This window comes from Trachypithecus francoisi, unplaced genomic scaffold, assembly GCF_009764315.1.
Source record: "Trachypithecus francoisi isolate TF-2019V2 unplaced genomic scaffold, Tfra_2.0 Lachesis_group10, whole genome shotgun sequence".
NCBI lineage: Eukaryota > Metazoa > Chordata > Mammalia > Primates > Cercopithecidae > Trachypithecus > Trachypithecus francoisi.
The window spans coordinates 83,359,690-83,497,635 of NW_022681455.1; the positions used below are offsets into that span (position 1 = coordinate 83,359,690).

Genomic DNA, 137,946 nt, shown 5'->3' on the forward strand with positions numbered 1-137,946 from the left:
GCGCCTGTAGTCCCAGCTACTCGGGACGCTGAGGCAGGAGAATGGCGTAAACCCGGGAGGCGGAGCTTGCAGTGAGCTGAGATCCAGCCACTGCACTCCAGCCCGGGCAACAGAGTGAGACTCCGTCTCAAAAAAAAAAAAAAAAAAGAAAAAAAAATGTATAACCTGCCTGGGTGCAGTGGCTCACTCCTGTAATCCCAGGACTTTGGGAGACCCAGAAGGGATCGCTTGAGTTCAGGAGTTCAAGGCTGCAGGGAGCTATGATTTCGACACTGTACTCCACCCTGGGTGACAGACTGATACCCTGTCTGTGAAAAAAAAAAAAAAGAAAGAGAGAGAAAGATCTAGAATCTGATCCCTGTTTGCCCCTTCACTGCTGCCTGCTGGCCTGACCCTCCGTCTTCCCTGGCCTGGACTGCTCTCCCTGTGTGAGATCTCATCCTCCTCCGGGCTGTTTTCCATACAGCAGCCAAAGGGACCCAGATGAAACATCTGACCCCAGCCCTCCTCTGCTTGGAACACTGAGACCATGCCCACTCCACTCAGGGTAGAAGCCAAGTCGGCCACATCCAATCTGACCCCTGCTTACCTCTCTTACCCACGTTGCTTCTGCCCCTCCACCCAAGGCCCTGCCATCCACGCCTGCCACCCGGACCTCTGATGTGTCCCTGGAGAAGGCAAGCCCAGGGCCTTTGCGCCATCTGTGGCGGCTACCCCAGGGCTCCCCATGCAGATGTTGCTTGGCTCCTTTCTCATTCTTCGCTCAAATGTCACCTTCTCAGGATGGCTTTGCCTGGCCAATCTATTTACTTACTTATTTGTTTGTTTTAGACACAGGGTCTCACTGTGTCACCTCGGCTTGAGTGCACTGGTACAATCATGGCTCACTGCAGCCTCGACCTCCTGGGCTCAAGAGATCCTCCCGCCTTGGCCTCCCAAGTAGCTGGGACTACAGGCACGTGCCACCATGCCAGTCTAACTTTTAATTTTTATTTTTTGAGATGGAGTCTCGCTCTGTCTCCCAGGCTGGAGAGCAGTGGCACAATCTCGGCTCACTGCAACCTCCGCCTCCCGAGTTCCAGCGATTCTCCCACCTCAGTCTCCCAAGTAGCTGGGATTACAGGTGCGTACCACCACACCCGGCTAATTTTTTGTATTTTTATTTTTATTTGTATTTTTGAGATGGAGTTTCACACTCTTGTTGCCCAGGTTGGAGTGCAATGGCGTGATCTCGGCTCACCACAACCTCCACCTCCTGGATTTAAGCTATTCTCCTGCCTCAGCCTCCTGAGTAGCTGGGAATACAGATGTCTACCACTAAGCCCAGCGAATTTTCTTTTTTTAGTAGAGACAGGGTTTCACCGTGTCGGCCAGGCTGGTCTTGAACTCCTGACCTCAGGTGATCTGCCCGCTTCGGCCTCCCATAGTGCTAGGATTACAAGCGTGAGCCACAGCGCCCAGCAGTATTTTGTATTTTTAGTAGAGACAGTGTTTTACCATGTGGGCCAGGCTGGTCTCGAACTCCTGAGCTCAAGTGATCCACCCTCCTAGGTCTCTCAAAGTGCTGGGATTACAGGCATGAGCCACCATGCCCGGCCTAATTTTTAAAATTTTTATACAGATGGGGTCTTGCTTTGTTGCTCAGGCTTGTTTCAAATTCCTAGGCTCAAGTAAGCCTCCCACCTCAGTCTCCCAAAGTGCTGGGATTACAGGCGTGAGCCACCGAGTCCAGCTGGCCACCCTATTTAAAATTGCACCCCCGGTGGGCGTGGTGGCTCATGCCTGTAATCCCAGCACTTTGGGAGGCTGAGGTGGGTGGATCACGAGGTCAGGAGATCAAGACCATCCTGGTTAACACGGTAAAACCCCCTCTCTACTAAAAACACAAAAAATTAGCTGGACGTGGTGGCATGCGCCTGTAATCCCAGCTACTCGGGAGGCTGAGGCAGAAGAATCGCTTGAACCTGGGAGACGGAAGTTGCAGTAAGCCAAGATTGTGCCACTGTACTCCAGCCTTAGTGACAGAGTGAGACTCCATCTCCAAAAAAAAAAAAAAAAATCGCACCTCCTCCCTCTGAACTATAACCCCCCTCCTTGCTTTCTCTCCATAGCACTTCTCGCCTTCTAATGCACCATGTAATGGACTTTCTTATTTTGCTTCTGTCACTCTCCCCACACTGGAACGCCAGCCCCATGGCCTCACGGCTGTGCATGTGTGCTTGCACGGTACCCCAGCACCCATGAAGTGCTTGGTACACAGTAGGCACTGGATGATGTTTATTGACTGAAGACTTCTCTGGTTGAGACAAGGAAGAGGGTAGCAGGCTGCAGAACTGTGGACAAAGGCAAGGAGGCCAAAGGGTGGAGGGCAGAGAGGGGAGTGATGAGGCCAGGGACGGGGAGGCTGGGTGTGCCTGGAGCTGCTGTGAAGGCCCTGCCCATCCTGCCTTGAGGTCATCAGAGGTCACCAGAGGTCACCAGAGGTTTGCCTGCTTCTCCTGAGATAATAGCTGTACCCTCCCCAGGCCCCAGTTCCCCCTTCCCTCTACAGGTTTTTTTTTTTTTTTTTTTGAGATGGAGTCTCGCTCTGTCGTCCAGGCTGGAGTGCAGTGGCTCGATCTCGGCTCACTGCAACCTCCACCTCTAGGGTTCTCAATCAATCCTCCTGCCTCAGCCTCCTGAGTAGCTGGGATTATAGGTGCCCACCACCACATCCGACTAATTTCTGTATTTTTAGTAGAGACGGGGTTTCACCATGTTGGCCAGGCTGGTCTCAAACTCCTGACCTTGTGATATGCCCACCTCAGCCTCCCAAAGTGCGTGCAGGTGTGAGTCACCGTGCCTGGCTCCCTGCAGGTCTTTGAGGGGCTGTTCCTACACCAAGGTAGACAGGAGCTGGCAGAAACCGGGCGCAGGGAAGCCACGGAAGGGGAGGGGTACCTGAGCTTGACTCCTGCCTGCATTGAGACCAGCCTGGCCAACATGGTGAAACCCCGTTTCCACAAAAAAAAAAAAAAAAAAAACTAGCTGGGTATGGTGGCACACGCCTGTAATCCCAGCTACTCAAGAGACTGAGGTAGGAGAATTGCTTGAATCCGGGGGGTGGTGGTTGCAGTGAGCCAAGGTCGTACCACTGCACTCCAGCCTGGGCAACACAGCGAGACTCTGTCTCAAAAGAAAAAAAAAAGCCAGGTGCAGTGGTATACGCCTGTGGTCCCAGCTAACTCAGGAGGCTGAAGTAGGAGGCTGGCTTGAGCCTGGGAGTTTGAGGCTGCAGTGAGCCGTGATTGTGCCACTGCACAATCTGAGCAACAGGCACAAGCCTGGGCAACAGATGGAGACCCTGTCCCTCAAAAAACTAATTAACTAAATGCCCAAATCACCTCTGCACAAATCAGAACGGAGCTCAGCTCTTTCGCCTACTGCGGGTAGTTACTGAATAAAATCTGTTTTCACCACCATAACTAATGTCTGGCTATGTTTTTCTTTGACACTCAGTTACCCCTTCTGATCCTCCAGGGCCACGGGATTGGGGCTTGCTTGGGGCCAGGGGCCCTTTCTTCCCATAAAAAGCACCGACAAGTCACACCACCCTTGTCCTCTGGGGAATTTCCATCTGGTCAGAAAAGTTTACATACTTATTTATTCATTGAAAAGCACCAGGCCGGGCACGGTGGCCTATGTCTGTAATCCCAGGGCCCAGAGCAGAAGGATCTCTTGAGCCCAGGAGGCAGAGGTTGCAGTGAGCCGAGATCACAACACTGCATTCCAGCCTGGGCGACAGAGCAAGACCTTATCTCAAAAAAACAGAGAAGTGCTGTTTCCTAAGCTAATGCATGTTATAAGCACAGAAGTGTTTTTCATGAACAATAAGCTTTCCCTTTCCCCACCGAGTCATGGTCTCAGAAAGAGACCACTTCTAATGCTTTTAACTTTTTCTAGTCTCAATTCTACTGGTGAGTTCACATTCCTAAAAAGTGTGCTAATTCTGTTATTCCTTTTATTATTATTATTATTACTACATGGAGATACTATAATTTTATTTCTCCATGTATCCATTTTGCCCGGCATAATCATAGGTGAGTGTCTGACCCACTGGCCCTGCTCCAGCCCCATTCCACATTGCAGGGCAGTTAAATCCCTCTCTTCAGGTGCTTTGTAAGGAACTAAAGTTGCTTTTGTAACTTTATTTATGTAGTTATGTATGGGTTTTTTGTTGTTGCTGTCATTTTGTTTTGTTTGAGACAGGGTCTCACTCTTTCTCCCAGGCTAGAGTGCAGTGGCCTGCTATCAGCTTACTGCAACCTTGGGCTCAAGTGATCCTTCCACCTCAGCCTCCAAGTAGCTGGAACTGCAGGTGTGTGCCACCGCACCTGATTACTTTTTTTTTTTATTTTTGAGACAGAGTCTCGCTCTGTCACCCAGGCTGGAGTGCAGTGGCATAAGCTCCGCTCACTGCAAGCTCCGCCTCCCGGGTTCACGCCATTCTCCTGCCTCAGCCTCCTGAGTAGCTAGGACTACAAGCGCCCGCCACCACGCCCAGCTAATTTTTTGTATTTTTAGTAGAGACGGGGTTTCACCATGTTCGCCAGGATGGTCTCGATCTCCTGACCTCGTGATCCACCTGCCTCGAAAGTGCTGGGATTACAGGCGTGAGCCACCTCGCTGGGGCCTCATCTGGTTACTTTTTATATTTATTGTAGAGACATTGTTTCACTATGTTGCCCAGGCTGGTATCAAGCTCCTGTGCTCAAGCAATCTGCCCACCTTGGCCTCTCAAAGTGCTGGGATTATAGGCATGAACCACTTCACCTGACCTATTTATTTATTTTTAAAGAGATGAGCAGCCTCGAACTCCTGGGCCCAAGCAATCTTCCGACCTCAGCCTTCCGAGTAGTTGGGACTACAGGTGTGCACCATTATGCCCAGCTAATTTTAAATTTTTTTTGTAGAGACAGGGATCTCATTATGTTGCCCAGGCTGGTCTTGAACTCCTGGGCTCAAGCAATCCTCCTTGCCTTGGCCTCCAAAAGTACTGAGATTACAGGCATGAGCCATAGCTTCTGGCCTAAATTCTTATCACTTTGTGACATGAAGATAGTGGCTTTCCTTTATCTCTCTTCTGCTCATTTCCGTTACCTGTACATTTACTTTTATGTTGTTAGATGTAGATAATATTGGCATTCTCTCATTCACATTGCTTAGAGCTGCGTTGCCTAATATAGAAGCCACTGGCCACAGGAGGCTACTTTAACTTAATTAAAATGTAATGAGATTTAAAACCCAGTTCCCTTAGTTGCAACTAGCTAGTTACATTTCAAGTGCTCAGAAACCACATGTGGCTAGTAGCTATCAAATTGAATAACACAGATAAAGGATATTTCTATCACCTCAGATAGATCAGCACTGTCTGGTCCAGAGTTTGAGTCTAAAATGGAAACCTATTAATTTTCTTTCTGTTTAAGATTATGGGGCTGGATGTGGTGCCTCATGTCTGTAATCCCAGCACTTTGAGAGGCCAAGGCAGGAGGATCACTTGAGCTCAGGAGTTCAAGACCAGCCTGGGCAACATAGCAAGGCCTATCTGTATAGAAAAAAAGAAAAAAAGTAGCCAGGCATGGTGGCACATGCCTGTACTTCCAGCTACTCAGGAGGCTGAGACGGGACAATCACTTGAGCCCAGAAGTTCAAGACTGCAGTGAGCTATGATGACGCCACTGCACTGCAGCCTGGGTGACCAAGGGAAATCGTCTTTTTAAAAAAAAAAAAAAAAAACAGCCGGCTGCTGCGACTCACGTCTGTAATACCAGCGCTTTGGGAGGCCGAGGCAGGTGGATTACCTGAGGTCAGGAGTTCGAGACCAGCCTGGCCAACATGGCGAAAGTCTGTCTCTACTAAAAATACAAAAATTAGCCAGGCATGGTGGCGCGTGCCTGCCATCCCAGCTACTAGGGGGACTGAGGCAGGAGAATCACTTGAACCCGGGAGGCGGAGGTTGCAGTGAGCCGAGATTGTGCCACTGTACTCCAGCCAGGGTGACAGAGCAAGATGCCACCTCAAAGAAAGAAAGAGAGAGAGAGAGAGAGAAAGGAAGGAAGGAAGGAAGGAGGAAGGAAGGAAGGAAGGAAGGAAGGAAGGAAGGAAGGAAGAAAGGATTATGTTAATATTGTTCAGTGCACAGCCAAAAATTTACTATAATACAATCTTTTAATTTTACCTAGAGTTTCTAATTGCTTCTCTAATTCCTTGCTCCAGTGTGACCTACCTCCTCTCCTCCCACTCCCTGTTGCTACATGGCTACATCTTGGGACCAGCGATTATTTCTCTCTTGGGTGGGATCGTCTGCACCCTTCTCTTTTGCGGTTTATCCCCTTAATTTTGCAGGAGCACATTTTCAAGTCACATCCACAGAAAGTGAGCCCCCTAATAAAAAGGTGAACTTTTTTTTTTTTTCTTTGAGACAGGGTCTCTCTCTGTCACCCAGGCTGGGTGCGGTGGGGCAATCTTGGCTCACTACAACCTCTGCCTCCCGGGTTCAAGCGATCCTCCTGCCTCAGCCCTCTTAGTAGCTGGGACTACAGGCACGCGCCACCATGCTCGGCTAATTTTTGTATTTTTAGTAGAGACAGACTTTCGCCATGTTGGCCAGGCTGGTCTCGAAATCCTGACCTCAGGTGATTCTCACCCTTCGGCCTCCCAAAGTGCTGGGATTACAGGCATGAGCCACCGTGCCCAAAGTAATCTTGCACCTAAATAAGTCTTTAGTTTATTCTCACACTTGATATGAAAGTCGAGCCCTCAAGTTGGAAAGCTCTGCTCCAGTACCACAAGCCCCGGCCAGTCTTTTATTGGCTTACTCTTAACTATGATGGGACTTGAAAGAAATACCAACTTTTTTTTTTTTTTTGAGACAGGTTTTCACTCCTTCACCCAGGCTGGAATACAGTGGCAATATCACAGCTCACTACAGCCTCAACTCAACTTCCTGGGCTCAGGTAATCCTCCCAGTGTGCACCACTAGGCCTGGCTAATTTTTGTAGAGACGGGGGTCTCCCTATGTTGCCCAGGCTGGTCTGGAACTCCTGAGCACAAGAGATTCCAACCACCTCGGCCTCCCAAACTGCTGGGATTACAGGCATGAGCCATCGTGCCTGGAAGAAATATCAACAATATTCAAAGAAACCTTGCAACATGAAAGGAAAGCATCAAGATAAACCATCCCCAACGTCCATTCTGCCTCCTTCTTTCCTAAAAGTACCCCGATTTGTTCAGGTGCCCACCCCCATACACACCCTGGGCACTGACCCCTTCCTTCTTCAGCTCCAGCAAAGTCTGACCAGCCTACAGTACCCACTCCCCTTTTGCCCACGATGCATCAGGAAAGGGTACATGCCCCAATTCTAGCCACTGAGATAAAAGGAAGGGAGGCTTCTTAGAAAGGCTCCTTCCTTTTAATTAAAAGAGAACCCAGCAGCAGTGACTTCTGCCTCCCACCAGCCATGATTAAGGATACATCCTATAACTCTGAGAGGAACAGGCCCCAGGACGGAAACATTGCAGGATTGCAGAGGAGGAGGCAGAGGAAGAGCATGGGATCCCAAGGCATGGCACATGCCTGATCAACGGGCCCTGAATCCCAGCCACCCGCTTCTGTGGGCTTCCCGTAAGTCGGATGTTTAGTTATTTGTAACCAAATGCATCCTAAGTACTTTAAAAAAAAAAAAGAAAAGAAAAAGAAAAGTAATCGTGGAGGAAACAATTTATGTAAAGAAAAAGAAAAAAATCTGGTATTCTTAAGACATTTGAGAAAATGCTGCTTCAGGCCGGGAGCGAGGCTCACCCCTGTCATCTCAGCACTTTGGGAGGCCAAAGCGGGAGGATCGCTTGAGACCAGGAGTTTGAGACCAGCCCTGACAACATAGTGAGATCCTGTCTCTACAAAAAATTTAAAAATTAGCTGGGTGGGGCTGGGCATGGTAACTCATGCCTGTAATCCCAGCACTTTTGGAAGCTGAGGCCGGTGGATCACCTGAGGTCAGGAGTTCGAGACCAGCCTGCCCAACATGGTGAAACCTCATCTCTACTAAAAATACAAAAATTATCCGGGTGTGGTGGCGGGTACCTGTAATCCCAGATACTCAGGAGGCTGAGGCAGGAGAATTGCTTGAACCTGGGAGGCAGAGGTTGCAGTGAGCCGAGATTGAGCCACTGCACTCCAGTCTGGGTCACAAAGTAAGACTCCATCTCAAAAGAAAAAAAAAATTAGCTGGACGGGAGCCAGCTGGACCCCAGCAAGTGCACACTAGACCACGGCTCCAAGCTCTTTTTCCGGCGCCTCTGACCTGGGCCACCTTTCCCCACCCCCACCGAAGCCCCTAATAAATGAAGCTGCTGCCTCCAAAAAAAAAAAAACAAATTAGCTGGGCAAATTAGCTAGGCAGGGCGTGGTAGCATGTGCCTGTAATTTCAGCTGCTCTGGAGGCTGAGGTGGGAGGATCTCTTGAGCCTGGGAATTTGAGGCTGCAGTGAGCTGTGCTCATGCCACCACACTCTGGCCTGGGTGACAGAGCAAGACCCATATCAAAAAAAAAAAAAAAAAAAGATGGGCCGGGCGCGGTGGCTCACGCCTGTAATCCCAGCACTTTGGGAGGCCGAGGCAGGCGGATCACGAGGTCAGGAGATCGAGACCATCCTGGCTACCATGGTGAAACCCCGTTTCTACTAAAAATACAAAAAAATTGGGCTGGGCGCGGTGGCTCACACCCGTAATACCAACACTTTGGGAGGCTGAGGCGTGTGGCTCGCCTGAGGACAGGAGTTCGAGACCAGCCTGACAAACAAGGTGAAACCCCGTCTCTACTAAAAATACAAAAAAAAAAAAAAAAAATTAGGCGGGTGTGGTGGCAGGCACCTGTAGTCCCAGCTACTCTGGGGGCTGAGGCAGGAGGATCGCTTGAACCCAGGAGGAGGAGGTTGCAGTGAGCCAAGATCATGCCACTGCACTCCAGCCTGGGCAATAGAGCGAGACTCCATCTCAAATAAATAAATAAATAGAGCAAAGACTGAATTCTTAGAAATTAAAGTCATGATACTGAATTACAAAAAGCATTAGAATAAAGAAGCCTGGCACAGTAGCTCACTCCTGTAATCCCTGCAGTTTAGGAGGCCAAGGAGAATGGCTTGAGGCCAGAAGTTCAAGACCAGCCTGGGTAATATAGCAAGGCCTCATCTGTACAAACACAAACAGAAAGTGTTGGAATAAAAAGTTAATAAATTATCCCAGAAAACTGCCAGGCGTGGTGGTTCATGCCTGTAATGCTAGCACTTTGGGAGACCGAGGCAGGCAGATCACCTGAGGTCAGGAGTTTGAGATCAGCCTGGCCAACACAGCGAAACCTCATCTACTAAACATACAAAAATTAGCCTGGTATGTTGGCAGGCGCCTGTAATCCCAGCTACTTGGGAGGCTGAGACAGGAAAATCGCTTCAACCTGGGAGGTGGAGGTTGCCGTGAGCCAAGATCCTGCCATTGCACTCCACCCTGGGTGACAGTGTGAGACTCTGTCTCAAGAATAAAAAATTTAAAAAATAAAGCTGGGCGCGGTGGCTCACGCCTGTAATCCCAGCACTTTGGGAGGCCAAGGCAGGTGAATCACGAGGTCAGGAATTCGAGACAGGAGGCTGAGGCAGGAGAATAGCCTGAACCCAGGAGGCAGAGGTTGCAGTGAGCCGAGCTCGCTCCACTGCACTCCAGCCTGGGACAGAGTGAGACTCTGTATCAAAAAAAAAAAAAAAAGAAGAAGAAGAAGAAGAGATGTGTCTGCAAAAAGCAAATAAATAAATAAACAAAAGAAGAGACATGTTCAAGTGAAGTGGTGGTAGTTAGGGAGGCAGCTCTGCTTCTCTCATCGTTCAGGGACCAAGGTCCCTTCCTCATCACTGTTCTGCCATACAGTAGGGCACCGTCTGTCACCTGCACGTTTGAATCTGTTGTGGGGATCTCCAGCCAGCAGGAAGGGAGAGTATGGAGCTGGCCTACTTCCTAAGGCCGAAGACAAGAAGTCACACACATCACCTCCTCACATTCTATTGGTGGAAACTTAGTCACATGACCACGGTTTTGTTAGTCCGTGGGATTCCCCATTAACATTGCATGGCTGACTCCCTCTCTTCCCTCAAGTCTCCCCTCAGATGTCCCCTTCTTAGAGACATCAGCCTGTAGAAAGGAGCACTTCCTTCCCCCACTTTCCCGCGTGATGTTTCTCCATGATGCCTGCTTCCTACATATGTAGAGTCTGTCTCACTCCAGAGAAGGCTACCTCCAAGAGGACAAGTGACTGGCCTTGATTTCATTCATTGTCACAATCTTATGCCGGACACATGGTTGGTGTTCAACAAATATTTGTGGAATTAAGGAACAATTTAATAATGCTGTGAGATACATACTCTATGCCCATTTTTCTTTACTTTTACTTTTTAATATATTTTTTAAATCTAGAGAGACAGGGTCTCCCTGTGTTCCCCAGGATGGCCTCAAACTCCTCCTGCCTCTGCCTCCTGAGTAGCTGGGATTACCGGACTGTGCCACCATGCCTGGCTCTTCTTTTTCTTTTTTTTTTTTTTTTTTTTTTGTTGAGACGGAGTTTCGCTCTGTCGCCCAGGCTGGAGTGCAGTGGCCGGATCTCAGCTCACTGCAAGCTCCGCCTCCGGGTTTACGCCATTCTCCTGCCTCAGCCTCCCGAGTAGCTGGGACTACAGGCGCCCGCCACCTCGCCCGGCTAGTTTTCTGTATTTTTTTAGTAGAGACGGGGTTTCACCGTGTTAGCCAGGGTGGTCTTGATCTCCTGACCTCGTGATCCGCCCGTCTCGGCCTCCCAAAGTGCTGGGATTACAGGCTTGAGCCACCGCGCCCGGCCTTCTTTTTCTTTTACTATGCTCATTTTAAAGGTGAGGAAAACTGAGACACAGAAATGTTCCCAAGGGTACACAGTGAGTGGTAGCTGCCTTCAGGCTGGTCTGACTCCAGTGCCCAAGCCGTTCCTCAGGAGTGGTGTGTTGCCCATCAGCCATTATATCCATGACATCAACTGGCATGAAATATGTTCTTATATGAAAATTAATTTTAGAAGTGAGTGTCAGGAAATACTGACCTTCTCTGAGGAACTACTGTGTTTCTTCCTTTTTGACTACAAGTACTTATTGGTGGAAACTTAGTCACATGACCACGGCTTTGTTAGTCTGTGGGCTCCCCCTGAGCACTGCAGGGCTGACTCCCTCTCTTCCCTCAAGTCTCCCCTCAGATGTCCCCTAAACTGGGTCCTGCTTGGAGTGTTCTGGGAAGCCCGAGGAGGTCAGTATGGCTGGAACAGAGTGCATGAAAAGCAAGGTCAGAGAGGAAAGGCGGGCATAGGGCATGCTTTAGGTCATTATTAGCACTTTCGCTCTGAGTCAGTGTGTAGAGTTTAGAGAGCTTCAACTTTGTTTTGTTCTGTTTTCTAGAGACAGAGTTTCATTCTGTGGCCCAGACTGGAGTGCACTGGTGCAATTATGGCTCACTACAGCCTCAACTTCTGGGCTCAAGTGACCCTCCCACCTCAGCCTCCTGAGTAGTAGCAGGGACCATAGGTGTGTGCCACCATGCCCAGCTTTTTTTTTTTTTTTTTTTTTGATACAGAGTCTCGCTTTGTCACCAGGCTGGAGTGCAGTGGCATGATCTCAGCTCACTGCAACCTCTGCCTCCCTGGTTCAAGTGATTCTCCTGCCTCAGCCTCCCAAGTAGCTGAGACTACAGGCACATGCCACGATGCCCAGCTAATTTTTGTACTTTTAGTAGAGACGGGGTTTCACCATGTTGGCCAGTATTGTCTCAATCTCTTGACCTCGTGATCTGCCTGCCTCGGCCTCCCAAAGTGCTGGGATTAGAGGCATAAGCCACCGCGCCCTGCCACTAATTTTTGTATTTTTTGTAGAGACAGGGTCTTGTTATGTTGCCCAGGTTGGTCTTGAACTTCTGGGCTCAAGTGATTACCGGGTTTCTTGACAGATTGGATTTGGGGATATGTGAGAAAGGATTGAGGACAACACCAAGGTTTTCGGCCACACGAACTGTAAGAGTAGAATTGTTGTATTATGGGAAGGCCTCATGAGGAGCAGGTATGGGGGAGAAGATAAAGAGTTTGTCTTGGGGCCGGGCACAGTGGCTCACACCTGTAATCCCACCACTTTGGGAGGCAGAGGCGGGCAGATCGCTTGAGCTCAGGAGTTTGGGACCAGCCTGGCCAACATGGTGAAACCCTGTCTCTACTAAAAATACAAAAAAGTAGCTGGGGCCGGGCGCGGTGGCTCAAGCCTGTAATCCCAGCGCTTTGGGAGGCCGAGACGGGCGGATCACGAGGTCAGGAGATCGAGACCATCCTGGCTAACATGGTGAAACCCCGTCTCTACTAAAAAATGCAAAAAACTAGCCGGGCGAGGTGGCGGGCGCCTGTAGTCCCAGCTACTCGGGAGGTTGAGGCAGGAGAATGGCGTAAACCCAGGAGGCGGAGCTTGCAGTGAGCTGAGATCCGGCCACTGCACTCCAGCCTGGGCGACAGAGGGAGACTCCATCTCAAAAAAAAAAAAAACAAAAAGTAGCTGGGCATGGTGGCACGCACCTGTAATCATAGCTATTCGAGAGGCTGAGGCAGGAGAATCACTTGAACCTGAGAGGCAGAGGTTGCAGTGAGCCAAGATCAGGCCACTGCATTCCGGACTGGGCAACAGAGCAAGATTATGTCTCAAAAAAAAAAAAAAAAAGTTCATGTTGGGACATGTTAAGTTTGTGTTGCCTGACAGACACCCAAGGGGAAGTTTCAAGTGAGCAGTTCTGAAGCTCACAGAAGAGGTCTGCAGTGAAGATGAAAACTTGGGGGACATCAACATTTGGATGATATTTAAAGCCAGGGATCTGTGTGAACTCAACTTAAGAGTGAGTGTCACCAGGCACTGTGGCTCATACCTGTAACCCTAATACTTTTGGAGGCCGAGGTGGGAGGATCACTTGAGTCCAGGAGTTTGAGACCAGCCTGGGCAGCACAGCAACACAGTGAGTCCCTATCTCTACTTAAAATTTTAAAAATTAGCCAGGCACGGGGGCACGTGCCTGTGGTCCCAGCTACTCGGGAGGCTGAAGTGGGAGGATTGCTTGAGCCCAGCAGTTTGAGTTTGTAGTGAGATAGGATTACGCCACTGCAATTCAACCTGGGCGACAGAACAAAACCCTATCTTAAAATTTTAAAAAATGAGTGTGTGTCAATTAGGAGAAGAGGACCAACAAGAAGTGAGCGCCACTGGCTAGGTGCAGTGGCTCAAGCCTGTAATCCCAGCACTTTGGGAGGCCAAGGTGGGCAGATCACGAGGTCAGGAGATTGAGACCATCCAAGCTAACACAGTGAAACCCTGTCTCTACTAAAAATACAAAAAATTAGCCTGGTGTGGTGGCAGGCGCCTGTAGTCCCAGCTACTTGGGAGGCTGAGGCAGGAGAATGGCGTGAACCCGGGAGGCAAAGTTTGCAGTGAACCGAGATCTCGCCACTGCACTCTAGCCTGGGCGACAGAGCAAAACTCCGTCTCAAAAAAAAAAGGAGTGCCACTTCACTTACAGAGGGTAGTGACAGCTCAGACAGATTCCGTGTCTTGCCCAAGGTCACATAGCTGGTAAGGGGTAGGATCAGAATTCACAACGAGGTCCTAGTTCAGATCTTTTTGCACTCCATTAGAGTAATCCATATAGACTCCTGTTGATCTAAGTCAACCAGTGGCTATAACTGGAAACAGAGGACTTAAGGAGTGTTCACTCAGCCCTCAAGTCTTGAGAGAGAGTCTAGCTCTATCACCAAGGCTGGAGTGCAGTGACACGATCTCGGCTGACTGCAACCTCCGTCTCCCGGGTTCAAGCGATTCTCCTGCCTCAGCCTCCCGAGTAGCTGGGACTAAAGGTGCCCGCTGCCACACCCAGGTAGGTAATTTCTGTATTTTTAGTAGAGATGGGGTTTCACTATGTTGGCCACACTGGTCTCTAAATTCTAACCTCAATGATCCACCCGCCTCGGCCTCCCAAATTGCTGGGATTACAGATGTGAGCCACTGTACCCAGCAAGTAGCTGGGCTTTTGAGAAGATCTGGAGAATCAACAGTCCACAATTCTTGATTCTCAGTGTGGGCCTGGAGGTTGCATGGGATTGCAACACATTGAGTCTGGACAGATGTGTGCACCCAGCAAAGCCAGAGGTGGTAGCAGCCATTATAGGTTTCCAAAGCTGGGGCCCTGGCCACCTAAGTATCGGCCAGTACAGACACAACATTAGATCTGCCCCAGCCCTTGAACAACTGATAGGGCACTCAGTATCACACCTCAATCGGCCTCCCTCCATTGGAGGACTGACTCCATTCCTCAGTGGATAGGTGCCATGGACTGTCCCTGTCCCAGCTCTAAAGTAAAGGTAATGGTGCTGCCCTCTCCAGGACACTCATAAAGTTAAACAAGAAAATAGTAAAATTACCCAGCTCACGACAAAGCTTGGCACAGAGTTTACTGTTTTTCTTTTCCCGTCTCAGTCTTTAAGAACTCAGCAAAGGCTGGGAGCGGTGGCTCACACCTGTAATCCCAGCACTTTGGGAGGCCAAGGTGGGCATATTACCTGAGGTCAGGAGTTTGAGACCAGCCTTGCCAACTTGGCAAAACCCTGTCTCTACTAAAAATACAAAAATTAGCTGGGCGTGGTGGCAGGCACCTATAATCCCAGCTACTAGGGAGGCTGAGGCAGGAGAATCGTTTGAACCCAGGAGGCGGAGGTTGCAGCGAGGCAAGATCATGCCACTGTACTCTCCAGCCTGGGTGACAGAGCGAGACTCGGTTAAAAAAAAAAGAAAGAAAGAAAAAGGAAAGGAAGAGAGAGAAAGAGAAAGAAAGAAAAGAAAAAGGAAAAGAAAAGGACAGAACTAAGCAAAGATCCCTCAGAAGGGACCTCCGGGGGTCCCTCCACCCTCGCATCTGTTCAGTTCCGTTTCCATTCAGTTAGATGCGTCCCACCTAGAAAGTGGTTTCAGACAGGGTTCCTCAGAGCCTTGGGGTTCAGAGGTGATGTTTTGGGGTTTATGGCTCTGGGTTGGTCATCATCTACCCAGACCTATTCTCAGCCCTACCCTCTGCCCTGGAGGTTCCCCCACCCTCTGTTTTTTGTTTTGTTTTGTTTTGAGATGGAGTCACGCTCTGTTGCCCAGGCTGGAGTGCAGTGGCAGGATCTTAGCTCACTGCAACCTCCGCCTCCTCATTTCAAGCAATTCTTCTGCCTCAGCCTTTCAAATAGCTGGGATTACAGGCACCCGCTACCACGCCTAACTAATTTTTTGTATTTTTAAATAGAGACGGGGTTTTGCCATGTTGGCCAGGCTTGTCTCAAACTTCCCGCCTGGGCCTCCCAAAGTGCTGGGATTACAAGAGTGAGCCACCGTGCTGGCCTGGATTTCACCTGAGTTTAGCTAAAGGGAGGACCGGCTGGAGCTGCAAGGGGGAGGACAGTCGGGACATTTCTATTCTGCTCCCTTCCTGCTGTGCCTCACATCTCTGGCAGTGGCTTCATCTTCCCACCCACATCAGAGCACCTGTCAAGTGATCCCTTGTGCTACATCCCCAGGTTTTAATGAGTTTCAGTAACAGTTTCTTCCTGTTACCCCATCAGTCCTAGAAACAGTAACAGGCTCCCACAGTTGCTAGTCTCTTAGGGCTTCAGCGTTCCTTGTAGCCTCCTTTAACCATACCCATTTCTCCATAAGGAGTCCCTATATTAAAGCCTCTAGAACTGCGTGTTCCAATAGATAACCACTAGCCATATGTGGATACTTAAATTAGAGCTAGATGTGGTAGCTCACATCTGTAATCTCAGCTACTCAGGAGCTGAGGCAGGAGGATTTCCTTTTTTTTTTTTTTTTTTTTTTGAGACGGAGTCTCGCTCTGTCACCCAGGCTGGAGTGCTGTGGCCAGATCTCAGCTCACTGCAAGCTCCGCCTCCCGGGTTCACGCCATTCTCCTGGCTCAGCCTCCCGAGTAGCTGGGACTACAGGCGCCGCCACCTCGCCCGGCTAGTTTTATGTATTTTTAGTAGAGACGGGGTTTCACCGTGTTAGCCAGGATGGTCTTGATCTCCTGACCTCGTGATCCGCCCGTCTTGGCCTCCCAAAGTGCTGGGATTACAGGCTTGAGCCACCGCGCCCGGCCTTTTTTTTTTTTTTTGAGACAGAGTCTTGCTCTGTTGTCAGGCTGGAGTACAATGAAGCAATCTCGGCCCACGGCAACCTCTGACTCCCTGGTGCAAGTGATTTCCCTGCCTCAGCCCCCCAAGTAGCTGGGATTACAGGCACGTACCACTATGCCCAGCTAATTTTGGTATTTTTAGTAGAGATGGGGTTTCACCATGTTGGCCAGGATGGTGTCCATCTCCTGACCTCATTATCCGCCTGCCTCCGCCTCCCAAAGTGCTGGGATTACAGGCCTGGGCCACTGTGCTTGGCCTCTTTTTTTGAGACAGAGTCTCACTCTGTCACCAGGCTGGAGTGCAGTGGTGCGATCTCGGCTCACTGCAAGCTCCGCCTCCTGAGTTCACGCCATTCTCCTGCCTCAGCCTCCCGAGTAGCTGGGACTACAGGTGCCCGCTGCCACGCCCGGCTAATTTTTTGCATTTTTAGTAGAGACGGGGTTTCACCGTGTTAGCCAGGATGGTCTCCATCTCCTGACCTCGTGATCTGCCCGCCTCGGCCTCCCAAAGTGCTGGGATTACAGGCGTGAGCCACCGCGCCCGGCCCTGACTCCCCTAGTTTAAGCGATTCTCCTACCTCAGCCTCCTGTGTAGCTGGGATTACAGGCACGCACCACCATGCCCAGCTAATTTTTGTATTTTTAGTGGAGACAGAGTTTCACCATGTTGGCCAGGATGGTCTCGATCTCCTGACCTCATGATTCGCCCACCCTGGCCTCCCAAAGTGCTGGGATTACAGGCGTGAGCCACCATGCCTGGCCTTTTTTTTTTTTTTTTAAGAGTAAGAGTAGACTTTATTTTATTTTGTTTGTTTGTTTGTTTGTTTGTTGTTTGTTGTTTGTTTGTTTTGAGATGGAGTCTCCCTCTATGGCCCAGGCTAGAGTGCAGTGGCACAATCTTGGCTCGCTGCAACCACTGCCTCCCATGTTCAAGCAATTCTCCTGTCTCAGCCTCCTGAGTAGCTGGGACTACAAGTGCATGCTACCACACCCGGCTAATTTTTTATTTTTAGTAGAAACAGGATTTCATCATGTTGACCAGGCTGATCTCGAACTTCAGGTGATCTGCCCTCCTCGACCTCCCAAAGTGCTGGGATTACAGGTGTGAGCCACCGCACCCGGCCTTATTTATTTATTTTTGAGACAGGATCTCACTCTGTTGCCCAGGCTAGAGAGTAGTGGTGCAATCTTGGCTCACTGCAACCCCCACCTCCTAGGTTCAAGCAATTCTCCTGCCTCAGCCTCCTGAGTAGCTGGGATTACAGGCACCTGCCACCATGTCCGGCTAATTTTTTTTATTTTTAGTAGAGATGGGGTTTTACCATGTTGACTAGGCTGGTCTTGATCTCCTGACCTTGTGATCCACCCACCTCAGCCTCTCAAAGTGCTGGGATTATAGGCATGAGCCACGGCGCCTGGCCTCTTTTTTTTTTTTAAGAGTACGAGTAGACTTTGTCAGGCTCAGTGGCTCACGCCTGTAACCCCAGCACTTTGGGAGGCCGAGGCAGGCGGAGCATTTGAGGTCAGGAGTTCAAGACCAGCCTGGTCAACATGGTGAAACCCCGTCTCTACTAAAAATACAAAAATTAGATGGGTGTGGTGGTACACGCCTGTAATCCCTGCTACTTGGGAGGCTGAGGCGTGAGCCACCACGCCCGACCAAAATAAATACTTTCCAAAAGGCACTTGCTGAAAAGGAAAAAGAAAGAAAAAGCCTCAATACAACTGTTTCAAGAAGGTATTTATTTATTTACTTATTTTTAGAGACAGGGTCTTACTACATTGCCCAGGCTGAAGTGAAGTGGTAATTGCAAACTCCTGGGCTCAATTGATTCTCCTGACTCAGCCTCCAGAGCAGCTGGGACTACAGCATGTGCCACTTCTTGAAATTTTTTGAGTAGACGGGGGTGTCACTACGTTGCCTAGGCTGGTCTCAAGCTTGTGGGCTTAAGTGATCCTCCTGCCATGGCCTCCCAAAGTGCTGGGATTACAGGCATGAGCCACCTTGCCCAGCCTCCCAGTTGCTAAAATATTGAAATCTTTCTGTGCCTCTTGGTAATTAGCCAATGGCTCAAGGAACTCCCCCAAGCCCTCCCACCCTGGTTACTCTGGCCACTCCTTCAGGAAACCCCAGAAGGCCCCACATTCTAGCTACTAAAGGGTCTACACCCGCATGACAATCATATCACAAGGACTACGATATACGAAACCTAGCCTGGTGCACATTTTTCATGTTTACTAAATGTTAGATGTTATTATACCAAAGGCAACTTCAGGAACAACCAGACCAAAGTCTCAGAAGACAAACATTCCAGGGGACCCAGGTAGGTGTCACATGTCCTGCCTCCTCGTGGATGCCAGACAAGTTGGTGGCAGTAGGGTCACGGAAATCCCATGGCTGTGACATTCAAGGCCAGGCTCCATCCCTGCCCTTCCTCACACCTGCTGCTAGTCCGCATTGCACATGAGTGCGTGAGCACAGAGAATGGTGCCCCCTGCTGACCTCCCTGAAGAACTTCAGCGAGATTTATGGAAAATCAGAAGCTTCCCCTTCTCTGCTGCCAGGGATGCTGGGGCACCAGGCAGGGTTGGGCTGGGATGGGACACAGCATAGTGTAATTGAAAAGTCTAGGCTGGGCTCGGGGCTCACACCTGTAATCCCAGCACTTTGGGAGGCTGAGGTGGGCAGATCACTTGAAGTCAGGAGTTTGAGACCCTCCTGGCCAACACGGCAAAACCTTGTCACTACTAAAAATACAAAAATTAGGCCGGGCGCGGTGACTCACACCTGTAGTCCCAGCACTTTGGGAGGCCAAAGTGGGCGGATTACCTGAGGTCAGGAGTTTGAGACCAGCCTTGCCAACTTGGCAAAACCCTGTCTCTACTAAAAATACAAAAATTAACCGAGCATGGTGGTAGGTGCCTATAATCCCAGCTACTCGGAAGTCTGAGGCAGGAGAATCACTTGAACCTGGGAAGCTGAAGTTGCAGTGAGCCAAGAGTGTGTCACTGCACTCCAGCCTGGGCGACAGAGCTACACTTTGTCTCAAAAAAAAAAAAAAGAAAAGAAATAAAAATATATATATATACAAAAATTAGCCGAGTGTGGTGGTGGGCATCTGTGATCTCAGCTATACAGAAGGCTGAGGCTGGAGAAGCTCTTGAACCCCGGAGGCAGAGGTTGCAGTAAGCTGAGATCGCGCCATTGTACTCCAGCCGGGGCAACAGAGTAAGACTCCATCTCAAAAAAAAAAAAAAAAAGAAAAGTCTAAGGCCAGGTGCAGGGGCTCATGCCTGTAATCCCAACACTTTAGGAGGCTTGCTTGGGCCCAGGAGTTCACGACCAGCCTGGCAACACAGGGAGACCCTGTCTCTAATTAAAAAAAAAAAAAAAAGAAGTCCGGGCACGGTGGCTCACACTTGTAATCCCAGCACTTTGGGAGGCCAAGGCAGGTAGATCACAAGGTCCGGAGTTTGAGACCAGCCTGGCCAGCATGGTGAAACCCCATCTCTACTAAAAATACAAAAATTAGCTAGGCATGGTGGCACATGCCTGTAATCCCAGCTACTTGGAAGGCTGAGGGCTGAGTCAGGAGAATCACTTGAACCTGGGAGGCAGAGGTTGCAGTTAGCCAAGATCGTGCCACTGCACTCCAGCCTGGGTGACAGAATGAGACTCCGTCTTAAAAAAAAAAAAAAATGTCTAAATGGGGTCTTCCAACCAGAAAGGAGTAACGTGGGCCAGATATACCTACCTATCTTAAACAAGTAAAAACCCACCCAAAATCTTGGCCTTTCAGACACTGCACACCAGCAGCACAGGGCAGTGAGCACTGAGAAATGAGAAACAAAGGAGATGAATCCTAGGACTGCCCAGCTTCCCGTCTGGAGAGAATTTCCAGGCCGTAGCACAGGAAAGGGACTCACAGGGTCCAGCAGTCTCCCCGAGTGGAGGAGATAGAGACTGGATTTCAGAGAGGCCAAGGCAGGTGGGATTCGCAAGGCAGAGTAATAAGGAATGCATGGAGAGCTCCAGCCATCTGCAGAGGGGCCACAGTCCAGCTGAGCACTGTGCCGCCCGTGTGGGAGCCCGCAGAATGACCACCGGAAAAGAACAGACAGGACAATCCCACGGCTCAGACCGCGCAAGGCTAGCACAGGGTTTACCAACCAGAGTGGAAAGACCACCACGTGTTCCTGTGGCTCAATTGGTTAGCGCTTGGTACTTATACAGCAGTATATGTGTGGGTGATGCCAAGGTTGTGAGTTCGACCCTCACCTGGGGTATGTTTTCTTCCCACTGCAATTTCAGACATTTCATGGTAATGAATTTTTCCCTTCTGTTGGCCGGGCATGGTGGCTCATGCCTGTAATCCCAACACTTCGGGAGGCCGAGGTGGGCGATCACAAGGTCAGAAGTTCGACACCAGCCTGGCCGATGTGGCAAAACCCCATCTCTACTGAAAATACAACAACAACAAAAAAATAGCCAGGTGTGGTGGCACACACCTGTAGTCCCAGCTACTTGGGAGGCTGAGGCAGGATAATCACTTGAACCCAGGAGACGGAGGTTGCATTGAGCTAAGATTATGCCACTGCACTCTAGCCTGGGCGACAGAGTGAGACTCCGTCTCAAAAAAAAAAAAAAAGACCACCGAGCATACAGGCATCCTGTAGAGGACTCAGAAGCAGGCTGCTCAGTTGTGGGGCCAAATTAACCAGACTAGGGGCAATTCTGGTCATGACTAACAAAGGTGAAAAGAAAGCCCTTAGGCCAGGTGTGGGGTGCACCCCTGTAATCCCAGCACTTTGGGAGGCCAAGGCAGCAGGATCGCTTGAGACCAGGAGTTTGAGACCTGCCTGGGCAACATGGTGAGACTCTGTCTCCACACACACACACAAAAGTAATTACGTTTTAGAAAAACAAAGAAAGACCTATAGCAGTCTCAGAGGCATATATATGCTTGAAAACTGCTCACCTCTGAGTGAGAACAGTGGGGGGTTCTGTGGTGTTCTTGCCAGGACGGCTCCCCCTCTCCCCACTCCCAGCTGGATAGCTGCAGAGGTTCTGCCACGGTGGGCACGCCTTAAGGGCTGGCAGCTTTACTGCCAAAGGGAGCTCATTTGATTGGGAGAAAGGGACGATACCCATGCCCAGCAATGTCAGTGCAAGTGACAATTTTAGTGGCAAGCAAGTAGGAACCTGATGTATTTACAATTGGGTCACACATATTAGTTTCATTTGCAGCAGAAAGCAGAGACAGCCCAAGCTACCCATACGCTCTAGGCTGACCCTAAGGCTGCAAGCACAGAAAAGATCCCAAAGGACCAGACCTGGCTGACTGAAAAATAGCCTGAACTTTGTGCTCTCCCATCCACACCCAGATCCACTGGCAGAGGACGGAACTCTCCTTGGCTCAAGGTGAGTGAGCCCAGCCTCTATCTGGCTGACCTAAGGCTACACAGACACAGGGGTATTCCTAAGAATTCAAACTTGAAAACAAAAACAAGAATTTTTAAAAATGAGGCAGAGACACCAGTGGGCACACACCAAGGCAAATTATAAAACAAACACAAAGCAATGACAACAACCGCCTATGGGGGGCATTAGAATCCAGTTCAAATGCAAGGGGAAAAAAGTAAGCAGTGGAAAGTCACTGATCATCCCCAGATGTTGCATATAGCAAGACAAAGACCGAGCAGCTGTTAAAAACACATTCATGGCCAGATGCGGTAGCTCACACCTGTAATCCCAGCACTTTGGGAGGCCGAGGCGGGTGTATCACCTGAAGTTAGGTGTTCAAGACCAGCCTGGCCAACATGGTGAAACCCCCGTCTCTACTAAAAATACAAAAATTAGCTGGGCGTGGCTGGGCGCGGTGGCTCATGCCTGTAATCCCAGCACTTTGGGAGGCCGAGGCAGGTGGTTCACAAGGTCAGGAGATCGAGACCATCCTGGCTAACATGATGAAACCCCGTCTCTACTAAAAACACAAAAAATTAGCCAGGTGTGGTGGCGGGCACCTGTAGTCCCAGCTACTTGGACGCTGAGGCAGGAGAATGGCGTGAACCCGGGAGGTGGTGCTTGCAGTGAGCTGAGATCACGCCACTGCACTCCAGCCTGGGCGACAGAGCAAGACTCCGTCTCAAAAAAAAAAAAGAAAAAAATAGCTGGGCGTGGTGGCACATGCCTGTAATTCCAGCTACTCGGGGGACTAAGGCAGGAGAACTGCTTGAACTGAGAGGTGGAGGCTGCAGTGAGCTGAGATCGTGCCACTTCACACCAGCCTGGGTGACAGCGTGACTCCATCTCAAAAAAAATAAAAATAAAAATAGCCAGGCGTGGTGGCTCACGCCTGTAATCCCAGCACTTTGGGAGGCCGAGGCAGGAGGATCATGAGGTCAGGAGTTCAAGACCAGCCTGACCAGCATGGTGAAACTCCATCTCTACTAAACATACAAAAATGAGTCAGGCATGGTCGTGCACACTTGGTAGAGCACAAAGTTCAGGCTATTTTTCAGTCAGCCAGGTCTGGTCCTTTGAGATCTTTTCTGTGCTTGCGGCCTTAGGGTCAGCCTAGAGCGTATGGGTAGCTTGGGCTACTAAGGAGGCTAAGGCAGGAGAATCGCTTGGACCCGGGAGGCAGAGGTTGCAGTGAGCCGAGATGGCACCACTGCACTCCAGCCTGGGCAACATAGAGAGACTCCGTCTCAAAAAAAAAAGGCCAGGTGCGGTGGCTCACGCCTATAATCCCAGCACTTTGGGAGGTCGAGACGGGCGGATCACCTGAGGTCAGGAGTTCGAGACCAGCCTGGCCAACATGGTGAAACCCCATCTCTATTAAAAATACAAAAATTGGCTGGGCGTGGTGGCTCACGCCTGTAATCCCAACACTTTAGGAGGCCGAGGCAGGTGGATCACAAGATCAGGAGATCGAGACCATCCTGGCTAACATGGTGAAACCCCGTCTGTACTAAAAATACAAAAAATTAGCCGGGCATGGTGGCAGGCGCCTGTAATCCCAGCTACTCGGGAGGCTGAGGCAGGAGAATGGCATGAACCAGGGAGGCGAAGCTTGCAGTGAGCCGAGATTGTGCCACTGCACTCCAGCCTGGGCAACAGAGTGAGACTCCATCTCAAAAAAAGAAAAAAAAAAATTAGCTGGGTGTGGTGGCAGGCACCTGTAATCCTAGCTACTTGGGAGGCTGAGGCAAGAGAATCGCTTGAACCTGGGAGGCAGAGGTTGCAGTGAGGTGAGATTGCGCCACTACACTCCAGTCTGGGGTACAAAAGTGAGACTTCGTCTCAAAAATAAAATAAAATAAAAATAAAAATTTTTTAAAGTAATAAAAACACATTCACAGAACTCAAGTAAACCGTGTTTAAAGACTCGAAAGTGTGATGACAATGAATCAAAAACAGAGAATCTTGATAAGGGGGTAGAAATTATTTTACTTCGTTTTATTGTTTTGAGACAAGGTCTCACTGTCAACCAGGCTTGGGTGTAGTGGTGCAGTCACAGCTCACTGCAACCTTAACCTGCCTGGGCTCAGGTGATCCTCCCACCTCAGCCTCCCAGGTAGCTGGGACTACAAATGTGTGCCATGACGCTCAGCTAATCTTTTTTGTAGAGATGGGGTCTAGCCATGTTGCCGAGGCTGATCTTGAATTCCTAGACTCAAGTGATCCTCCCGCCTCGGCCTCCCAAAGTCCTGGGACTACAGGTGTGAACCACTGCACCCGGCCATAAATAATTTTTTTAAAAAGGAATGAAATTCTAGCCGGGCGCGGTGGCTCAAGCCTGTAATCCCAGCACTTTGGGAGGCCGAGACGGGCGGATCACAAGGTCAGGAGATCGAGACCATCCTGGTGAACACAGTGAAACCCCGTCTCTACTAAAAATACAAAAAACTAGCCGGGCGAGGTGGCGGGCGCCTGTAGTCCCAGCTACTCGGGAGGCTGAGGCAGGAGAATGGCGTAAACCAGGGAGGCGGAGCTTGCAGTGAGCTGAGATCCGGCCACTGCACTCCAGCCTGGACGACAGAGCAAGACTCCGCCTCAAAAAAAAAAAAAAAAGGAATGAAATTCTAATACATGCTACAACAATAGATGAACCTTGAAAACACTATGTTAAGTGAAATAAACCAGACACAAAAAGACAAATATTGTATGATTCCACTTATATGAGGTACCTAGAGTAGGAAAATTCATAGAGACAGGAAGAATAGAGGTTACCAGAAGCTGGGGAGATGGGGGAATGGGGAGTTATTGTTTAATAGGTAGAGTTTCTGTTTGAAATGATGAAAAAGTAGTTCTGCAAATGGAGAGTTATGAGGGTTGCATAACATTGTGAATGTACTTAATGTCACTGAATTGTAATGGTTTGACTGGAGGCCGGGCGCGGTTGCTCACGCCTGTAATGCTAGCACTTTGGGAGGCCCAGGTGGGTGGATTACGAGGTCAGGAGTTCAATACCAGCCTGGACAAGATGGTGAAACCCCATCTCTACTAAAAATACAAAAATATTAGCCAGGTGTGGTGGTGGGTGCCTGTAATCCTAGCTACTCAGGAGGCTGAGGCAGAAAATTGCTTGAACCCGGGAGGCGGAGGTTGCAGTGAGCTGAGATCACGCCACTGCACTCTAGCACTCCAGCCTGAGCGACAGAGCAAGACTCCATCTCAAAAAGAAAAAAAAAAAAAATATATATATATATATATAAACACACACACATATATATATATATATACACACACATATGGTTTGACTGGTTACAAAAAAAGAAAAGGGAAGGGAATTCCAGAGTTGAAAAGAACAGTAACTGAAATGAAAAATTCACTATAGGAGTTTAACAATAGACTTGAGGTGACAGAAGACAGAATTGGTGAACTTGAAGATCAACAGAAACTAGCCAAGCTGGGCCAGGTGCAGCGGCTCATGCCTGTAATGCCAGTGATTTGGGAGGCCAAAGTAGGAGGATCCCTTGAGCCCAGGAGTTCGAGACCAGCTTCTGCAACATAGCAAGACCCCATCTCTACCAAAAAAAAAAAAATACATAAATAAACTCAGCCAAGTGTGGTGGTGCATACCTGTAGTCTCAGCTACTTGGGAGGCTGAGGTGGGAGGATGGCTTGAGCACAGAAGATTGAGGCTACAGTGAGCCATGAATGCACTACTGCACTCCAGCCTAGGCAACAGAGCAAGACCTTATCTCAAAAAAAAAAAAGAAAAGAAAAAGAAAAGAAAAACAACCATCCAAACTAAAGAAGAGGAGAAAAGGCAAAAAAAAATGAAGAGCACTTTGGAAGGCTGAGGTGGGCAGATTGCTTGAGCTCAGGAATTCAAGACCAGCCTAGCCAACATGGTGAAACCCTGTCCCTACAAAAAATACAAAAATTGGCCAGGTGTGATGGCTCCCACCTATAATCCCAGCACTTTGGGAGGCTGAGGCAGGCAGATCACCTAAGGTCAGGAATTTTAGACCAGCCTGGACAACATGGCGAAACCCCATCTCTACTAAAAATGCAAAAATTAGCCGGGTGTGGTGGCAGGCGCCTGTAATCCCAGCTACTCAGGAGGCTGAGACAGGAAAATCACTTGAACCTGGGAGGCGGAGGTTGCAGTGAGCTGAGATCTCGCCATTGCACTCCAGCCTGGGTGACAAGAGCGAGACTTTGTCTCCAAAAAATAAATAAATAAATAAATACAAAAATTGGCCAGGGATGGTGGTGTGCACCTGTAGTCCCAGCTATTCAGCAGGCTGCGGTTGGAGGATCACTTGAACCCAGGAAGCGGAGGTTGCAGTGAGCTGAGATTGTACCACTGCATTGCACTGCACTCCAGCATGAGCAACAGAACAAGACTCTGTCACCAAAAAAAAAAAAAAAAAAAGTGGGGGCTGGCGTGGTGGCTCACTACTGTAATCCCATCACTTTGGGAGGCCAAGGTGGATGGATTACCTGAGGTCAGGAGTTTGAGACCAGCCTAACCAACATGGTGAAACCCCTTCTCTATGAAAAATACAAAATTTGCCGGGCGTGGTGGTGCATGTCTGTAATTCCAGCTACTCAGGAGGTTGAGGTAGAAGAATCACTTGAACCCGGGAGGCGGAGGTTGTGGTGAGCAGACATGGTGCCATTGTACTCCGGCCTGGGCAATAAGAGCGAAACTCCATCTCAAAAGAAAAAAACAAAGAAAGGAAAGAACAACCATCCCATCCAAAGTAAAGAAGAAAGAGAAGAAAAAGCAAAGAAAAATGAATAGCACTTTGGAAGGCTGAGGTGGGCAGATTGCTTGAGCTCAGAAGTTCAAGACCAGCCTGGCTAACATGGTGAATCCTTGTCTCCACAAAAAATGCAAAAATTGGCCGGGCGCAGTGGCTGATGCCTGTAATCCCAGCACTTTGGGAGGCCGAGGCGGGTGGATCACGAGGTCAGGAGATCGAGACCAGGGAGAAATCCTGTCTCTACTAAAAATACAAAAAATTAGCCAGGTGTGGTGGCAGGCACCTGTAGTCCCAGCTGCTCAGGAGACTGAGGCAGGAGAATGGTGTGAACCTGGGAGGCAGAGCTTGCAGTGAGCCGAGATCGCACCACTGCACTCCAGCTTGGGTGACAGAGTGAGACTCCGTTTCAAAAAACAAACAAACAAACAAAAATTATCCAGGAGTGGTGGTGTGCACCTGTAGTCCTAGCTACTCAGGAGGCTGTGGTGGGAGGACCACCCAAGAGGCAGAGGTGAGCTGAGATTTCACCATTGCACTCCAACCTGAGCAACAGAGCAAGACCCTGTCTCCAAAAAAAGAGAGAAGAAAGAAGAAGGAGGAGGAAAAGGAGGAGGAGGAAAGAAGAAGAAGAAGGAGAGGAGAAGGGAAGAAGAAGGAGAGGGAAAAGGAGAGGAAGGAGAGGAAGAGGAAGAGGAGGAAGAAGGAAGAAGGAAGAAGGAGGAGGAGGAGGAGGAGGACTGAGAGACCTGTGGGAGGCACAACAAGCATATAGGAGTCCCAGGAGGAAAGCAAAGAGAGAGGGCAGAAAAAAATATTTGATGAAATGATGGGAAAAAAAACTTCCCAAAATTGATTTTCAAAAAATACAGTAATCTACACATCCAAGAAGCTCAAAGAATGCCACACAGGATAAATACATAAGGATCCACAGCCAGCTACATAGTAAACTGTTCAAAGACAAAGAGAAAACCATAAAAGCAGCAATTGGGAAGACTCATCATACGTAGGAAAACATCAATATCGACAATCAGCTGGCTTTTTTTAACTTTTATTTTGTAGAGATGGGGGTCTCACTGTGTTGCCCAGGCTGGTCTCAAATTTCTGGCCTCAAACAATCCTCCTGCCTCAGACTCCCAAAGTGGTGAGATTACAGGCATGAGCAACCACACCCGACCAGCGGTGGCTCAGTGACTTCTTATCTGAAACAACAGAAACCAGAGGCAGTCCAATGACATGTTCAAAGTACAAAGAACCCATCAAAAGTAAAATTTTTGATGGAAATTTCATAGACGACTTTATGCCAGTAAATTCAACAACACAGACAAAATGGACAAATTCCTTAAAAATAATAAACCACCAAAGCTCACTCAAGAATAAATAGAAGGCCGGGCATGGTGGCTCACGCCTGTAATCCTAGCACTTTGAGAGGCCAAGGCAGGCGGATCACGAGGTCAGGAGATTGAGACCATCCTGGTTAACACAGTGAAACCCCGTCTCTACTAAAAATACAAAAAATTAGCAGGGCGTGGTGGTGGGTGCCTGTAGTCCCAGCTACTCGGGAGGCTGAGGCAGGAGAAAGGGTGAACCCGGGAGGCAGAGCTTGCAGTGAGTCGAGATTGCACCACTGCACTCCAGCCTGGGGGACAGAGCGAGACTCCATCTTAAAAAAAAAAAAAGAAAAGAAAAAGAAATAGAAAACTTGAATAGGCCAGGCAAGGTGGCTCGCACCAGTAATCTCAGCACTTTGTGGGGTTTTTTTTTCTCTCTCTCTTTTTATTTTGTTTTGTTTTGTCTGAGACGGAGTTTCACTCTTGTTGCCCAAGCTGGAGTACAATGGTGCAATCTCAACTCACTGCAACCTCTGCCTCCCAGGTTCAAGCGATTTTCTTGCCTCAGCCTCCCGAGTAGCGGGGATTACAGGTGCCTGCTACCACGCCGGGCTAATTTTTTGTATTTTTAGTAGAGACAGGGTTTCACCACGTTGGACAGGCTGGTCTTGAACTCCTGACCTCAGGTGAACCACCCACCTTGGCCTTCCAAAGTGCTAATCCCAGGAGGCCGAGGCAGGTGGATCACTTGAGGCCAGCAGTAGTTCAAGACCAACCTGGCAAACATGGCAAAACCCCGTCTCTAGTAAAAATACAAAATTTAGATGGGTATTGTGGTGGTGTGCACCTGTAGTCCCAGCTACTGGGGAGGCTGAGGCACAAGACTCACTTGAACCTGGGAGGTAGAGGCTGCAGTGAGCCAAGATCACACTGGTGCACTCCAGCCTGGGCAACAGAGTGAAATTCTGTCTCAAAAAAAGAAAAGAAAAGAAAAGAAAGCTTGAATAGCCTTAAATATAATTAATAAGGCCAGGTGCAGTGGCTCACGCCTGTAATCCCAGGACTTTGGGAGGCCCAGTTGGGCAGATCACGAGGTCAGGAGTTTGAGACCAGCCTGACCAACATGGTGAAACCCCATCTCTACTAAAAATACAAAAATTAGCCAGGTGTGGTGTCCAGCACCTGTAATCCCAGCTACTCAGGAAGCTGAGGCAGAGAATCACTTGAACCTGGGAGGTGGAGCTTGCAGTGAGCTAAGATGGTGCCACTGCACTCCCGCCTGGCAACAAAAGCGAAACTCTGCACAAAAAACAAAAAACAGGCGGGGCGCGGTGGCTCAAGCCTGTAATCCCAGCACTTTGGGAGGCCGAGACGGGCGGATCACGAGGTCAGGAGATTGAGACCATCCTGGCTAACACGGTGAAACCCCGTCTCTACTAAAAATACAAAAACTAGCCGGGCGAGGTGGCGGGCGCCTGTAATCCCAGCTACTAGGGAGGCTGAGGCAGGAGAATGGCGTAAAACCCGGGAGGCGGAGCTTGCAGTGAGCTGAGATCTGGCCACTGCACTCCAGTCCGGGCGACAGAGCGAGACTCCGCCTCCAAAAAAAAAAAACAAAACAAAACAAACAAAAAAAAACAAAAAAACTTTCCTACAAGATTAATTCGAGGCCAGTGCCTAAAGTAAAAGCTTTATCTTTGGAGCTAGCACAATTCTCAAGGCATCAAGAGAAAGGTTTTTCTTTTTCACTCCCAGAAGTGCTCTTTTTAATTTTTTTTTTTTTTAAACCAAGTCTCCCTCTGTTGCCCAGGCTGGAGTGCAGTGGCCCAATCTCAACTCACTGCAACCTCCGCCTCCCAGGTTCAAGCGATTCTCCTGTCTCAGCCTACCGAGTAGCTGGGATTACAGGCATCAGCCACCATGCCCAGCTAAGTTTTTTATTTTTCGTAGAGACGGGGTTTCACCATGTTGTCCAGGCTGGTCTCAAATTCCTGACCTTAGGTGATCCACCATATAGGCCTCCCGAAGTGCTGGGATTACAGGCGTGAGCCACTGTGCCTGGCTCTGTTTTTAATTTTTAAAATGCATTTTATTTTGTTTTGTTTTATTTTATTTCATTTCTTTAGAGACAAAGTCTTGGTCTGTCACCCAGAATGGAGTGCCGTGGCACAATCAGAGCTCACTGCAGCCTCAAACTCCTAGGCTCAAGGGATCCTCCTGTCTCACCCAATGGAGTAGCTGGAACTACAGGCTCGAGCCACCATGCCTGGCTAATTTTTAAAATTTTTGTAGGGACAGGGTCTTGCTCTGTTGCCTAGGCTGGTCTCCAACTCCCAGACTCAATTGAGCCTCCTGCCTCAGACTCCCAAAATGGAATTACAGGCATGAGCCTGGAATTACAGGCATGAGCCACTATATCTGGCCCAAAGATTTCTTAAATAGGACACAAAAAGCACAAACGATTTTTTAAATCAACAAATTAAGCCAGGTGCAGCGGCTCACACCTGTAATCCCAGCACTTTGGGAGGCTGAAGTGGGCCAATCACTTGAGGTCAGGAGTTCAAGACCAGCCTGGCCAACATGATGAAACCCCTTCTCTACTAAAAATACAAAAATTAGCTGGGTGTGGCAGCCTGTAGTCCCAGCTACTCAGGAGGCTGAGGCACAAGAATCCCTTGAACCCAGATGGCAGAGGTTGCAGTGAGCCGAGATTGCGCCACTGCACTCCGACCTAGATCACAGAGTGAGACTGTGTCTCCAAAAAAAAAAAAAAGAAAAAAAAAAGACCAGCCTGGCCAATATGGTGAAACTCCATCTCTACTAAAAATACAAAAATTAGCCAGGCATGGTGGTGTGCACCTCTAATGCCAGCTAGTTGGGAAGCTGAGGCAGGAGAATTGCTTGAACCTGGGAGGCAGAGATTGCACTGAGGTGAGATTGCATCACTGTACCCCAGCCTGGGCGACAGAGCAAGATTCTGTCTCAAAAAAAAAAAAAAATCGGCAAATTAAATTTTAACCAGATTTAAAACTTTAGCTCCTCAAAAGATGATGATGGGGGGGGAAAAAAAAAGACAAGTCATGGATCAAGAAAATATTCACAAAACAGAATCCGACAAAGGACTCATATCTGGAATATATAATGATCAAGGGCTCTTACAAAATCAATCAGAAGACAAACAACCCAGTTTTTAAAACAGGCAAAAAATATGAGCAGACACTTCACCAAAAATTCTGACTGGACTTTAGAGTCCCAAAGACCTGGGTTAAAATCCTGGCTTTACCACCCTCAGGCTATGCGGTGTTGCATGTCACCTCTCTGAGCCTCGTTTTTCTCATCAGCAAAGTGGGAGAGATACGTAACTAAATAGGTAGTCAAGGAGATTAAACATAATATTCTGAACTTATTTAGGCCCCTAACAAATGCCAGACACCCTCTTCTTCCCTTGTCAAATAGAAGATGTGTGTATATATATATATATACACACACATACACACACACACACACACACAAATACATATATATACACACTTTTTTTGTGTATAGAGATGGAGCCTCGCTATATTGCCCATCTGGTCTCAAACTCCTGGGCTCAAGCCATCTGCCCACCTCAGCTGGGATTACACGCCTGGCAGAGAACAGGCTTAGTGTAATAAGCCTGGGAAGGCTGGGCCAGGTAAGAGGCTTCGATGTCTGAGGCCAGAGGGCAAATGCCCACATTGTATCCAAGGGAATGTGAAGTGTTCAAGACAGAGAAATATGTCCCAAAGAGAGTACTGGAGCTATAAGGTCTGATGCCACCGAGAGCTGCAGGGTAGCTGTATGGGGAGGGAATAGGGATGGGTGGGATATCAGGAAGGTAAGAGCAAGTATGATGGCATCAGAATGGAGAAACTGGGCTGGGCATGGCAGCTCATGCCTGTAATCCCAACACTTTGGGAGACCCAGGCAGGATCATTTGAGGCCAGGAGTTTGAGATCAGCCTGGTCAACAGAGTGAGACCCCATGTCTATAAAAAATAAAAATAAAGGGGCTGACGTGGGAGGATCACTTGAGCTCGGGAGGTCCAGCCTGTAGTAAGCTATGATCGCACCACTGCACTCCAGCCTGGGTGACACAGCAAGACGCTGTCTCTAAAAATAAATGGCAGAGCGCAGTGACTCACACCTGTAATCCCAGCACTTTGGGAGGTGGCTCGAGACCACCCTGGCCAACATGGCGAAACCCCATCTCTACTAAAACTACAAAACTTTGCCGAGCATTGTGGCGGGCGCCTGCAATCCCAGCTACTCAGAAGGCTGAGGCAGGATAACCGCTTGAACCCAGAAGGCAGAGGTTGCAGTGAGCCAAGATCACACCACTGCACTCCAGCCTGGGTGACAGAGCAAGACTCTGTCTCAAGAAAAAAGTAAAAAAAATAAAAAAAATAAAAAAATTAAAAGGGCCAGGTGCAGTGGCTCATGCCTGTAAACCCAGCACTTTGGGAGGCTGAGCCGGGTGGATCCCTGAGGTCAGGAGTTCAAGACCAGCCTGGCCAACATGATGAAACCCCATCTCTACTAAAAATACAAAAATATTAGCTGGGCGTGGTGGCTGACACCTGTAATCCCAGCTACTCAGGAGGCTGAAGAAGGAGAATCACTTGAACCCGGGAGGTGGAGGTTGCAGTGAGCCGAGATCGCGCCACTGCACTCCAGCCTGGGCAACAAGAGTGAAACTCTGTCTCAATAAATACATATATATGCATACATACATACAAATAAAAAATTAATAATAATAAATAAGAACAGGGAAACCAGAGGCTGCCAGCGCCTGCTGCTGACTTTTATAGGCAGGTCATGTGCCACGTCTGCTTGGGCAGCTGGGAAGCTGGGATCTTACATAAAGGGACAGAGAAGCCTCCTGGGGAACAGGGGCCTAGTGAGGACAGGGTCACAGCCTTCTGCAGCGCCCAACTGGAGATGGCAGGGGTGGTCCGCTGCAGGGGATGTAGGTGGTCAGGGGCCACTGAACCCTCCCCTGCGGAGCATACCCCTGAGGGTACCTGGCAGCTGGGGACTGGGCTCCACAGGGAGTTCAGAGTGGCTGCTGACTCCATGGGGCACTGTTGTTACTTGGGCCCCACACAAAACACCTGCCTTGGAATCCATCCTTGAGAGAAACTCCTCTCAGGTCTCCACATCAGGAGGAGCTGGGCATGTCCAGGTCTCCAGCTTGGTTCCTGCCAGGAGCAGAACGGAAGGCAAGTAGCTCAGGCTGACCCCCTGCCTGGGAGGTCATGCACGACTAGCAGCAGGTCATCAAGCTGGCCACACTGCTTCTCTGGGGTCTGGGTAACTAGCCACTCCTCATGGGCAGGGGTGGCAGATGTGGCAAAGACATGAAGAGCCCTCATTCCTCCATGTCAGGAGCCGGAGGCTTCGCTTATTTGAACCCTGCTGGACTCCTGTGCAGGCCTTGTCTCTCACAGGGCCCCAGCAAGTGCCCAGGATAGATTCTGACACCCCAGGCCTCTGTCAGGAGTGCTGGGACTTCCTTCCCCAACTCCTGCTGCTTCTCTGAATGATAACCTGGCCAAGGCAAGAGGCTGCACTCAGGCCCAGGCGCCATGGCTCACGCCTGTAATCCCAGCACTTTGGGAGGTTGAGGTGGGCTGATCACCTGAGGTCAGGAGTTCGAGACCAGCCTGGGCAGCATGGTGAAACCCTGTCTCTACAAAAAAAAAAATATTGCAAAAATTTAGCCAGGAGTGGCGCCATGCATTTCTTGCTCCAGCTACTAGGGAGGCTGAGGCAGGATTACTTGAGCCCAGAAGCTCAAGGCCGCACTAAGCCATGATTGCACCACTGCACTCCACCTGGCTTGACAAAGCAAGACCTGGTCTCAAAAAAGGCTTAGAAAAAAAGTTTTAAGTGAAAAGCAAAGAACTTCACCTCTGTGGTCTTCCTCCCTAAACTCCATAATCCAAGCCTATTCATGAGAAAAAGGATCAGACAAATCCAGATTTTAGGAATATTCACCTGGGTGTGGAGGCTCACACCTGTAATCTCAGCACTGTAAGAGGCTGAGGCGAGAGACTCGCTTGAGCCCAGGAGTTCAAGAACAGCCTGGGCAGCAACATAGTGAGACCTCCTATCTAGAAAATATATACATATGTATTTTTTAAATTTAAAAAGTTGTTTTTAAAAAGAATATTCTGAGGCCAGGTGTGGTGGCTTACACCTGTAATCCCAGCACTTTGGGAGGCCGAGGCAGATGGATCACCTGAGGTCAGGAGTTTGAGACCAGCCTGACCAATGTGGTGAAACCCCATTTCTACTAAAAATACAAAAATTAGCTAGGCATGGTGGCACAAGCCTATAATCCCAGCCTCCTGCCTTAGCAGGCTGAGGCAGGAGAATCACTGAACCCGGGAGGTAGAGGTTGCAGTGAGCAGAGATTGCACAATTGCACTCTAGCTTGGGTGACAGAGACAGACTCCATCCCCCCCCCCCAAAAAAAGGAATATTCTACATACCTAACCAGCACTCCTTGAAACTGTCAAGGTCAACAAAGACAGGTGAAGTCTGAGAAGCTATCAAGCTGAGGAAGCTAAGGACATGTGACCACTTAACATAACGTGGTGCCAGAAGGGATCCTGAAGCAGAAAAGGACATTAGGGAAAACTAAAAAAATTTTTAAAAAGTGTAAAGTTGAATTAGTAAGAAAAATTTTTTTAAAAGAGTGAAGTTCAATTAGTAGTAATGTATTGTACATCCACACAATACACTGTTACTCAACAATAAACACGAGGACTGGGCACAGTGGTTCACGCCTGTAATCCCAGTATTTTGGGAAACCGAGGCGAGCAGATCACCTGAGTCAGGGGTTCGAGACCCGCTTGGCCAACATGGTGAGACCTGGTCTCTACTAAAAATACAAAAACCAGCTGGGCGTGGTAGCACAGGCCTGTAATCCCTGCTACTTGGGAGGTTGAGGCAGAATCACTCGAACCTGCGAAGCAGAGGTTGCAGTGAGCCAAGATCGCGCCACTGCACTCCAGCCTGGGTGACAGAGCAAGACTCAGTCTCAAAACAAAACAAAAAAACAATAAAGATAGATGAAGATATCTGCAATATGGTTGAACTTGAAAGCATAGGCCCAAGTAGAAGCCAGACCCAGAAGACCACATGTATGATTCCATTTATCTTCAATGTCCAGAAGAGGCAAATCTAGAGGCAGGAAGTAGATGGGTGGTTGGTTGCCAGGGCTGGGGGGTGAAGAAGGGTGGGGAGTAGTGGGAGGGGCTACTCATGGGTCAGGTTTCTTTCATGGCAGGAAAAAAAGGTTTTAAAATTAGACTGTGGTGATGGTTGCGCAACCCTGTGAATATACAAAAAACTACTGAAGGGTACCGAAGCGTGGTGACAGGTGCCTGTAGTCCCAGCTATTCGGAAGACTGAGGCATGACAATCCCTTGAACCCAGGAAGTGGAGGTTGCAGTGAGCTGAGATTGTGCCATTTGCACTCCAGCCTGGCAACAACAGCGAAACTCCATGTCAAAAAAAAAAAAGTTTACTCAAACAAAATCTCTCTCTATATATATATATCTTACAAACTGTATACGTATAAACTGCATATATACAACTAAAAAAGAAAAGCATGCTGGTCACAGTGGCCCACACCTGTAACCCCAGCACTTTGGGAGACTAACCTGGGAGGATCAGTTGAGTGCAGGAGTTTGAGACTAGCCTGGGCAACAAAGCAAAACTCTGCCACTACAAAAAAAAAAAAAAAAAAAAGTTTCTGAATTAGCCAGGTGAAGTGGTATACTCCTGTAGACCCAGCTACATAGGAGGCTGAGGTGGGAGGATCACTTGAACCCGAGTTCAAAGCTGCAGTGAGCTATGATCACACCACTGTACTCCAGCCTAGGTAAGGCCATCTCTAAAAACAAAATAAATACAAAGCCAAGGAGTGCTGATTCAGATGCACTATAAAGACCACCCTAGCAACAGACAGCCACATTTATAAGTCCTGACAGGGACCTGAAATAGCGATGTGGTCACAGGAAGGGAGAACTTAGCGAGATCGGGTGGTTCATGAGGTGTCCGCTGGATGTATGAGTAGTTGTTTCCTATTGGGGCTGTTAACAGATTACCACAAACTGAGAGGCTGAAAACCACACCAATTTATTATCTTACAGTTCTAGAGGTCAGGAGTCCAACATGATTTTCACCGGGCTGAAGTTGTGTCAGTGCGGCTTTGTTTCTCCACGGAGGCTCTGGGGCAGAATCCAATGCCTTTTTCAGCTTCTCCAGGGGCCACCTCATCGCCTGGCTCTGGGCCTTCTTGCCATCTTCAGAGTCAGAAGCTTCCTTGCTTCATGCACAGACCCTCCTGACTCCCCTTCCCTTATAAGGGCCCCCATGATTACTCGAGGCCCACCTCAACCACCCAGGGTCATCTCCCCACCATGAAATCCTGAACTGAAGCAGAGGCACTGGGTCCCTTTCGCCATACAAGGTAACACTTTCCCAGGTTCTGGGGTTCAGAACCTGGACATCTTTGGTGGCTGTTATTCCACCCACCACCGTCATCAGTGACGTGCCCTAAGGAGGGGCTGTGAGGTGACGTGAGGTCGGCTTCGGAAGGGCTAGGTTTGAGTGCCTGGAAGACACTGGCAGGAGGCGCCCCAGGGCTCCATTGATTTACCATGCACTCACTCAGCACCCCTGAGAGACCATCCCTGGGGCCTACAGGTGAACCCTGTGCCTCAGCCCTGACACCTGCTTTCCACTTCCAGACCTTTCTGAAATCAAGACGCATCTTTAGATCAATGGCATCTTACTGTGTCACTGGCAGGCCTCTTCTTTCTTAGTGACGTTTAAAGGAAGGTATCTTACTCCTTGATGGCTTCTTGAAGTGAATGAAATTCCACTGTGAGCAGGCACTAGAGCAGGCCTCACAAGAGCGTCAGGTAACCCCACTCCGCCCTGGCCCCCAAGTCTTTCCTAGTTGCTCGTCTGGCCCTTTCTGCCCTGGGATTCCAAGTGTCCTGCAGCTCCGGTGCCCAGATCCCCGTAACTAACGGACCCCACTAAAGCCACACACACGCTCAGCTCTACAACCACGGTGGTGTCCAGGAGCCAGCCCTCCCATTAGGGGTGCCTCAACCATGGGGGTCAGACCCAGGGGCTCTCTCTCGGCCTGGCTGCAAACTGAAAACACCTGGGGGCTTCCGAAATACCCAATGCCTGGGCCACAACCTAGACCAGCTCAATCCGAATATCCAAATAAATATTACAGCTCCCCAGGAGACTCCAAGGGGCAGTCAGAATGGAAAACTGAAGAAACCATCTAACGTGGTGCAAGGGAGGCATAAGGCAATGCTGGTGGGGGGTAGGGGGTGCCAGGCCCAGGTATAGAATTACACCTATCTCCCATGCCTCTGCCACCAGACTCTGAATTCCTGGAAGGGGACCAGCCCAGCTACCTCAGTTTCCTCAAGGCACTAGCCCTGTGCCAGGCACCTAGTGGGGCCGAGAGAATGTAGGCCGCAGGGCCTCAAAGGCCAGGAAGCAAAGGCTTTGTGCCAAGAAAGGTCTGGGAAAGGAGCCCACTGGTTCTGGGCCAGCCCTTTCATTCCTGTGACCTCCAGTGAGTCACTGCCCCTCTGTGCCAGTACAATTCACGCTTGGGCCATGCCTGGCCACTGAGTTTGCATTTCACTGAAGAGCTGTGGGAACGACTGCAAGGATAGCAGAAAGTCAGGGTAGGGAAGATACTGGCTCTCAGAACCTTAGGGATCTCGGTCTTGGACCACTCATCCCACTTCTGCCCCAGTGTCTATGGAGCTTGAGAGGGTGGAGCAAGAGTAAAAGGTTTCCATGTTCACCCCCAACAGGGACCCAATGTCTTCTCAATGTCCCAGTCCTTCCAGGCCTAAAAGCTCCACTTCTGGGGCTCCATCCCCTGGTGGCTGCAAGGACAAAGAATCTGAGATCCCGAAAGCCAAAGACCTAAGAGGAATCAAACAAGAAACCTCGGAGAGGAACACAGAGTAGCACAATTGGGGGTGTTTACACGGCAAGCAGAGTCCAGGCAGTGAGGCCACAGGACACCTGACAAGCACCTCCAAAGAAGATCTTCATGGGAGCAAACACTCAGGGACCAAGGCAAGTCAAAAGTGGCTGTGGAGAAGGCCCCTGGCTTCTGGCCGTCAGCACAGCCAAGGCCCCAATACACAACTAAAGGCTTTTATTGGGAAAGGGAAATTGACTGAAAAATGGCCTCCAATTTGCTCACTGCCTGAAACACTTGGTGCCTCCTCCACAAAGTCCAGGAAAGAAGGACCCACCAAACTGGGCCCCCAGCAGGATCAGGTGTAGAGGTCAAAGTCAATGCGTTTGGAGTTGTAGAACTGACCACCAGGGGGGTCCAGCTTCCGGCAATAAACACCATCCGGGAAGTAGCCTTCACTCACCCAGGTCTGCAAGGAGAAGGCAGAGCTGGGGAAGGACTGACAGGAGTAGGGGAAGCAGGGACAAGCCAGAAGGAGGGAGAAAGCAGCTCACCTGCATCTGGGCGCTGGTGAAGGGCCCATATAGCTCGGCATCCCCCGTGTTCTCCCACTTATATTCCCACATCACATCCACCAGACCATCTCCTGACGACTCTGGTTCTAAAATAACAGGCAAAGCCATTTGGTCTCCAGTGTCTCACTTCCGCTCACTGCCCCCTCCTCTGCCCTCCAAGCTTACCTCCTCTCTGGGTAGGGGTTGGGGTCTCCAGTTCCTCCTCTGCCACTTCCTCAGCAAACATGTCCAGGGAGGGTGGGGGTGTGGGATTGTGGGGTCCCAGGGTCTGACACCCCAAACCCTTCAGCCGCATAGCCAACCGTTCCCTTGTTTCCTGGTACACACCAAGGTTGCCCCGGGCCACCATCTGGTCGGCCAACCCGGAGAGCCGGTCCAGGCGCTGAGGGGAACTGGGTCGCCCAGGCCCCTTGCTGCTCCCTTTGTCTCCTCCTCGGGCCCCCAGACGCCTCAGTGCCCCAGCCACTGTCTCTCTAGGCAACAGGAGCTCCAAAAGTCCCTCCAAGAGGGCTTGGGCACTCATTGGGGTCTGGCCCAAGCTGTCTTCCTCCTCCGAGTCTGAGGCCTGGTGCTGGCCAGGTGGCCGCTCCCGGATCTTCACCTGTAATGGGAAGATGCAGTAATTTCCCACGAACTGCCATGGGAGCAGGCCTAGCATCTGCCACTCCCAGGCTCCAGCCACACCAGCCCCTGGGCCGCACCCAGTCAATGTTGTCCAGCCAGCTGTCTCGGATCTGAGCATCCCGGTTCAGGAAGTAGTTGCCATCAGCATCAAAGTGGCCTTCCTCCATCTCCTCCTGCAGGTTAAAGGGTGTGATCCGAACACCCCCCTCGCTGGGGAGTGTGGCTGCCTCCTGACCTGCACCAAAGACACAGGTGCCCTTTTCTAGGCATGGAAAAAAGAGACCGGAGCCTCCCTCGCTCCACACCACCAGAGGCCCCTACTTGTTTCTCCAGCACAGTGTATTCTTGGGTACAGCTCACCTTCTACATCCTCTGAGGCCAGGATGTCGTATTTGCTGGACCCTCCATCATCATCCTCCTCCTCATCGCTATCCAAAGAGTGTTTGCCTTTGAAGCGGCTCCCAGGACCCCCTGACCCAGCCACAGGGTCCACCAGCTGTGAGCAGAAGTCAAGTCAAGAAATGCAGGTTACTGGCTACCTCCCCAAATACTTCCGGATCTGGACTCAAATATTTCAGGATCTTGACTACTTCCCCAAATATTTCAGGACCCACACTGAAGATGCTCCCAACCCATTCCTCAGAGAACCTGAAAAAACTAGGCTTTTCTCTGCCTGCCTGCCCCGCCCCACTCCCGCCACCTTTCTTTCTCCTCAGGCTTCTAGCTCCTCTCTTGCCCCCACACCAAGGAGTCTGGCCCCCTCACGTTCTTCTTGGGGACACTGATTTCATCCTCATCTTCCTCATCTCCCACGCCTTGGAAGGTCACTTTCCTCTTTGGCATGACGGGGCAGAGAGGTGTTTCTCAAGCTGAGGAAAGGATGCAGAGAAAGAGAATGGGGTGAGGAGGGGACTCACCACCAGAGGACCCAGCACAGCAAATATTTTTCCTGGTCTATGACAGGTACAGTTTGGGAGCGGAGGGAGCACAAAAGCAGGGGCTGAAAAGAAGCTGGCAGCCAGAAGGCCTGCAGGACTTGGGTCTAGCATCTGCCAGTTAAACGGGGTGGGGACGGAGGAGCGGACCCTCTGGATCCCCTGACCCTGGCCAACAGAGGACAGGCTTCACCACGTGACCGCCTCCAACTCCAGCCCCCGCAGTCTGGGCGCCACCGGCTCCACAGGCTGACCCCCGCCTCCTACTCTGGCTTTCTCGGAGCTCGCGGGGCCCAGGCAGACCCAGGACCTGGCGCTCTCGCCACCCTGTTCCTCCCTGCTCCGAACTCCCAATTCCGTGTGGTGAGCCCCAACTGTCTCGGGCTGTGTACAAATTAGAGGGCCACGGGAATTCGGGCTGTTCCACCCTCGCGCGCTCACCTGGGAATTCGCGGGAGGCGAGGTGGCGAAAAGAAGAGATGCTTGCGCCAAGGCTACATCCGGGGCACTCGGCCTCCATCACCCGGAAGAGGACAGTGGAAGGCGCCCGGGAAGCCCGGAAGTGGCTTCACTCGGGTTAGGGAACTAACTGGAAGAGCGGGCGGAAGTACGCGGTGAGCGAGGGAAGACGCCTCCACCCTCTCTGCCGCAAGAAGTGACGTCATCGCGTGGGAGGACAATGGCGAGAAGAGAGGGCCTGAGAATGCCTACACTCTGACCGGGCGTGAGAAATGGCCGGAAGTACTTTCGATTCCCTCATTCAAGCAGTAGAGGCTCTGGAGAAAAACGAGAGCATCTACTTAAAGGGTCGCCCAGGGTCAGGATGGAGGGGCAAAGTCCGAGCAGGGCCAGTGGGTTGCTGCCCCGTTTTCCTGTCCTGGGTTCGAGTCACCCTTCCCCCAGGGCTAAGGGCTCAGCGCCCCTACCGTCTCGTTAGAAATCCTGCCTTCCCACTCCTATGGTCCGGTGGTAAGCTCTCCTGGTCTGAGAGGTGGAGCCTTGCCCTCCCCGAGGGGAAGCCTGGCTCTCCCGATGGCCAGCCTGGGGCCCCTGGACGGCTCTCGGGGCACTTTCTGAACACAGCTCCCTTTAGGACCCAGGGTAAGTCATTTGTCCCACGCCCATACCCTGGGCGAGTTCCTGGCTTCTGAGGTGGGAGAGCCATCACTGGAGAGGTGGCATTGGCACCAGTACCCAGGCCAGAAGTCCCGTGTGCCCTGCTCTCAGATAGGCCTGGAAAAGGGCAACAGTGCCTCTCTGTAGTATGAACCCCTCTGAGCAAACAGGGCCTAGCAACTCGTGCCCAGGTAACGGAATGTGGCCCAAGCAGAAGCGGGACTGGGGGAGGTGTTGGGGGTCAGCCCCTGTACTGGAACTCTAGCTCTTGAGGACACTCGGAGCCTGCATCCCCCTAAGCCAAGACCACCCAGGCGGCACCTGCTGGAGCCAGACGAGGACAGCGTGAGAGTTCCCCTACTCTTCCCCAAAGCAACCAGATGGGCCACTTCTGTCTCCCTAGGGATTTCCTCCCACATTGGATCACGATGGAACTGCACAGAAAGTCCATGCTCAGTTTCTTCCATGGTTACAGAACACACGCCCCAGACCAGGAAGGCATCTTGCTAAAGAAGGGGACCCGAAACCTCAGCTACCAGCGCCGATGGTTCATCCTCCAAGGAAACCTCCTCTTCTACATAGAACACCAGACCGATCATGCACCCCTGGGCCTCATCCCGTTGGAGAACTGCCAGGTGGAGCTACACCTTAAGGCCACAGAACCCTATGCCTTTACCATCCTGACTCCTGGGGTGGGCGGGCCTTCAAGCTGGCTGCAGAAACCCAGGAAAAGCTGGAGACTTGGCTGTGGGCACTGGCTGGTGTGAGCTGGAGGTGGCTGGCTGGGCTGCTGCCCCCACTCAAGACCTAATACCGGGAGCTGTGCCAGGCAGCTGGCCAAGAACCCATCTCATCCCCAGAGGACAGTGGCTTTCTAGCCACCATGAGTACCCGCTCCAGCTTCCAAGAGTTGCATGAGCGCTTTGGGAAGCAGATCTGGGTGCTGCAGGTGGTACATAGAGAGCTCCAGGCAGCCAGTGACAATGGAGACAGCACATCCCAGGCAAAGCTGGAGTGGGAGCTCAACCAGTGTCTGATGAGTGACTTGAGAGATGAACCCAAAGCCAAGAGATACCTACTTGCCAAGACAGCAGACTGCTTCAACAGAGACCCAGGTCCTGGCTCTGTCTCTCCCTCCCTCCCTCATCCTTACCCTACCCCAACCCCCATCAAGTAACAAGGCAGGAGACAGACCCAGGTACAACAGCAGGTTCTTTTCTGATTCCTCAAAGCGCTGCATGGGGTGGGGGCAGAGACAGAAGAGAATGTAAACATTGGGTTCCACCCCCTGGAGCTCAAGGGAAGACCCTTACCCAGATAGGGAGTAACTGGAGGGGTGGAAGGGAACAAGGTGAAAGGGGTCCTGGTGAGACAAAGCAGGGGGGCCTGAGAACACAGAGCAAGGTAGGTTTGGAGGGTGCACAGCAGGGTGCGGGAAGGGAGATGGGGGACATTTCCTATTCCAGTGCATGTCCCCTTAAATAAACTGGGTACAAGAGCATTATGGAAGGAGAACCAAAGGACAGAAGACAAAAGTGAGCATCCCCACCCCAGGCCAACCCCATCCTCTGTACATAATTACAACACAGAAAGGTCCAGAAGGAGAGGAGGGCTGAAGACAGGGAAAAGGAAGCCAGCTCCACCTCATGGTAAGGGGAGCCATGGAGTGTAAGAATTTGAAACTGCTGACTCCCATCACCAGGAGTCACCCCTGGGATGACAACGGGCCAATCAGGACAGCACCTAGTAGGGGACCCAGAGGGAACTGGGGCAGGAGCGACAAAGACCCCAGCTGAGCCTCATGGGAGATGAGAGGCTCCAGACTCGTTTGCAGCTGCCCATCTGTCCTGCCCGTGTAGGGATCAGCAGCTGGCGAGGAGACGGGGAACCAAGCCACTTTCCCCAGTGAGGGACAGCCTGCCGAGGGGCTAGGGGGTGGCACCTCAGGCCAGGCCTGCTCTTGGCTGAGGGAAAGAGGGGGGCCATGCAGTCCAGCCCCAGGGCAGAGGTCAGAAGTAAGCGTCCTGCCGGGCCTCGGCTGCTGAGGGCCTGTCCCCGCCGTCGTGGGGGCCTGGAGGCCCATCTGCCTTTCGACGCAGCGAAAGCTTCCGGCCTTGAGCCTTCTTCTCCTGCTTCTGCCGCTCCTTCTCCTGCTTCTCCCGCTCCTTCTCCTGCTTCTCCCGCTCCTTCTCCTGTTTCTCCCGCTCTTTCTCCTGCTTCTGCCGCTCCTTCTCCCGCTCCTTCTCCTGCTTCTGCCGCTCCTTCTCCCGCTCCTTCTCCTGTTTCTGCCGCTCCTTCTCCTGCTTCCTGGTCTCCTTGCTGGAACCCAATGGGGTGCTGTTGCCAGTGGGTGAGGGAAGGGATGGATGCAGTCCCTCAGCAGTGACCACAGGCCCTGGGGCAGGCCCAGCACTGGCCCGGCGGACAGGAGGCGGCGGGGAGGGGGCCCCTCCAGCTGCCCTGGAGCCTCGGCTCTTGAGACCAGGGAGGCTGAGGAGGCTGGAGGAGGGGCCCAGGGGTGGCTGTTGCCGCCGGCGCTCCTCATGGATGGCCCGGGAGCCATGCAGTCGCCGTGAGGGCCGATACTGCAGCTCCCCCCGTGTTTCCCGCCACTTCTTGAGCTGGGCTGCATTCTCCCTCTCAATCAGTGCTTCTGTCACTGGCAGATTGGTCACCTGGACAGAGAGGAAGTGCATACCAGAATGGAGCTGAGGGTGGGAGCGGGCTGATGCAGGGAGGGGCTGTGCTGAGGGCGCAGGCCTACCTCGTGCACCAGGAAGTCCTCCTGCATGCACTGCTGGGGCAGGTTACGCAGCTGCTCCATGGTCTCATACATGCCTTGGCAGGAGCGCAGCTTCTCCACCGAGCCCAGCGTGTGGCGCAGCAGGACCAGGGCCACCCGGAAGATGATCTTAACGCCTGCAGGGGTGAAGAGTAGAGAGCACAGGGTGGTCAGACCCAGGATCTCAGCCTGTCCTGATCAGGACGGACTCACAGCCCCCATCCCCATCTACTGCCAATCTCAGATGAGGAAACTGAGGCCCCAAGAAAGGAAATGAGCTGCTATCAGTCTCAGGATCTTGGCAAGGAGAGCAGGCTCTAGGTTGGTAGCAGAACCAAAATCAGGCCTGTTTCTCCAGCCCCCAGCTGCTTATGGTGAAACCTCTACCCACAAGTACCTTTTGTCCATGGACCGCCAGAAATATGACAGAACCCCTGGTAGCCACCATAGCCCCTCATGGCCTGGAGGGCCACAGAAGTACCTTCACAGAAAAACATGTCCCAGACACGCAGCACCGACGCCCAGGGCAGGGTACGGGCGAAGATGCACATGAACCACTCCGTCATGTAGAGCACAGGGTCGATGCGCTGCCGCCGCAGGTGGCGATGCGCCAGTGGAGAGGCCCGGCGCAGGAGCGCAAAAAAGATCTCCCCGTCCAGCTGAATGGCCTCCTGCAGGTGGGACAAGTCATGAGAAGAGGGCTAAGTCAGCTGTGCCCCCATCAGGGGAGAACTGGCAGGCCCTGTGGGCAGAGGCTGAGAAGGCCAGGGTGGGGCAAGGCAAGGACCTCCCTGCAGCCTGGAGGAAATGCCACAGCCCCAGATGCACCCAGCCTTCAGACACTCACCAGCCCTGCACTGTAGTAACCTGGCAGGTACTTGTCGCAGATCTGCACCAGGCACCAAAAGGCTTGCTGAGAAGAGCAAGAACAAGGAGGAGGGGTGGGGCCTGAGAAGCAGGGAGCAGGGAGCTCCCCCATCACCACTGCAGGCTGAGAATCCCCCCTGCCCCTCCCGGCCCAGAACCAGCGCGCTGACCTCCGCAGGCATGTGCATGAGCAGGACCGCGGCCACGGGGGCCTGGGCCTGGCAGTAACCCTCGTCAGGCCGGTAGATGGTGTAGGCCTTCAGGATTCGGTACAGGTCCTGTTGCCTGTGGGGGTTGGGGAAGACCATGAGGGCAGTCACAGGGGCCAAGAGCTCTGTCCCCAAGCCCAGTTCCAGATTCATCCCAGAGCTTTAGCACCAGGATCCTCCATCCACCTGTCCAGTCCTGCTGAGCGAGCTTCAGCTAAAGGCTCAGCCCACAGCAGAGCACTCCAGGCCCCAGGGCTCCGCCTTTGGTTACACACTCCACATGCTCCCTGCCATCCCAGCACAGGCTGCACCCTCACCCTCCTTCCCCTGCCACATCCCAGAAACCTTCCAGGTCATTTTCTCCAGGAAGCTTTCCACAGCCGCAGTATCAGCCCTCCTCTAGCACTGAATGTCTTTGTCACCCCAAAGCAGGAGCTCCCCAGAGCAGGGCCTGCCTTATGGGTCTCACTGGATTTCATGGTTCTTGGGGAAGGCTTGGAAGCCAGCTGTGCCTCAGCCCTTTCTCTTGTCTCTGCATACAAAAGAATAAAATCTGTACCCTAGACCTGCTCCTCTTGAGGGTGCCCCACTGCCGTGTCAGGACTTCTATTCACTCAGCCCCACATCAGAAGAGCCTCTTCCTCCAAGCCTAAGCAGCACTGCACCCTGAATTCCACTCCTGCCTGCTCCTCTCCACCTCCACAGCCATTCGCAGCTCAGACTTCCATTTCTTGCCCAGAAAAAATGACCTCCCAAATCCTCTCCCTGCCTCCAGTCTCACACATCCTCCTCCTGACCAGTGCCCAGAATAGCTTTTCCCAAAACTCCAGGCATTCAAGTGTGATCTTCATTTGTATTTTATCTGCATACCACCCTACTATTATTTACTTGACATTTTTTCTCCACTTGCAAAAGCATCCACGAAATGACAGGTTTGATATGGTTATTTTACCTAATGCATATTAAAATAAATATGTAACTTCCACAAGCGCCCACGCCCATCACCCACCTGCCTGCTTCTGTGTCCCTGCCTTCTCCCTGTTGCTATGGGTGAAGAGTCTGTGATCCTGGCAAGCACTTCCTTTCCACTTGGGCCCAGGATCCCATCCCCTCTCGCCCGTACAGGCCACCACTCCAACAGCCCTCCCCTTACTCCTGCACTATCAATCTCTCTCCACTACACCATTCCCACAAGCATACCTACATGCTGTTATTTGAGTTTCAAAAAAAAAAAAAGTCTCTTCGCCAGGCGCAGTAGCTCAGGCCTGTAATCCCAGCACTTTGGGAGGCCAAGGTGGGCGGATCACCTGAGGTTCAGGAGTTCGAGACCAGCCTGGCCAACATGGCGAAACCCCATCTCTACTAAAAATACAAAAAGTAGCCAGGTGTGGTGGCGGGCACCTGTGATCCCAGGTACTCGGGAGGCTGAGGTGGGAGAATCACTTGAATCCAGGAATCTGGGAGGCAGAGGTTGCAGTGAGCCAAGATCACACCACTACACTCTAGCCTGAGTGACAGAGCAAGACTGTCTCAAAACAAAACAAAACAAAACAAAACAAGTCTCTTTACCCCTCTCTTCTCTCCAAATACCACACTGTTTCTTTCCCTACCTATAAATTCACTGTCCTCAATCTCTTTCCTCCCATTCTCCAGTCAGGGTTTCACCTACTGCTCCACACAAAACTGTTTTTGTTTGGAGACAAGAGTTTCACTCCCCTTGCCCAGGCTAGAGTGCAATGGCGTGATTTTGGCTCACTGCAACCTCTGTCTCCCAGGTTTAAGCAATTCTCCTGCCTCAGCCTCCTGAACATGCCCGGCTAATTTTGTATTTTTAGTAGAGATGGGGTTTCTCCATGCTGGTCTCAAACTCCTGATCTCAGGTGATCCGCCTGCCTCAGCCTCCCAAAGTGCTGGGATTACAGGTGTGAGCCACCACGCCTGGCCACAGAACTATTTTTTTTTTTTGAGATAGAGTTTCGCTCTTGTTGCCCAGGCTGGAGTGCAATGGTGCGATCTCGGCTCACTGCAACCTGCCTCAGCCTCCCAAGTAACTGGGATTACAGGCGCCTGCCACCACACCCAGCTAATTTTTTTTTTTTTTTGAGACGGAGTCTCCTCTGTCGCCCAGACTGGAGTACAATGGTGCCATCTCAGTTCACTGCCAAGCTCCGCCTCCCAGGTTCACGCCATTCTCCTGCCTCAGCCTCCTGAGTAGCTGGGACTACAGGCGCCCGCCACCACACCTGGCTAATTTTTTGTATTTTTTTTAGTAGAGATGGGGTTTCACTGTGTTAGCCAGGATGGTCTCAAACTTCTGATCTCATGATCCGCCCCCGCCTTGGCCTCCCAAAGTGCTGGGATTACAGGCATGAGCCACCGTGCCTGGCCTTTTTAAAATATTTTTAGTAGAGATGGGGGTTTCACCATGTTGGCCAGGCTGGTCTTGAACTCCCGACCTCAGGTGATCAGGTCACTGCGCCCAGCCACAAAACTGTTTTTAACATGGTCACTATTGACTTCTCCAGTGTGCAATCCAGAGGTCAATTTTCAGGCTGGACTTTATTGGACCCTTCAGCAGCATTCACACAGCTGACCCTTGAAACCCCGCTTCACTTTGCTCCCAATCACACGCTCCTGGTCCTCCTCCTACCTCTAGCTTCTCATTCCAGTCTCCTTTACTGGCTCTTTCTCATCTTTCCATTCTCAAAATATTGGAGCTGCAGGGCTCAATCGCTGGATGTTGCGCATCAATTCCTTTTGTATCTACACTTGTTGCCTTGGTGACTTCATCCAGTCTCGTGGGTAAGATTTAGTCCCTCTATAAGTTGACGACTCTTAATTTCCAATTTATCTGCAGTTTAAACGTCTTCCCTGAAATCCAGGTTTGTGTATATTGTACACTGAACTTACATCTCCATCTAGAGGTCCAATAAGCATTTTAAATTTAATATTCCCTGCTGGGCACGGAGACTCACACTTATAATTCCAGCACTTTGGGAGGCCGAGATAAGCAGATCACTTGAGGTCAGGAGTTCGAGACCAGCCTGGCCAACATGGTGAAACCCTGTCTCTACTAAAAATACAAAACTTAGCTGGGCATGGTGGCGGGCACCTGTAATTCCAGCTACTCAGGAGGCTGAGGCAGGAGAACTGCTTGAACCCGGAAGGTGGAGGTTGCAGTGATCCGAAGTGGCGCCACTGCATTCCAGCCTGGGCAACAGAGCAAGACTCCGTCTCAAAAAATAAAAATAAAAAATAAACGTTCCAAAACTGAGCTCCTGATATGCCCCCCACAGCTACCTTTACCCCATCTATATTAGTAGACAGCAACTCCATTATTCTCGTTTCTCAGGCCAAAAACCCTACTCCCCTCTCTCCCCTCACACACCATTGGCAAATCCCTTTGACTCGACCTTCAAGATATATCCAGAATCCAACCACTTCTCTCCATACTCCCGCTGCTACCATGCTGGTCTAGCTCTCATCCCTCTCCTGGATTACAGGAAGTCTCCTAACTGGTTCGTTTCTGTCCTTGTCTCCCTATGGTCTGTTCTCAGCATGGTAGCCAGAATGACCTTTTAAAACATAAGTGGGATCAAGTCATTTGTAACCCCATCCCCACTCACATTCTCTATTTCCCTCTTGCTTTAAAGTGCTCTTTAGGCCCAGGCACAGTGGCTCACACCTATAATCCCAGCACTTAAGGAAGATGAGACAGGCGGATCACTTGAGCCCAGGAGTTCAAGACCAGCCTGGGCAACATGATGAAAACCCATCCTATCAAAAAACAAATAAAAGTAAAAATAAAAATAACCTCCTAATGCTTACCGTCATTTCACATACAACATACGTTCCTTTCCCTGCTTTATTCTTTGTCCCCACTAAAATATAAACACCATGAGAGGAGTTTTTCGTTTTTTGTTCACTGCAATCATTTGTGACTAGACAGTGCCTGGCAGATAGCAGATGCTAAATAAATATTTGCTAAAGGATGACTTATTGATTAAAAAAATTGTCCGGCTGACCGTGGTGGCTCATGTCTGTAATCCTAGCACTCTGGGAGGCCAAGGCAGGTAGATCACCTAAGGTCAGGAGTTCGAGACCAGCCTGGCCAACATGGTGAAACCCCCGTCTCTACTAAAAATACAAAAATTAGCCAGGCGTGATGGTAGGCACCTGTAATCCCAGCTACTTCGGAGGCTGAGGCAGGAGAATCACCTGAATCCAGGAGGCAGAGGTTGTAGTGAGTCGAGATCATGCCGCTGTACTCCAGCCTCAGCGACAAGAGCAAAACTCCATCTCAAAAAAAAAAAAAAAAAAAAAAAATTCCATCTGGCCAGGCGCAGTGGCTCACACCTGTAATCCCAGCACTTTGAGAGGCCAAGGCGGGCAGATCACTTGAGGTTGGGAGTTCAAGACCAGCCTGGCCAACATGGTGAAACCCCGTCTCTGCTAAAAACACAAAAATGAGCCGTGCATGATAGTGTGCACCTATAATCCCAGCTACTCAGGAGGCTGAGGCATGAGAATTGCTTGAACCTGGGAGGCAGAGGTTGCAGTGAGCCAAGATCGGACCACTGCACTCCAGCCTGGGCAACAAAGGAAGACTCCATCTCAAAAAAAGAAAACGTCCATCCAAGAACTCCCTAAGATCACCTTGCATACTACTAGGGAACAGTATATATTGACATCTGGAGGAAGCTTGGTCTATAGAACAAAATTCCAAATGCCTTGGCATAGCATTTAAGGGTCCCTGGTGATCTTTTCCATAACCGCCAGGCAGGAAAACCCTGCCCCACTGCTATAGCTCCCACCTCTCCAAAACCCAGCCCAAATGCAAGCTCTTCAAGGAGCCCGTGATGTGCCCCCACACACAACCCGAGTCAAGTCTCCTTCCCGGGACAGTATCCTTTGATATGGCTTGACACTTAGTCCATTACAGATCTCTCTTCTACAAGTCCTGGAGGGCAAAAACCACTTTCAATTCAGTCTTGTATCCACCTAGATAAAAGGTGGATCCTCCAGCCAATGTTTGCTGACTGATCCCCATGGTCTGGCCACCTTACCCATGCCCCCCTCGAGCAGCAAACATCTCGTGGAAAGGGAACTGGCGGTGCAGGTCCTTCTCAATCACATCCAGCCACTTGGGGTCCCCAGGAGCCCGTTCCAGCTCCTGCAGTGGGACAGCGGGGATTACCTCAGGATCTGGGGGAACTGATACCCCTTGCACAGACAGGGCCACATGTCCCCACACCCTGGAGCTGCACGCACCTCAAACTTTCCTGGGTTCTGCTCCAGAAGTTCCTTGCTATTAGACAGGTACTGCCAGGCCTTGGCTCTGAGAGATGAGGGGATCCCCTTCCGGCAGCGCAGCTTCACCTAAGGCAAAGTGGCAGGAGGGGGACAGCTTCAAGGGCCGGCACAGCCTCCAAGCTTTCCCTAGCAGTCCACAGGCTCCCTGGATACTCCCCCAACATCCCATAGGCTTGATTCCACTGGACCTGGCCTGGCCTTCAATTTTTAAAGCCATTCCCCAGCCAGGGCCCATCTATCCCTAGTGTGTTCCAGAGAGCAGATATTATCAGCTTCCTGGGCTTCCCTGGAGCACACGCCGCCCCTCCCAACTTGCACATTGCCCTGCCCACCATTCAGCCCTCAAACCTTCTGGAATCGCCGTGACAGCCACTTATCCCAGTTACTGAACATGTCCAGCCATTTGAGCTCCCGCTGCCGAGCCACGTCCACGGGAATGGAGCTCTCTCTGCAGGGTGCGGGGAGCACAGAAGGGGTCAGTAGCAATAGTGTAAAACCTGCATTGCAGGTGGAACTGAGGCGAGCCACCTCCCCAAGTTCAAACGAGAAACTGGATAGTCTGTGAGCTACCAAACATCAGGATGTCTGGCCACTTGGGCATCCCAAGGCACACTGAAAGGGCTTCCTTCCCTGATGGATCTCTATTCAGAGGTCATATGTAAATCTCACTTCTGACACATCCAAATCTGGGGAGAGAGTATGGAGTATTTTGTTTGTTTGTTTGTTTGTTTTAGATGGAGTCTCGCTCTGTTGCCCAGGCTGGAGTGCAGTGGCCGGATCTCAGCTCACTGCAAGCTCCGCCTCCCGGGTTTACGCCATTCTCCTGCCTCAGCCTCCCGAGTAGCTGGGACTACAGGCGCCCACCACCTCGCCCGGCTAGTTTTTTGTATTTTTTAGTAGACACGGGGTTTCACAGTGTTAGCCAGGATGGTCTCGATCTCCTGACCTCGTGATCCGCCCGTCTCGACCTCCCAAAGTGCTGGGATGAGTATGGAGTATTTTAAAGCCACATTTTGCATTAGATCTGGATCCAAGTCCTAGCTTTACCATTTATTCATCGTGTGACCTTGGGCAAATCACTTAATTTTGCTAAGCCTCAATTTCCTCATTTGTAAGGTGCAGAGGATAACAATACCTACCTGAAGGGGTCTGTTGAGAGTTTATATGAAATAACACACAGCAAGGTGGCCATTAAGTAATACTATCCATAAAATAAAATACTCTAGAGGGCCAGGCATGGTAGCTCATGCCTGTAATCCCAGCATTTTGGGAAGCAGAGGCAGGAGAGTCACTTGAGGCCAGGAATTCAAAGCCAGCCTGGGCAACATAATGTGATTCTGTCTCTACAAAAAATAAAAATAAAATAATAAAATAGGCCGAGCATGGTGGCTGTCACCTGTAATCCCAACACTTTGGGAGGCCGAGGCAGGCGGATGACTTGAGGTCAGGAGTTCGAGACCAGCTTGGAAAACATGGTAAAACCCTGTCTCTACTAAAAAATACAAAAATTAGCCAGGCATGGTGGCACGTGCTTGAAATCCCAGCTATTTGCGAGGCTGAGGCACGAGAATGGCTTGAACCCAGGAGGTGGAGGATGCAAGCCGAGATTGCGCCACTGCACTCCAGCCTGGACGACAGAGCAAGACTCCATCTCAAAAAATAATAATGAAAAAAAAATACAGACCAAATGTACTTCTGTCTCCTTAGACACTACCATCTGAGTTTTGTCCTATCAAACTTTTGTGATCCCTTGGGTCACCTGCAATTTACTCTCCTCCTCCTCCCTGAAATCATCCCAGGCAAATAAAGGTCTCCCTGCCCTATTTACCCACTGTTCTGTCAGAGCTTCATACTTATGGTGCCCCATCATTCTTCAGTTACTTGTAGGAGTCAGTACTAAGAGGTGAGTGGAACAGAAGAAAGCTTGGGTCTTAAGAATCAAACCCACCTAAGTTCAAATTTCAGTTCTGTCTCTGAGACCCTGGGGAGCCTTGGCAAGGGATGACCGGAGTCCCTTCCTCAGTTATAAAAAGACACCACTGGGCCAGGTGCGGTGGCTCATGCCTGTAATCCCAGCACTTTGGAAGGCCGAGGTGAGAGGATCACCTGAGGTTGGGAGTTCAAGACCAGCTTGGCCAACATGGTGAAACCCTGTCTCTACTAAAAATACAAAATTAGCCGGGTGTGGTGGCACATGCCTTCAATCCCAGATACTAGGGAGGCTGAGGCAGGAGAATCGCTTGAACCTGGGAGGCGGAGGTTGCAGTGAGCCGAGACGGCGCCATTGCACTCCAGCCTGGGCAACAAGACCGAAACTCCGTCTCAAAATAAAAAAATAAAAAAATAAAAAAAGACACCACCACCTACATCAAAAAGTTATGAGAACACTATTGAGAAACCGCATATAAACAATTGTTAAATAGAAGGGGCTCGTTAAATGTTAGTTTTCTTTGTTCTAGAAGCTCCTTAAACAGAGAAACCATCTCTCATTAATTGCTATCATAAGTCAGTTCCAAACTGTACCAAGGGCTGGTAAGAGTAAGATACCTTCTGGCCCTCAAGAAGGTTACGGCCTAAGAGGAGCGAAAACTGTAATACGGTATGGGAAATGCAAAGACAAAGATGCACCAAAGAGGCATCTAATTGGAGTGGGGGCAGTGGGTATCAGGGAAGGCTTCCTGGAGGAGGGGACATCTGAGGTAAGCCATGAAGAAATGAGTAGAACTTAGCAGGCAAAGAAAGGGGAGAAGAACACTCCTGGCAGGTGCACAGCCTGAATATGAAGGGGAAAGGACTACAACTAGTTCAGCAGAACCACAACGCAAAGCACCTAGTGAGTGGTGGTGGCAGAGGTGACCAGAGAGGCTGTGCGCGGGCCAAAGAGCCTGGACTTCATCCTGTGGACAGCAGCAAGCCACTGAATGCTGAGAAAGTGATGTCGATTACAGTCAGTCTTGACCCAGAGGTAGACTTCTCTGGTATAGAAGCTGATTTTAGAGAAACAAAGCTACAAAGTAGAGAAACAGCACCCGGCACAGTGCCTGGCACACAAGAGGGACTCCCTCCAACTGAATTCAGCCCGAGTTCCTCAGGACAGCCTGCTACTGAGGAGAGAGCCACTGGTCACACAGATCCAGATTATTTGAGGGGGACAATTCACTCAATTGCACTAATTCTGTTTCTTCATCTATAAACCGAGGCCTTGTGCCTGGAAAGCACCAGGGTCAAACTTCAGTTGCTTTCCCGTGTAAGACCCTGAATGTTGGTACCCAATCAAAGGCTTTCTGATTTTGGTTGGCTCATAAACCCTGCCTGGAAAACCCTACAGGGCTTTCCCCCATCCCTGTACACATAGCCAAGACTAAATCCTACTTACTTTCCACGATTCAGAGCAGGTTCAGCTGACTCCCTGCCTGTGTGCACTCAGGAAACCCTCTGGGGATCTCTAGGCTAAACCTGAGGTCTTCTATTGAAACCAACTGTTTAAGTACTTGTCTTTCTCTCCAGATGACTGACTCCTTAAAAGAACTGTTTATCCTTAGCACCTGGGGCCTGACACCTGAGGGCCCAGGCGATGCCGTAGGCTGACTGGCCCAGCAGGTCAAAGGGGCACAGGAACAACGGGCAGGATCCAGAGAGGGGGAAGGAAGAAGTCAGAGGCAATCACCCCCTACCTCTGGGAGTGAGTGACTCAGGCCTGGGAGGGAACTAGGAAAGAGTAAGCCCGGCTGGGGAGATGAGGAAATGGGGAAGAGGCCTCTCCCACCCCCTTTACTTCAGTGCAGATACAAGACTGCCCTGTTTCACAGCAAGGTCCTGACTGCACTGTCTCCCTTCCATCAGCCAGACTTCCCCACCTCTCTACTCCATCCCTGGGACCTAGGGCTATGGGGGAAAGGAGGTGCCTGCACCCCTTCCAGGCTCTCCACCCCTAAGGAACCAAGGGTCTCTACCAGAATCCTCACCCAACCAACCCTCCGGAATATCCGGCCTGTAGCGGGAGTTCCCCATCGAAGAGCTGGGAAGACCTCAGGTATCATTTCATTCAATCCACTCTATAGAGGAAGAAACTGAGGCACGGAAATGGGGAAGCCACTAGCTCAAGGGCACACAACCCATCAAAGGCAAGGCTTAAACCTAGACCTCCTGACCCCTGGTCTGAAACTCACTAGCATGCCAATGTCACAGGCACCTCAGGATGCTCAAGGCACGGCAGCTCGCGCTAATCACCCCCTGGATCCTCAGAAGAGGCTGGGCTGCCAGAGTCTGGGCAAAGTGTATCGTTTCGCCCTCCCCCAACCTCTGCTTCCCCGAGGCGGTCCCGCTGGGTGCCCACTGGTACTCACAGGCTGCCCGAGTACTGGCTGCCCCCAAGGAAGCCATACTTGTCCGTCTTGCGCAGGGCCAGCCCGTTTATCTCTGAGTCTGAGCCCATGGAGCTCACATCATCCGCCAAGGACTCCAAGGTCCCAGACATGAGGCTCACGGAGTCCAAGTAACTCAGCGTGTCCGGGGCCTGCCCTCGAGGCCCAGAGATGCCAGGTCCCAGGCTGGACGTGGAGCCCAGGTCTTGAGAGTTTTCAGCAGGCTCGGGAGCTGGGGTCACGGTCACGACAGCTACCAGAGCCTCACAAGTCCCCGACGGGCCTGTGCCAGGGCCTAAGGGGTCCTCAGGAGCCTGTCCTGCTGATGCTGATGTTGCTGCGGCAGCTCCATGCCCACCTGTCACTTGTCCTGATGCACTCCGTGCAGTCACTCCTGAGGCCACTGTGGTTCCCGGCTTGGGGGCAAGCGGGGGTTTGGCGGTCAGGGCCCCAGAAGCCGTTCTGGAAGGGGTCCTGGTAGGGGTCCCGGTGGGGGTCCCTGGTCCTGGGGCGGGTGAGGGTAGAGCCTCCTCTGTCCTCGGAGAGTCTGCCCCTGCGGCCAGAGCCCTCGACGTCTCAGCTCCAGCCACGGCCGCGGGCTCTGAGGGTTCCGGGCCGGAGGGGACCTGAGGCTTCGGGGCTTCGGGCGAGGCCTCCAGGGTCAGCACCACCACCGTGCTGCCCGTGACGGCCGGGGCTGGCGCTGGGGCCGGGGCCGGGGCCGGGGCCGGGACAGAGGTCTGGGCCGACCCCGGGACCCAGGCGGGCCGCGCCTCCCCGGGGGCCACCAGGGTGACGGGGGACGAAGTGGCCGTAGTCACTGGAGGTCCCGGAGCCACCACCACGACGGGCCCGGCCCGGGAACCCCGGGGCGGCGGCGACGGGGCCGCGGGGGCGCCATGACGGCGCGGCGGGGCCACCAGGGGCGCCGGGCCGGTCTCCATGGCCGCGGGTCGCCCCTCACATCCCCCCGCCGGGGAGGCCGCAGAAGGCGCCGCCCCTCGGGCCTGCCGGCGAGACCAGCCGAGAAAGGGGAGAGGGCGAAGGGCGCGGCTCGGCGCGCGCCGGGGGCGGGGCGGCCGCTGGGCGCGCGGAGGCGGGGCAGGGGTCCGGGGACGCCGCGCGCCGGGGTCTCGCTCGTGCCGTCTCACCCCCTAGCGCGCTCTCGCCGCCGCCCCCTCCCTCCCGCTTGGGGCGAGCCGCCGACCTCGCGCCTGCGCACACGCCGCAGAGCCGGCTCCGCGGCCAGCGTCTTGGTGTTCCACGCCTGCGCGCAGACTGTCCCATCGCGCTCCTTTTTTCTCCCGCCTCGTCAGAGGATTTGGACGAATAGTGGGAGAGAAAGAACTGGGCTTCTGCCAATCGTTGGAATCGTGGGCGGGGCCGGAGGCGAAAAAGGGGTGGGTCATCTGGAAAGAGGAAACGGAGAAGGCGTAGAACTGTAAGACCAGTCAGAGGACGAAGAAAGGCAGGGGGAGGTGGGACCAAAGAAGTAACCAATAGAAACGCAGGAGCCTGAACCTCCTGGCCAATGAATATGACTGAAGAGTGAATGACCGCGGAAGGGCGGAGGAGGAGGCAGGGGCTGTACGAGTAAGAGCTGGGGCCTGGCAGCTTCTTGACCAATAGGAACGGTAAAAAGGGAGCCAATGAAAAGGGGAATAGGTGGTGGTCAAATTGACAGGCAGTGATGTCTCTTTAGGCGGTGACAGACAGCATCCGCAGTCAATAGGAAGAGGTGAGGAATTCTTTAGGTCTCCCAAAATGGTCAGTACGGAATGACAGCTGGGAGGAGGCGGGGCAAGCTAGGGATTAATTCGCCTCGTCAGCCAATGATCGTGTTCTCCCACTTCGACCACAGGACAGGAAAATAGATAGCTGTCTCAGCCAATGGGAGTATCCAAAGGGCAAAGACGCTGCCAGCAGGCGGTGCCAGCCCAGGGATAGTCGGTGACAACCGGAGACAAGCCCTACAGGAGGGTGACAGCTGGGGACAGTACGGAGAAGGGGGGGCATTAGTGCAGCCCTCAACCAATAAGTGCCGCGCTGCCCTTCTCGAGTCCTTCCCTGGACTCGTTCAGCTATTCTTCGTTCAGCTCCTGAGCCCCCAACTCTGGTGGTCTGTGGGACCCTGAGCCCCACCACAGATCCAGTGCCCTGACCCAGTACCCTCAGCCTTTACTCTGTAATTCTCCGATCCCGGCCCCAAACTAACCCCAACACTCCAGGCCCAGGTTGCAATAGCCAGAGCCCCTAGATCCTATAAGCAACCCATCTCTCTGCTTCACCCATTTCCTGCGGGAATCCCAACCTCCAAGTCCCTCTCCTCAGTTCCCATCTATCTGAGCTCCTCCCCAGAACCCAGGCTCCAATTCCTCAGACCTTATCCCTCTGAGTACCCCCACCATTTCTTCTAGTGAGGATCTCAAACCCCAAATCCATGAAACCCCAATACCATGAACTCCCCATAAGTGTGTTACTATTCTTTTGGGGATCCGAGGCCCCAGTCCCGTCAACCCCTCTCCCCTCAGTGCCACATCCCTCTGTGCTCCTCATGTTCCACTGAGAACCCTGACCTCAATCTCATGAGCGCTCCAGGTTGTCCTTAGATCACAAGCATAAAGACCTGACTTTATGAGCTCCAACCTTCCGACTTCTAAACACCCTCTTCTTTCTCTGACCCCCATAGTCCGATTTCCATATAGCATCCACCATTCTGGAATTCCAGTGAGACCTAGCTCCTGACTTTTCAGTTCCTCCTTGGTTTCTGAGTTCTCAAAGGTCCCTCACTCTCAACTCAGTCCCAAGTCCTGTCAATTCCCATTCAGTGTCTGATCTCCTCCTCACCTTTCCCATCTTCCATTTGACCCAAGCTTCCTGAGCACTCCTCCCATTCCCCTTTTTGGAGTCCTCCTCCTCTCCCAGAACCCAGTAATAAGTGGGCTCCTCCCTGGCTGGGACCCCCATGGTAACCCTATAAGGCGAGGCAGCTGCCGTCTGAGGCAGGGAGGGGCTGGTGTGGGAGGCTAAGGGCAGCTGCTAAGTTTAGGGTGGCTCCTTCTCTCTTCTTAGAGACAACAGGTGGCTGGGCCTCAGTGCCCAGAAAAGAAAATGTCTTAGAGGTATCGGCATGGGCCTGGAGGAGGAGGGAGGGGGGAGGGGGAGGCATCTTCCTCAGGACATCGGGTCCTAGAGGGAGCAGGAAGAGAAGGAGATGGTTGTCCTTGCCAACCTGGGGCTTCCTCAGCCACTATTTTTCCAGACTTCTGCTGCATGGAGGGGACTGGGTCACTGAGGCCCAGAGGGAGAAGAGAGGGTACCTCAAAGCTACACTATCAGCCAAGCTGGCTCTTGGCCAGAATGAAGTGAGCAGCCACTGGCCATCAAGGCACCTCACAGAAGGTGACCAGCTGGCTGTCCTCTTAGGGTCTTTGCCTCCCCTCCTGAGTTCCAGCCTCCACACCAGTACCCAGAGAAAATATTCTAGACTCATACTAGATCACATCCTTTTTCTGCATGAAACCTTTCCAAGGTTCCCCAGGGTCTCCGTCCTGTGCCTGGCCTTGAAGGCCCCTCAGGGCTGGTGACAATTCTAGCAACCTGAATACCTCTGATCTTCCGCTCTCCAGGCCTTTGCTCAGGCCATGCCCTCTGCCCAGCACACCTGCTCCTCCACCTGCACCTGACTCCCTAGCCCTCATGAAGCCACTCCCATACTCCTAGACAGGGCTGCCGAGCCCTCCACTTCTGGGTTCCTGACCAGCCCTGGTATGTCGCTTTCTGCATTCATTCCTCTCTCTATGGCTAGACTGTAAGTTCCAGCAAGGCAGGGATAATTATTAATTACAATGCAAGTTCTGTGGGATGGGAACTACATCTTCCTTTTACACAGGGGAAACCAAGGCCCAGCACAAAACCTGAGACCACAAAGTATCTTGCCTCAAAAAATCCCTCTCAGCTTGGCATGGTGGCTCACGCCTGTAATCCCAGCACTTTGGGGGGCTGAGACGGGTAGGTCACCTGAGATCGAAGTTCGAGACCAGCCTGGCCAACATGGTGAAACCCCATCTCTACTAAAAATACAAAAAATTAGATGCTGGGTATGGTGGCTCACACCTGTAATCCCAGCACTTTGGGAGGCCGAGGCAGGTGGATCACGAGGTCAGGAGATCGAGACCATCCTGGCTAATACGGGGAAACCCCGTCTCTACTAAAAATACAAAAAAATTAGGCGGGCCTGGTGGCACACACCTGTAGTCCCAGCTACTCGGGAGGCTGAAGCAGGAGAATCACTTGAACCCGGGAGGCGGAGGTTGCAGTGAGCCAAGATCACGCCACTGCATTCCAACCTGGGTAACAGAACAAGACTCTATCTCAAAAAAAAAAAAAAAAAAAAAAAAAATAGCTGGGCGTGGTGGCAGGTGCCTGGAATCCCAGCTACTCAGGAGGCTGAGGCAGAAGTATCGCTTGAACCCAGAAGGTGGAGGTTGCAGTAAGCCAAAATCACACCATTGCACTCCAGCCGGGTGACAAGAGCAAGACTCCATCTCAAAAAGACAAAAAAAAAAAAAATTCCCCTCTCCTTGAAGGGAGGTAGGAGATCCACCTGATCCCTCAGCTTCCACAGACGGCTCTTTCTTACCACCCTTACACTTACACACACTTGACTATGAACTCTACCATGTGGGGGTAGAGGGATTGTGTCTGCCAAAGTGCACCTACAAAGCCCAGCCTAGCACACTGTGTGCGTTCAATACATGTTTACTGGGTTTATTTTATTAATTTAAAATACAGACAGGGGGCCGAGCATGGTGGCTCACACCTGTAATCCCAGCACTTTGGGAGGCCAAGGCGGATGGATCACAATGTCAGAAGATTGAGACCACCCTAGCCAACACGGTGAATGAAACCCCATCTCTACTAAAAATTAAAAAAAAAAAAATTAGCCTGGTGTCTTGGCACACCTATAATCCCAGCTACTTGGGAGGCTGAGGCAGGAGAATCACTTGAATCGGGAAGGTAGAGGTTGCAGTGAGCCGAGATCACACTACTGCACTCCAGCCTGGGCGACAGAGTGAGACTCTTGTCTAAAAAAAAAAAAAAATAGAGACAGGGGTCTCACTATGTTGCCCAGGCTGGTCCTGAACTCCTGGCCTCAAGCAATCCTCCCACCTCAGCCTCCCAAAGTGCTGGGATTACAGGTGTGAACCACTGCACCCGGGCATTCACTGGGTTTAAATCTGAGCCCACCCCACTCAGGTGTACAGGATCTGGTTCATGTATCTCCCAGAACCATGCCTTGGGTTAGGTCCTCTCTAAACTCTGGCATATTCCAGCCCCTCTTTGGGAGAAAGAACATCCCTTCTTGCCCAGGCCCTAGTGAGACATGCATCGCAAGACCTGCTCTCCCCCTTCCTCCCCCCTGGGCTCCAGCTGCTGCTGGCCCTCCAAGAAAGGAGAGGCCCTAAGTTGGGCTATTTTGGTATCTGGGGTGGGCACCCGCAGGGCTAAGGTTACCTTGGTATGTTAAGGGCTCCCTGGGGCAGGACTATATAACCCCAGAGGAACTGCCCCATGCTGACTCTCTGCTTCTTTCCAGCTGGAGCCGCTGCCTTGCCCCCGGGGAGACTGAAGACATGGTGAGTGAGAATCCTCCAACCCCTGTCCAGATCCCTTAGACCTCAGGGCAGCCTCACCCTTTGAAAGAAAGTAGCTGGTTCCCAGTCCAACAAAAAGTTAAAAGGATGCTCATCTCTTTCTCGGCATCACTGATGGAAAACAGACCGTGTGATGGCCTTAAGGATCCAATCAATGATAATCCACCCAGACATTCAACTCACAGGGGCCCAGTCCCTCTCAAAACCTGATGCATTCGTTCCTGTATTCCATCCTCCTAAAGCGCTGTGGCACCAGCCGGGCAAAAACTCCCATTTTACAAATGAGAAAGTAGAGGCTCAGGCCAGGTGCTGTGGTTCACACCTGTAATCCCAGAACTTTGGGAGGCCAAGGCGGTTGGATCACTTGAAGCCAGGAGTTTGAGACCAGCCTGGTTAACATGGTGAAACCCGGTCTCTACTAAAAATACAAAAATTAACTCGGTGTGGTGGTGCATGCCTGTAATCCCAGCTACTCAGGAGGCTGGAGCATGAGAATCGCTTGAACCCAGGAGGCAGAGGTTGTGGTGAGCCGAGATCACAGCACTGCACTCCAGCCTGGGTGACAGAGCAAGACTCTGTCTCGAAAAAAGAAAAGAAAAGAAAGAAAAGAAAAGAGGCTCAAACAGGGCAAATGAGTGGCTGAGCCTCAGCAAGTCTGGGGCTCAGAAGAGCTAGGCTCAGGGCACTGAGAAGCAGCTTCCACCCACTGTGGGGGATAGAGAATTGGAGACCCAGGAGCCACAGATGGGAATTTGGGGAATGCAATCAAAGCAAGCCCCCTCAGCAAAGAGGTCCCAAGGAAGTGGAGACTCAGGCCAAAGGGTTGCTTTAGGAACAGGGACTCAAAGAATTCTGAATCTAATTTATTGCTCCCAGAGAGGTGGAGGGACTTGTCCATGGGCCCCTTTGTTCAACTCTCATCCTCCAGGCACCCAAGAAGGCCAAGAGAAGGGCAGTAGAGGGTGGAAGTTCCAGCGTCTTCTCCATGTTTGACCAGACTCAGATCCAGGAGTTCAAGGAGGTGAGGGGACAAGGGAAACTGGAAGACTGACCAAAAACAGTCCTGCTGGCCCTCTCCCCCGGCCTCTCCCTGGAATGTGCACCTGTTCAAAGGAGGGGAAAGGTTTAGAATTCCTTCCTCCCCTCCCTGCTTGGGGTGGAAGAGGACAGCTGGCTGGGAGCCAGCATCTGATCTGCCTGGGGTAGGGATGCTGAGGCTGGGCCATGGGGGGACCTAACCCTCCCCACCGCGGCCCTCCCCAGGCCTTCACTGTGATCGACCAGAACCGTGATGGTATTATCGATAAGGAGGACCTTCGGGACACCTTCGCAGCCATGGGTGAGCCCCCTACCTCCAGGTGGGAATATTCAAGGCTGCAGAGTCTAGGAAATTCAGTGGCCTTGGGTTCCAGCCCTGTCAGCTCCACCTTGGGCCTCAGTCTACCCAGCTGAAAAATGGATGTGATCATCTGAATTAGTAGGAAGCGCAGGCCTGGCCCCAGGAGGCTGCTCCAGCCCATGCTTCCCCCAACCCCCTCCAGGCCGCCTCAATGTGAAGAATGAGGAGTTGGATGCCATGATGAAGGAAGCCAGTGGTCCCATCAACTTCACTGTCTTCCTGAACATGTTCGGGGAGAAGCTCAAGGGTGAGTGGAGTGTCCTGGATCCAAGGCCCCAGCTGCCTTTTCCCAGATCCTTCAGGGACCCATCAGCTTCATGTACCCTCTGTCTCCCCCAGGTGCCGACCCTGAGGATGTGATAACTGGAGCCTTCAAGGTCCTGGACCCTGAGGGAAAGGGCACCATCAAGAAGAAGTTGTAAGCATCGGCTCCCTCACCCTTCCAACCCTTCCCCCACTCCACCAGCTGCTCCCACACTGAAAGCCTCCTTAAATTCCTACCAAGGCTGGGCCCTGTGGCTCAGGCCTATAATCCCAGTGCTTTGGGAGGTGGAGACAGGATTCGCTTGAGGACAGGAGTTTGAGATCAGCCTGGGTAACGCAGCATGACCCTGTTTCTAAACAATTAACTAAAAAATTCGCGGGCTGGCCAGGCGCAGTGGCTCATGCCTGTAATCCCAGCACTTTGGGAGGCCAAGGCGGGTGGATCACGTGACGTCAGGAGTTCAAGACCAGCCTAGCCAACATGGTGAAACCCCGTTTCTACTAAAAATACAAAAATTAGCTGGGCATCGTGGCGGGTGCCTGCAGTCCCAGCTACTCGGGAGACTGAGACATGAGAATCGCTTGAACCCTGGAGCCGGAGGTTGCAGTGAGCCGAGATCATGCCACTGCTCTCCAACCTGGGCAACAATAGCAAAACTCGTCTCCAAAAAAAAAAAAAAAAATTCGCGGGCGTGGTGGCAAACACCTATAGTCGCAGCTACGCTAGAGACTGAGGCAGGAAGATCCCTTGAGCCCAGGAGTTCCAGGTGCAGTGAGGTATGATCAAACCACTTCATTCCAGCCTGGGCATCAGGGCGAGACCCTGTCTCAAAACAAACAAAAAAAACCCCAAAAATTCCTATGAAGGGTTAGTCACTGTCAGAGGTAAGGAGTAGTTAAGATTGTGGTAATGGGCGGTTAATTAAGACTGCATTTTCACAGCAAATGTGAGCGGAGAGGGCAAAAGCGAGTGTCTGGGAGGCCAATGAAGGAAGTAGAGTGATCTGGGTTTTCGGGGGAGGCTGGGGCTGGCAAAGGGGATGAGGTGCGAGGGAGTGGAAAGGAATCAGGAACCCAATCGCAACTCCCCGTGTGTCACCTCTCTCCAGCCTGGAGGAGCTGCTGACCACGCAGTGTGACCGCTTCACCCCGGAGGAGGTGAGTGGGCCCCGAGGCGGGGCCGGAGCAGCAAAGGGGCTGGGGGAGGGGAGTCTAACGGCCGGTGCGAGACGCCCCTGCGTCTTTCCCCAGATCAAGAACATGTGGGCGGCCTTCCCCCCGGACGTGGGCGGCAACGTCGACTACAAAAACATCTGCTACGTCATCACGCACGGCGACGCCAAAGACCAGGAGTAGGGGCCTCCGCGGGCCTCCGCTGGCCGACGCTTCCGTTCGGCCCGACCCCCACCCCGGCTCCCAATAAAATTTAACTGGTCTTTGTTTCTTATGGGGGGCGCCTTCAGAGTGTTTGCGCGAGGGCCTCAGGTGGGAGCGCCCCACAAAGGGATGGATGCGGCCTGGAGGCCTGCGGGGGACGGCCCCACAATCTACGCCCGCCGCCTTTTTCCGCAAGGAAGGAGAAGGCTCGCGTGGCCGCGGGAAGCTCAGTTTTTATTGAAGACAGTCTGGGAGAAGAGGTGGGGACCCCGGAAGATAGTGGGGCGGTCAGAGACTGGGCCGCAGGCTCCGGCCGGGAAGTGGGCGGTGTCTGGGTGGGCGGGACCAGCGCCGGGGCGGGGCTACGGGCTCGGGCTGGCAGAACCTCCCGCTAGCCTGCGCAAGGGCGGCACCCACGGGGTTCCAGGGGGCGCTGGGCAGTGTGGGGCGCGGGGATTGGACAAGAGACCGACTGAAGGCGGAGCCGAGGTAAGACCGGGCGTGGCGTGGCCTCAAAGGGTGTCTGACTGCTCAACCTGGGCCTGGCTCTGCTGCATCTGGGCCTGCATCTTCTCTAGCATCTCTTGCATGCGGCGCAGCTGTGCAGGGCGAGATTGCAGGCGGTGACCTGGCGAGGCCAGAGAGGGACCTGGGGCCTCTGTCGGGGGGAAGCGAGGTGCATGCTCACCTCTTCGTCTTTCTCGCGGATCAGCTTCTCGGTGTCCGCCAGAGGCAGCATGGGCAGCGGAATCTCCGTGGCGCTCTGGCGGGAAAGCTTACTGCGGGACAGTGGGAAGGGGACAGGAATCAGGAGCAGGGCCTGAGGTTGTGGGTGAGGCCCAGGAGGCAGGGCCTGGGGCGAGGTTGGGGTCTAGGAGGCAGAGCCAGGTCCCTGAGGTTAGGGCCGGAGGCAAAGCCGGTGGGGAGAGAGGGAGATGGAGAGACGGAGGGAGGGAGAGAGGGAGGGAGGGAGAGAGTGGTCTGAGTGGTGAAGGCGGACTCACGGGTGGTGGGGACGGGGCCTCAGGGCAGGGTCTTGGGTGAGGCGGGACCTTGGAGGCTCCGAGACTGTCGGCCCCGGGTCTCACCTGCGGCTGGCTCGATCGCGAGCCCCAGGCCGGGCCAGGCTCTGTAGGCAGCGGGCCCGGTAGCCCTCGTAGAGCAGATCGTGCGTCACCTCTTTCAGGTCCTGCAGGTGTGTCTGCACTAGCATCCGTCGCAGGTTCAGGAAATCGCAGTGATGTGGGTTCTCCACTGGAGGGGGGTCGGCGCGGACCAGCGAACGTCAGGGAGTTTCGGGTCCCACCCACCCGTAGGGTCGGGTCAACAGGAAAGTCCTGCTGCCACTCTAGCGGAGGGTCCGCCGTCTGCAGCCCACGGAAAGGAGAACCCCTTTCCTCCTAGGATCCCCTGGGACCAAAGCCCACCCCAACTTCACATGTTGAGTGCGCCTGACCCAGAGGCCCCGGGCTCCTTGCTGGCCTTAGGAGCCCTGCCTGGCCTCACTCACCCTCCACGGTCCCCCAGGAGTAGCGGCGTCCCCTCACCGGTCGGTTCCCGCCATCCCTCACCACCTCGCATGAACCCACGACTGCAAAAGGGATGCTTTCCTGGAGGGCAGGGGGCAGGGGTCACCGCTGGCCCACATAGCAGAAACTTTCTCTTTCCCAGCTTCAATCTCCACACCCACATCCTCTGCTTCCTGCCCCTTCCTCTTTTTATTTTTTTTAAGACAGGGTCTCGCTCCATTGCCCAGGCTGGAGTGTTCAAGTGATTCTCCTGCCTCAGCCTCCCGAGTGGCTGGAATTACAGGCGCCCGCCATCACACCTGGCTAATTTTTGTGTTTTTAGTAGAGGCGGGGTCTCGCCATGTTGCCCAGGCTGGTCTCGAACTCCTGACCTCAGGGAATCCACCTGCCTCAGCCTCCCAAAGTGCTGGGATTACAGACGTGAGCCACCGTGCCCGGCCTGCCTTCCTTCTTTGTCTCCCACACCTTCATCTCTGCATCCTGCCTCTTGAAGTCTTCATCTTCGTCAGAGTCACATTCAGGGAACTGGTAGATGTGGATCTCCTCCTCCTTCAACTGATCCCGGATCTCAGGGGAAACAGATACAGAGACAGTGTGAAACAGGCCACAATGACAGACATTGCATGACCAGAGACAGGGAGACACAGAGATACTGGGTGGTCAGAGACAAAAAGACATGAAAGACAGAGATGGGGAGAGACACAAGATTCTAAGATGGGGCAGACATTAAGAGACCAGGAGAAGCCTGGGCAATATAGCTAGATCCCATCTCTACAAAAAATATATATATTTTTTGAAACAAGGTTTCACTCTATCACCCAGGGTGGAGTCCAGTGGCTCCATCTTAGTTCACTGCAGCCTCAACCTACGGGCTCAGGTGATCCTCCCATCTCAGCCTCCTGAATAGCTGGGACTACAAGTGCACACCACCACACCTGGCTAATTTTTATATTTTTTGTAGAGATGGGGTTTTGCCATGTTGCCCTGGCTTGTCTTAAACTCTTCAGCTCAAGTAATCCACTGATCTCAGCCTCCCAAAGTGCTAGGATTACAGGTGTCTGCCACCACACCCAGCCAAAAAAGTTAGCCGGGCATGGTGGTGCTCATCTGTAGTCCCTGCTATTCAATAGGCTGAGGCAGGAGGATCACTTGAGCCTACAAATTCGAGGCTGCAGTGAGCTATGATCTTGCCACTGTACTCAGCCTGGGCCACAGAGTGAGACTCTTATCTAAAAAAAAAAAAGAGAGAGGCTGAGAGATATATAAGCAGAAACAGTGGGAAAGGGCTCTGAAGACACGGGGTGGGGGCCAGATGGAAGTCACCATGTTCTTATGTCTATGCTCCTGCCCTCAAATAGGCCTTAGCCAGGCATCTAGCCCAGGGGCTGCATATCTAGCCTATTTTGAGCCTTCAGAGACATGGCTACGCTGGCTGGCGGCTTACCACCCACATTCCTCAGAAGCTTCTCCTACAATCTAGCCTGAGGCACTATGCTCCAAAAAGGCCACTTCAAGATCAAAGAAGTCTAAGCTGAAATCAGGTTTGGCCTCACTTGGGGTCAAAGGCCAGAGGTCATCACTCACACCTTCTGCTTGAGGGCCTGGGTTTCCTGGGGCATCAGGGCATCCGCTTTGCCAATGACTGGGATGATGTTGACTTTCTCGTGTACTGCCCGGAGGAAGGCCACGTCTAGGGGCCGGAGCCTGCACCCAGGGATTGGTCAGTGCCCAGCCTCAGGGGGCAGAGACCCCCCAGCCCTCCCTAAATGCCCCAGCCGCCAGGATCCCCCCACCAGACCCCCGGCCAAAGGGTGAGATGAAGTAGAGGCAGCAATGGACTCGGGAGTCCTGGATGTTCTTCCGGTTCAGGCCACTCTCATCCCTAAGGTACTGCTCAAACTGCTCCTCGATGAATTTCACCACGGGAAGCCAGCTGGGTGTGGGAAGAGGATATGAGGTCAGAGATCAAAGGCCAGAGGGCAGGGGGCGAGGCTAGCCAGGACTGTGGGAGTAGAACATCATTTCTTTGGCTCCCTCCAAAGACATTAAAGGGAACTGGTGGGGGCCTAGGCGAGTCATCAAGAAGCACAGAGAGCCAGTGACCCTCTGAAACAGACACAACCTTTTGGAATAGGGAGCCAGCACAAACCAGCCCTGTAACTGACCCGTTGGTCTTCAGGGAGTTGCCACTGTGAGAGGCTGAGCCTCTGTCCCCTTCCCTCTTCCTCACCAGTCAGAGCAGTCCACTGAGTCTCCAAAGCCAGGCGTGTCCACAAGGGTTAGCTTCACTTTCACACCCCCTTCCTCGATCTCCACACCCCGGCGCTCAATGGCCAGGGTCTGTGTCAAGCGAGCTGTGGGACGGGGGAGAGGTCAGGGATCCAGGGAGGCTCTGAGGCAAGATTAATTTCCTTTGTCAATATCACAGTTGCCTGCACCCATTTTCCAGGGGAGGAAAGTCTCAGAAAAAAGTAGTCAACTACCTGAGTCCCCAGATGAAAAAGGCTAGGGTGTAACCTGGGGACAGCGGCTACTGCCTGGAGAGGATGGGGAGGGTCTTACCACTGGCCTCTGGCACCTGGCGATCCTCATAGAGGTTGGTGAGGAAGAGGCTGTTGATGAGGGTGGATTTCCCTAGGCCTGACTCTCCTGTGGACAGAACAGGCCCAGCTGGTCAGGGGAGGGGACAGCCAGGGTCTCCTAAGGGCATCCTCTCTGCAGTTCCCTCTCCAAAACCCCCCAGACCTGCCACCATTAGTGTGAAGTCAAACCCCTTCTTGACAGACTTGCGGTGCAGCTGGCTGGGGAGGGCAGCAAAACCCACGTACTCCTTGTCCTGTGGATGGGGGTGGACAATATGAGGCTGCTGTCAATGGCAGGCAGGGTCCCCAGGATCACTTGAGTTCCTGGGCTAGGAAGAGTCAGTGGGGTCTGGGGACCCTAGGCATAGGGGGCTGGGGGCCGAGATGCCTGGGTTTCTGGGCATAAGGACTCACCATGACTCCGCCAGCCATCACTGCACCTGCCGTCTCTCCCCACTTCCTCTGGTGGGGCAGGAAGCTGAGTGCGGCTAACGAGGGGGCGGGCAGAAGAGGCAGCTGAGATGCTCAAACTGGCCCAGTCCCAGAGAGGTGGGGAAGGCCAAGGCCAAGAATACCTGGGGTTATCACCTCCTGGACCCCTTTGCCCATCACCCCTCTATGCACCTTCAACCCCTCCATCCTTCACACATCTGGATTCCAAGTCCCACTGTAACTCCATCATTGTGGTGAGACATGGGGTGTGTGCAGAGAGGAAGGAAGCGGCTCCCTTTGTTAGCAAGTGAGATGAAGGTTTTGATGAGCTGATTAAAAAACAGTTCCCAGGACGGGCAAGGTGGCTCAGGCCTATAATCTCAGCACTTTGGCAGGCAGAGGAGGGAGGACTGCTTGAGCCAAGGAGCTCAAGACCAGCCTGGGCAACAGAGGGATGTGCCCCTCTACCATCTCTACAAAAAATTTAAAAATTAGCCAGGCATGATGGTACAATCCTATAGTCCCAGCTACTGGGGAGGCTGAGGTGGGAGGATTGCATGAGCCCAGGAGATCAAGACTGCAGTGAGCTGTGATCACACCACTACACTCCAGCCTGAGCAACACAGCAAGACCCTGTTTCAAAAAAAGAAAAAGAAAAAAATTCTCATGGTTTACGTGGACCAGAAGCCATGATGGGATTGGGAGTGGGTGAGGCCATCCATTTTCCAGCTCAGACAATGGATTCATAAAAGGACTCCAGGTCTTTGGACACCACTGCCCGAGAATCCTGACACCACTCCTTCAGAATCCTGGCCAAGGAACTCCGCTGCTCGAAATCCTTCAGGAACTCCCCAGTAACTCAGAGTCAAGTCTGAATTCTGGCCTGACTGCCAAAGCCTCCTTCAGCTGGCCTCATCACCCCATCTCTCACTCTTCCAAACATCCTTGGCTCTCTACCCACATTGAGCTTTTCCTTTTTCCGAATCAGTTAAACTCTTCCTCATCCTTCAAGTGTTTCTTTCCAAGGGCTCTGCCTCTATGCAATCTCCCTACCTACCATAGGCAGGGTCATTGTCCCTTCTTCAGATTCCCAGCACCAGGCTGGGCATGGTGGCTCATGCCTGTAATCCCAGCTCTTTGGGAGGCCGAGGTGGGTGGATCACTTGAGGTCAGGAGTTCAAGACCAGCCTGGCCAACATGGCGAGACCCTGTCTAGCAAAATACAAAAATTAGCAAGGCGTGGTGGTGCGTGCCTATAATTCCAGCTACTTGGGAATCTGAGACAAGAAAATTGCTTGAACCCAGGACATGGAGGTTGCAGTGAGCCGAGATTGCACCACTACACTCCATCCTGGACAACAGAGCAAGACCCTATCTCAAACAAACCAACAAATCTACCCCAGGACAGGAACAGTGGTTCACACCTGTAATCCCGGCACTTTGGGAGGCCGAGTCGGGCAGATCACGAGGTCAAGAGATCATGACCATCCTGGCCAACATGGTGAAACTCCATCTCTACTAAAAATACAAACAATTAGCTGGGCATGGTGGCATGTGCCTGTAATCACAGCTACTCAGGAGGCTAAGGCAGGAGAATTGCTTGAACCCAGGAGGTGGAGGTTGCAGTGAGCCAAGATTGCGCCACTGCACTCCAGCCTGGTGACAGAGCAAGACTCCGTCTCAAAAAACAAAAACAAAAATGCTACTTAATACCATCTAGGGACTGTTAAGAATCTGGAAAGGGTGGCTGGGCGCAGTGGCTCACGCCTGTAATTCCAGCACTTTGGGAGGCCAGGGCAGGCGGATCACTTGAGTTCAGGAGTTGGAGACCAGCCTGGCCAACATGGTGAAACCCCCGTCTCTACTAAGAATACAAAAATTAGCCGTGTGGTGGTGCGTGCCTGTAATCACAGCTGCTAGAGAGGCTGAGGCAGGAGAATTGCTAGAACCGGAGAGGCGTAAGTTGCAGTGAGCCAAGATCCTGACACTGCACTCCAGCCTGGGCGACAGGGCAAGACTCCATCTCAAAAAAATAAATAAATAGGCCGGGCGTGGTGGCTCATGCCTGTAATCCCAGCACTTTGGGAGGCCAAGTCAGGCGGATCACCTGTGGTCAGGAGTTCAAGACCAGCCTGACCGACATGGAGAAACCCTGACTCTACTAAAAATACAAAATTAGTCGGGCGTGGTGGCGCATGCCTGTAATCCCAGCTACACAGGGCTGAAGCAGGAGGAGGTTGCAGTGAGCCGAGATCGTGCCATTGCACTCCAATCTGGGTGACAAGAGCAAAACTCTTTCTTAAATAATAAAAAATAAATAAATAAATAAATAAGCAAAGGGCAGGGATTATGTAACCTCTCAGCACTCCACCACCAGCCTTCCTCCTGCATCTCTCACCAGGCTGAGCATCTCTATGATCTTAGTTAAAATTCTGAACTCAGCAGGACATGGTGGTTCACACCTGTAATCCCAGGATTTGGGGAGGCCAAGGCAGGCAGATCAGGAGGTCAGGAGATCGAGACCATCCTGGCCAACATGGTGAAACCCCATTTCTACTAAAATACAAAAATTAGCTGGGTGTGGTGGCACATGCCTGTAATCCCAGCTACTCGGGAGACTGAGGCACAAGAATCGCTTGAACCCAGGAGGCACAGGTTGCAGTGAGCCAAGATCGCACCACTGCACTCCAGCCTGGCGACAGAGCAAGACTCTGTCTCAAAAAAAAAAAAAAAAAAAAAAATCTGAACTCCTCCCACCCTCACCCCCTGCAAGTGTTTCCAGTGAGTTTCCAATTCCCGCCTATCCTTCAGAAAAATTGGTCCCCTTTTCTCCACACTCTCCATGCCATTAACCTGCTTTGGGTTCAGATCCTGATCAACTCTTCTCTGAGTTATTCAATAGCCTTTGACAGAATAACATGTTTAAAGGAAAAAAAAAAAAAAGTTGGGCCGGGCGCGGTGGCTCACGCCTGTAATGCCAGCACTTTGGGAGGCCGATCATGAGGCAGATCATGAGGTCAGGAGATCGAGACCATCCTGGCTAACATGGTGAAACCCCGTCTCTACTAAAAATACAAAAAATTAGCCAGGCGTGGTGGCAGGTGCCTGTAGTCCCAGCTACTCAGGAGGCTGAGGCAGGAGAATAGCGTGAACCCAGAGGCGGAGCTTGCAGTGAGCCGAGATTACGCCACTGCACTCCAGCCTGGGTGACAGAGCGAGACTCTGTCTCAAAAAAAAAAAAAAAAGTTGGGCATGATGGCTCCTGCCTGTAATCCCAGTGCTTTGGGAGGCTGAGGGGGGAGGATTGCTTGAGGCTAGGAGTTCAAGAGCAGTCTGGTCAACATAGCAAGACCCAATCTGTATTAAAAAAATAAACAGGCCAGGCGCGGTGGCGCAAACCTGTAATCCCAGCACTTTGGGAGGCCGAGACGGGTGGATCACGAGGTCAGAAGATCGAGACCATCCTGGTTAACATGGTGAAACCCCGTCTCTAATAAAAAATACAAAAATCTAGCCGGGCGAGGTGGCGGGCGCCTGTAGTCCCAGCTACTCGGGAGGCTGAGGCAGCAGAATGACGTAAATGCGGGAGGCGGAGCTTGCAGTGAGCTGAGATCCAGCCACTGCACTCCAGCCTGGGCGACAGAGCGAGACTCCGTCTCAAAATAAATAAATAAATAAAATAAATAAATAAATAAATAATGTAGGCCAGACAGTGGCTCACGTCTGTAATCTCTTTTTATTTATTTTTGAGACAGGGTCTCGCTCTGTCACCCATGCTTTAGTGTAGTGACACCACAATGACTCATCGCAGCCTCAAACTCCTGGGCTCATGTGATCCTCCTGCCTCAACCTCCCAACTAGCTGGGACAACAGTGTGCACCACGATGCCCACCTAATTTTTTTTTTTTTTTTTTTAATTTTTAAGGACAGGATCTCACTGTGTTGCTCAGGCTGGTCTCAAACTCCTGGCCTCAAGTGATCCTTCCACCTCGGCCTCCCAAAGTGCTGGGATTATAGGTATGAGCCACTGTACCTGGCCTAATTTTTTTTTTTTTTAATTGAAACAGAGTCTTGCTCTGTCGCCCAGGCTGGAGTGCAGTGGTGCCATCTCAGCTCACTGCAAGCTCTGCCTCCCGGCTTCATGCCATTCTCCTTCCTCAACCTCCTGAGTAGCTGGGACTACAGACGCCCACCACCATGCCTGGCTAATTTTTTTGCATTTTTAGTAGAGACGGGGTTTCACTGTGTTAACCAGGATGGTCTCAATCTCCTGACCTCGTGATCCACCTGCCTCGGCCTCTCGAAGTGCTGGGATTACAGGCGTGAGCCACCGCACCCGGCCTTTTTTTTTCTTCTTTTTTTATTTATTTTTAAGACAGAGTTTCGGTGGGGCGCGATGGCTCACTCCTGTAATCCCAGCACTTTGGGAGGCCGAGGCAGGCAGTTCACCTGAGGTCGGGAGTTCGAGACCAGCCTAGCCAACATGTTGAAACCCTGTCTCTACTAAAAATACAAAAATTAGCCAGTCATGGTGGCGCATGCCTATAATCCCAGCTACTTGGGAGGCTGAGGCAGGAGAATCTCTTGAACCTAGGAGGCGGAGGTTGCACTGAGCAGAGATTAGCCATCGCACTCCAGCCTGGGGACAGGAGTGAGACTTTGTCTCCAAAACAAAACAAAAGACAGAGTTTCACTTTTGTCACCCAGGCTGGAGTACGATGGCGCAATCTCAACTCACTTCAACCTCCACCTTCCGGGTTCAAGCGATTCTCCTGCCTCAGCCTCCCAACTAGCTGGGATTACAGGCACCTGCCACCATACCTGACTAATTTTTGTATTTTTAGTAGACTCAGGGTTTCACCATGTTGTTCAGGCTGATCTCGAACTCCTGACCTCAGGTGCTCTGCCCGCCTTGGCCTCTCAATCACTATCTTTCTATAACCCAATTTTAGTATTTATCCTTCTTGTATGCCTATATATATGTATACATACTGTTTATATTTATAAAAATAGGGTCACACTGTAACTTTGGAAACATGCTTTTGTCACTTCATCTTTTTTTTTTTTTTAATTTGAGACGGAGTCTTGATCTCCTGACCTCGGACTCCCAAAGTGCTAGGATTACAGGCATGAGCCACGGTGCCCGGCCTTTTTTTCTTTTTTGACAGGGAGTTTTGCTCTTGTTGCCCAGGCTAGAGTGCAATGGCGCGATCTCAGCTCACCACAACCTCTGCCTCCTGGGTTCAAGTGGTTCTCCTACCTCAGCCTCCCAAGTAGCTGGGATTACAAGCATGCACCACCAGGCTCGGCTAATTTTTTTTTGTATTTTTAGTAGAGATGCGGTTTCTCCATGTTGGTCAGGCTGGTCTCGAATTCCCAATTTCAGGCGATCCACCCACCTCAGCCTCCCAAAGTGCTGGGATTACAGGTGTAAGCCACCGTGCCAGGCCTGTTCTCTACATCTTTCTATGATACATGCAGATGTACATTATCTGTTTTTGTTTTTGTGTTTGTTTTAGCTGGGGCTACAGGTGTGCACCACCACACCCAGTTAAGCTTTTTGATTTTTAGTAAAGACAAGATCTTGCTATGTTGCCCAGGCTGGCCTTGAACTCCTGAACTTATATAATCCTCCCTTCTTGATCTCCCAAAGTCCTGGGATTACAGCTGCTGCACCTGGCCCAGGAAGTTATATATTTGAAGCATTTCTACATATTAATGCCACGCCAGGTACAGTGGCAACAGAGCAAGACCCTGTCTCAAAAAAACAACAACAGTCCAGGCGCAGTGGCCACGCCTGTAATCCCAGCATTTTGGGAGGTCAACATGGGTGGATCACCTGAGGTCAGGAGTTCAACACCAGCCTGGCCAACATTGTGACACCCCATCTCTACTAAAAAAAATACAATAATTAGCCGAGCGTGGTGCTGCACACCTGTAATCTCAGCTACTCAGGAGACTGAGGCAGGAAAATTGCTTGAACTCAGGAGGTGGAGGTTGCAGTGAGCTGAGATCGCGCGACTGCACCCCAACCTGGGCGACAGAGTAAGACTCTATCTCAAATGAAAATTGAAATAAAGATAAATAAAAATAAAACAAAAACAACAATAACAAAAAGAAAACAAATTGCCCTGCAGAAAAGGCTCTTGCGGCCGGGCATGGTGACTCACGCCTGTAATCCCTGCACTTTGGGAAGCTGAGGCAGGCGGATCATGAGATCAGGAGTTAGAGACTAGCCTGGTCAACAAAGTGAAACTCCGTCTCTACTAAAAATACAAAAATTAGCTGGGCGTGGTAGTGCGCTCCTGTAGTTGCAGCTACTCGGGAGGCTAAGGCAGGAGAATTGCTTGAACCTGGGAGGTGCAGGTTGTGGTGAGCTGAGATCGTGCCACTGCACTCCAGCCTGAGCAACAGAGTAAGACTCTGTCTCAAAAAAAAAAAAAAAAAAAAAGACTCTTGCTTGGTCATTGTGTTAAATGTAGAGTTTATATGAATTAACAGTGACACCATAGTCCATTGATGTGCTTAATTGCAATTAATTATGACGAATCATTCACATAATATTTGGGGCTTGTTTGCCTCCCATGTAGCTGGGACTATAGCTTTGCACCACCATCCCTGGCAAATTCTCTTTTTTTTTAAGAGACGGGGTCACTATGTTGGCCAGGCTGGTCCCAAACTCTTGACCTCAAATGATTCTCCTGCCTCGGCCTCCCAAAGCCCTGAGATTCCAGGTGTGAGTCACTATGCCCAGCCTGGATTAGTTCTTCTTCATCTTGTCATCATGTCTTCATAGTTACCTCTTCCCCTCCCCCTTGCATCCCTGGAGGGACTTCTATATCTTTAGACATGAATTCAAGTTCAGATCTAATAACTCTAGGCTTTGTCCTCTCAAAATCAGAGTTAGGCAGCTCTGCAAATGAATATGGCAGACATGCTGACCATTCATACCCTCTTCTATTACCCAGCACAAATGCCCGGTACCTGATGGATACCCAGGAAATGTTTGTGGAACAAACGAATAAACATACATTTTTTTTTTTTTTTTTTGAGTTGGAGTCTCGCTCTGTCACCCAGGCTGGAGTGCAGTGGTGCAATCTGGGCTCACTGCTGCATTCCCCTCCCGGGTTCACGTGATTCTCCTGCCTCAGCCTCCCGAGTAGCTGGGACTATAGGCTCCCGCCACCACACCTGGCTAATTTTTTGTATTTTTAGGAGAGAGGGTGTTTCAACATGTTAGCCAGGATGGTCTCGATCTCCTGACCTCGTGATCTGCCCACCTCGACCTCCCAAAGTGCTGGGATTACAGGCGTGAGCCACTGCACCTGGCCGAATAAATTTACATTCTATCTTCATCTTTCACTGCTTTCCTAATATGTAAACTCATGGCACATTAAAACAGAACTATTCTCTATTTTCCTCTCTGAAGATAGGTCATAATCCATAGTCATCTTTGGATCTCAAGCTTCTAGCACACATTAGGTTTTCTTTTATTTTTGGTTTTTGAGATGGAGTCTTACTCTGTGGACCAGGCTGGAGTGCAGTGATCTCTGCTCACTGCAACCTCTGCCTCCAGGGTTCAAAGGATTCTCCTGCCTCAGCCTCCTGAGTAGCTGGGATTACAGCTGAGTGCCACCACACCTAGCTAATTTTTTTATTTTTAGCAGAGACGGGGTTTCACCATGTTGGTCAGGCTGGTCTCGAACCCCTGACCTCATGATCTGCCCGCCTCAGCCTACCAAAATGCTGGGATTGCAGGTGTGAGCCACCGTTCCTGGCGGTTTTCTTTTTCTTTTCTTTTGAGACAGAGTTTTGTTCTGTTGCCCAGGATGGAATGCAGTCGTGTGATCTCAGCTCACTGCAACCTCCAGCTCCCAAGTTCAAGCGATTCTCCTGCCTCAGCCTCCCGAGTAACTGGGATTACAGGCGCATACCACCACACCCGGCTAATTTTTGTGTTTTAGTAGAGACGGGGTTTCACCATGTTGGCCAAACTGGTCTCGAACTCTTGACCTCAGGTGATTCACTTGCCTCAGCCTCTCAAAAGTGTGGGGATTATAGGTGTGAGCCACTAATCCCAGCCTAAGGTTTTCTTTTTCTTTCCTTTTCTTTTTCTGTTTTTTTTTTTTTGGTATCTTTGTATTTATTTATTTATTTTATTTTATTTTTTCCTGAGGTAGAGTCTTACTCTGTCGCCCAGGCTGGAGTGCAGTGGCATGATCTCGGCTCACTGGAAGCTCTGCCTCCTGGGTTCATGCCATTCTCCTGCCTCAGCCTCCTGAGTAGCTGGGACTACAGGCGCCCACCACCATGCCCATCTACTTTTTTTGTATTTTTAGTAGAGATGGGGTTTCACCGTGTTAGCCAGGATGGTCTCGATCTCCTGACCTCATGATGTACCCACCTCGGCCTCCCAAAGTGTTGGGATTACAGGCGTGAGCCACAGCACCTGGCCCTGTATCTTTTTAGAGACAGGGTTTTACCATGTTGGCCAGATTGGTCTCAAACTCCTGACCTCATGTGATTCGCCTGCCTCGGCTTCCCAAAGTGTTGGGATGTGAGCCGCTGTACCCGGCCAGGTCCATACAACTACCTTAACAGTCTTTATCTCTTTTTTTTAGATGGGGTCTCGCTCTATTGCCCAGGCTGAAGTGCAGTGTCACAAACAGGGTTCACAGCAGCCTCTACCTCCTGGGCTCAGGTGATCCTCCTGCCTCAGTCTCCAGTGTAGCCAGGACCACAGATATGTTCTACCATGCGCAGCTAAATTTTTGTTTTTTTGTAGAGACAAGGTCCACTTTTTTGCCCAGGCTGGTTTCGAACTACTGGCCTCAAGTGATCCTCCCACCTTGGCCTCCCAAAGTGCTAGAATTACAGGCATGAGCCATTGGGCCCAGCCCGCTCTCTCTTTTACTTTATTTTTTATTTTTTTCTCTCTCTTTTATTTTTAAGAGACAGGGTCTCGCTCTGTTGCCCAGGAAGGAGTACAGTGGCATGATCATAGCTCACTGCATCCTTGAATTCCCAGGTTCAGGGAATCCTCCCAGTTGGGATTACAGCGGCAGGCCACCAGGCCCAGCTAAATTCTCTAATTTCAGTGATTTGTGTACTTGCTCCTTTAGACTGGTAGCTCTCCAAGGACAAATCTTGCAGGTGTTTCAACTCTTTATCCCCAACTGTTGGCTTAGCACTAAGATGCTAATAAATGTGAATTAATACACAAACCACAGTTACCCCCACCATCATTGGCAGAGGGGCTGAAGACACCTCCAGACACTCTCTCCACCCCAAAACCAAGCCCGCCCAGTGGGCGGATACTGGGATCTTGCTCCTGGGGCCTGGGAACCTGGGAACACAGCTCCAGCCAGGGCCCCACGGAAAGAAATCAGGCACATTCCTCAGTCCTGGGCCCAGTACAAACACCATATATCTCTCAATTTCCTGGGCCCAGTACAAACACCATTACAAACACCATATATCTCTCAATTTCCTGAGCCCAGTACAAACACCATATATCTCTCATATCTCTCAACTTCCTGAGCCCAGTACAAACACGTCCCATCATATATCTCAACTTTAGAAAAACACCACCTGGAAAAATCCCTGATAACGACACAGCCGTTTGTAGTTTTACTGAAAGCACGGGAACCAATAGATCACCGCTAAATGTATAACTTAATATGTTAACCAATTGTAATGCTGTAACCTAAAGAATTCCCTTGTTCCTCTGTAACCTTACAAGTCCTATTTACATCGGGCTATAAAAAGCGAGCGCACGCATTGTTCGGGGCCCTCTTGTATGTTGTGGAACAGAGGGACCAAGTTCGAACTTGCAGTAAAGATCCTCGCCGCTTGGCTTTGACCCTGGACTCTGGTGGTCTTCTTCGGGGAATAAACGGTGTGGGCATAACACCACCAGGATGGGAAACACGGCTTGTTCTTCAGCCTCTCCCTGAGCCTGGCCTTTGTAGTGCTGCCGACCTGTCCGGAGTCTTTCTGGACGCCTCTTTCTTTGTGTCTCTTTCTCTTTGTCTCTGCGTTTCGCTGACTGCCGTCTTTTGTTCCTCTGCTCCTGGGCCTGTTTCTCTCCAGGCTCCCAGCCTCTTCTTACTGCTCCTCGGACTCTGCGTCAATTACTTTCCCTCTTATCAGTTTCTATGTCTCTTTGTCTCTAGCGGCCAATCTTTGGCTCCCCGTATTTTTGGTCAGCGGCTGCCCCTCGGACTCTCTCTGCCCTTGCGTCCTCTGTGACTCAAAGCTCTGATGTGAGTCTCTGGCTCAGGGTCTCTGTTCCGGGCCTCAGGTCTGATTCCATTTCCCCAGCAGCATTTACCCGGTGTCTGCCTCTAGCCTCTGCTCTTGCCTCGGTCTCCCCAGCCCAGCCCCCATTCCACCCACCCCCACCCCCACCCCCACCCCCACCCCGGGCCCTCGGCCTCTCAGACCAGCCCCGCTTTGTTTCCCATGTCTCGGCGCCCCGCCCCGCCCCGTCTGGGGTCTCCGCCGCCCTTTGTCTGCCTTGGTCTCTCCCCACCCCTTTCCCCGAGTCCGTCTTTGGATCCCTCTTTCTTTGTCTCTCCCAGGCCGGGGTGGCTGGCGCAGTCGGCCGGCCCCGGAGGTCGGCGCAGGTGGCCGGAGACACACAGCCACAGTTGCGAAGAGCCTCGGGCCTCATTACCCAGCTGCAGCCCAGGAGGCACACGGTTAATACCACCGAGTTCAGGCCGCCGTCCTCGGCTTAGAGTAGCCCCTGGGCCGCACGCTGCCGCCCGCGGGCCACCGAGCTCCAGCCGACGCGGGCGACCCCCACAGGCGCGCAGCTCCTCCAAGGTCCTAGAGCGGCTCCGTGCGGCCCCGCGCTTCCGCTTCCCGTCCCCGCCCCCGGCGGCCGCCCCCGGGACCGCTGGGTCGGAGCCCCCTCTTGGCTTGGCGCGGAGCCCGCATCCCGGAGCCGCTGGCGGCTCGGGCACCCGCACCCCGCTGAGGAACTCCGGAGGGCGCCGGGGTGGTGGAGCCGGCGTCGGCCGGCAAGGTGAGAGCGGCGGCTGCGCGCCGGGAGGAGCAGCAGGTGCAGGGGCGGCCGGCGGCGCGGGCGGGGGGCACCGGGAGCCGCGCCCGTACCTGGGACCCGACGCCACCCGGTGCCAGCGCTGGCCGGCAGAGGGCAGCGGCAGGGCGCCGCGGGCCACACATGGCTGTGTGACCGCGGGATGCTGTCTGTCCTCTTGCTCAGGGCGGCGTGCCGGCGATGGAGCGCGCGGTAGAGCCCTGGGGCCCGGATCTCCACGGCCCGGAGGAGAGGGAGCCGCTGAGAGGCGCCCGCACAGGTGAGGGCCTCGGCCGTGCGCCACCACGGACAGGTAACGGCCGGTGGGGACTGCGATGCTTGGCTGTGGCCGGCCGAGAGGCAAGAAGATCGGACGTGAGCTGTGTCTCGGGGGAGATAGGGGGAGGGGAGCAAACCCCGAGGGAGGGAGCGGAGCTTTCCGAGCACCTACTGTGCGCCAGGCCGGGAGGGGCTCTTCACGGCCTCTGCCCCCTTCCCCACGGCCTTTCTCGTCCTCTCTGCCTCTGCCCTACTTCAGGTTTCATTCTGTTTTATCCTGGCAATTGCAGTAGCCTCCTCTCTGCCCCTTTCTCTCCACCGATGCATTCTGCCGCCAGATTGATCTAAGTCCAGATATAATCCTGTGTGTCTTCTGGAAAACCTTCCCTAGCGTCCCCTTGTCTTCTAATTAAAAGCGTTAGCTAGTGTCCAATCCAAACCGTGCGTGCTCAGACTAGTGCCAACATCCTTTGACACCTTATCTTCCATTCCACTCTATTTTCTCTTCGCTCTGCCGTAATGCCAGTTCCTACTTATATCTCTCTTGTGACAACAGAGTTATTCTGAACCCACAATTATAACCATTGATATTTTATCTTCTCTCTCCTACCACCCTAAGCTTCTTGAGGAAGGGATGTGGGCCTGGGTTCTCTCAGGTACACACAGGATAACTGATGTAATAAATTACCGAATGGGCTAATATAAGAAGATAATAATAGCAAATACCAGGTTTTCCAAATAGACACTATAATGCAGGGATTAACATGGGATTGAGTGTCAGACAGACCTTAGTTAGACACCAGGCTTTGCTACTTTTTTTCTTTTTTTTTTGGCGACAGGGTCTCACTCTGTCGCCCAGGCTAGAGTGGCACAATCACAGCTCACTGCAGCCTACACCTCCTGGGCTCAAGTGATCCTCCTACCTCAGCCTCCCAGTAGCTGGGACCACAGGTGCACACCACCATGCCCAGCTAATTTTTGTACTTTTTTGTAAAGATGGGGTCTCATCATGTTGCCCAGGCTGGTTTCTAACTCCTGGACTTAAGTGATCCACCCACAAGTGGCCTCCCAAAGTGCTAGGATTACAGGTGTGAGCTACCTTGCTGGCCTGGCTTTGCTACTTTCTAACCTTTCTAACCTCCAGCAAAGGGACTTAAATTCTCTGAGTCTTTCCATGCCTGTAATATGGGGATAGTCATAGTGTTATAGTATTGTTTGCAAGGATTTAATACTAATGCTGAGCTCGGTGAATGGCATACATTAAGGGCCCAGTAAAAACAAGTTTTTATTGAGAGGCACAGATAGTAAGTGCAGCAGAGGTTGACAGGAGACAGATTGGGGTTCCTGTGACCACAGATTGTCAAGGGAGTCTTCCTGGAGAGGTTGCTGTCAAAGTTAAGGACTGAGCCAAAGGGGAGGGTCTACAACTTCCTTTTCTTTCCTCAGGTCTAGGGAGTGAGAACGTGATTTCCCAGCCAAATGAGTTCGAACACACCCCACAGGAAGATGGCTTGGGGTTCAAGGAAGAAGATTTGGCCCCAGATCATGAAGTAGGAAATGCCTCTCTCAAACCTGAAGGCATCCAGAACTGGGATGACTTATGGGTCCAGAGAGAGGGTCTAGGAAAGCCTCAGCCTCAGGACAGAGGCCCCCGGCTCCTGGGGGAACCACGCTGGGGCCAGGCTAGTAGTGATCGGGCCGCTGTGTGTGGTGAGTGTGGCAAGAGCTTCAGGCAGATGTCAGATCTGGTGAAACACCAGCGGACCCACACGGGGGAGAAACCCTACAAGTGTGGGGTCTGTGGCAAGGGCTTTGGAGATAGCTCTGCCCGGATCAAACACCAGCGGACTCATAGTGGGGAGAAGCCCTATAGAGCCCGTCCACCAGCCCAGGGTCCCCCAAAGATTCCTCGGTCCCGGATCCCTGCTGGTGAGCGCCCCACTATCTGTGGTGAATGTGGCAAGAGCTTCCGGCAGAGTTCTGACCTGGTGAAACACCAGCGGACACACACTGGTGAGAAGCCCTACAAGTGTGGCATATGTGGCAAGGGCTTTGGTGACAGTTCCGCCCGCATCAAGCACCAGCGGACACACCGGGGGGAGCAGCCCCCCCGACCAGTGGTGCCCCGACGGCAGCCATCTCGGGCAGCCACAGCAGCTACCCAGGGACCAAAGGCCCAGGACAAGCCATATATCTGCACTGATTGTGGCAAAAGGTTTGTGCTCAGCTGCAGCCTCCTGAGTCACCAGCGCAGTCACTTGGGGCCCAAGCCCTTTGGCTGTGATGTGTGTGGAAAGGAGTTTGCCCGGGGATCCGACCTGGTGAAGCACCTGCGGGTGCACACGGGTGAGAAGCCCTACCTCTGCCCAGAGTGTGGCAAGGGTTTCGCGGACAGCTCTGCCCGAGTCAAACACCTCCGCACCCACAGTGGCGAGAGGCCCCATGCCTGCCCGGAATGCGACCGTACCTTCAGCCTCAGCTCTACCCTTCTTCGCCACCGCCTCACTCACATGGAGCCCCAGGACTTCAGCTTCCCAGGCTATCCCCTACCCGCTCTGATCCCCAGCCCACCCCCACCTCCTCTGGGCACCAGCCCCCCACTGACACCTCGAAGTCCCTCACACTCGGGTGAGCCTTTTGGCCTGCCTGGCTTGGAGCCGGAGCCTGGGGGCCCACAGGCCGGGGAGCCACCCCCACCACTGGCGGGCGACAAGCCCCACAAGTGCCCTGAGTGTGGCAAGGGCTTCCGCCGAAGCTCTGACCTGGTGAAACACCATCGCGTGCACACAGGGGAGAAACCCTACCTCTGTCCTGAATGTGGCAAGGGTTTTGCTGACAGCTCAGCCCGAGTCAAGCACCTCCGCACCCACCGTGGTGAACGGGCCCGGCCACCACCACCATCCACTCTCCTGCGGCCACATAACCCACCTGGCCCAGTAGCCACAGCCCCTCGACCCCGAGTTCGGGCCCAGCCTTCTGGACCCAGCCAGCCCCACGTGTGTGGCTTCTGTGGGAAGGAGTTCCCCCGAAGCTCAGATCTGGTCAAACACAGGCGTACACACACAGGGGAGAAGCCATACAAGTGTGCAGAGTGTGGCAAGGGTTTTGGTGACAGTTCTGCCCGCATCAAGCACCAGCGTGGGCACCTGGTCCTGAGGCCCTTTGGGATAGGGGATGGTAGGGCAAGACCCCTCAAGCAGGAGGCACCGACAGGACTGGAATGACAGGTCCAGGGCGGGTGGAGGCCCAGGAGACCAAAGGGAGGGGCTCTGCTGCTTAGCAAAGAAAGGGCCTGGGAGGTGGTGGGAGGGAGAAGGAAGGGAAGAAAGGGGATGAAGGAGAATAGATAGAAATAGGGATTGGAGAGAGTAACCTTGAAGCTCAGGAAACTGTCCTGGCTGGGCTCAGTCAGGACCTTGCCAGGACGGGCTGTACCCCTGGCTTCTAGAAGACTGCCTAGCACACAGTAGGCATTCAATACTTGTTGAATAAATAAACTGGCTTTCACCTGAGGACTCAACCCTGAATTCCTGCTGCCTCATCTGTTGAGAACTGACACTTTCCCCTTGCTGGGCAGGTAGTACACACCTGTAATCCCAGCACTTTGGGAGGATGTGGTGGGAGAGTCACTTGAGCCCAAAAGTTTGAGGCTGCAGTAAGCTGATTGCACCACTGATGCCTCCCAACCTTGCTCTGGGAGACCAACGCCTGAACCAGGGTTTGTTTACCTTCTGAGCTGCAGTGATGGGGCTTCTGGAATTTAAGGTAATGGGATGAGGCAGGGGTATCTTAATCATCCGGATGGGGCAAATACTGCTCTGTGTTAAGGTGGTACCCACCCCTACGGAGGGGCACTCTTGGACAGAGCCCAGACCTTTGTGCCCTGGAGGGAGCCAACCCACCCTGACACGGAGACACTGACAGAATAGACCAGAGACAGAGGGTGCACTCATGGTATCCAGCCTGGATGCCAAGCCCTAGTCCTGGTGGATAGCAGAGGCCGGCTGACTGGAGAAGGGCAGGACGCTCTGAGGCCTGGCAGCCACATTTCCGTGTGTCTCTTTACCAATAAACGGCTTCTCGACTGAGGCTTGGACTATGTGTGTACACACAGGCATGAAAAAGGTGGAGAGGGGTGTCTGCGGGCAGTATTCAAACTGTAAATTTTGTATGGTTCCCGTGCTCTCTTTGAGCCCATTAAATAAAGAGGTTGTCTTCGCGTAGTCAGCGGCTTTCTAGCTCCGACGTCTGGTTCAAAAACGGCCGCCAGCTCCATCAGCCGATGCCCCGCCTGAGGTCTGGCTGCCCGCAGGCACCACCTACGCCACAGCACCCAGCGCGACCCTTAAAAGGAAAACCGCGCGGCACTGCAGAGGGAAGGCAGCGAGGAGGAGGAAGAGGGGGCCTGCGGGGGGCGCTGTTGCTATGGCGACGGCTGTCGGCGGGAGGCGGCCCACAGGTCTGGAACCTGCGTGGAAAGCCCGGACGCCTACGCGCCGCCCACCAGGACCTGGGAAACCCGACATCCGAGACCCTTTATATGCGTCGGGAAAAGAGTCATTCGGCTGCACGGCCCAAAGGGAGGGCAACCAGGGTGCTCCTTCACCCCTAAAAAAGCCCGCCGGATTTCCCAGTGCCCTGCGGAGCCTCGGAAGCACGTCTGCAATCCCTCGCGTTTTGAGAACCACTGGCCAGATCGTCCAGGGATTAAAGAAAAAAAAAGTCCAGGGCGATTGTCCCCGCTAAGCAATGAAGGCAACGAAATACAGCCTCGCAAGTTCCCGCCCCCGGCTCTCCCCGATCTCCGTGCGGGAAGAATCCCTGGACGGGTTCTCGCGAGATCGTAAGCACCAGCCTGGCTTCCCTAGAAACGGACCAGGGCTGGCTGCAGTGCGGCTCCTCCTGGTCCGCCCGCGCTTTCCAAATTGATGGGCTCTCAAAACCCTAGAACCCTGCGTTCGGGGCTGGGGCTCTTAATGGCCTGAGGGGAGCGCTTTGGGGCTTTTGGAAGTTCCTTCTTCCTGGTTTTCCTAGCTCCCTTCCCTACCAGTGTGCCCTCCAAGCCATCCTTCAGTGAACTTTCTTTTCTTTTTTTTTTTTTGAGAAGGAGTCTCGCTCTTCTCAAAAAAAGTCGGCCAGGCTGGGGTGCAGTGGTGCGATCTCGGCTCACTGCAACCTCCGCCTCCCGGGTTCAAGCGATTCCCCTGCCTCAGCCTCCTGAGTAGCTGGGATTACAGGCGTGCTCTACCACGCCCGACTAATTTTTATATTTTTAGTAGAGACGGAGTTTCACCATGTTTATCAGGCTGGTCTCGAACTCCTGACCTCGTGATCCGCCCGCCTCAGCCTTCCAAAGTGCTGGGATTAGAGGCATGAGCCACCGCGCCTGGCCACTTTCTTTTCTTGCTTTCTTTTTTTTTTTTCAAGACAGGGTCTCACTCTGTCGCCCAGGCTAGAGTGCAGTGGCAGGATCTTCGAGTCACTGCAACCTCCGCTCGGGTTCAAGCGATTCTCCTGCCTCAGCCTCCCTAGTAGCTGGGATTACAGGTGCCCACCACCACGCCCAGCTAATTTTTTTTATTTTTAGTAGGGACGGGATTTCACCATGTTGGCCAGGCTGGTCTCGAGCTCCTGACCTCAGGTGATCCGCCTGCCTCTGCCTCCCAAAGTGCTGGGATTTATAGGCGTGAGCCACCGTGCCTGGCCTGCTTTCTAAAATTACATCTGGCCATGTCACTCCCCCATTAAAACCCCACTGGATCTCCTCCACATGCTGTCCGTAAGGCCTAACTTTCTTTTTTTTTTTTTTTTTTTTTTTGAGGCGGAGTCTCGCTCTGTCGCCCGGGCTGGAGTGCAGTGGCCGGATCTCAGCTCACTGCAAGCTCCGCCTCCCGGGTTCACGCCATTCTCCTGCCTCAGCCTCCCGAGTAGCTGGGACTACAGGCGCCCGCCACCTCGCCCGGCTAGTTTTTGTATTTTTAGTAGAGACGGGGTTTCACCGTGTTAGGCAGGATGGTCTTGATCTCCTGACCTCGTGATCCGCCCGTCTCGGCCTCCCAAAGTGCTGGGATTACAGGCTTGAGCCACCGCGCCCGGCCAGGCCTAACTTTCATTGGGACTCAAGCCCTTCCACTTGTGTAGTTTCAGCCCTGGGCTCCTTAAATGTGGTTTCCTTTACTTGAAATGCTCCTCCACCACTACCCACCTCTTGTTAATCTCCCCTGTCAAAATACCTCAAGCACTACCTCCTCCAAGAAGCCTGCGCTGACCCTCCAGCCTGGGTTAGTTGGAATCCCCTTCTCTGAGCAACCCCCTCTCTGAGCACCTAACACATGAAGAGCTTCTTGAGGACAATTAGTTACTCAGGCAACAGCTGCACCTGTTGTGTGCTGTGTACTGGGATAGAAAGATAAAGACAAAGTCCCTGACCTGTTTTTATGCGGGAGATAGACATTGAACAAATAATTACAAGTGAGGTTCCGCAAACCTATGAGCGGAAGAGAATCCTCTGTGATCCAAAGGCCTCTCCATGCCAGGTGTGGTGGCTCAGGCCTGTCATCCCAGCATTTTGGGAGGTTGAGGCAAGAGGCCAGGAGGCCAGGAGTTCGAGACCAGACTGGGCAACATAGTTAGACATCTCTACAAAAAATACGAAAATTAGGTGGAACGCACCTGTAGTCCCAGCAACTCAAGAGGCTGAGGTGGGAGGATCGCTTGGGCCCAGGAAGTTGAGGCTGCAGTGAGCCATGTTCACTCCAATGCACTCCAACCCGGGCAAAAGAGCGAGATCCTGTCTCCAAAAAACAAAAACAATTCCCGCCACCACCAAAAAATACTGTAGTCCCAGCTACTCGGGAGGCTGAGGCAGGAGGATCGCTTGAGCCTGGGAGGTCGAGGTTGCAGTGAGCTGTGACTGCACACCGCACTCCAGCCTGGGGGACAAAATGAGACCCTGTATCAAAAAATATATATATATATATATATTTTTTTCCCCCACAACCTACTGCCTCCTGGCCAATCTGGCAAACTCCCACTCATCTTTAGTTTTTGTTTTTTTAGAGATGGGGTCTCACTATATTGCCCAGGCTGGAATACAGTAGCTATTCACAGGCACAAACGTAGTGCACTATAGCATTGAACCCCTGGGCTCCAGCAGTCCTCCTGCCTCAGCTTCCTAAGTAGCTGGGACCATAGGTGTGCGTCACCACACCTGACACCTACTCATCTTTCAAGGTTCTTCACAGTTACCTTCTCAGTGAGACCTGCACGAAATACCTAATACCCCCAAAGGAGTTGTTCACTTACCCCACTCTTCTCCTGCCAGAACACCCTATTGTCCTTTTCCTATGTCACTCATACTGTATATTTATATATATTTTTTAAATCAGAAGCTTCTTTTTTAAAATTTTTTTATTTTTTGAGACAGGGTCTCACTTTGTCACCCAGGCTGGAGTGCAGCATGCGATATCGGCTCACTGCAGCCTCAACCTCCCAGATTCAAGTGCTCCTCCTTCCTCAGCCACACAAGTATCTGGGACTACAGGCATGTGCACCATTATGCTCAGCTAATTTTATTTATTTATTTTTTTTGGTGATTTTTGTAGAGATAGGGTTTCACCACATTTCCCAGGCTGGTCTCCAACTTCTGAGCTCAAGCAATCCACCTGCCTGAACCTCCCAAAGTGCTAGGATTACAGGTGAGAGCCACTGTGCCCCGCCCACAAGCTTCTCCTTCTCCTTTTCCTTCTTCTTCTTCTTTTTTTTTTTTTTTAAGACAGGGTCTTGCTCTGTTGCCCAGGCTGGAGTACAGTGGCACAATCTCAGCTCACTGCAACCTCCACCTCCTGGGTTCAAGCGATTCTCATGCCTCAGCCTCGCGAGTATCTGGGATTACAGGCGTGTGCCACTATGCCCAGCTAATTTTTGTATTTTTAGTAAAGACAGGGTTTCATCATGTTGGTCAGACTGGTCTCGAACTCCTGACTTCAAGTGACTACCTGCTTCGGACTCCCAAAACGTTGGTATTACAGGTGTAGGCCATTGCTCCCAGCCCCAAAAAGTTCTTTTTGTTTTTTTTTGCGACAGAGTTTAAGTGATTCTTCTGCCTCAGCCTCCCAAGTAGCTGGGATATAGACATGCGCCACCATGCTCTGCTAATTTTTGTATTTTTAGTAGAGACAGGGTTTCACCATGTTGGCCAGGCTGGTCTCGAACTTCTGACCTTAGGTGATCCACCTGCCTCGGCCTCCCAAAGTGCTGGGATTATGACCACCGCGCATGGCCCAAAAGCTTCTTTACTAGACTATGAGATCCTCAAGAACATGAGCTAGATCATATTGCAAGTAGATACCTGTACATGATTGCAGGGCACATCAATGGAGCCCTTTACCTTCTTTTTCCAAGTTCCTGTTTAAAATAGCAGGAGGCTCCTTCCAGTAGGGCTTTCACTGCCAGAGACAGGCTCCTGGCTGAGTCTCCTCACTGATTCTCTTTTAATCAGGGTGAGATGCATTGCTTTTGCTAGAGGTTGGGTTCTGGCCAAGTTTACCCCTTGCCTACATCTCCTCCATCTCCCCTGCTACATTTCCCCTTGTTCACTCCTTTGGATGCTCAGATCCAGCAACACAAGCCTTCTTCCGATTCCTCAAACACACCAAGATTCTTCTCCAAGGCTTCTGCAGTTCAGTCTCAAACACTCTTCTTCCAGATTTTCAAATGGCTAACCCTTTCTCATCATTCAAGGTTCATCTCAAATATTGTATCCAGGCCGGACACGGTGGCTCACCCCTATAATCCCAGCACTTTGGGAGGCCGAAGTGGGTGGATCACTTGAGGTCAAGAGTTTGAGACCAGCCTGGCTCACATAGTGAAAACCCTGTCTCTACTGAAAATACAAAAAATTAGCCAGGCGTGGTGGCAGGCGCCTGTAATCCTAGCTACTCGGGAGTCTGAGGCAGGAGAATTACTTGAACCCGAGAGGTGGAGGTTGCAGGGAAACAAGATCCCGCCACTGTACACCAGCCAGGGCAACAGTTGGAGACCCTGTCTCAAACAAACAAACAAAATATTGTATCCAGGCTGGGCACAGTCGCTCACACCTGTAATCCCAGCACTTTGGGAGGCCAAGGCATGTGGATCACTTGAGGTCAGGAGTTCAAGACCAGCTTGGCCAACATGGAGAAACCCTGTCTCTACCAAAAATATAAAAAAATTAGTTGAGTGTGGTGGTGCACACCTGTAATCTCAGCTACTCGGAGGCTGAGGCAGGAGAATCCCTTGAACTTGGGAGGTGGAGGTTGCAATGAGTCAAGATCGTGCCACTGCACTCCAGCCTGGGTGACAGAGTGAGACTCCATCTCAAAAAAAAAAAAAAATTGTATCCTGAGACGCCTTCCCTGCCTGCATTAAGGAAGCCCCTGTTACCATAGCCGCTCCCTGTTGGATCATCTTGTCAGATTTCCCTCGTTGCACCTATTATTATCTGATATTATCTTCCTTATTTACATGTTTACATTTTTCTTGCACCCTTGGTAGTGCCACAAGAGCCAAGATTTTTATGTTTTGTTCACTATTACATCTCCCATACCTAGAATGGTGACAGGTACATAGGACTCAATAAATACTCAGAGAGGCTGGGCGTGGTGGCTCAAGCCTTTAATTCCAGCACTTTGGGAGGCCGAGGCGAGTGGATCGCGAGGTCAGGGGTTTGAGACCAGCCTTGCCAACATGGTGAAACCCTGTATCTACAAAATAAACAAAAATAGCCGGGTGTGGTAGTGTGTGCCTGTAATCCCACCTACTTGGGAGGCTGAGGCAGGAGAATCACTTGAGCCTGGGAAGTGGAGGTTGCAGTGAGCCTAGACTGTGCCATTGCACTCCAACCTGGGTGACAGAGCAAGACTCCATCTCAAAAAAAAAAAAAATACTCAGAGAATGAACACAATAAAGTGGCTTTTGGGGATCCTGTGTGTGAGTATCCAGGCATTTGATTCCTTTTCCCAGCTCTGCAAAAGAGCCAACTTTATCACTTAATTCCTGAGAGGTAATTTGGTGCAATAGAAGAGCACAAGCTTTGCATCTGCTGCTTGCCAGCTGTGTGACTTTGAGCAAATTACTCAACTTCTCTAAGCTTCAGTTTCCTCTTTTGTCCAATGGAGATATTATTGATCCCAACAAGGCTGTTGTAAAGAGACAACATAGGACTTGTAAGCACTTATTGAATGTTATTTCTCTTTTCCTTCATGATTTCTGAATCTTAGTTGCCCCATTCATAAAATGGGAGAATTACATATCTGCTTTTTCCTTTTTAAATTTAATTTATTTTTTATTTTATTTTTATTTTTTGAGACAGTCTCGCTCAGTCGCCCAGGCTGGAGTGCAGTGGCGCCATCACAGCTCACTGCAAGCTCCGCCTCCCGGGTTCACGCCATCCTCCTGCCTCAGCCTCCCCAGTAGCTGGGACTATAGGCGCCCACCACTACGCTCGGCTAATTTTTTTGTATTTTTAGTAGAGACGGAGGTTTCACCGTGTTAGCCAGGGTGGTTTCGATCTCCTGACCTCGTGATCCGCCTGTCTTGGCCTCCCAAATGCTGGGATTATAGGCATGAGCCACTGCGCCTGGCTAATATCTGCTTTTTCAAGGGAAGTGGCTATTTTTCAAAGGAAGTAGAATTTGTATATTTTCATATAAAATATATTTTTATATTAAATATCCCAATTTATTTTTTTTTCTTGAGACGGAGTTTCGCTCTTGTTGCCCAGGTTGGAGTGCAATGGCACGATCTCGGCTCACTGTAACCACTTGAACTCCCGAGTTCAAGTGATTCTTGTGCCTCAGCCTCTGGAGTAGCTGGGATTACAGGCGTGCACCACCACGCTCCGTTAATTTTTGTCATTTTTGTAGAGACTGGATTTCACCATGTTGGTCAGGCTGGTATCGAAATCCTGACCTCAAGTGATCCACCGGCCTCCGCCTCCCAAAATGCTGGGATTACAGGCATGAACCACCGCGCCCGGCCTTGAAATGATTTTTTTTTTTTTTTGAGATGGAGTCTCGCTCTGTTGCCCAGGCTGGAGTGCATTGGTGAGATCTCGGCTCACTGCAAGCTCAGTCTCCCGGGTTCATGCCATTCTCATGCCTCAGCCTCCTGTGTAGCTGGGACTACAGGCGCCCGCCACCACGCCCGGCTAATTTTTTGTATTTTGTTTAGTAGAGACGGGATTTCACCGTGTTAGTCAGGATGGTCTCGATCTCCTGACGTCGTAATCCGCCCGCCTCGGCCTCCCAAAGTGCTGGGATTACAGGCGTGAGCCAGCGCGCCCGGCCGAAACGATTTTTTTTAAAGTAAAAATACCCTAAGGCCCAAACAAGGTACCCCTGTGGACTGGATTTAGCTTTGGGCTGTTGTCCACCTAGGCTACTGGTTGTCAGGGATGCTATGACATCTTTACTGTGTAACTTAAGCAAATCAGTTTACCTCCCTGAACTTCAGTGAGCTAATCTGTAAAATGGATCAGGACCCATCGTTGTGCGGATCAAATGAGACCAGGTGTGTAAGACGCTGAACAGCGCTGGCGCATGGTAAGCACCCCACGCATGACCGACAGCGGTAGCTTGGGTGGATGTTGATTTGGTTAGGATGTATTCAAGGAGCAAGATATCCCAGAGGCCAGCGGAATAGGCGACGCCGAGAAAGAAGGAGAAAAGACGGCAGAGGAGATAGAAAGAGGGAATGGAAGAAGTGAGGAGGAAGCAGGGTCCGCCCTCCAGGCGAGGCGCCAGCGAGAGGCCCAGGCCGGGGAGGGAGCGCACGTGGCCTAGTTCGGGCGGAGCAAAGGCGCTGGGCGCAGCGGAGACCTCCGAGCCGGCCCTAGGAGACCGGCCGCGAGGGTAGGTTGGAACTCGGCTGCGAGGACCTTGAATGCCGGGCGCTGGGGCGGATCCAGGTACTTGGGAGTCGGGGGACTGCGGAGGACTCCACGCCATGTCAGAGCTAGCCTTCCTCTCGGAGCGGTTTGGGCCGGACTCCTGGGTCCTTTAGGGCTCCGCCCCAGGAGGTGGGGCTATATGTTCGGACCAATGACCGGCCGTCCCTGCGGCCCCGCCCTCTCCCCGCCCCCGGAGCCGCGGCCTCGCTCAGTGCCCAACCGCCCGGCGCCCAGGCCTGGGGCACTGCAAGCGCGGAACCTTCGGCTGGTGAGTGCGCACCTCCTCCCCAGGGTTTCCGCTCCGATCCCGCTTCCAGCCCATGCCCCAGAGCTCCAGGTCACCGACCCGGGCCCTGGGGAGTGACTCAGCGCAAGGATGGTGGCGACTTGCGGGGGCTGGAGATTCTAACTGTTCAGGGCCTTGAATGCCGGGATGAGTGGGGTGAACGCGAGCCCCCGGAGCTGGTCCCGGGGCTGTGCCAGAGCGTGGGGCCGGGCTGGGGTGGACGGGAGAGGACCAGATTCGGAGACCAGGGCAGGGCGGGAGAAGCCACGGCTGCACCGCCTTGCTGGGCCAGGGCCACGGTGGTGGTGGTGGTGGGGGGCGGGTCCTGAGCTTCTGATCCAGCTCCTTGCCTCAGGACACCAAGATGCCTGGCGAACAGCAGGCAGAGGAGGAGGAGGAGGAAGAGATGCAGGAGGAGATGGTGCTGCTGGTGAAGGGTGAGGAGGATGAGGGTGAGGAGAAGTATGAGGTGGTGAAACTCAAGATCCCTATGGACAACAAGGAGGTATGTGTCACACACACCCTGGGGCCCACTGTCCTCAAACCTGGTCCAGGCCCAGCCTCCCTCAGATAGAAGCCAGGGATCTTGCCCCTACTTTTCCCAGAATCTCAGATCTAGAACCTCAGGGTTGGCCCATACTTCTGCCCCACTGCCTGGGCTTCCATCATACAGAAGTCACGCCTACTGTACCAGGCTTCCTGCTGGGTGCAGGAGATTAAACTCCGTCCTTGGATCCCCCATGGAACTTGATGTTAGATTGAAGGGTAACCACACAGTTAGAATCCCATGTGATGGTTGCAGGTACAGGGGGATGATGAAGCCTAGAAGTGGGGACTTAACTCAGATTTAGAGGTGGGGGAAAGGACAGGTTAGTTCAACAGCAACAGTAACAATAGCTAACCCTTGCCTAGCATTTTCTATGTGCCAGGCCCTGTTCTAAGCACCTCGATTCTATGATGTTGGAGCATTTATTCCATTTTACAAATGAGGAGACTGAAGCCCAGGGCAGTTTGGTAACTGGCCACAGGTCTCAAAGTTAGTAAAAGGATGGCTTATGTGAGACCAGTAGGAGTCTGGGGGTGGAAGTGGGGTGACCCAGGCAGAGGAAATGGCCCTTTTATTATTTATTACTGTTATTTTTTGAGACAAGGTCTCATTCAGTCACCCAGACTGGAGTGCAGTACAGCTCACTGCAGCTTTGACTTCCCTGGGCTCAGGTGATCCTCCCTCCTCAGCCTCTCGAGTAGCTGGGACTACAGGCATGCACCACTACACCTGGCTAATTTTTTTTGTTTTGTTTTGAGACAGAGTTTCGCTCTGTTGCCCAGGCTGGAGTGCAGTGGTGCGATCTCGGCTCACTGCAACCTCCACCTCAAGTGATTCTCCTGCCTCAGCCTCCCAAGTAGCTGGGATTACAGGCAAGTGCCACCAACGCCTGGCTAATTTTTTGTATTTTTAGTAGAGTTGAGGTTTTGCCATGTTGGCCAGACTGGTCTCAAACTCCTGAGCTCAGGTGATCCTCCCACCTCAGCTAGGTGTGAGCCACCACATCCAGCCAGAAATGGCCCTTGTAGAGGCTCAGACGAGTGAGTAGTGCACTGCAGCAGTGAGGGTGAGTGGTTTGGTCATGCAGTAGTGTGGATGATGGGGGGTGGTTGGCAGGCCACACAGGGAGTCTGCCTTTTATTCTGAGGGTATTTGAAGGTTTTGAGATCAGAATATGAGTTAAATTTCCCCCCTGGAGACCCTAACTGCCATCAGATATGTTTGCACTTGTCAGAACCCCAGAGGACTCTGTCTGCCCACAGCCGGAGCAGCCCTGAGTCCCAGCAGAGGGCTTGGCTTCAGGGGACAGCTTGCAAGGGCCCGGGCTCTGATTCTTCCTGCCCAGGAGCCAGTTCCCAGGGAAAGAATGCTCTGCTGCCCCCTAGTGGGCGTGGTGGGTGCTGGGGGAGGGGACAAGTTCCTCAGGCCTCCTCTTCCAGTCTAATAACTATCTGGTTCTGTTTGTTGCGGGCCCCCTTGGCCCATTATCCAGCTCTGCCTGCCTCTTCTGGCCCTGCGATTGCCTGATCTCCACCTTTGGCCTCTAAGTTACAAACACAGGCTCCAGAGCTTAGGGTGGACTTCCAGCTCCATCACTTACCCACTGTGTGACCTTGGGCAAGTTTCCTAACCGCTTCATGCCTCAGTTTCCTCATTTGTAAAAGGGAAATTATAACAACACCTACATCTTGGAGTTGTGAGGAATGAATGAGTCAACACATGCACAGAGTTAGAACTGTGTCTGGCACATAATAAACATGGAAATAGTTGCTGTTACATTTATTCTTCTCCCCAAAGCTCGGGACCTTGGGCAAGGTCATCCTTCTGGAGATTTTTCAACTTTTTTTTTTTTATTTTTTAGATGGAGTCTCACTCTGTTGCCCAGGCTGGAGTGCGGTGGTGCAATCTTGGGTCACTGCAACCTCCACCTACCGAGTTCAAGCAATTCTCCTGCCTCAGCCTCCTGAGTAGCTGGGATTACAGGTGCACGCTACCATGCCCAGCTGATTTTTGTATTTTTAGTAGAGATGGGGTTTCACCATATTGGTCAGGCTGCTCTTGAACTCCTGGCCTCGTGATCCGCCCGCCTCAGCCTCCCAAAGTGTTGGGATTACAGGCGTGAGCCACCGTGCCTTGCTCAACTCATTTTTATCAAAGGCCTGGGCTGAACCATGAGAACTGAGGTTGATCAGGGAAGTGAATGTGGGGGCACAGAGGACTGAAGGCAAACGACTAAAGGCAGTGGGGAAGGCTTCCCAGAAGAGATAATTTCTGACTTGGGCCTTGAAGGCTTTGTGGGGGATTGGCACATGGAGGAGGGTGAAGGGCATTCCAGGAGGAGGAAACAGCAAAAGCAAAGACTCAGAGCAAATGAGACTGGAAAGGCAGTTGGGGGACAGAGGGGCCTTGAAAGCTAGGGCAGGACGTACTGTGTTAGGTTCTGTGGCACCATCAGAAGCCTTAAATCATGGGAAGAGCCACACGTGGTGGCTCACGCCTGTAATCCCAGCACTTTAGAAAGCCAAGGCGAGAGGATCACTTGAGCCCAGGAGTTCGAGACCTCCCTGGGCAACAAAGGGAGACCTCATTTCTACAAAAAAATTTTTTTAATTAGCTGGGCATGGTGGCTGTAGTCCTAGCTACTCTGGAGGCTGAATGAGCCCAGGAGTTCAAGGCTGCAGTGAGCCATGACTGCACCACTGTACTCCAGCCTGGGCAACAGAGGGACACCCTGTCTCAAAAAAACAATAACAGGCCAGGCGTGGTGGCTCATGCATGTAATCCCAGCACTTTGGGAGGCTAGGGTCGGGAATTCGAGACCAGCCTGGCCAACATGGCGAAACCCTATCTCTACTAAAAATACAAAAATTAGCCGAGTGTGGTGCCACGTGCCTGCAATCCCAGCTACTCGGGAGGCTGAGGCAGGAGAATCACTTGAATCCAGGAGGCGGAGGTTGCAGTGAGCTGAGATTGCACACTGTACTCCAACCTGGGCAACAGAGCAAGATTCTGTCTAAAAAAAAAAAAAAAATTCAGAGGAGGAACATGATTGGATTTTCTGTTTAGAATTATTGGCTGCTATAGGGGAATCAGGCCAGGTAGGGCCTGCTCTAAGGTAGTAACAGCAATGACGAGGAAAAGGTGCCATTTAGGAACTTGGCTAGAGCCAAGGGGTATGTGCAGTGAAGGTTTGGCATGGCTAGTCATAAAAGGCATATAGGGCCAGATTGTTAATGGTATCATGTAGTGGTTCTAACCCCACCACTGACCAGCTTTTCTTTGGCTTTCACATCTGTAAAATGGGGTAAGAGAAAAAGACCCTTGAATGCCAGTCTGAGAAGTATCATCAGGGTGACTGGATTTGGAGGAGATGGGTGGAATCAAGGATTATGCACACATATCCCATGAACTGTTAGCACCGTGCCCAGAAGAGCGCTCGATTGTCAGCTTGCTATGGGCCTTCCTGAGCCCCATTTCTCCATCTATGAAATGGTGACCTTGAAAGCGCCTTCCAGTGGTGACATTCAGTTGAGTCCTAGCTATTGCCAGTCTTGTGGCCAGTCACTGTCCAGAAGGGCCTTAATTACGCTGCATGCAGGGGCTGGAGTATCCTCCCTCTGCCATCAAAACCCAATCTATCTTTTAGAAAGATTTTCTCAGAGGGCTCCATGCACATACAAACCTATCTTTCCCCGGCTTGAACCCTTGAGTGGTTTTCTGCTTCCCTCAGGGTGAGGTCTCAGCTGCTAAACTTGGCATTCAAAGCTCTTCACCATCAGACTTCATGCCATTCTGGCTTCATCCCCTCGACACCTATCCCATCCCCCCCTTGTGGTCTCAGCCTGCAAAGCCCTCTTCACCTTTGCTTCCTGCTTTCTCCAGGAGTAGCTCTTTTATAGATCAGTTTCTTAATTTTTCACATGCACACAGATCACCCAGGAGTCTTGTTAAAATGAGGATTTTAATTCAGTAAAATCTGGAGTGGGATTTGAGATTCTGCATTTCTAAAAAGTTCCCAGTGATGTTGATGTTGCTGGTCTGTGGACCATACATCCTCCAGCAAGGAACTAGAGGACAGGGATTATGTTTAACAGTTTGTACCAAAAAGAAGGAAGACTGTGACCACAAAAAGAGTCCACGGGAAAGAGACAAGCTGCATAAGTGGCCTCAAACTCTAGTCAGTGAGATTAGAATTGCATCATGGAGGCTGGGCACGATGGCTCTTGCCTGTAATCCCAGCACTTTCGGAGGCCAAGGCAGGAGGATTGATTGAACTCAGGAGTTTGAGACTAGCCTGGGCAACATGGCAAAACCCCATCTCTACTAAAATACAAAAATTAGCCGGCTGTGGTGGCATGCCCCTGTAGCCCCAGCTGTTTGGGGGCTTGAGTCAGGAGGATTGCTTAAGCCTGGGAGGTCAAGGCTGCAGTGAGCCCAAGACTGCAGTGAGCCATGATCATGCCACTGCATCCAGCCTGGGTGACACGGTGAGACCTTTTCCCAAAAAAGAGAGAATTAAAAAAGGATTGCATCATGGTTAAGAGAATAGGTGTTCTGGAAAATGAGTAACTTCAGTTCAAACCCTGGCTCTGCCATTTATTAGCTGTATAGCCTTGTGTACTCACTTAACTTCTGAGTCTTATTTCCTTATATATAAAACAGGGCTAACGTACCTAACCGAAGTCATGGTGAGAATTTAGAAAGAGAGTACTGGTAAAAAGCACTTAGCACAGTTCCTGGCACATGGTGAGTGCCCACAAGTGGGAGTTATTTTATTAATTAGAGAAATAATGGCTAAGGAAGAAACTGGGATGTTTGCCCTGGTTAAAAAAACATTTAAGCAGGAAGACAAAAATCACTAACTTCTAATACCTGGATTATTATATTATTATACTACATTGTATATCCACAGTAATCTCTTGTTATACTGCAAATACCATTTATTCTAATTTTTAAATCTAATAGTTGTAGAATTTAAGACACGCTTGGGTCATTAATGATCACCTAGTCTGGTATTTGCCAAGTTTCAGTCACATGTGTATTGCTCATATGTTGTACTCATATTACTTATTAATCCTTTTCTTCAAATAAATTCACATTGTTTTGTTAAATAAATTTAACCGTCATCTAAACAATAGTACTGATGAAACTGTGGGTTTCATGTGATCTCTTTTTTAATATTTGTGAAAATAAATGCATAACAATTATAATGAGACTTTTAAAAAAGTTTGCCCACATACCACCTCATACCCCATGCTGGGAAATTTTGTTTTTTGTTTTTTTTTCTTTTTTTAGAGACACGATCTCACTTTGTCACCCAGGCTGGAGTGCAGTGGCACGTGATCGCTAGCTCACTGCAGCCTGAGCTCAAGTGATCCTCCTTCCTCAGGCTACCAAGTAGTTGGGACTACAAGTGCACCTCACCACACCTGGCTAATTTTTCACTTTTTGTAGAGACGAGGTCTAACCGTGTTGCCCGGGCTGGTGTCCAACTCCTGGCCTCATGTAATCCTCCTTCCTTGGCCTCCCGAAGTGCTGAGATTACAGGTGTGAGTCACTGCACCTGGCCTCATACGGGGAAGTTTATCTCACTTAGCCTACCTGGCCTTTCTTAGGACACTGGGGCAGAGGAGGATCTTAATGAGCTGGATTCAGCTCCTCTTACCAAGATTTTTCCTTGGGCACCCAAGGCCCCTTCTCCTGGGCTGGAGACATCAACAACGCTTGTGTGGAGAATTTCTTTTTCAGAAGTCAGCGATCCAGCATGAGGAAGCCCTCAGGCTGTCCAAAGTCACCTTAAAGAGGGTGCCAAGGAAAAACAGGCCAGAAAAATGTAGATATGATGAGACAAGTTCTCTCCACAGTGGCTGATGTATTGAAATAAACCAACAGATTTCAAAACCAGGGCAAGACTGGAAAATGTGACCTTGAATTCAGATGGTGCCAAACATGTTGTGGGGAGTTTCTCCATTTAAAGTATCAACTTGTATTTTAACCTTGAATCCCTCTTGGAGTGTGCCAGGGACTTGGAGTTCAGCCTCTGTCACATCTTGGTCACATGACTTCAGAACAGTGTAGCCTGAACAACAGCATGGTCTCATGGGCACCCTAAGTCCATCCTGGCTCCCACTAGCCATGTGAATTTCATCGCCCTCAGCCTCAGCTTTCTCAGCTATCAAAAGAGACAACAGCCAGCTCAAGGCAGGTGACAGGAGGATTTAATACAATAACATACATAGTGTTGTCAAAGCTTAATACTTTGCTATTGATTGTTGCTATTGTTATGAGTATAGATACTATTTAAACCAGATTTCCCTTGGTTGGTCACTAATTTCCCAAATTGCCCTGTTTTCTAATTTCTTTCTTTTTTTTTTTTTTTTTTTTTTGAGAGGGAGTCTCACTCTGTTGCCTAGGTTGGAGTGCAGTGGCACGATCTCAGCTCACTGCAACCTCTGCCTCCTGGGTTCAAGTGATTCTCCTGCCTCAGCCTCCTGAGTAGCTGGGATTACAGGCATGAGCCACCACACCCAGCTGATTTTTGTATTTTTAATAGAGACAGGGTTTCACTATGTTGGCCAGGCTAGTCTTGAACTCCTGACCTCAAGTGATCTGCCTGCTTCGGTCTCCCAAAGTGCTGGGATTACAGGCGTGAGCCACCATGCCTGGCTTGTTTTCCAACTTCTGAGTTGGTTACCACAAAGCCACTACCTTTTGACAAACAATCTTGAAGCCTTGAAGGCCCTCTTGCAGCTTCAGAAAGAGAAGGCCCTACTATTCTCTGCTGTCACTCTCTTTTTTTTTTTTTTTTTTTTGAGATGGAGTCTCACCCTGTCACCCAGGCTGGAGTGCAGAGGTGCGATCTTGGCTCACTGCAACCTCCACCTCCCCGGTTCAAGCAGTTCCCTGCCTCAGCTCCCAAGGAGCTGGGATTACAGGCATCCGCCACCACACCCAGCTAATTTTTGTATTTTTAGTAGAGACAGGGTTTCAACATCTTGGGCTCAAACTCCTGACCTCGTGATCCACCCGCCTCGGCCTCCCAAAGTGCTGGTGAGCCGCTGCACCTGGCCTTGCTGTTACCCTCTTAACCTGTCTCCCCATCTGTAAAATGGGGATGATGATAATTACCTCGTGGAGATCAAATATGGGAGAAGCTGACACTGTCTTGTCCTTAATATGTCCCAGGTACTTCATTTGGTCATGAATTAATTGCTTGGCCACAGTAGATACTCGACATCAGTTTTGCTGGGGTTTTGAGCATTCTTTTTTCTAAAGGGAGCAGTGTGCCCTCAATACTCTTCACTGTTAGTCCAGAATGTTTTCCTTTCACGTGCCTCTTACAAGGCATTTCTTTCCTTTTTCTGATATTTATCTCTAGAAGGCCAGAGCTTGTGAAACTGGCTCATTTTCAGATTTTTTTGTTTCAGACCTCAGAGTAGCATTTGGGTTTTACTCTTGCCTTTTTCTTGACTGCTTAAAAAATGATAGGTGTTTGCTATTCAAAGCTGATTAAGAGCCTGGACTTGATCCTGGCCTGGCTTCCAGGATGCCCCTCTCCTGCTCTCCTCCCTCCCTGGCTTCTCCCCATCTTGCTGCCCTAGGTTCTCTCTGCGCATCCCCTGGATGATCTCATCCACTAATTCCCAAGGCTTTATAAACCATCTATAGGTTGACAGCTCCTCAGTTACCATCTTCAGTCCAGGCGTCGCTTCTGAGCCCCAGATATGTCAAGAGGCCGTGACACCATCCAAAACAGACCTCCTTTCTCAGCTGGCTCCTCCCACCGTCCTTATCTCTGTAAATGGCAACTTCACCTTTGCAGCCGCTAACTTCAAAACCTTGAAGTCATTTTGATCTCTTTTGCTTTACACCTCATATCTAATGTTTTATTAAATCTATTGTCTCACACTGCAAATAGATCCAGAAGCCAATCACTTCTCACCACCTCCACCATCCACCGTCCACTTCTGTCACCTGGGTCTGAGCCACTATCTTCTCTTGCCAGGTGGCTGTAGTGGCCTCCTCACTGGGCTTCTGCTTCTGCGCTCTCCAACTCCTTCTTTTGGTTTTCAACCCCAGTAGGCTGAGGGAGCCTTTTTTAATGTGTAGGATATGGTCACTTCCCTGCTCAAAGGCCTCTGACATCTCTTACAGTTCCCTGTCTCCTTTATATTAAAAGCCAGAGCCAGGCACAGTGGTATGTGCCTGTAACCCCAGCTACTAAGAAGGCTGAGTCAGGAGGAACTGCTTGAGCCACGAGGTTCGGGACCAAGCCGGGGCCACAGCAAGACCCTGTCTCTTAAAAAAAAAAAAAAAAAAGGCAAATATAATAAATACAAGGCCCTATAAGCCAAGAGATCTCCTCCACCACCACATCTGTGACTTCCCCCATCATGCATTCTGCTTTAACCAATTTTTCTTGCCATTTCTGGAACTCAGTAGGCAACTCCCGCCTCTGCGCCTTGCCGTTCCCTCTGCAATGCTCCTCAGAGGGCTATCCACGTAGCCTGCTCTGTCACCTCCTGTAGGTCTTTGTTCACGTTATCATATCGGTAAGGTGTCTTGACAACCCTGTTTTAAATCTGTAGCATCCCCAATACCAGCATTCCTTATCCATTATTCCTGAAAGCAGTAATTTTTAAAATCCTTTTTATTTAATGTGGAATCCCCGTGCCTAGAACAGTCTAGGACACTGCACGCCCTCAGTAAATATTGGTTGAATTAATAAAAATAGCTAGAACGCCACTGGGCTTTGTGATGTGTGCGTTACGCGCATTATCTCACCGGATGCGCACAGCCATCCTGCGAGGCAGCATCGTGGCCTTTCCTATTTCACAGATGGGGAACTGAGGCTCACAGAGGGAGCAGACCGTGGAGACCCAGGTCTCTGGCTCCGGGGCCTGCCGCTAAGGGCTGACCTATCCCCCTCTCCCCGCAGGTCCCGGGCGAGGCGCCCGCGCCGTCCGCCGACCCGGCGCGTCCCCACGCGTGCCCCGACTGCGGCCGCGCCTTTGCGCGCCGCTCCACGCTGGCTAAGCACGCGCGCACGCACACGGGCGAACGGCCCTTCGCGTGCACCGAGTGCGGGCGGCGCTTCTCGCAGAAGTCGGCGCTGACCAAACACGGCCGCACGCACACGGGCGAGCGGCCCTACGAGTGCCCCGAGTGCGACAAGCGCTTCTCGGCCGCCTCGAACCTGCGGCAGCACCGGCGGCGGCACACGGGCGAGAAGCCGTACGCATGCGCGCACTGCGGCCGCCGCTTCGCGCAGAGCTCCAACTACGCACAGCACCTGCGCGTGCACACGGGCGAGAAGCCGTACGCGTGCCCGGACTGCGGACGCGCCTTCGGCGGTAGCTCGTGCCTGGCGCGTCACCGACGCACGCACACGGGCGAGCGGCCATACGCATGCGCCGACTGCGGCACGCGCTTCGCCCAGAGCTCGGCGCTGGCCAAGCACCGGCGCGTGCACACGGGCGAGAAGCCGCACCGCTGCGCTGTGTGCGGCCGTCGCTTCGGCCACCGCTCCAACCTGGCGGAGCATGCGCGCACGCACACAGGCGAGCGGCCCTACCCCTGCGCCGAGTGCGGCCGCCGATTCCGCCTAAGCTCGCACTTCATTCGCCACCGACGCGCGCACATGCGGCGTCGCCTGTATATCTGCGCCGGCTGCGGCAGGGACTTCAAGCTGCCCCCTGGCGCCACGGCCGCCACTGCCACCGAGCGCTGCCCGGAGTGCGAGGGTAGCTGAGCCCCGCAGGGCTGCGGAGCGGCGCGCTGGAGCTTCCACCTGGCTGCACTAACCCGGGCTCCTTCTGCGCCCCGGCCTCCGGGTCTGGAAAATTGAGGGGACTGCAGGCCCGGCTGCCCTGGAACTGGAAGACAGGGAGAATCCCCTGCTGGGGTCCCTGGAAACAGTGCCCATCCTCCATCACTACATTCCCTTGGCCCGTGTTAGTGAATAAAGTATTATATCCTCACCCCACCCGTGCCTGTGAGTGAGGTGGGTGGGAGAGGAAGAAAGTTGGGGTTCTCCAGGCTCAGGTGCCAAGTGAGATGTCAAGGAACCAAATGGGGATGTAAACCTAAAAGGGGTTCCCGGCATCTCGGTTTGTGTTGGGGGTAGGAGGTGATGGCACACTTGGCCCTTGGTTACGTCCTCATAACCTTAGATCTGAAAGGGCCTATAAGTATACTATGTTCATCAGACACGCACTGCATTCGGCAGAGCTCCAGTGAGCAAGGCACAACCCTCAGATCTCAGTATAGTGAAGGAGAGAAAACTGTAACACAACATTAAAGGTTTTAACTGCTTTGTTATGTAAACTTACTTATTTTCATCCTCAAAACATCCCAGCCCAGCGTGCGGGGACTCACGCCTGTAATCCCAGCACTACTGGGAAAAGAAAAAAAAAAAAAGCTGGGCATGGTGACGCACACTTGTAGTCACAGCAAATGAGGAGGCTGAGGTGGGAGGATCACTTGAGCACAGGTTGAGGCTGCAGTGAGCTACTATTGTGGCACTGTACTCCAGGCTGGGCGACAGAGCGAGGCTGTCTCAAAAATAAATAAAAAATTTTAAATTCCAAAGTTATAAAATTTATTTTTTCTTGTTTTCTACTATGCAACCCATTTCAGTGCCAGCAGCCTATGGGCATAGAGGCCAGGCAATGGTTTGGGGCTACAGTTTGCTCTGGCATGGGGTACTATGAGAGGCCCAGGGAATCCGGCCCATCATAAATCCAAACCCATGCGTTGTTTTAAATTTATTTTGGGTCAGGCAAGGTGCCTCATGCCTGTAATCCCAGCACTTTGGGAGGCTGAAGCAGGCAGATCACCTGAGATCAGGAGTTCGAGACCAGCCTGGCCAACATGGTGAAACCCTGTCTCTACTAAAAATGCAAAAATTAATTGGCCTGTAATCCCAGCTACTCGGAAGGCTGAGACAGAGTGAGACTCCATCTCAAAAACACAAAAAACAAAAACAAAAACAAATCAGCCGGGCATGGTGGCAGATGCCTGTAATCCCAGCTACTTAGGAGGCTGAGGCAGGAGAATTGCTTGAACATGGGAGGTGGAGGTTGCAGTGAGCCGAGATCACACCATTGCACTCCAGCCTGGGTGACAAGAGTGAGACTGTCTCAAAAAAATAGTAATAATAAATAAAAATAGTAACAAAAAATAAATAAATTTATTTATTTATGTAGACAGGGTCTCGCTATGGTGCCCAGGCTGGTCTTCCCATCCTAGCCTCAAGCAACCCTTCTCCACCTCTGCCTCTTGAAGTGCTGAGATTAGGCATGAGCCACCATGCCTAGCTAGGTAAATCTTTCTGTCCATTTTTGCCACAGCCAATGAATGGCAGAGACAAGGGACAAGTAAACAGGCACTTGCAGTCCAGTGTCAACTGGTGCTATCATGGGAAGATAGGCTCTTCTCAGATGTGATGTTTAAGTTGGGTCTTGAAGGTAAAGTTGGGGTTGGGGAAGTGTGAAGAGAGCCCCTAAAGCTGCATTCCAGGGTCAGTAGAGCTTGCAGATATTCCCTGGGGTGGAATGAGGGGACAAAAAGGTTTTGGAAGTGAGGTTAAAGTATCCAAGGTAGCAAAGCCTTGAGGGCTTAGAGGGGAAGGATGGAGCTGACATCCGTAGGGAGCTGGAACTCATAGTGGTAGACCTGGAGCTGAGGCAAAGGAGATGGGACTGACTTCATTTCTTAGCTTGGGTGACTACAGGACAGTGTCACTGATATGGGGGTGCAGGATGAAGAGCAAGACAGGACCTGAAGTGGGGGCAATTGTTATACCCCAGTCTGGACATGCTAAACGTTAGGTCAGCATGAGGGAGGGGACTGGCAATAACAGCTTAGAGATATCAGGTCTGGAGTCCATGACACCATGTCCATAAGAAAGCACTCAAGAAGAGTCTTGAAAGTGGCTAGGCACGGTGGCTCACGCCAGTAATCCCAGCACTTTGGGAGGCCAAGGGAGGAGGATCACTTGAAGCCAGGAGTTCAAGACCAATTTGGGCAACATGGTGAAACTCTGTCTCCACTAAAAATAAGTAAAAATAGCCAGAGGTAGGAAGAAAACCAGGTAAGCATCTTATCTGGGAAATCTAGAGGAAAGTGTTTCAGGGAGAGTGGGCGATCAGCTGCTGCTCTGGTGCCCGCTGCATTTGTCATGAGGGTGGGGAAAGTGGCGAGAGCTGTTTCAGTGGAGGGGGGTGAAAACCAGCCAGGAGGCAAGGTTGTAAATGGGACAGTGGGGAAGCAGAGTGGGGGAATACAGCCAACCCTTTGAAGAGGCTGCTCCAGGTTTGATGGTTTCACTTATGTCAACAGGGAAGGGACTCATATATGCTTTCTGCACAGGAAGAAAGGGCTAATGAAGAGAAGCTGATCATACAGAAGGGAAAGCAGACACCCAATTAAGGAGAGGAAGGAATCAGGGCTTCGTAAGGATGCAGATCCCATCATCACTGGAGAGCCAGAAGAAAGGCGGGTTTGGGCACATAATCTGATGCGCTGTTTTACCTAGGAAATAAGAATGGGGGTCACTGGATAAGAAACGTAAGAAAGTGAGGCCAGGAAAAGAGAATGCCTCATTTTACTGATTTGCAGACTGGCTCAGAGAGGCAGCAAATCAGCGATCATTGTAGATTCTGAAAGCACAGATGTCCTCTGGTATACGTGGGGGACTATTTCCAGGACACACCCCACCGTGTTCACAAATCCACGCATACTCAAGCCCCTGTCAGCCCTGCGGAACCCACGTATAGGAAAAGCTGGTCCTCCACATACATGGGTTTTGCATCCCACAAATACTGTATTATTGAACCATGTTTGGTTGAAAAAAATTCAACCAAATGTGGACTCACGCAACTCAAACCTGTGCTGTTCAAGGGTCAACTGTAGTTTAAAAGTCCTTTCCCCTGCATTAGCCTACCCTGTGACGGAGGCAGTCAGAGATATCTCAGAAAAAAGTGATGTGCCCAAAGTCACAGAACAGGCAAATCTTACACACTCAACACTATCTTTTTTTTTTTTTGAGACGGAGTCTCGCTGTGTCGCCCAGGCTGGAGTGCAGTGGCATGATCTTGGCTCACTGCAACCTCTGACTCCTGGGTTCAAGCAATTTTCCCTGCCTCAGCCTCTGGAGTAGCTGGGATTATAGCCGCCCACTATCACGCCCAGCTAATTTTTGTATTTTTAGTAGAGATGGGGTTTCACTATGTTGGCTGGGTTGGTCTCGAACTCCTGACATCAGGTGATCCACCTGCCTCGGCCTCCCAAAGTGCTGGGATTACAGGCGTGAGCCACCGCGCTCGACCCTCAACATTATCTTTAGGTGGAGAGGAAAAACAATAAATTGGCCTTGGTGTGGCAGCCTTGGTGTGGGTAGCCTTTACTTCTACCAAGGAGGAAGCCCTGTTTCGCCCCACATCAGAGACCTGACCCTGATTTCCTGCTCTAGGCCCATGATAGTTGAGTTAAAAAGACAAAAAAGGCAAATATAGGTGCAGTGATTCACGCCTATAGTCCCAGCACTTTGGGAGGCTGAGGTGAACGTATCATGAGGTCAGGAGATTGAGACCAGCCTGGTCAACATAGTGAAACCCCATTTTTACTAAAATTACAAAAATTAGCTGGATATGGTGGCATGCACCTATAATCCCAGCTACTTGGGAGGCTGAGGCAGGAGAATCACTGGAACCGAGAAGGTAGAGGTTGCAGTGAGCCGAGATCACGCCACTGCACTCCAGCCTGGGTGACAGAGCGAGACTCAGTCTCAACACTATATATAAATAATAATAATAAGAAAAGGCAAATGGCTGGGCGCGGTGGCTCAGGCCTGTAATCCCGGCATTCTGGGAGGCTGAAGTGGGCAGATCACCTAAGGTCGGAAGTTCAAGACCAGCCTGGCCAACAGGGTGAAACCCCATCTCTACTAAAAATACAAAAAATTAGCCGGGCATAGTGGCAGGCACCTGTAGTCCCAGCTACTTGGGAGGTTGAGGCAGGAGAATGGTGTGAACCCAGGAGGCGGAGCTTGCAGTGAGCTGAGATCGCACCACTGTGCTCCAGCCTGGGAGAAAGAGTGAGACTCCATCTCAAAAAAATAAAAAAAAAAAACTGGGCGTGATGGTGGGCGCCTGTAATCCCAGCTGCTGGGAGGCTAAGGCATGAGAATCACTTGAACTCAGGAGGCAGAGGTTGCAGAGAGCCGAGATCACACTGCTGCACTCCAGCCAGGCCAATAAGAGTGGGATTCTGTCTTACAAAAAAAAAAAAAAAGGGAAACAGGTAATAACAATAACCGCAAACTTACCAAGTGTGCTTTACTACGTGCCAGGCCCCACCCTGAGCATTCACATAACTTATTGAAACCTCACAACCCTATTGGGCAGGTACTATTCTTTTTATTTTATAGACAAGGAAGCTGAAGTGCAGAAAGATTAATTTGAGTAATGTCATCCAGCTTGCAAGTGTCAAAGATGGCATCTGAACCCAGACAGCCTGGCTCCAGCATCTGGACTCTTATAGCCTCCAATCTCTTAAAAGGAGGGGGAAGGAACTTACATGACATCCTACTGGGAATTTGCTAAAAACCAGATCTCTCTGCCCTGCAGGCAAAAGGTAAAAACAGGGAAACACGAGAATGGGGCTCAGAGGCACCCTTGGTCCCCTCGCCATCACCTGCTGAGACAGAGAGCCTCCCTGGCCATCCAGGAAGAATCTACAAGTTATTGCCCAAAATCACTTTACTGGGAGAGCAAACACCAGGAGGCTACCTTCTAGAGGTTGCTGGGCCTCAGACCTTAAGAAGTGGAGACCTCAGGCCCACGATCTATTTGGAAAAGGCTAGAAAAAGGCTCCAGAGCCAGGCCACCCTCTGCTCTTCAGACACCACCCTGAGTTGCAAGTCCTGTGGCCACCTTTCTAGGTTGAGGTCTGGCCCGTGGAGTCACAGGGAAGGTCCACAGGCCCCACAGCCTGGTCTTCAGAGATGGCACCATGGGGCAATTCTGTATACTTGCGGGAAGAGCTGCGGGCCAGATGGGCTGGGTAGCGTTGCCGGTTGATGTCCATTTTGGAGAGCACTGCTAGCGGCAGATCCACACGGCAGCGGGCTGCTAATGCCACCAAGTAGATGAGGACGTCACTAAGCTCCTCTTGAAGGGCTAACCGTTCCCTGGGGGACCAGCCTTGGGGGCCAGGTTCTCCATCGGTTTTCCACTGACTAGGGGTGGAACACAGACAGACACACACTCAGATGTAACATGGGACAATGGGCTCTGCCAGTCTTTGCAGTAATAACACCCACCTCCAACGATGACCCAACCCATCTGGGCCCTGGGAAGAGTCAGGTGGGGAAGAGAGCCCAACAGATGATACCAAGATGTCTGTGTCTCTCCCTGGGCCAAGGAGTGACCAAAAGAACATTTCATTTTTTGAGACAAAGCTTTGAGGCCCAATTCTAATTCTCCCCAGCCCTAGCCATCACCACCCCAGACCAAACCTCGGACCTGGACCACTGCAGAAGCCTCCCCACTCATCTCCCTGCTAACTCATCTTTTACTCCTGCCCAGACTTTTACTCCTGCCCATCTTTTCTTTTTTTTGAGACAGAGTCTTGCTCTGTCACCCAGGCTGGAGTGGAGTGCAATGGCGTGATCTCACTGCAACCTCCACCTCCTGGGTTCAAGCGATTCTCCTGCCTCAGCCTTCCGAGTAGCTGGGATTACAGGCATGTGATACCATGCCCAGCTAATTTTGTTTTTCTAGGAGAGAAGGGTTTTGCCATATTGGCCAGGCTGGTCTCGAACTCCTGACCTCAGGTGATCTGCCCTCCTCGGCCTCTCAAAGTGCTGGGATTACAGACATGAGCCACCACACCCAGCACAGACCATCTTTTAAAATCACAAATCAGGCCGGGCGCAGTGGCTGACGCCTGTAATCCCAGCACTTTGGTAAACTGAAGCGGGTAGATTACGAGGTCAGGAGTTCAAGACCAGCCTGGTGAAGACAGTGAAACCCCGTCTCTATTAAATAAACAAAAAAATTAGTTGGGCGTGGTGGTGGGCACCTATAATCCCAGGTACTCGGGAGGTTGAGGCAGATAAATTCTTGAACCGGGAAGCAGAGGTTTCAGTGAGCTGAGATCGTACCACTGCATTCCAGCCTGGGCGACAGAGCAAGACTCCGTCTCAAAAAAACAAAAAACAAAACAAAACAAAAATCTGCTGGGTGGTGTGGCTTATGCCTGTAATCCCAGCACTTTGGGAGGCTGAGGTGGGTAGATCACCTGAGGTCAGGAATTCAAGAATGGCCTGGCCAACATGGTGAAACCCCATCTCTACTGAAAATACAAAGTAGCCAGGCGTGGTGGCACATGCCTGTAATCTCAGCTACTGGAGAGCCTGAGGCAGGAGAATCGCTTGAACCCGGGAGGCAGAGGTTGCAGTGACCTGCCATCACACCCTCACGCCATCATACTCCAGACTGGGCAACAAGGGCAGAACTCCATCTCAAAACAAACAAAAAACCCCACAAATGACGTTTTTCCCCTTCTCTGCTAAAATCCAAACTGTGCTTGGAATATAATCTAAACTCCCAACAAAGCCCTCCTGTCCTGCATGGGCTGATGCCTGCCTTTTCCAATGCCCCTGCCCGCCACTCTCACTCCCCACCTAAGGCCACTCTGGCTTGTTCTGCCTTGCGCACAGGCCAAGCTATCACAGGGCCTTTGCACTCACTACTCCCTCTGCCTTGAATGCTTCCCCATCCCCCAGCATTCCCTGGGCTAGCTCCTTCCTGTTATTTAGGGCTCAGCCTAGATGTCACCTCCTGGCTCGTCACCTTGTGGTTTTTTTTTTTAAGACAGTCTCGCTCTGTCACCCAGGCTGGAGTGCAGTGGTGCAATCTCGGCTCACTGTGCAAGTTCTGCCTCCCGGGTTCACGCCAGTCTCATGCCTCAGCCTTCCGAGTAGCTGGGACTACAGGGGCCTGCCTGGCTAATTTTTTTGTATTTTTAGTAGATGGGGTTTCACCGTGTTAGCCAGGATGGTCTTGATCTCCTGACCTCGTGATCCACCTGCCTCGACCTCCTGAAATGCTGGGATTACAGGCATGAGCCACAGTGCCCGGCTGGTTTTTTTTTTTTTTTTTTTTTTTTGAGACGGAGTCTCGCCCAAGCTGGAGTGCAATGGCATGATCTCGGCTCACTGCCATCTCTGCCTCCCGAGTTCAAGCCATTCTCCTGCCTCAGCCTCCCGAGTAGCTGGGATTAATAGGCGCCTGCAACCACACCCGGCTAATTTTTGCATTTTTAGTAGAGACAGGGTTTTGGGATGTTGGCCAGGCTGGTCTTTTTTGTTTTGTTTTTTGAGACGGAGTTTTGCTCTGTCGCCCTGGCTGGAATGCAGTGGCACAATCTTGGCTTACTGCAACCTCCGCCTCCGGGGTTCAAACGATTCTCCTGCCTGAGCCTCCAGAGGAGCTGGGACTACAGGGGCGTGCCACCATGCCCAGCTAATGGTTGTATTTTTTAGTAAAGACAGGGTTTCACCATGTTGGCCAGGCTGGTCTTAAACTCCTGACCTCAAGTGATCTGCCCACTTTGGCCTCCCAAAATGCTGGGATTACAGGCGTGAGTCACTGCACCTGGCCCTTTTTTGTTTTTTTAAGACAGAGTCTTGCTCTGTCACCCAGGCTGGAGTGCAGTGTTGCGATCTTGGCTAACTGTAATCTCTGCCTCCCGGGTTCAAGCGATTCTTATGCCTCAGCCTCTTGAATAGCTGGGATTACAGACGTCCACCACCATGCCTGGCTAAGTTTTGTATTTTTAGTAGAGAATAGCTGGGTGTCTCTACTGGGTATTGTCCAGGTTGGGTTTCACCACGTTGGCCAGACTGGGTCATCACCTTGTGTTCTTTTCCTCACAGAACTTGTCATAATTCCACATCTTCTAATATGAGATTACTGATGTACTGTCAATCTCCTTCCACTGTGAAGGTGGAAAACTTTCTGCCTTGTTCCAGGCCATATCTCGATTCTAGAAGACCTAGCACATAGGTGATGTTCATAAATCTGTCATGAGGTCATGTGCAGTGGTTCAACCTGTAACCCCAGTGCTGTGGGAGGGTGAGGCAAATGAATCACTTGAGACCAGGAGTTTGAGACCAGCCTGGGCAACAACAGCGAAATATCCCACCTCTATAAAAAATAAAAATAAATTAGCCAGGCTGGGTGGTGGCGCACGCCTGTAGACCCAGCTACTCGGGAGGCTGAGGTGGGAGGATCGTTTGAGCTCCTTGGGCTGCAGTGAGCTATGATCACATCACTACACTCCAGCCTCGGCAACAAAGTGAGACCCTTTCTCTTAAAAAAATGACTGTCCTGGTCTAGGGCTCATCGCCTCTTGCCTGGTCTACACGAGCCAACTCTCTGGTGTCCCCTGCCCCATTCTCTCAGTGATCCATCCAATCCACCCTGTAGACACAGTGATCTTTCCAACACTCATATCTGGTCAGGTCTTCTATCCAAACTCTCCATCATGCTCTAGCCCTAATCCTATCTTTGTGGGTTCATCTCCCACCCCTCTCCTCCACAGCCCTATCACTCATCCAACACATGCCTGTTCAGTGTCTACTATGCACTGGGCACTTGGGACACATCAGAACAAACAGATTCCAAATCCCTGATTTTTCCCGAGAAGATTACACTGAAGGAGCGTCAGATTCTCCCTGAATTGAACTTGCCCTATCTTGCCTCACTGCCCCTGCAAATGTAGTTCCCATGTCTGGAATGCCACAGGCAGGTCCTCTACGGAATACCTTCCTTTCAGCCCCAGAGGCAGAGGAAAAGGGTTGTTGGGCCGGGCATGGTGGCTCACTCTTGTAATCCCAGCACTTTGGGAGATCAAGGCGGGTGGATCACCTGAGGTCAGGAGTTCGAGACTAGCCTGACCAATATGGTGGAACCACTAAAAATACAAAATTAGCCAGGCATGGTGGGGAGCACCTGTAGTCCCAGCTACTCGGGAGGCTGAGGCAGAATTGTTTAAACCCGGGAGATGGATGTTGCAGTGAGCCGAGATCAAGCCACTGCACTCCAGCCTGGGCGACAGAGTGAGACTCCGTCTCAAAAAAAAAAAAAAAAAAAAAAAGGGTTGTTGCCACTACTTCTTCCTAGATGGGACCTACCCTGCTGCTTTCACACCTCACACCTCTGTCTTCCAGGAGGCTGGGTGCCCCTAGAGAGCAGGGACCCGTGAGTCCTTTCTGCATCCCCGACAACAGCAAAGAGCCTTGCAATGAGGAGAGGAAATCGAACCCATGAATGTTTGAAGACCAAATAAATGCTCCCCTCCCCTCCCCCACAACTCAGACTCTACCAGGAAGCTTTCCATCTACTTACAAGAGTTCTGCGAGCTCCCCCACTTCCCCGACCAAGGCCAGGAGGAGGTTCCGAGGCTGATGGAACTGTTCCCAGTCTCGTTCTGCAGCAAACTCGGCATGGAGGCGACGACTGAAACAGGACAAAGGCGTGTAAGCCCAAGTCTCAGGGTTAGAGAGTGATGCAGGGCCCAAAGGCAGCTACCCCAGTTGTATGTAATGGGGGCCTGGGATCAGGAGATTCTGCAACTAATTCATTGGATGGTATTGTGCAGGTCGTTTCCTCTTTCCGGAACTTGGTCCCTCATCTATAAAACGGGCGTGCCCCTGGGCTGCCCTTAACATCTCGCCAAATGTAACAAACCTCTCTTCATTATTCCATCTCCTGCTGCTACTTCTGCAGTTTCTTTCCTCCACCTGGAATCGCCGCACATCAAAATCCAATTTCTCTTACAGAAGGCAGTTCCACAGGCCCTTCTTCTAAGAAGCCTTTCTTGACCTCCTCCAGCAAGAAATAACCTCTTCCACCTCTCAGCACACCATTTGCCCCTCTCGTACGCCCGGCGCCTGGAGAGCAGAGGCGGTATCGGGTGCCGGTATCTTCCCAGGACTAGGCTGAAGGGCGTTCCTAGTGATCACTCAGGGCCACCACCCCATTTCCCTTGACTCAGGTGTGCACCGCTACGCCCATTTTGCAGATGAGGTAAGAAAGCTCGCCCAGGGACAGCCCGCAGAGCCAGGACCCGAGCCCCGCTGCCAGCCCGCTTCCCGACCACATGCAGGAACCCTCCCCAAAACGCGGGAGAAAGGGGCGACTTCCCCACCCTGAGCTGGGCCAGGCCTGCTTACATGTCCTCAAGCGTGGGTTCCGGGCTGAAGCTGAACCGGCCGGGAGCAGCAGTGTCCTCTTCCCTCGTGTCTCCACGAATCTCCCCACCGGCCACAGACATGCCGCCCACCCGCTGCAGCCGCGACTGCACGGAAAACCCACGCGCCACGCTGGAAGCCCCGCCTCCAGAGCTCTGGCCAATTACAGGCGTTCTCCTTTGCCTCACGGGGCGGAGCCTGAGTAAGGAGACCAGTGACTTTTGTGGAGTTTGCTACAGCCCGCCCCTTCCCTCACTGGACCAATCTGAGGGAGCTTCAAGCGCGCGCTCTAGTCTTAGGCCGTGGAATTCTTCCGCTAGGCCCTGCGTCTTAAAGGTATAGGTACCAATTCGACTCGGGGAAGAGACGAAGGGCAGAGGGCGGGGAAGCGCAGACGCGTCACTTCTTTTATGGGCTCCAGACGGCGCCAAAGCGAAATGGCGGCGGAAGAGGGCCTGCCAGGTGGAAAACCCTACAAATGAAAGGCCCTATGCATAGATATTAAATCTCTCAGGGCTTAAGGACATTGAGAACCCTCGAGGCCAACCCCCACACTATTTGGATGGGATTGAAGGGGAAGAGTGGAGTAAGATCAGGCCACAGCAGTACTTCAGCTCCCCGCTATCGCTGTGTCCTGTGGTTGAAACGATGGAGGGCGCCCCATCCCTGTCCTAAGGAAGGTAATAGGCCCCAGCGCAGCGTACATTGCTCTGAAACACTTGGCCTATTATGGTCTGGCCTGTGCCGGCCTCACCAGCCTCATGGGTCCCGAGTACGACTCCTCCACCCCACACACTAGAACTCCAGGCTCACTCACACCAGGGAATATGCGAGGTGGCGAGTCACAGAGTTGCTGCTTTCAAATCAGAACCACTGAGTTATTGGCCATGGGAGAAGCAGAGATCTTTATGAAACCCTAGAACAGGTGTAGTCTTGTAAAGAATGATTTATTATTGTACCCTTATTAGGGCTACTATCTCTGATTTCCACATGTTTAAAGAGGCTTCCAGCTTGGTGGAAGTGAAAGCGTAAGAAAGTGCAGGAAAAGGCAGAGTCAGATTTTGGAAATTAAAATCCCAAGGCTGTGACAATTGCAATTCTAGGTATATGCCCTAGAGAAACTAATGAATATGTGCAGACAGACACATGCAAGAAGTTCATTACAGTTTTGTTTCTAAGAGTGAAAAAAATTGAAAATAAAATGACTATCAACGGAAGAATGGGTACATGGAGGTATATTTATACAAATGATATTATCCAGCAGTCAAAATTGGATACATGCAACAGAAACGAGTTTAAACCGGTTTTAGCGAGAAAAAGAAATCTATTATTTTTATTTTTTTAAGTTTTTGTAGAGACAGGGTTTCACCATGTTGGCTAGGCCGGTCTGTGAACCAGAACTGCTGGATTGGGCTCTAGCAATCCTCCTGCTTCGGCCTCCCGAAGAGCTGGAATTACAGGCATGAGCCACGCCCACCGGCCAAAAGGAATTTATTATAAGGATACAAGAGTGTCTTTAGAATACAGTGGGACCTCAGGAATGAACTGGAACTGGGGTAGCTGTTTTAAGCATTTTACATATTTATCCTCATAGCAACTGATTTAATCCTCACAACCACCCTATATGGTAGGTAATATTGTTGTCATCCCCATTTTAAAGATAAGGAAACTGAGAGGTTAAATAACTTGACAGCTAGTAAAGTGGTAGAGCCGGCATCAAATCCAGGCAGTTTGGCTTCACAGTCTGTTGTTAGACCCTATGATGTATTGCCTGAAATGGTGATAAATATTGTGAAAAAAATAAATGTGACTATTTTAAATACTATGAAAGACTGGGCATAGTGGCTCACGCTTGTAATCCTAGCACTTTGGGAGGGCAAGGTGGGTGGATCACTTGAGGTCAGGAGTTTGTTGAGACCAGCCTGAGCAATATGGTGAAACCCTGTCTCTATCAAAAATACAAACTTAGCTGAGTGTGATGGTGCACGCCTGTAGTCCCAGCTACTCGGGAGGCTGAGGCATGAGAATCGCTTGAACCTGAGAGATGGAGGTTGCAGTGAGCCAAGATCGTGCCACTGTTCTCTAGCCTGGGTGACAAAGCAAGACCCTGTCTCAAAAAAAAAAAAAAAAAATCTGGGCATGGTGGTGCACACCTGTGGTCCCAGCTACTTGGGAGGCTGAGGTGGGAGGATCACCTGAGCCTAGGAAGGTCAAGCCTGCAGTAAGACATGATTACGCCACTGCACTGCAGCCTGGGCAACAGAGTGAGACCCTGTCTCAATAAATATTTACATACATACTATGAAAAGTGACTGGGGGCATGTTTAGATTGCATAGTCCAGGAAGATATATAGTAAGCATTGTAGGTTACCTACTTAATTGCTCTTTTTCCTCTTCTCCAGTCTTTTTTTTTTTTTTTTTTTTTTTTGAGGAAGAGACAGGGTCTGGCTCTGTTGTCCAGGCTAGAGTGCAGTGGCATAATCACAGCTCACTTGTGTAAAGACTACAGTGAGCATCACCATGCCTGGCTCCTCTTCTATTCTTGCAGAATTTTTTTTTTTTTTTTTTTTAGGAGTCTCACTCTGTCACCCAGGCTGGAGTGCTGTGGTGTGATCTCTGCTCACTGCAACCTCTGTCTCCTGGGTTCACGTGATTCTCCTGCCTCAGTCTTCCAAGTAGCTGGGATTACAGGTGCACATCACCACACCCAGCTAATTTTTATATTTTTGGTAGAGATGGGGTTTCACCATGTTGGCCAGACTGGTCTTGAACTCCTGACCTCAAGTGATGCTCCCCCTTCTGCCTCCCAAAGTCTTGGGATTACAGGCGTGAGCCACTGCATCTGGCCACTTATAGAATCTTGATTTTTTTTGGGAGTCCACGCTCCTCCACTTGATTGTTCTACTTGACTGGTCATAGTATTCCCATTGCCCTGGCCATTGATTGGTTTATGAATGAGCATGTTATGGATAGTAAGTTGGAGGAAGTCTTTTTTTTTTTTTTTTTTTTTGAGCCAGAATCTCACTCTGTCACCAGGCTGGAGTGCAGTGGCGCAATCTCGGCTCACTGCAACCTCCACCTCCTGGGTTCAAGTGATTCCCCTGCCTCAGCCTCCTGAGTATCTGGGACTACAGGCACGCGTCACCACGCCCGGCTAAGTTTTTGTATTTTAGTAGACACAGGGTTTCACCATGTTGGCCAGGATGGTCTCGTGATCTGCCCGCCTCGGCCTCCCAAAGTGCTGGGATTGCAGGTATGAGCCACTGCCTGGCCAAGTTGGAGAAAGTCTATTGGAAATTTCTGGGAAATGTTCTTCTTAGTGCTTTAAAGAAATTACAGGGGCTGGGCATGGTTGTTCATGCCTGTAAACCCAGCAGTTTCAGAGGCCGAGGCAGGAGGATCTATTGAGGCCAGCCCTGGCAACATGGCGACACTCTACACAAAATTAAAAAAAATTAGCCGGGCATGGTGGCATGCACCTGTATTCCCAGCTACTCATAGGCTAAGGTGGGAGGATCACTTGAGCCCAGGAGAGTTTGTTATAGTGAGCTGTGATCAACCCGCTGCACTCCAACCTGGATGATGGAGACCTTGTCTCAAAAAAAAAAAAAAAAAAAATCAAACAAACAAGACCCCAAAAGACACAGAATGTTTCTACCTCTAGATGTTGGTATGTGAAGAGAGGCTTGAGAGGAAACCTAGTCCGCAGGCTGAAATTGGCAAGTCAGCCAGATAGAAAGGAACTTGATCCTTCCTAACATTGCTGAGCCACTTATTGTACAAGTTCCAGAAATACCCTAATTTAGGACTCTGGCTATATAAGAAAATAAACTCCTTTAATGGTCAAACTACTTTTAGTTCAGTTTTCTGTTACTTGCCTTTTAGAAAGTGACATTTAAGCTGAGGACAAATCAAGGGGAATAGAGTTCTAGGCAGAGGGAACAACCAATGCCTAATGCAGGAAAGTCCTGGCATATTGCAGTGTGGCAGGAAGGTGGTGAGCAAAAGAGAGAGTGGTTGCATGTGTACAGTGTAGGAGAAGTAAAAAGAGGTCAGATCAGACCAATTCACCATGAGTTTCATTTTAGATTTTTTTTTTTGTAGACGGAGTCTCCCTCCATTGCTCAGGCTAAAATGCAGTAGTGTGATCTCAGCTCACTGCAACCTCTGCTTCCCGGGTTCAAGAAATTATCCTGCTTCAGCCTCCCTAGTAGCTGGGATTACAGGCATGCGCCACCACGCCCAGCTAATTTTTGTATTTTTAGTAGAGACAGGGTTTCACCATGTTGGTTAGGCTGGCCTCGAACTCCTGACCTTAGGTGATCTGCCCGCCTTGGCCTCCCAAAGTGCTGGGATTACAAGTGTGAGCCACCACGCCCAGCCTCAGAGGGTTTTAAGCAGGAGAGTGATCATATTTTGGGCAGATCATTTGAACCCAGGAGTTCGAGGCTGCAGGGAGCTATGATTGTGCCACTGCACTCCAGCCTGGGTGACAGAGCGAGACTCTGTCTCCACAAAAAAAAAAAAAAAAAAGAATTGGAGAAGGCAAGAGTAGAAGCAGGGGGATGAGTTACTGCTGTTGTCCAGGCAAGAGATGATGGTGACTTGAGCCAGGTGATGGGGGGTGAAGATGGAGAGAAGTGGATGTCTTGGGGACGTATTTTGAAGGTAGATCTGGAGGTTTTTGTTGGTTTTGAATGGGGGATGGGAGAAAGGATAGAATGGCTTACAGATTTTGAGGGTTTGGCAACCCTGTGGGTGGTTGGTGACTGATTTGGGGATGGAAAAGATGAGGGGCAGGACTGAACACATATGGCCTCAGGCGTGTGGTTTAGGGCAAGGCAAGTTGAAGAGGCATGGTGAGTTGGCAGTGAAGTTTTGAATCTAAGGTTTAGAGGAGCGATCAGGGCTACACATTCAGATGTGGCAGTCTCAATCATTTAGACAATACTGAAAGTCAAGGAACTGGAGATGAATGACTAACACAATAATCTAGGCAGAAAAGACCAAGATTTGGAGCCAGGTATGGTGGCTCACTTCTGTAATCCTAGGGCTTTGGGAAGCTGAGGCGGGAGGATTGCTTGAGCGCAGGAGTTTGACACTAGCCTGGGCAACATGGTGAGATGTTTTCTATATTATTAATGTTTACTTATTTATTTATTTCTATTTTATTATTATTTTTTGAGATGGAGTCTTGCTGTGTCGCCCAGGCTGGGGTGCAGTGGCATGATCTCAGCTCACTGCAAGCTCCGTTCAAGTGATTCTCCTGCCTCAGCCTCCTGAGTAGCTGGGACTACAGGCACACACCACCATGCTTGGCTAATTTTTGTATTTTTATTAGAGATGGGGTCTCACCATGTTGGCCAGGCTGGAGTACAGTGATGTAATCACAGCTCACTGCAGCCTCGAACTCCTGGACTCAAGTGATCCTGTTGCCTCAGACTCCCAAAGTGCTGGGGTTACAGGCATCAACCACTGTGCCACAGTGACTAGCCCTTTATGAGCCTATCTTCCCAAGAGATGGAATGCCTGAGTCTTTTCAAATCAAAGGTGTTTTTCCAGTGCAAGCCAATAAAGGTTTAATGACAGGATGGATGGATTGGGCCAGGCAGGCAGGCCATGCCTGCAGCACATCCTTCTGCTACTGGGAGAAAAGGTGCTGCTATAATTCAGAATATTTGTTCTTAAAGTTTTCAGGGGGAGTCAGGACAGAGGCTTTTAGGAATCTCCAGCCTAGCTCATTCAGGCCAGAGAGTCCCCAACACCCTTTGAAGGCTTCTTTCAACCTGCTTTTCCATCCTGTGCCCATACACATTTGCTGAAGTCCAGACAGATGTTCTGGACTCTTCCCTCCCAACCTTTGCTTCCTCAGTTCCCTCCATCTGGAATGCCTGCCCCATTCTGTGCACATCCAAATCCAAATGCCACCCATCCTGCAGAGCCCTGTTTCAAGGCCACCTCCTCTGAAAAGCCTTCCTAAACTTCCTCCTAAAAGGAAATAGGGTCAGGCGCAGTGGCTCATGCCTGTAATCCCAGGACTTTGGGAGGCCAAGGCAGGAGGATCACTTGAAAAACCAGGAGTTTTCTTCTTTCTTTCTTTCTTTCTTTCTTTTCTTTTTCCTTCCTTCCTTTCTTTCTTCCTTCCTTCCTTCCTCCTTCCTTCCTTCCCTTTCTTTCTTTTTTTTTTTTTGACAGAGTCTTGCTCTGTCACCCAGGATGCTGTGTAGTGCTGTGATCTTGTCTCAATGCAACCTCAGCCTCCCGGGTTCAAGCCATTCTTCTTCCTCAGCTTCCCAAATAGCTGGGATTACAGGCCTGTGCCACCACGCCTGGCTAATTTTTTTTGTATTTTTAGTAGAGACAGGGTTTCACCATGTTGGTCAGGCTGGTCTTAAACTTCTGACCTCAAATGATCCGCCTGCCTCAGCCTTCCAAAGTGCTGGGATTACAGGCCACCGTGCCCGACCTGAAGCCAGGGACCAGCCTAGGCAACATAGCAAGACCCCATCTCTACAAAAATACTTTTAAACTTAGCTGGGTGTGGTGGTATGTGCCTCTAGTCCCAGCTGCTCAGGGGAGGCTGAGGTGGGAGGATCACTTGAGCCTAGGATGTGAAGGCCACAGTGAGCTATGATTGTGCCACTGCATTTTAGTCTGGGTTACAGTCTCAAATAAAAAAAGTGGTACCAGTTTCAATTGCAGGAGATGCCAAGAGCCCCCAAAAGAGTGAAAAGACAGTACCTATGGACCAGGCACTGTTCTAGCTGCTGGAGATACTGAACATCATCCCTACGATCATGGTGCTTACATACTAGCAGAAGGGAACAATTTTTTTTTTTTTTTTTTGAGATGAAGTCTCTCTCTGTTGCCCAGACTGGAGTGCAATGGCACGATCTCGGCTCACTGCAACCTCCACCTCCCAGTTCAAGCAATTCTCCTGTCTCAGCTTCCCAAGTAGCTGGGATTACAGGCGCCTGCCACCACGCCTGGCTAATTTTTGTATTTTAATTAATTAATTTATTTATTTAGAGATGGAGTCTCTGTCACCCAGGCTGGAGTGCAGTGGTGTGATCTCGGCTCACTGCAACCTCTGCCTCCCGGGTTCAAGCGATTCTCCTGCCTCAGCTTCCTGAGTAGCTGAAACTACAGGCGCCTGCCACCACACCCGGCTAATTTTTTGTATTTTTAATAGAGACGGGGTTTCACAGTGTTAGCCAGGATGGTCTCGATCTCTTGACCTCGTGATCTGCCCACCTTGGCCTCCCAAAGTGCTGGGATTACAGGCGTGAGCCACCATGCCCGTCCCAGAAGGGGACAATTCTAAAGCGAACTAACACATTCTCAAGGGAATTATAGGCTAGGATAAGAGCTACAAAGCAAATAAACCGGGTGATGCATTGGAGAGTGGCTGGTTGTTGGCTAAGAGGTGGGAGAGGGCCTTTATGAAGAGGTTTTATTTGAACTGAAACAGGACTGAGAACGAGCCAGCCAGGCGAGTGTGAGGTGAGGTTCCAGACAGAGGGAACTGCAAGCACAAAGGATCTTGATTTGTTTGAAGTCCTAGGGAAGGCTGATGGGCCAGCAGGTAGTGAGAGAGGTCGAGAGAGTGCCATGAGATGAAGTTGGATATCTGTAGCAGGGGTGAGAAATTGCTGGAAAAGCTGTTTAAGCACTTTGAGCAGGAGAAAAATTGATTGAATTGATTTACCTATTTTTTGTTGTTGATGTTAATAGTATTTTCATAACTGGCTATGTAAATATTCAATGTTGTTTGGGCACGGTGACTTCCACCTGTAATCCCAGGATTACTTTGGGAGGCCAAGGCAGGTGGATCACTTGAGGTCAAGAGTTCGAGACCAGCCTAGCCAACATGGTGAAAATAGCCAACATACTGAAAATACAAAAACTAGCCAGGCATGGTGGCATCTGCCTGTAATCCCAGCTACTCGGGAGGCTGAGGCGGGAGAATCGCTTGAAGCCAGGAGCAGAGGTTGCAGTGACCTGCTATCATGCCACTGCACCCCAGCCTGGGCAACACAGTGAGACTCCATCTCAAAAAAAAAAAAAAAAATTCAATGTTCAATGCTATAGTATGACTACATTTCATTTGTTCTATAAGGTTGTTTTGGGCTCGAGTTGGTAAGTTGGTTTGTTTTACAGGGTTATTTTTGGCTGGGTTGATTCATTTTTTGTTGTCATTTGCTAATTTTCTTTTTTTCTTTTCTTTTCTTTTTTTTTTTTTTGGAACGAAGTTTTGCTCTTGTTGCTAGGCTGGAGCACAGTGGCGTGATCTTGGCTCACTGCAACCTCTTCCTCCCGGGTTCAAGCGATTCTCCTGCCTCAGCCTCCTGAGTAGCTGGGATTACAGGCGCCCGCCACCACGCCCGGCTAATTTTTGTATATTTAGTAGAGACGGGGTTTCACCATGTTGACCAGGCTGGTCTTGAACTTCTGATCTCAGGTGATCCACCCACCTCGGCCTCCCAAAGTGCTGGAATTACAGGCATCAGCCAGCACGCCCGGCTTTCTTTCTTTCTTTTTTCTTTTTTTTGAGACGGAGTCTCATTTTTTTTGCCAGGCTGGAGTGCAATGGTGTGATATCGGCTCACTGCAACCTCCACCTCCAGGGTTCAAGCGATTCTCCTGCCTCAGCCTCCCGAGTAGCTGGGACTACAGGTGCCTGCCACCACTCCCAGCTAATTTTGTATTTTTAGTAGAGACAAGGTTTCTCCATGTTGGTAAGGCTGGTCTTGAACTCCCGACCTCAGGTGATCCACCTGCCTTAGCCTCCAACAGTGCTGGGATTACAGGTGTGAGCCACCGTGCCCGGCAGTCATTTGCTAATTTTCTAAATGATTATCACTAAATCTTTTTTTTTTTTTTTTTTGGTAGAGACAGAGTCTCATTTTGTTGCTCAGGCTGCTTTTGAATTCCCGGCCTCAAGCAGTTCTCCTGCCTCAGCCTCCCAAAGTGCTGAGATTACGGGCATGAACCACCATGCCTGGCCGCTAATGGTTTGCACATCTTCGATTATCCTGCCAATAGAATTTTCACACAATTAAATGTATCAATATTATATCAGTTTCATATTTTTCTTTTCTGGAAGGCCTTTCTGGAAGCCTTCCAGGCTCCCTGTCCAGTGTGGGCTGGTTGCTCTGTAAGCCTACTGTATAGCTATTACCTTCACCTCTCCCCTGTGCTGGGTTGCATTTCCTGAATCTCATGTTTTTCTTTGTTTGCTTTCTTGTTGTTTTTTTTTTGTTTTGTTTTGTTTTTTTGAGACAGAATCACACTTTGTCACCCAGGCTGGAGTACAGTGGTGCAATTTCAGCTCACTGCAACCTCTGCCTCCCGGGTTCAGGTGATTCTTCTGCCACAGCCTCCCAAGTAGCTGGGATTGCAGGCACCCGCCGCCAACTACGCCTGGCTAATTTTTGTATTTTTAGTAGAGACAGGGTTTTCTTTTTTTTTTTCTTTTTTCTTTTTCTTTTTTTTTTTGAAACAGGGTCTCGCTCTGTCACCCAGGCTGGAGTACAGTTGTACAATCTTGGCTCACTGCAACCTCTGCCTCCTGGGTTCAAGCGGTTCTCCTGCCTCAGCCTCCCAAGTAGTAGCTGGGATTACAGGCACCTGCCACCACACCTGGCTAATTTTTTGTATTTTTAGTAGAGACAGGGTTTCACCATGTTGGCCAGGCTGGTCTTGAACTCCTGACCTCGTGATCTGCCCGCCTTGGCCTCCCAAAGTGCTGGGATTATAGGTGTGAGCCACCACGCCTGGCCTGTTTCCTTGTTTTGTTGGAGCATATCCTCCGGTAGTTTCTTAAGAAAAAGTACATGGGATGAAGCCATTTTGATACCCTGCATGCCCCAAGATATCTTTATTCTACTATTTGAAAAATGTGGCTGGCTGTATACTTCCACATAGATTATCATTTACCCTCAGAATTTTGAAGGCATTGCTTTATTGTTTTTTTGTGTTTTTGAATATTTTTTTCTGAGACAGGGTCTCACTCTGTTGCTCAAGCAATCCTCGCGCCTCAACCTCAGGCACATGCCACCACGCCTGGCTAAACTTAATTTTATAATTTTTTTGTAGAGATAGGATCTCACTGTATTGCCCAGGCTGGTCACAAACTCCTAGGCTCAAGTGATCCTCCTGGCTCGGCTTCCCAAAGTGCTGGAATTACAGGTGTGAGCCACTGCACCTAGCTGCTTTATTGTTTTTAAGCTTCCAATTTGAGGTTGCGAAGTCTGATGTCATTATGACATACAAAGGTGTGTCATTATTCCCACACCTTTGTATGTGATCATAGTGATCAGAAGCATGAGTTCTGGAGTCAGACCGCCTACAAGACTGACTATGCAACCTTGGACAAATTTCTTAGTCTCCCTATACCTCAGCTTCCTCATATGCAAATTGGGGTTGTTAGAAGATTGGGTTAATACATATAAAGCACTTACTTCCTGCACAGAGTATGTGCTGTATAAACATTTGCTATCATTATTATTAGGATCTCTTCTTCATACGTGGCATTTTGAAATTTAATAAAATTATCATGGGTCTTTTAAAAGGTACTATGCTAGGAATTCAAGAGGTCTGTGGTTTACAACTTTTAAGTTCTAGAAAACTTTGATAATATTTGTTCTTCCATCTGCTTTACTGCCTTATTCTAGAACTCCACTTAGATGTTGAATCTCCTGCCTCATTTGATCTTCATAGATTTTCTTTTATTATGCATCTTTTTGGGCTACTCTTTTGTTTTTAATTTTACTTCAAGTTCTGGGATACATGCGCAGAACATGCAGGCCTGTTACATAGGTATACGTGTGCCATGGTGGTTTGCTGCACCTATCAACCTGTCATCTAGGTTTTAAGCCCCACATGCATTACCTATTTGTCCTAATGTTCTCCCTCCCCTTGCCCCCAACCCCCTAGTAGGTCCCGGTGTGTGATGTTCCCCTCCCTGTGTCCATGTGTTCTCATTTGTTCAACTCCCACTTATGAGTGAGAACTTGTGTTTTTTTTTTTTTTTTTTTTGAGGCAGAGTCTCGCTCTGTCGCCCGGACTGGAATGCAGTGGCTGGATCTCAGCTCACTGCAAGCTCCACCTCCCGGGTTCACGCCATTCTCCTGCCTCAGCCTCCGAGCAGCTGGGACTACAGGCGCCCGCCACCTCGCCCGGCTAGTTTTTGTATTTTTAGTAGAGACGGGGTTTCACCGTGTTAGCCAGGATGGTCTCGATCTCCTGACCTCGTGATCCGCCCGTCTCGGCCTCCCAAAGTGCTGGGATTACAGGCTTGAGCCACCGCGCCCGGCCTGAGAACTTGTGTTTTTTGGTTTTCTGTTCCTGTGTTAGTTTGCTAAGAATGATGGCTTCCAGCTTCATCTATATCCCTGCGAAGGACATGAACTCATTCTTTTTTATGGCTACATGGTCTATGTTCTTATTTATTTATTTATTTATTTATGAGACAGAGTCTTGCTCTGTCACCCAGGCTGGAGTGCAGTGGCGTGGTCTTGGCTCACTGCCAGCTCTGCCTCCCAGGTTCACGCCATTCTTCTGCCTCAGCCTCCCAAGTAGCTGGGACTACAAGCACCTGCCACCACGCCCGGCTAATTTTTTGTATTTTTAGTAGAGACGGCCTTTCACTGTGTTAGCCAGGATGGTCTCTATCTCCTGACCTCGTGATCCACCCGCCTTGGCCTCCCAAAGTGCTGGGATTACAGGCGTGAGTCACTGCGCCTGGCTTATTTATTTTTTGAGACACGGTCTCACTGTGTCACCCAGGCTAGACTGCAGTGGTGCAATCTCGGCTCACTGCAGCCTCCACCTCCCAGGCTCAAGTGATCCTCCCACCCTAGCCTCCAGAGAAGCTGGGACTACAAGTGCACACCACCATGCCCTGCTAATTTTTGTATTTTTTGTAGAGACAGGTTTTTGCCATGTTGCCCAGGTTGGTATTGAACTCATGGGCTCAAGCCTGCCTTGGCCTCCCAAAGTGCGAGTTATTACAGGTGTGAGTTACTGCGCCTGGCCTTTTGGGGCTACTTGCTGATAAATTTCTGCAACTTTATGCCTCCTATTAGAAATTTTGTTTTGTTTTTTTTTTTTTTTTGAGACAGAGTTTTGCTCTTGTCGTCCAGGCTGAAGTGCAATGGCATGATCTCGGCTCACTGTATCCTCTGCCTCCTGGGTTCAAATGATTCTCCTGCCTCAGCCTCCGGAGTAGCTGGGATTACAGGCGCGCACCACCAAGCCCAGCTAATTTTTATATTTTTAGTAAAGGTGGGGTTTCACCATGTCGGCCAGGCTGGTCTCGAACTCCTGACCTCTGGTGATCCGCCCACCTTTTGGCCTGCCAAAATGCTGGGATTACAGGCATGAGCCACCACTCCCAGCCCCCTACTAAAAATTTTCAAGTTTTAGCTTTATCTTTATATTCTAAGTGGCTGGTTCTCTTAATTATTGCTTTGTGGATTTTTTTAAATTCTTTTTTCCTATTTCCTGTATTGTCCCTCTGAGTTTCCTTTTTCTGTTTAAGTTGGAGGCTCTCCTCACATGCCTGGTGATCCTTGACTGCTCATATTTAAGAATAAGGCATTAAAAAGCTTAACATTAGCTGGGCACGGTGGCTTACGCCTGCAATCCCAGCACTTTGGGAGGCTGTGGTGGGTAGATTGAGGTTAGGAGTTCGAGACCAGCCTGGCCAATTTGGTGAAACCACATCTCTCCTAAAAACACAAAATTCACCGGGTGTGGTGGCACACACTTGTAATCTCAGCTACTCGGGAGGCTGAGGCAGGAGAATGGCGTAAACCCAGGAGGCGGAGGTTGCAGTGAGCCGAGATCATACCACTGCACTCCGGCCTTGGCAAAAGAGTGACTCTGGAAAAAAAAACAAAAAACAAAAAAACAAAAAAAACCAGCTTAACATCATTCAATAAAGGCTTTCCCCTAGGAGGCCTTGTGGTACAGTGATTTTGGGCTTTATTTTTTTGAGACAGGGTTTCACTCCCGTCGCCCAGGCTGGACTGCAGTGTTTGCACACTGCAACCTCTGCCTTGCGGGTTCAAGGTTCTCCCACTTCAGCCTCCCGAGTAGCTGGGACTACAGGGGCACACCATCACGCTTGGGTATTTTTGTATTTTTTTTTTCAGTAGAGACAGAGTTTTGCCATATTAGCCAGGCTGAACTCGAACTCCTGAGCCCAAGAGATCTGCCCACCTTGGCCTCCCAAAGTGCTGGGATTATAGGCGTGAGCCACTGGGCTTGGCCTGGCCAGTGTTTTTAATAGCTAATTGAGGAAGCAGGCTGGGCGGTCTCATTTTAGATTTTTATTCTCTTTTCAGTTAGGCTCCCTATCCTCTGCTGTGTGTGGTGCTCCCAACTTTACCTGTGTAGGTGAGGGGCAGTCACCTGGCTGTGTGAAGTAAGAGTGTGGAGAACGCTAGAGATCTAATTACCATGTATAAACTCTCAACCAGTATGTTTTTATCCCCAGCCCTTACCCCATCTTCCAAGCAATCTTCTTGCTTCTTGTCTTCCCCTACTGTGAAGGATTCCTCTAAGTCAGTTACCCCTCTTCCACCTCCTTTCCATCTTTCAAGAACTGTTGACACCTTCCTTTTGCTATTTCCTGCCCCATCCTGTAACCCTTGGGGTATATGCCTGCTTTGAGTCCTTTTCTGTCATCTCAGGGGGAACGTGCAACCCTAAATCTGGGTGTTAAATCCCCCAATTCACCAGGATCAGGGGAAACACTCACTCTGCTATACCAGACTCAATGTATCGTTTTATGACTGTATTGAATTTCTTTTTTTTTTTGAGACGGAGTCTGGCTCTGTCGCCCAGGCTGGAGTGCAGTGGCCGGATCTCAGCTCACTGCAAGCTCCGCCTCCCGGGTTTACGCCATTCTCCTGCCTCAGCCTCCCGAGTAGCTGGGACTACAGGCGCCCGCCACCTCACCCGGCTAGTTTTTTGTATTTTTTAGTAGAGACGGGGTTTCACCATATTAGCCAGGATGGTCTCGATCTCCTGAACTCGTGATCCGCCCGTCTTGGCCTCCCAAAGTGCTGGGATTACAGGCTTGAGCCACCGCGCCCGGCAACTGTATTGAATTTCAAACAACCAAACATTAGCCAGAAGAGTTTCTCAAGGTCTCTTTTATTTATTTAGCAAGAAATTACTCTTTATTGATCAAATCACCAGGAATTTGCAGCAAAAGACTTAACATCTTAATGACCACCAAGGCCTGGGCTCTGAGGCTTGCTCTGCCTCTCCCAGTCCTTAATGGAGTTTAGAGGGAGAGACGTCATTAACAGAGACCAAGTCAGATGGTTATAGGTCCTCCTTTCCCAGTCATCAGACAAGCTGCTCAATTCTTGTCCAGAGCAGGAAAGAGCCAGTACTTCAGTAACACTGAATAAAGAATTTGATGTTGCATTATACGATCTCTCGACAATTTAGTTATCAACAATATTGGTCCAAAACTCATTTGCTTCTGATCTAAATTTTTTTCATTTTGCAATTTACTTTGTGTGTTATTTTAATAATCTCACTCCCTGTGCAGAAATTAATCAACCCAGTGCAAAGAAAAATCCCTCAACCTGGAATAGCCTCATCTTACTTTGAAAAGAGAAAACAGAGGTATTTTTGCTCCTCTTCTGCCCAAGTGATGAACAAACATCCCCCCAAAGTTCAAAATGTTACTCTGGCCTCGGAATGTACATAAAAGCTGCTTTTGATGGGCTGATTCCAATCACCTAGAAAGGGCAGCCAGAACCACTATGCAGGTAGCCTTCTTTGGAAATTTCTTAAAATCAACTCTTGAGAACCATCCGTGCTTGTGGACAATGGCTCTAAAGTCCAAACAACTTCTGTTCTTTCATCTCACGAGCTAGGCTCAGAGGAGGCATTTGAACTGTCAGGAGGAAGAGCGGCAGCTGTGGCCCCACGAGGTAGGACTTCAATAACTCGCGGCTTGTCAATGATCCGGGCCGTTCGGTTTCCCTTTTCCACAATGCCAACGATCCACGCTTGGTGACCCTCTCCGTACTTGGAGGATTTGATTTCGGAACAAAAGCGAGCCGCCTGTTCTCTTGGCAGACAAATCAGTAATCCCCCAGAGGTTTCAGCTGAGGTTCCTTGAAGAAGCCCAAACCGTCCACTGGCCTTGCTGACGGCAGCCATCTTGGCAATTATCGGCAGATTATGAATAACAAAGGACACTTCGTTTCTTTGTTGTTTTGCAAGGTTCTGGGAGTGTCCCAGAATGCCAAAGCCTGTGATATCTGTGGCCGCATGGGCATTAAATGTGTGCATTAAACCTGCAGCAGTTCTGTTGAGGGTAGCCATATTGAACATGGCTTCCTGATAGGCCAGCTCCACCTCTTCTCTGGAGACTACCATCTTTACTTTATTCCATCTTTCAGGATTATCCAGCCATTGGTGGGCATTGACAGCAACCTGGGTTCCTAATGGTTTGGTTAACACCAGCACGTCCCCAACGACGGCGCTGTCCGGCATTATGAACTCATTTGGCTGGCATACCACAGTGGCAACTCCACCGATTATAATCCAAGGGTTGACCACCGTTTGCCCACCGGTCACTGCCGTCCCTCCTTCCTCCGCGGCATCCCGAAAGCCTTTGACCATGAGTGGCGTTACCTTTTCGCGTTCCTCCTCACTCATACTCTGGCTGACGCTGAGTAACATCAACATGTTGTCACACTCAGTAATCCCCATGGCGTAGAGGTCACTCAGCACGTTGGCACAAGCTATGCGCCCCATCATGTAGGGATCTTCCACCAAGGGGTAAAAGAAGTCCGTGGTCTGCACCAGTGACAGGCCTCCGTGCCTTAGGGGGATGACGCAAGAGTCCATCCCGATGCCCAGGGCTGGAAAGGTGGGGCTGGAGCCCGCTCCTGTTGGCATGCCGGCTTCCTGGGACGCCTCTTCCTGGCCGCCCACCAGGCCCCGGCCCAGCGGGGGCCGCACGTCCGGCCGCGTCAGTCCCGCCAGGAGTTTGAGCAGCGTCTCCTGCGGGACCTTGCAGCCTCAGCCCTTCATGCCGGAGAAGCCCGTCAGCCGCCAGCTCGGGCTGAGGCCCAACGCCTGGGGCTCGAAGGGCCGGTAGTTCGAGAAGCTCCGGCCCAGAGTCAAGCCCGCCGGGCCCGAGGAGCCTTCCGCTGCTGCCATTGCCGCCATCGCCTCTCCGCAGGCGCCCGTCGCCGAGACTTCCGCCATCGCGCCTGCCCGGCAGGAAAGGGAGGGGAGAAGAGGGCCCTTTTATTTGCAACTCAGGTTAATATGAAGTAAAAGTCAAATACTACCTGCAGGGATTCTCTCCAGCACGACTCACTCGGCGACACCTACGGCAGGCGCAATCTTCCTGGTAGAGGAGCCGCCGGACTCCCCTATTTATACCCCAGGTGATTGACAGATGCAACATCCAATGACGACTCCGCCACCGAGAGGCGGGCTTCCTAGACTCTAAAAGGCGCAACAACCTCAGGCTTGCAAAACCCATCGCAAAGGGATTGCAGAACGTCACGTGTTTTCCTTTGCTCTCCTAGTAATGTAAATGGTTTCTTGGCAGCGGCTGACGGAACATTGCTCCTTTCGAGTAACTTTTCCAAGTCCAACAAATTGTAGACGAGGGAAGATTGGTCACTCGACAAACCTCATGGTCGGCAGGATTCAAGGGTCACTTGACAGCGCACATGATCGATCCAGGGTAGCAAAATAGCCCAAGGGGAAAAACAGAAAGCTTGAGAAATTAGAAATTAAACTACTACCATTAAGTAAGCAAACTGCAGGCAGCATCAGTATAATGAAATGTTAACATGAACTTCAGGAACTCTAGGACTCAGGAGGTCGAGGCTGCAGTGAGCTGTGACTGCGCCACTGCACTCCAATCTGGGCGACACAGCGAGAAACTGACTCTAAAAAAGCAAACAACAATAACAAACAAACAAACAGCCCCCGACAAAAAAAAAAGAGAGAGAGAGAGATTTAGGACTGAAAGTCCAGACACCTGCATGGATTCTAATGGTGCTTCCCACCAGCTGTGTGTGGAGTCACTTTCAGCATCGGTTGACTCATCCATCTGTGGAACAGAGTAAGTTACACAGGACTGGTCTATTCTAAAATTTCTATATTGTTGTAAATATATATAGCCATGAAGGGCAGTTTGCCAATATCTATTAAAAACTCCACCTCCTGGGTTCAAGTGATTCTCCTGTTTCAGTCTCCTGAATAGCTGGGATTACAGGTGTGCACCACCACACTCGGCTAATTACTGCATTTTTAGTAGAGAAGGCGTTTTGCCATGTTGACCAGGCTGGTCTCAAACTGCTGACCTCAGGTGATCTGCTGGCCTTGGCCTCCCAAAGTGCTGGGATTACAGGCATGAGCCACCACGCCCAGCCGATAAAAACTTTTTTAAAAGACAAGAGAATAGAAAACTTAGCATAGGGGCTATTTCTAGGGAGGGCTACATAGGGAGCTTCTGGGCTATGTTTAATTCTGTTCCTTGGGCTGGTGGTGGGTACATGGTTGTTCTTTAAACTGTACATGGATATTTTCCCACACTCTTTTTGTGAGTATGCGATATTTCAGAATTTAAAAAACAAACAAAAAGAAAATATGATGGAGTGGGAAAATAGAGTGAAAGCAAAAGATCTTGTGTGATATCTGCATTGCTGTCAGTGAGCTGGCTGACCTTGAGGAAGTGATCTAGCCTCTCTGCACTTTAGTCTCCTCTTCTGTTAAACCAGGGTCACAATCTCTGCTAGTGGAGGGGCCATAGAAAACCTCAGCTGAGAAGTGTTTTGCAAAATGTTCAGCCTATTGTACAGGGAAAGGATCCTCATATCTCTAAGGGAAAGGGGAAAACAATGTATTACGTCTGTAATCGCCTCACCTGAGTTAAAAAGTGACTAGATCAGGTGCTGCTGGTTATACATTCTCTTAGTTCTTTGGACTTCTCCCTCTCCACACTTAGCACAATTGTAATTCTTTGTTTTTTTTTGAAATGGAGTCTCACACTGTCACCCGGGCTGGAATGCAGCGGTGCGATCTCGGCTTACTGCAGCCTCCACCTCCCGGCTTCAAGCAGTTCTACTTCTTCAGCCTCCCAAGTAGCTGGGATTACAGGCACCTGCCACCTTGACCAATGGATGTTTTGTATTTTTAGTAGAGACGGGATTGCACCATGTTGGCCAGGATGGTCTTGATCTCTTTACCTCGTGATCTGCCCCGGTCTGCCTCCCAAAGTGCTGGGATTACAGGCATGAGCCACTGCGCCCGGTCCTGTAATTTTTTAATCATGTGATAATGCCATGCCTATCTGTCTGGCCCCCTCGTTTGTAAGCTCCACAGAGCAGGGGCTGCTCTGTTGTTTTTGTTTGTTTTGTTTTGTTTTGAGACAGTTTCACTTTTGTCATTCAGGCTGGAGTGCAGTGGCTTAATCTCAGCTCACTGCAACCCCTGCCTCCTAGGTTCAAGCGATTCTCCTGCCTCAGCCTTCCGAGTTGCTGGGATTATAGGCACCTGACACCACGCCTGGCTGATGTTTGTATTTTTAGTAAAGATGGGGTTTCACCATGTTGGCCAGGCTGGTCTTGAACTCCTGAGCTCAGGTGATCCTCCTGCCTCAGCCTCCCAAAGTGCTGGGGTTACAGGCATGAGCCACTGTGCCTGGCTGAGGGGCTTCCTTGATAATACTCATAACCTCTACTCCATGCCGTTCTAGGAAGCAGAGGTCTTTGGGGGAAGGTTTTCATCCATACAGTTTCCTGTTGCTTCTACTTGGAACAATATTCACTTGGGCTGACGCAAAGAAAGTCACAAATTTGCCTTGCCCAGTCACCAACCTGCTGTGCTCAGAATGACACATGCATGTGCCTCTGTGCAGGTGACCCATAGGACCTGGCTGCAGTATCAGCACCTGGAAGCATTCCTTTTGTTCTTTTTCTCACTGAGAGATCCATTGAGCTATGTTTACTATTTGTGACTGGACGCAGTGGCTCACGCCTGCAATAGCAGTACTTTGGGAGGCCAACGTGAGCAGATCACCTGAGGTCAGGAGTTTGAGACCAGCCTAACCAATATGGCAAAACCCTGTCTCTACTAAAACTACAAAAATTAGCCGGGCATGGTGGTGCATGCCTGTAATTTCAGCTACTTAGGAGGCTGAGGCAGGAGGATTACTTGAAGCTGGGAGGCGAAGGTTGCAGTGAGCAGAGATTGCACAACTGCACTCCAGCCTGGGTGACAGAGGGAGACTCCATCTCAAAAAAAAAAGAACAAGCGGACCTCGCTTGAGCCTGGGAGTTCAAGGTGACAGTGAGCTATGATGGCACCACTGCACTCCAGGCTGGGAAAAGAATAACAGGTTTGGAGTCCCAGTCCCTGGTTTGCTTTTCACATACAACAAAAGCATTTGGGTCAGGCATGTGGCCCAATTATGATAATCATTTGGGGTTATAACACTACACTTGAAGGATCAGTACACCTAAGAAATTCTTATTTTTCACTGTAGTAAAATATACATACCTTTAGTACACTAGTCCCATTTTCCCCTTTATTTTCTCTTTTTCTTTTTTCTTTTTTCTTTCCTTTTCTTTTTTTTTTTTTTTTTTTGAGACAAGGTCTTGCTATGTCACCCCAGCTGGAGTGCCGTGGTTTAATCATAGCTCACTGCAGCCTTGACCTCCTGGGCTCAAGCAATCCTCCCATCCCAGCCTCCCAAGTAGCTGGGACTACAGGTGCACACCACCACTCCTGCTAAATTTTGTAGAGATAGGGTCTTGATATGTTTCCCAGGCTGATCTCCAACTCCTGGGCTCAAGTGATCCACTCAGCCGAGCCTCCCAAAATGCTGGGATTACAGGCATGAACTACAACACCCGGTCCCATTTTTATTTCTTGTTGCAAAATCATTCTGTTGTCATTGTAGAAAAATCATAAAATACAGCTTCGTAAAAAGGAGGAATGTTAAAACAACTTGAAATCCCATTTCCCAAAGAGAAAACCTATTAATACCTTAATGGATAGTGTTTTAAACATTTTCCACCTACACGCATCACCACCTCACACCGAACTCCAGTGGGCGCCCTGTCACCCTCCACCGTGTGGGGAGCCCCGCCCTATGTGCTGTGTATGTATTTTTTTTTTAATTAGCAAAAATGGGATAATCTCATTTATTTATTTATTTTATTAATTTTTGGTGAGACAGAGTCCCACTGTGGCCCAGGCTGGAGTGCAGTGGCACGATCTTGACTCACTGCAACCTCCACCCCCCAGGTTCAAGCGATTCTCCTGTCTCAGCCTGGCGAGTAGCTGGGATTACAGGCCCCTGCCACCATGCCCAGCTACTTTTTTGTATTTTTAGTAGAGATAGGGTTTCACCGTGTTGGCCAGGCTGGTCTTGAACTCCCGACCTCAGGTGATCCGCCTGCCTTGGGCTCCCAAAGTGCTGGGGTTACAGGCGTGAGCCACCGCGACCAGCCTCATTTATTTCTAGTAAGAAATAAAATAATGGTTAAAAATTACCGGGCATACCTGATTATAGATGCTTAACACTCCCTGGGTTCATTCACAAATATTTACTGAAGACCTCCTCTGTGCCAGCCACTGTGCTAGATAGATCTGGGGATACAGCAGTGAACACAACAGACAAAATTGTCTCACAGCAGTGAGCCGAGATCATGCTATTGCACTCCAGCCTGGGCAACGAGAGCAAAACTCCGTCTCAAAAAAAAAAAAAAAAAAAATCAAGAGGTTGGGAACCTCTGAAATGTCCTTCCCACTGAATGAGTGCTCCCATTGTCGGTCCCTGACCTGGGCCTGACCGAGGCCTGACATGGCCTCAGTTCCCAAGCCCCACTTCCCCTGGACTTGCCTGTGGGACTTAATAGTATCAGGCTCTGCCTCAGAAAACTTGAGAGATGACACCTATGACCACCACCCTCACACCTCCAGCAGCTGCCACCATCCCAAGCGACAGAAAACTTCAGCTTTGTATCTGGGGCAAATGTGAGAAGCCCTAGTGCATCATCTCTTGCCACAAGAGCAAGAGAGCCACATGTGCTGGGGCGAGCCTATAGTCCCAGCTAGTTGGGAGGCTGAGGCAGGAGCATCACTGGAGTCCAGGAGTTCAAGGCCATAGTGTGCTATGATGGCACCTGTGAATGGCCACTGCACTCCAGCCCAGGCAACACAGTGGCTGCTCTCAATTGTCCTTTGGAATGGCTGTTTCTCTGCCCAAGAAACACTATTATCTTCAAGAGGAAGTCCCTCCTCTGTGATCTCACACCTTGGTCTTTCCTCTGTTCCATCCAGCATTTACCATGCTGAGTTTTCTGTGACACTTGTGAGGTCCTATAGCTGGAACCCCGCTTCAGTGGTCTCCGTGTGCCCAAGGCTCAGCATGGGGTCTGGTACAAAGAAAGTCTTAGACAGTGTTTGCTGAATGAATAAACGCTAAGAAAAGTGAAGAAGGAAACAGTGCAACACCCTGACTTTCAGAGGTCATCAAAGCATTGCAAATCCTTTTTAAAAACTGTAATTTTTTGACCGGGCAAGGTGGCTCATGCCTGTAATCCCAGCACTTTGGGAGGCTGAGGCAAGTGGATCACAAGGTCAGCAGTTTGAGACCAGCATGACCAACAAGGTGAAACCCTGTCTTTACTAAAAATACAAAAACTAGCCAGGCATGGTGGCGCATGTCTGTAATCCCAACTACTCGGGAGGCTGAAGTGGGAGAATCACTTGAACCCTGGGGTGGAGGTTGCAGTGAGATGAGATCGCGCCACTGCACTCCAGCCTGGGCGACAGAGCAAGATTCTATCTCAAAAAATAATAATTTTTTTGAGACAGGGTTTTACTCTGTCACTGAGGCTGGAGTGCAATGGCACAATCTTGGCTCACTGCAATCTCCGCCTCCCAGGTTCAAGTGATTCTCCCACCTCAGTCTCCCCAGTATCTGGGACTATTTTTAGTAGAGATGTGGTTTCATCATGTTGTCCAGGCTGATCTCAAACTCCTGACCTCAATGGATCCACCCGCCTCGGCCTCCCAAAGTGATGGGATTACAGTTGTGAACTACCACATCTGGCCAAAAATTAATTAATTTTTTTTGAGACAGAGTCTTGCTGTGTAGCCCAGGCTGGAACGCAATGGCATGATCTCGTCTCACTGCGACCTCTGCCTCCTGGGTTCAAGTGATTCTCCTGCCTCAGCCTCCCGAGTAGCTGGGATTACAGGCGCATGTCACTTTGCCCGGCTAGTTTTTGTATTTTTAATAGAGACGGGGTTTCGCCATGTTGGCCAGGCTGGTCTCGAACTCCTGACCTCTGGTCATCCGCCTGCCTTGGCCTCCCAAAGTGCTAGGATTATAGGCGTGAGCCACCGTGCCCAGCCAATTATTTTTTTAAAAAGAGATTAAGTCTCTCACCCATGCTGCACTCACCCGGGCTGGAGTGCAGTGGCGCAATCACAGTTCACTGCAGCCTGAAACTCCTGGGCTCAAGCGATCCCCCTGCCTTATCTTCCCACCATGCCACGCTTATCTCAAATCCATTATTAATTTTTTTATTTTAAAAGTAATATGTGCTCTTTATTTGAAAGCAAACATTATGGAGATATATACACAGACAGCCCTTCGTATCTGTGAGTTTCATGTCCATGGATTCAACCAATCATGCGTTGAAAATGATTATAAAAGAAAGAATGAGTGGTTATATCTGCACCGAACATGTACAGACTTTTTTCTTGTAATTATTTCCTAAACAATACAGTGTACTAATGATTTACATGCCATTTACATTGTATTAGGTATTATAAGTAATCTAGAAATGATTTGTGTAGGTTACATACAAATACTATACCATTTTATATAAGGGACTTGAGCATCTGCGGAACTTGTTATTTGCAGGGCTTCCTGGAATCAATCCCCCATTGATATGGGAGGGACGATTGTGTATGTCAATATCAATATCATTGCACATGGAAGGTTCCCAAAACCTCATGTCTTCTGTGCTCTATAAATAAGACATTTCTAAAATCTAGAAGTAACTGCGCAGAGTTCCTTGCACCAATTTATTTTAAAGTATACCTAACAAATGTTTAGTAGGCAGAGATGTGGAAGTGAGAGGCTGAGAAAAAACAGATTTCCTGCCTAATGGATAAATAAGATGTGACACACACTGTTTTGTAACTTGATTTTTTTCTGCTTATATTATCATAACAATCTTTCTATGCTAGCACATGTAAATTTACCTTTTTTGGGGGGGACAGGGTCTGGTTTTGTTGCCTAGGCTGGAGTGCAGTGGCGTGACCTCAGCTCACTGCAACCTCTGCCTCCTGGGCTGAAATGCTCCTCCCACCTCAGCCTCCCAAGTAGCTGGAACCACAGGCATGCACCACCATACCCTACCCGGCTAATTTTTGTATCTTTTGCAAAGATAGGGTTTTGTCACGTTGCTGAAGCTGGTTTCAAACTCCTGGGCTCAGGCGATCTGCTCACTTTGGCCTCCCAAAGTGTTGGGATTACAGGCATGAGTCACTGTGACCAGTCGATATTTTGTTAAAGGTTGGATAGTATTCTATGAAATTGATATATTTAATTGATTTAACCAACTGGTTATTGCTGAATATTTCATTTGTCTTGTCTTCTTACTCTTTTTTTTAATTAAAAGATTTCCTCGGTCAGGTGTGGTGGTTCATGCCAAGTAATCTCAACACTTTAGAAGACTGAGGTGGGAGGATTGCTTGAGCTTATGAGTTCTAGACCACCCTGAGCAACATGGCTAGACCACGTCTCTACAAAAAATAAAGTTAGCTGGGCATGTGGTACTTGCCTGTGGTCCCAGCTACTTGGGAGGGTAAGGTGGGAAGATCACTTCAGTGGACCAAGATTGTGCCACTGCACTCCAGCCTGGGTGACAGAATAAGACCCTGCATTAAAAAAAAAAAAAAAAAAGAGATTTCCTGGAACATGCATTTGCATTGATTGATTGATTGATTGATTGATTTTAGGCTAGTCAGGTGAAGCAGTGGGAGTGGAGAAAGATACAGGAATCTGTAACTGGTTGTGATCAATTGCTGTAAACACCACTGCACTTGGGCCAGCCCCTCTTGCTTTTGAGGAAAGAGAGAGATCTTCTCATGTTGTTTTATATTGTTTTATACTCAGTACCTGTTTTAAGAAAAAACAATGAAGTAAAATCAAATACAGGCAGCCCAGCGCCAGGCCCGGAACCAGGCCTGGGTCTGCCTGGCCTAAACCCAGGCAGTAGTTAAAAATCAATTCATGACTTAGAAACCAATGTTCCTGACATTGTGTAGAAGAACATTGTGAAACTCCTGGCCCTGTTCTGTTTCTCTCTGACTACCAGTGCATGAAACCCCTGTCACGTATCCCCTAGACTGCTCAATCAATCACAACCCTTTCATATGAAATCTTTAGTGTTGTGAGGGACAGAAATTGTGCACTCGGAGAGCTCGGATTTTAAGGCAGTAGCTTGCCAACGCTCCCAGCTGAATAAAGCCCTTCCTTCTACAACTCGGTGTCTGAGAAGTTTTGTCTGCAGCTCGTCCTGCTACACTTTTATTCTGAGGCATCAGATGTCCTAAAAATTTGAAGCATGTGTTCCCCATGTGGTGATTAGAGGACTTGGGAATTTGTCTTATGGGGGAATATTAGTTATAACTAAGGATGATCAGCCAGAAAGAGAGAAGACTAAGAGGTGACATGAGCCCTGTCCAAATTTCTGATGGGGCTTCCAGGTGTAGAATGGAACAGACTCGTCCTGGGCATTTCCACAGGGCAGAGCCAGCTCTCAGCATGGGAGTCACAGGGAAGCATTTCCTATAGGCAGAGCTGCAATGGATCTCTGTGGGAAGTTGTGAGCATCCTGTCTGGAGGTACATAAGTGGGGCTGGCTGAACACTTAGTGGGAGGGAATAGAGAAGGGACTTGTGTGAGGCAGGGGAGCATTGGATTAGATGATATTTGGGAGTCCTTTCAAATCTGACGTTTTATTACTACACTTCCAGTTGATATCTCACGGGTACATGTGAAGAGACCACCAAACAGGCTTTGTGTGAGCAACAAGGCTGTGCTTCTCTTTTCACGGGAAGCATAGACAGGGAAGCCTAGGAGTTCGCCTGTTTTTATGGGCAGTAGGAAGAAAGATGGTTTAATAGTACCAATAACACAACTACCTGCCCACTGGTCAGGTAATTTGGCATAAGCTCTATGCCCACATATCCAGTATAATTCAGTGGGGCCTGTCCAGTCCCGGTGGGACTCTGGGTGGGTCCACACGGTTTACAACTTTGGGAATTTACTAAATGGATTCCTCTCTGTGTGATTTGAACTCCACCAAGTGACTGTTTTGTGGTACGGTTTCTGTCTCAGACAACTAAGTTGTCCTACAGGGTGAGTGAATTCTTTTCCTTCTCTAGCTTTGCAATATTGTCCAATAATTGAGGCTTTTAGGACCCAGAAATTATCAGGGTGATTCTTTTGAGCTGGGAATTCATCAGGAACGGGGTCTGTAGGTACTAATTCTTGGGCTTCCCATGGCCATTGATCTCTTATTACAGTTCCTCCACATACATAACATGAAGTGACATTGAGAGACTGGGCTACATGCTCAACTAATTGCAAAAACAAATTTCTTATTTTTCCTGGAATTTCCAATTTACATTTTT

At 50.8% G+C, this 137,946-nt stretch overlaps 9 protein-coding genes and 1 non-coding gene across 19 annotated transcripts; 4 read left to right on the top strand and 6 right to left on the bottom strand.

The window, feature by feature from the left end:
* Positions 1-35,998: 35,998 nt before the first annotated feature.
* CD2BP2 (CD2 cytoplasmic tail binding protein 2) lies at positions 35,999-40,571 on the bottom strand. Its single transcript, XM_033218109.1, has 7 exons — positions 40,421-40,571; positions 39,810-39,913; positions 39,405-39,540; positions 39,122-39,279; positions 38,586-39,021; positions 38,400-38,506; positions 35,999-38,314 (listed from the first exon to the last, which is right to left on the bottom strand). Exons 2-7 carry the CDS (start codon positions 39,885-39,887, stop codon positions 38,204-38,206), a joined length of 1,026 nt encoding a protein of 341 aa, XP_033074000.1. The 5' UTR covers positions 39,888-39,913; positions 40,421-40,571; the 3' UTR covers positions 35,999-38,203.
* A 92-nt stretch (positions 40,572-40,663) lies between these two features.
* LOC117087643 (sesquipedalian-1-like) lies at positions 40,664-42,292 on the top strand. Of its 2 annotated transcripts, none has more exons than XM_033218111.1 (2): positions 40,664-40,796; positions 41,499-42,292. In XM_033218111.1, exons 1-2 carry the CDS (start codon positions 40,711-40,713, stop codon positions 41,860-41,862), a joined length of 450 nt encoding a protein of 149 aa, XP_033074002.1. In that variant the 5' UTR covers positions 40,664-40,710; the 3' UTR covers positions 41,863-42,292. The 2 variants fall into 2 exon arrangements, with proteins under 2 accessions (XP_033074002.1, XP_033074003.1); XM_033218112.1 differs by having other exon boundaries at positions 40,688-40,796; positions 41,571-42,292.
* On the bottom strand, positions 42,290-55,908 carry TBC1D10B (TBC1 domain family member 10B). The gene is made up of 9 exons (XM_033218105.1): positions 54,613-55,908; positions 50,615-50,714; positions 50,225-50,332; positions 50,020-50,126; positions 44,915-45,029; positions 44,725-44,790; positions 44,359-44,548; positions 43,860-44,014; positions 42,290-43,770 (listed from the first exon to the last, which is right to left on the bottom strand). The coding sequence occupies exons 1-9, from the start codon at positions 55,572-55,574 to the stop codon at positions 43,105-43,107; spliced, it is 2,469 nt and encodes an 822-aa protein (XP_033073996.1). The 5' UTR covers positions 55,575-55,908; the 3' UTR covers positions 42,290-43,104.
* Positions 55,909-60,140: 4,232 nt separating this feature from the next.
* On the top strand, positions 60,141-63,397 carry MYLPF (myosin light chain, phosphorylatable, fast skeletal muscle). The gene is made up of 7 exons (XM_033218110.1): positions 60,141-60,269; positions 61,216-61,308; positions 61,551-61,626; positions 61,829-61,933; positions 62,026-62,104; positions 63,060-63,108; positions 63,202-63,397. The coding sequence occupies exons 1-7, from the start codon at positions 60,267-60,269 to the stop codon at positions 63,304-63,306; spliced, it is 510 nt and encodes a 169-aa protein (XP_033074001.1). The 5' UTR covers positions 60,141-60,266; the 3' UTR covers positions 63,307-63,397.
* On the bottom strand, positions 61,135-68,171 carry SEPTIN1 (septin 1). Of its 5 annotated transcripts, none has more exons than XR_004438873.1 (13): positions 68,063-68,171; positions 67,853-67,926; positions 67,602-67,692; positions 67,419-67,505; positions 67,087-67,210; positions 66,655-66,789; positions 66,443-66,560; positions 65,322-65,423; positions 64,838-64,937; positions 64,416-64,581; positions 64,016-64,106; positions 61,640-62,073; positions 61,135-61,334 (listed from the first exon to the last, which is right to left on the bottom strand). XR_004438873.1 is itself a non-coding variant. In XM_033218107.1 (12 exons), exons 1-12 carry the CDS (start codon positions 68,118-68,120, stop codon positions 62,059-62,061), a joined length of 1,161 nt encoding a protein of 386 aa, XP_033073998.1. In that variant the 5' UTR covers positions 68,121-68,171; the 3' UTR covers positions 61,494-62,058. The 5 variants fall into 5 exon arrangements, 3 of the variants coding, with proteins under 3 accessions (XP_033073998.1, XP_033073997.1, XP_033073999.1); XR_004438872.1 differs by having other exon boundaries at positions 61,135-61,390; XM_033218107.1 differs by lacking the exon at positions 61,135-61,334 and having other exon boundaries at positions 61,494-62,073.
* A 10,572-nt stretch (positions 68,172-78,743) lies between these two features.
* ZNF48 (zinc finger protein 48) lies at positions 78,744-83,419 on the top strand. 4 transcript variants are annotated; one of them, XM_033218115.1, is made up of 3 exons: positions 78,744-78,902; positions 79,104-79,197; positions 80,643-83,419. In XM_033218115.1, exons 2-3 carry the CDS (start codon positions 79,119-79,121, stop codon positions 82,418-82,420), a joined length of 1,857 nt encoding a protein of 618 aa, XP_033074006.1. In that variant the 5' UTR covers positions 78,744-78,902; positions 79,104-79,118; the 3' UTR covers positions 82,421-83,419. The 4 variants fall into 4 exon arrangements, with proteins under 4 accessions (XP_033074006.1, XP_033074004.1, XP_033074005.1 ...); XM_033218113.1 differs by having other exon boundaries at positions 78,760-78,902; positions 79,104-79,230; XM_033218114.1 differs by having other exon boundaries at positions 78,801-78,938; positions 79,104-79,230.
* Positions 83,420-90,989: 7,570 nt separating this feature from the next.
* ZNF771 (zinc finger protein 771) lies at positions 90,990-101,943 on the top strand. 2 transcript variants are annotated; one of them, XM_033218119.1, is made up of 3 exons: positions 90,990-91,393; positions 91,754-91,916; positions 100,897-101,943. In XM_033218119.1, exons 2-3 carry the CDS (start codon positions 91,776-91,778, stop codon positions 101,707-101,709), a joined length of 954 nt encoding a protein of 317 aa, XP_033074010.1. In that variant the 5' UTR covers positions 90,990-91,393; positions 91,754-91,775; the 3' UTR covers positions 101,710-101,943. The 2 variants fall into 2 exon arrangements, with proteins under 2 accessions (XP_033074010.1, XP_033074009.1); XM_033218118.1 differs by having other exon boundaries at positions 90,992-91,393; positions 91,767-91,916.
* A 633-nt stretch (positions 101,944-102,576) lies between these two features.
* On the bottom strand, positions 102,577-102,712 carry LOC117088889. The gene has a single exon (XR_004439405.1). It is a non-coding gene; the product is annotated as a small nucleolar RNA SNORA42/SNORA80 family (small nucleolar RNA).
* A 3,646-nt stretch (positions 102,713-106,358) lies between these two features.
* On the bottom strand, positions 106,359-112,393 carry DCTPP1 (dCTP pyrophosphatase 1). Its single transcript, XM_033218120.1, has 3 exons — positions 112,204-112,393; positions 111,377-111,487; positions 106,359-107,199 (listed from the first exon to the last, which is right to left on the bottom strand). The coding sequence occupies exons 1-3, from the start codon at positions 112,302-112,304 to the stop codon at positions 106,899-106,901; spliced, it is 513 nt and encodes a 170-aa protein (XP_033074011.1). The 5' UTR covers positions 112,305-112,393; the 3' UTR covers positions 106,359-106,898.
* Positions 112,394-126,368: 13,975 nt separating this feature from the next.
* On the bottom strand, positions 126,369-128,918 carry SEPHS2 (selenophosphate synthetase 2). Its single transcript, XM_033218121.1, has one exon. The coding sequence runs from the start codon at positions 128,467-128,469 to the stop codon at positions 127,114-127,116; it is 1,356 nt and encodes a 451-aa protein (XP_033074012.1). The 5' UTR covers positions 128,470-128,918; the 3' UTR covers positions 126,369-127,113.
* Positions 128,919-137,946: the final 9,028 nt, after the last annotated feature.

Coding starts and splice junctions, on each gene's coding strand:
- CD2BP2 (XM_033218109.1), bottom strand. CDS start 39,887: ATGCCAAAGAGGAAAGTGACCTTCCAAGGCGTGGGAGATGAGGAAGAT. Junction 39,022..39,121: donor GGCTGGACAACATTGACTGG/GTGCGGCCCAGG, acceptor TTCCCATTACAG/GTGAAGATCCGGGAGCGGCC. Junction 38,507..38,585: donor AACCCCTACCCAGAGAGGAG/GTAAGCTTGGAG, acceptor CTGTTATTTTAG/AACCAGAGTCGTCAGGAGAT.
- LOC117087643 (XM_033218111.1), top strand. CDS start 40,711: ATGGCCGGAAGTACTTTCGATTCCCTCATTCAAGCAGTAGAGGCTCTG. Junction 40,797..41,498: donor TACTTAAAGGGTCGCCCAGG/GTCAGGATGGAG, acceptor CTGTCTCCCTAG/GGATTTCCTCCCACATTGGA.
- TBC1D10B (XM_033218105.1), bottom strand. CDS start 55,574: ATGGAGACCGGCCCGGCGCCCCTGGTGGCCCCGCCGCGCCGTCATGGC. Junction 44,791..44,914: donor TCATGCACATGCCTGCGGAG/GTCAGCGCGCTG, acceptor TGCTCTTCTCAG/CAAGCCTTTTGGTGCCTGGT. Junction 44,015..44,358: donor GGACATGTTTTTCTGTGAAG/GTACTTCTGTGG, acceptor TCACCCCTGCAG/GCGTTAAGATCATCTTCCGG.
- MYLPF (XM_033218110.1), top strand. Junction 61,309..61,550: donor AGATCCAGGAGTTCAAGGAG/GTGAGGGGACAA, acceptor GGCCCTCCCCAG/GCCTTCACTGTGATCGACCA. Junction 63,109..63,201: donor ACCGCTTCACCCCGGAGGAG/GTGAGTGGGCCC, acceptor GTCTTTCCCCAG/ATCAAGAACATGTGGGCGGC.
- SEPTIN1 (XM_033218106.1), bottom strand. CDS start 68,120: ATGATGGAGTTACAGTGGGACTTGGAATCCAGATGTGTGAAGGATGGA. Junction 67,927..68,062: donor GAAGGATGGAGGGGTTGAAG/GTGCATAGAGGG, acceptor CCCCCTCGTTAG/CCGCACTCAGCTTCCTGCCC. Junction 66,790..67,086: donor TCAGTGGACTGCTCTGACTG/GTGAGGAAGAGG, acceptor TCCCACACCCAG/CTGGCTTCCCGTGGTGAAAT.
- ZNF48 (XM_033218113.1), top strand. CDS start 79,119: ATGGAGCGCGCGGTAGAGCCCTGGGGCCCGGATCTCCACGGCCCGGAG. Junction 79,231..80,642: donor CCGTGCGCCACCACGGACAG/GTAACGGCCGGT, acceptor TTCTTTCCTCAG/GTCTAGGGAGTGAGAACGTG.
- ZNF771 (XM_033218118.1), top strand. CDS start 91,265: ATGTTCGGACCAATGACCGGCCGTCCCTGCGGCCCCGCCCTCTCCCCG. Junction 91,394..91,766: donor AAGCGCGGAACCTTCGGCTG/GTGAGTGCGCAC, acceptor TCCTTGCCTCAG/GACACCAAGATGCCTGGCGA. Junction 91,917..100,896: donor TCCCTATGGACAACAAGGAG/GTATGTGTCACA, acceptor CTCTCCCCGCAG/GTCCCGGGCGAGGCGCCCGC.
- DCTPP1 (XM_033218120.1), bottom strand. CDS start 112,304: ATGTCTGTGGCCGGTGGGGAGATTCGTGGAGACACGAGGGAAGAGGAC. Junction 111,488..112,203: donor GAACCCACGCTTGAGGACAT/GTAAGCAGGCCT, acceptor GTCCTGTTTCAG/TCGTCGCCTCCATGCCGAGT. Junction 107,200..111,376: donor GGGGAGCTCGCAGAACTCTT/GTAAGTAGATGG, acceptor TTCCACCCCTAG/TCAGTGGAAAACCGATGGAG.